Genomic DNA, 144,179 nt, shown 5'->3' with positions numbered 1-144,179 from the left:
TTATGGACGTGTAGTAGTGACGTGTAAACACCTTAATCACATCATGAACGTCGTGTGGGAGTTTTCACCGCATTTTGCGACAGGACACGATCACGCACGGCGGTTTTACGGCGAACAAGAGAGTTCGGCTGCGTCCCAAACCGCATGCTTTCCTACTATAGGCCTGTAGTGGGGAAAAATACATGCATCTCGGCTACTATATCGACGGTAACTATGCGATTTGGGACGCAGCCCACGGCTTCAAGCGGTCGTCTATTAGCACGTACAGCACGACAAATAATTAACTGCACTTAAAGCGTTCGTAAAAAAAGAAATAAAAACACCCAAAACTGTATACGGTCCCATAACGAAGACGAACTGTACGTCGATACGTGAAATTCTGGAGGGACGTCGGAGGGACGTCGGATGGCGTGGCACGGTGACGTAATGACGCGGGCTGTTAATCTAATTATGTTCTAGAACGTGTAAAACGGGAACATGACAGGAGTATTCTAAAAGCGACTCATGTAAACACCTTAATCACATTATTATCTTACTCAGAGTGAGGTCAATAATTAGATTACTGCTGTCCATGTAAATGTAATCATTGAGTGTTTGCATACACCATTGTTTGTGTGTGTGTGTGTGTGTGTGTGTGATATGGAAGTCATGTTTGGATGACGGCATCAAGATGTTCAAAAGTTTCATCAACATCTTTTTAATTGGGCAGAAGAGGTGTTAATATGTGTGTGTGTGTGTGTGTGTGTGTGTGTGTGTGTGTGTGTGTGTAGGACCTCATGCATTCTGACTTCTTTACCTTTTCCTTTCTCTTCATCTCTCTTTTACTCTCTCCCCATCTTGTTATCTCTTTCCATTTCTCTTTCTTCATCGTTCTCTCCGTGTTTCAGTTCAGCTCAGTGCTTTATTGATGCACGTGTTAGAACATTATTGCCAAAGTTAATATCGCAGGTAAATTACGAAGAGGAAATAGGAAAAGGTAACAAGGAATAACAGACGAAGAAAAGGGAAAATGCGTGATGCTACATATTTTCCGGTCGAACGCGTCTGTTTTGTCGGGAGTGACATATAACTCAAGCAGTTGTCAAGGAACCCGAATGTGTAGCACCCAATTCAACTCGAACTCCCGACTGTTCACACTCTAGCTGATCTGCGCTGGAAGAAGTGTCTAAGTGTGGTGCTATGAAGCCTCTCTACACGGCTCAGGTTTGTGAATCAGTGGCTATTACACGCTTTTGCTGCCGAAGCAGCCGAGAGTACTGAAGCGCGTCGTCCCGTGTAGTGGCGCTGTCCGTGGTCCTGAAAGGACAGTATGAAATAAAAGTCAGCATAGTGCTGAGAACAAAAACACTGGAATAGAAGTCAGAAAAGTGGCCAAATTAAATGAAGCGTGATATTAAAATAAAGGCTAGTACTGAAAAAATCAGTACCGTGAATCGGCTGGAACGGAAAGGCCATCCAGAGTTTACTTCCAGCCGCATGTTGTCGTAGTAGAAGCCGAAAACAGAAGCTTTTCTCAGGGACAGACTCGGGATCTGTTACCGAAGAGGAATGTATGAATTATTTCTCTCACTGTGATTACACAGGGCTACAGTGTTACCGTGTGGGGTCTACATACTCAAAGCTCTCGACCTTTGACCTCTGTGTGTTTGGTGGAATATAAGTGCGTGCGTGCGTATGTGTGTGTGTGTGTGTGTGTGTGTGTGTGTGAATATGCATACAGTATTGAGGTTGTTTCCTTCTCCATGTTGGAGGTGAATGAATGTATGTGTGTGCAAGTTTGTGTGTTCATCTCCTCTTTGACAGGCTCTTGATTAGCGGTGTGTCTCTTCCTCCACAGCACTGAAATAGCACCACCTCCTACCAACATCACACACACACACACACACACACACACACACACTCACATTTCTTTATGAGCCAAATATGCTTGCCAGGCTCACGTTGATATGGCAGCTCTGGTTTTGCTCCAAACAGTCAGAGGGGTCCGTTGGTGTACGTCACGTTCTTTCGTTTTTGGTTTCAAAATTGAAAATCAAAATACAAATAAAGACACGCTCCTTGATTTATTTATTTATTTTTTTTTTAAAAAAAATATTGACAATGAAATGACTAATTACTACATTTTGCTCAAAAATGCAAAATATTTCAGATATGCCTTATTTATAGTTTCCTGCTGTCTTATTGTTGGAGTTATTTCATTCCGTGGCATGCTTGTAGAATCTTCTGACTCTGTGTCTCAGCGCGAGTTGCCCAAGTCATTTAAAAACACACATTTTTACATTCTAAAGGCTGTAGCAGGCTCACAATGAGGTTCCTAGTGGCCAAACTGATGTACTACAGGTGAGATTTTGCTAATACTTCCCTTTGTACAAATGCATCTCATTGTGAGATGAGACAGATCTGGTTTGGATGATAATGATAATGATGTTTGCACATTTTTAAAGAGGATTTTCAAACTTCTGACAATATTTGTATCTCTTGTAAATTTGGCCCAGTTTTTTTTAGATGATGTAGACTTTGCTTTTATCTGTTTGTACAATCAGCAAACGTGGAACTATGTCGCTCCTGTTGGTGCTAAACTTGAGCAGGTCTCAAAGTCCACCCGCTTCACTTCTGACACTCAAACCTGTCACAGCCTGTGGAAGAAATCTTTAAGTCAGGTGATTGAATTTAAATATTTGAGGGGGGAAAGAGCTGGCCTACTTTTTAGTCCACTAGGGGGTGATATAGAGCAATAATAGTTGATGTGTTATTTATTTATTTTTTTTTTGTTTTCGTGGTCGTCATTCTAAAAGACAAATTTACCAGAGACGAGTGTGTTGGTGTGGGACTTCGTGGCGTTGCGATAAAGGCCTTACCTCTGAGGTTAGAAGTTGTCGGTTCGAATCCGGCTTGTCCTAACACAGGTTGTGGTGCGGTGCTGAGCTTGGCTGGTAGGGGTGTTGGAGAAGAGCAGTGTGGAGAAGGGATCAGTGTGGTGGAAGGGTTGATGAAGTAAATGGTGTGCTGCAAGCTAAAAAAAAAGTGTGGGTGATAGGTTATTTTGCTGAAAAATTCTATATATGCAAAAACTAAGTCGAACCTCTTTCTTTTTGGTGCATAACCCCCTTTCTTCATCTTCACACAACCTGGGGGGCCAGATGCCCGGATGTTCCCCCCGTTCACGCCCTTCGATACCTTCTGCCAGCCCGAACCTTCCACGCCACTGTTTGATGCCACCGTTTCCTGAACCTTCCACGCCACTTGTGGACACCACCATTTCCTGAACCTTCCACACTCATATCCTGGAGAACCTGGCTGGGGTTTGAACCAGCAACCTCTCCATCCAGAGGCGATGCTCTTCCAATTGAGCCACAGGATCTCGTACTAGCAATCTATTTTAAATAACCTTTATGTGTTCTCTTCACTATTCTTCCTCTCAAACAAACAAAAGCTAAAGCTGAGGTTGGGATTTGAAACAGGAATGTCGGCCACCAGAGACTGTGACACTAGCCGCTACACCACCACAGGACAACAGTTGACGTTTCTTATTGGGCTTATTGGTCTGTTGTCTTAATAAATGGGGTCAATAACAAATAAAAGGCTGAAGCAGGGATTTGAACCAAGCCGCCAAAGACCACAGACTGTGACACTAACCACTACACCACCACAGGACAGAAGTTGCCATTTCTTATTGGGTTTATTGAGCTCTTGTCTTAATAACTAGGGTAAATAACTAATAAAAAGGTGAAACAGGGACTTAAACAAGGATGTCAGAGACCGTGATACTAACCACTACAGTTTTTGTTGAAGTATTCCAAACACAAGAAGGAGGAGGTACATATCCATAGGTGTGTGGTTACTCAGCAGTATTTAAAGTGACAACACCTGGATTTGATCCAACCACCTCCATCACCACAACCCAGAAATCAAGTACTCTTACCACTACACCACCGAAGGACACTGGCGGAGGTGAAATAAAGAAAGACTAAGAATTGTTGCCTACAGTACAGCACGTCTTTGGACTGCAAGGAGGACTGTGGACTGTGAGGAGGACAACCTCAAAGGTGGGACACAAACTTGCTAACCACTAAACCACCGTGCCCTGAACATTGGCACTTCATATCCTCTTCAAACTCTGACTTTTATGTTACTTTTTTAACACAAGGGAATTTTAGTAGGTTGACCAAGTCGTAACTACATAACCATGTATGCGGAGGCTTCAGTTCTGAAGTATGCTTAACGAAACAGTGCTGAACTTTTAAAAAAGCTTTAATACTGCCGCTCTGCTACACTCCGTCTACTATAAATGACATCCTCACATCAAGGTACATTGTTCATTTGGCTAAATGTTTAGTTATACTTATGTCAAGTGACTAAAATTTTTTTATATTTCAACACGAAGAGCCGTGAAGGCTGTGTTGATGCAGTCATGTGCTAAAAATGCTGAAATAGATAAAGAAACCAACAAAAAGACTATTTTATACACTAAGATCTGGCGGTTTATTCCCCTTCTTCTTTTTCTTTTTCTTCTTTGCTTTCAAATCCAAGAGTCGTGTACGAGTTAGTCACAGTCTGATTTCGACGTTTCTCCGCAGACTCTCAGTGGAAACAGAATCAGCAGCTCGACTGATTTAAAAAAACAAAACAAACAAAAACAATCAGGAAAGTCTCACTCGAGTGATCTGATCTTCTGAAGTTTTGTACACGTGCTGTGGGTGTGTGGAGAAGTGGAGAGAGAAGAAGAAGAAAGCATATAGAATCTTTTGTGCTGTCTTTCAGAACAATGAAAATCTCTGGGCTTATTGTTCAGTTATTTATCTTATTCGGTAACCACAGCGAAGCTAATAAGAAAAGTATGTGATTAGGTGGGGGGGGGGGGGGGGGGGGGGGGTGGTGGTTAATTGTAACCCGTTTTTTTCATTCGTCAACCAGAGTTGTGTGAAGACCGAGTAGAGCTGTGTGATATGTCCTCATATCTGAAGGTTTTGATGATTTGTGACATTTCATACACTATATTCAATAAAATATGATAAAGTAAGTGGCGGTAGTTCAGCCACTCATGAAGATCATCAGTTTATTGGCGTTTATTCAGTCACGTGACACCATGGTTTGTTTGAATAGTTTATTGATGATTGGACAGTGAAACGTGTTTATCCCCTTCATCGATTTCCAAACAGATTTCTCCTCATCTCGTCGGAGTTCTAGCGACGAAAAGAATTCCAGGCGTTAGATCATCATTTAACACCGAGTCACATCATGGTAGTTGCTCATCTGGACCATTGTAAACAAGAACCTGGCAGTGAACACCCCTGTTTTATTTACACAACGCAACCAACCAGTACGAGAACTGCTTTAATACTCCAGTAAATAATGTGTCTAGTGCTCAGAGGAAGGAAACGCACTCCTTCAGCAGATAAGTGAAATAAAGCGTTCAGCACATTTGTTTGGTCGACGCCGCGTCGTTTCATGCGCAGCGTCTGCTGTTGCCGTTTGTTTTCTTGTTTGCGTTTGGGAACAGGTGGGAGGTTTGATTCCGTCAGGAATCTTTTCTCTAAACGTGCGATTAGGACGCTCCTTCTCGCTCCCCCTCACACCCGCGCTCTGAAAGTCTCGTCACGCTCGTCGTCGCTCCGCTTACGTCACGTGACCAGGGATTTCCCCGAGAACGCTGCTTCCTCTTCCTCTTCGTCTTCCTCTTCTCCATCCTCCACCTCGCTTCCACACACCTCCTCGGTCGTTTTGTCCGTTTGCCGTTGCAGTGTTCCACACCAGTGTATGCGTTTCACATGTTTAAGGGAGACACCTAGCTCAGGCTGGTTAAACGAATAAATGACAGTTTAAATGAAAAAAAAAAGAAAGAAAAAAAGAAAAAAGCACCTGTTATAATTTACCTGACCTTGATGAAATGGATAACCGGATAAAATACACTTAGTATTTATTTATTTATTTATTTATTTATTGGTGTAGTTTGGCATTATGGGAAGCACGAGACGAGCACCACGTGATGAATTACGAGACACGGGGAATGTTAGCTCAGTGTCGTGCACTGATCTGTACACGTGTGACCTTTGCAGATAAACCCAGTCACTTTCACCCTCGCATGCGAGATGAAGCTGGTATACAGGGCTGCCGTTTTCCATCCTGAACGCACCTCAGAGACCTGAAACTAGCTCAAAAACATTGGTGACGACGGTGGTGAGAACAGTGATGATGTACCGTAGGTTAGTTTTGTTCATTCGTAGGTCGGGGAAAAAAACAATTAAAAAAAAAAAAAAAACTCACTCACCTGTCTTATAAACGCATGAACATCCCTTATGTCCTTTTGATGACCTACCTTTCTTTAATAATAATAATAATAATAATAATAATAATAATAATAGAATTATGTACGGTCTTTGTTTCTCATTTTGAATAGAGATCTCGCCTCGATGGTACCATAGAGCTAGATTTCCTACACAGATAGCATTCCAACCTGAATCACTGTAATATGTGTATAGATCCCACTCCAACAGAAATGTTAAAATATATATATATATAAAAAATATAACATAATATAAGTCTGCAGTTACAGCTTCCCTTTGTACACCATTGCCTATGCTTATGATAATTGGCGTGATTTCATTCGGATTATTCACTACCTCTACAGTCATAGACTTTTTAGTTTTAAATGTATGGCTGCAAATGGAGAGAATAACTCAAATGAGATCAAACCAATTATCACTAATATCTGTAATGCCTGTATAGTTTCCACTAGAAATGTGTTTTATATAATAAGTCTGCAGTTACACTTTCCGTGTGTTCGCCTTAGCGTATGCTTGTGATAAATGATTCGATTTAATTTGAATTATTCGCTACCGTTGCAGTCATAGACTTTTTAGTTGTTGTTGTTGTTTTTTTTTAAGCGTATGGCTGCAAAGGGACCGAGTAACTCAAACGCCACCCACAAACGTGCTTTTTCCATCCACAGCCTCGTACCTAAACTAATCCAATTTGGTGTTTTAAAAAAAACTAACTGAAAAAGAAAAAAAAAAAAACACCACTGATTGGTTTGTGTGCTCCAGTTTTAGATTTCTGCTCAGTCGTCCGTCTACGTGTACAGTTACGGACCGTGCCGGATATATTCCTTACACGTGTAACGATATGGCGTATACCGTCGTTCCACTCGATACGAGGCTCTCACGGGCGTATCCAGCAACACATTGAACAGGCTGCATAATAAAGTAGGCATATATTCGTCATTTGACGGCAAACGTATCACGTGAGAGTTCAACTTAATCAAGCCCACAAACATAGCTTCCCGTTTCTCTCAAATCCGGCGAGGCGGCTGGGGTTTAAACGAAAGACACACTTCGTCTAAGAGGACGTGGAGAAACGTTGAAATTAAGGCCTTCGTTTGGCTGGATCGAGAAAAAAATAAAAAGTACCATATCAAGTCACCATCATATCATTTGAATTTTCGTGCATCATTACACCATCAAAGATCTAATACGTCACTCTTATACGTCCTCAACCGCAGATGAATCATGTCAGGTGAAGCGCTTTCTTTAAATTTGGCTGAAATGAAATGAGGCAAATTTGGACAGGCTTCGTCTCTGAAACACGGGGACGCTATTTCTAAACGTGAACTAGCTTCTGATTCGACGGATTCCACGGCAGTCCATTTTTGGATGTAGTATTTTTTATTATTATTTTTTTTTAAATCCAGTTTCATTCTAATCTACATAATTCTGTGGTGTTTATGCGACACACAGGACAATCCACACACTAACAGGCTTACTCGTACTCCGCACAAAATCTCTCCGTGTTTTTCTTTCTGCTTTCAGGTGCTTTTGATCTTTTTTTTGTTCAGGCCAGTTTGCATACACAAGCAGGACTTAAAATAGCTCCATTCCCCATCACGCACACACACAGTTAAGAGGGTGTACAGTAATGAGTTAGCAGAGTCGCACACCTAAAAGCCTTGTGAATAAGCTAGCATGCCTGCTGCGTGCTAGTGACCGGCTTAACCAACAGATTTGTCCCAACAAATGTAGCAGCTAAAGATTGCTATCAGTCTGGGCTTGATGGATACACCGAGAAACAGAGATGCGTGTGTTGTTTGTTTGTTTTTATAATAAACTTCATTAGATTTACAATAAACTTCTACAAATAGCAGCTTCGTGAACATTGTAAAATCGGAATATCGGTAAGTTTCCCTGTTCGATTTCTCCCATGACGTAAACGCGGCATAACGTCTAGAGGTGCGACTGGATGTTTTACTGAGGATCCATCTAGCTGATGGTTCTAGATAGTTCTGGTGTCGGTGTGGCTCAAAGACCTGATGCTTCCTTGATGAAAACACACATCACGGCTCTACCGAGGCTTCGTGCATCATTAACCTCACTAATGATGGTTACACAACACTGACGCACACCGAGCAGAGCGACTACCGCACTGCTTTTAATTGTTAAACAGTGGAGAAACAGGGTGTTGTGAAAGTGTGTGTGTGTGTGTGTGTGTGTGTATAAGAGACACATTTCAGATTCACGACAACACAAAACACATTTATTCCCCCAACAGATATCCCTGATTCACACTTTTTTTTTTTTAAATTTAAGATATCTTCAGCTTATATTTAATCTTAGCTTATTGAAATAATAGTATCTGTAAATGCAATGTGAATGTATACTTTTTTTTTTTTTTTTTTTTTCTGAATTGTATTTTTGCCGTAATACAAGATTTAAAAAAAAAAAAAAAAAAAAAAAAAAAAGGGACATTTTGATTGAAAGCTTCATTTCTTAGGTTTAATTGTTTCATATCTTTTATAAAGAAAAATCAAGTCTTATAAATCAAAATCCTCATTTCCACTGCATTCGTATGATTCCCGTATTCCGGGTGGATCAGAAGCACATTTATATACGTAAAGAATAAAACGATTGGCGTGCCGTTATAGAAAAATAATCAACCAGCAGGTGGTGTGATGCAAAGGACGGTTACTGTTAGCGACCTGAAGTGAATTCTTTTCCAAAAACAGCACGTCTTTAGTCTGTACCAATTATAGCCTCAGATTCCTGTCCTTGGATGACAGGAGTGGAACATGGTGGTGGTAGCATCAGTAGCTCATCATCAGATCTTCTCCCAGAACAATGTTATTGCGTGTGTGTGTGTGTGTGTGTGTTTATACGCGGATCCCTTGATGCTACTGAAAGCTTTCTTTTATCCTCTACTCGATTTAGTTTCCGGTCGTGTATAAGACGGGATTCCAGGAAAGCTGTGACCTCAATTAAGGAGAGCACTAGAACGAGTTATGTCTCGGTCCATTTTACGTCCAAGCTCCTGTCGTTTATTTACTCAGACCACCGTGACAAATGTGGAGAAATAGATTCATCAATTGTATAATCAATTAGCTAAATAAATAATGATCTCACTGGGTCAGGAAGGATTTCACGTCAGAATGAATCATTTTGCTGCTGGAACAGTCCTCCTTATTTATTTATTTATTTATTTATTTATTTATTTAAGCCGAATCGCAGGCGGAGAGGCCGGGGTTTGGGCGGGTTAAAGCCTTAGATAGAGCACATTACTGAAAGAACCACTCCAGCGGCTACACACGTCCTGACAAGAACTATACACTCCTGCGGCTTTTTAAAATCTATGCAGCAGGATCTTTGATATAATCATATAAACTCTGGCGTGGTAACATGCTGAACGTACGATGGACAAGTGCGCAGGGTGAGTTTATAAGTATGGCAGCTTATCACCTAGATGAGTCGTGTCGGTGTCGTCTCACGTTCGTATCCACGCAGAATAAACACACGGTCACGCTCCCTGCCTTCCCCAATGATGATGGATGTGGCAGCTAGGACCGGCGCCGAATTAATGCCCGCAGTTTAAGGAGTCAGCCGAGCAGGTAATTATGCACAAAAGGCCACTGTATGGGCCTCTGTCCAAGCTGGAGTAATTAAAAAAAGCATGGTTTTATAAAGTAGATTTTAGTGTTTTTTTTTTGTTTTTTTTTTACATAACATTCATACAAGATGAATTCGTAAAGCCAAGGTCAGTACGAGATAGAGAAGCAACCAAGAGGCCAAGGCTAAATTCAATGCTCAGATTGAGGTAGGTGTTCAGAGGATAACCGGAACCATAGCTGGGCTTTGTGGAAACATGCCAAGAAAGCCATTATTTGCAGGGAAGAAAAAAAAAAAAAAAGAAAGAAATCTCATGTTTGAGACTCAGCAAATGTAAAAATTATTATTTGACCAACAATGAAGCGTTCAGCCTTGCTACACAGTGTTGGAAATCCAACAGTTCTTGTATTCTCACTGGGAAGCACGGTGGTGGTGGTATCATGTCCGTGATGTCGTGTCCATACTTCTGCAACCAACAAATGCGACATTTTTTTGTTTGTTTGTTTAATTAACCCGTAACAAGAAAAACTAATTACTGTGGAACATTTTTTACATCGAACATTTTTGTACATCTAAAATTTGGCCAAACAAAGCGATTTGGGTTGTGTACGTGTGTGTGTGTGTGTGTGTGTGTGTGTGCGCGCACACCTTGATGTTGCCATCTCAATTACACACACGATTCACCTTTATTTTTGTATTGTTCTGTTTTTACCATCTGTCTTCACTTACTCATTCTTCTTGCAGTTCTTCTTCTCTTCTTCTTTATCTTCAGCCCTCCCCCCCCCCCCCCCCGCCCCAGGGGCAGAAGAGCAAGTGGATCTTCTCGTTCCTTTGACCTTTTCGAAAGCCTTCTTCCTTTGCTATGAAGTAGAGAACACACACATACTTTCATTTTCCCCACACATGCACATACAAGGACAACCACAGACACACACTGTTTGTTAACACCCCCCCCCTCCCCCCTATAAACCTGCTTCTACTGTTTGTTTTTTTTTTTTTTTTTAAACAGCTTGGGGTTTCATTTGTGTGGTGTCAAGGTCAAATGTGTGTGCTGTCGCTGCAGATATGTGCATGCACGTGCACACGCATATATATATATATATATATATATATATATATATATATATATATATATACACACACACACACACACACACCCGTTATGATGAAAGTATCAAGTGCAAAAAATAGAGTGCTTTGCTCGGGGAGGGTCTTAGGTCTCAGAAGAGGAGTGTGATTCATTCAGCTGCTTGCAGTTTCTTTCTCTCTCTCTTTCTCTCTCTCTCGCACACTCTCATACACACACACACACACACACACACACACACACACACACACACACACACACACACACACACCGTATTTGCTGATGGGATGCCATCTGCTCTGGATTCATAGGAGTGTGTGTCATTTTTCAAGCACCTGCCACACTCTTAATGACCAATCTGACACAAATGTGCACACACACACACACACACACACACACACACACACACACACACACACACACTTTATGAGCACTGAATCTGCCATCAAGCATTTTTAAGTATTCTCCTGCATTCATTTCGTATCACTTTGGGAAGAGTGCAGAATGCATCAGTAACAGCGAGTCATTTTTGTGTTTAATATCTTCACCGAGATTAAACACACTGAAGGCTTTAGATCAGTTTAAAATAACAGTTTGGGGAATAATTAAACATCCACAATTCTCCTCGGATTCCACGTTTAGTCCGTCGTCCGGGACGTTCGTCATCAAGCTTCGCTTCTTCAGTTTTGCTCTGGAGAATCTTTTAAGAGCAAGCTCTAATCCAGCGGTGTCCAATCTCATCCACAAAGGGCCGGTGTGTGTGTGCAGGTTTTCATTCTGAACAAGCAGGAGCCACATCTGATTCCACCTGTTTAATCAGGTGATCTCGGCTTTCAATAGACTCGGGTGTGGCTTCTGCTTGGCTGGAATGAAAACCCGTACCCACACCGGCCCTTTCCGGATAATATCGGACAACCCTGCTCTAATCACTGGCATCCTATTTTTAAAAAAAAAAAAAAAAAAAAAAAAAGGAAGTTATTAGAGAGTTTTGTTTCCTCAGTGTCATGCGCCATCTCCATTTCTGCTGAGATATTGACGATGATATTAACCGCATAAATATCCAAAAAGATCATATCACGAAACTTGAGGACATTTCTTCGATACACGATGTGTATCACGATATCTAATTTAGCTAACCACTACGTATCTATAAAACAGTAGTCAAATAAACAAAATTTAAAAAAAACATTAAACAGAGTTTAACAATACTTTTCTTTGATGCCTGCAAAGACAAAAAAAGATTAAGTCAATTTAATTACATCAAATAAACAGCATCCGTTAGTACTATTTACCTTGTAATAATTAAAAACGTAAAAAAAAAAAACATCACCATAGCAACAATATCACAATATCGATATTATACCGATATTATCGCCTAGCCGTACACTGACACGAGCTACCGTTTCAGCGTCACTGTTATACCGAGGATGAAGCACCACTCGCAATAATCTCGGCTCAGTGCTGGTCTCTTTCCATTGAAGGACGGGGGGCAAATACTTCGCACAAGGCAACAGTCAGTAGTCGTACAATTGACTTTGCGCTGTGTTTACCTGATAATATGGCGAATACCATACTGTAGGTGTGCCCGAGCATGTCTGAAACCACACTGTTCACTATGTTTTGCTTTAGGTGTTTATTTATTTATTTATTTATTTTAATGGATGGGTCTGAAGAAGAGCTGGTGGGACGCCCCTCGCTTTCTCCTCACTTTAAATGTCGCATTTCTGTGCTAGAAAACGTACAATAAGCATACACCCTAGGGAAAGTTTCCGAGCGTGCCGTGTGACACAGAGACGGGGTTTTTAAGTAGGTTACATGCGAACAAGTACACAAGTTAAAAGCCTCCGTCTCTCTCAAACCTCATTCATCCCCCTCACTTTATCTCTCTCGGTGTACCACAGCTGCGGCTCTAATAATTCAGTATTAAGTTCAAATGTCACGCTGCTTGTATTTGGCCTCATTTTTTATTTTTTTTATTATTATTTTTTTTTTAACATCAGCGCTAATCTCCAACAAAGCCACTGACGATGCCAAAAACGGTACGAGAAAATAAGTTTAAAAAAAAATAAATAAATAAAAACATATAGGGGACGCAGGAACGAAGCAGAGACGGACGAATACTTTTACATCACGCCGAGCTTAACGCACAAATACGATCACAAATAACGGCTTTAATCCAAATCTTATCGCATTCAGAGCACGTGGGAAAACTTATTCCAGACCGAAAGCGTCCAAGGCGTTGCCGTTTCTCTCGCCAGAACAAAACGGCGTTGACGTTAGTACAATTCGTACCAATTTTAGCCCGGGTATGTCATTTTAAACTGTAATACAAACTAAAAGTCCCATATTAAAACCCTTCGGACGCACGGAAAGTTTACGAAGTCAGTCCCGGGTCCGGTCTGAGAAATCGCAGCTGTTACAAAGCGCTCAAACTTCTCTGAAGGTGCGAATTCTGCCCACCCCCCAAATATGATGTGTAAAATTAGCTAAAATAAACGTTTACCTATAGAGCTAGGTGGCTCGATTAGCTCAACTATTTGCGTATTATGCTTCAACATGGCTAAAGATGTGGCGCTTCACAGAGAAGCATAAAGCTGGGAAGAGCGCACACACTGACAGATAAAACAGTCCATATGTATCAGCTAGATTAGCCACTTCTGTGAACTACTTTGAAATGTCAACACCCACGCCACATTAGGATGGATTCGCTCAAAAGCTAAGTGTCTATGGAAAAATGAACTCTACCATGATAAAAATCAGCTATGATCGCTATAGCTTATATATAAATATGCAGGTGTATATGTATAATATATGTGTGTGTGTGTGTCAGTAAGAAGGAACATTAGAATGAATCATAGCCTCTGCAGTGGAAATCAAGTTCGTTTTTTATTTAGACATCTCATCCATCATCGTGGGCAGAGAAGTAGCCAGCCAGCAATATTAATCTGCCGAAGAGACAGTCATGTCCCCAGAGCGTGTGTATGTGTGTGTGTGTGTGTGTGTGTGGGTGTTTTTTTTTGGGGGGCATGCGATTTAAACGCTCACATTTATCACGTGCACGTCAACAGCGCACAATGTAAATAAATTGGTTCATTAATACGTAATCGAATAAACGCAGCTATATTCTCAGAGAAACACATTCGTGACACAATCACCATCTGATAGCAAGACGTAGGCACAGGCATGTGTTGTCACGCGGTACAGTATCCCATCTTTAAAACTTATTTAAAAAGGTTTGTTTGAAGCAGTCAGCGGTGAGAAAACGACGTAATCTTATGTTTGACGAAGCACTTCTCAGCTAGATGAAATTACCAGAAATATACTTTTGTTATCTTGATCGGATGTTTTCACGCCTGGGCCAAAGACCGTCCAGTTCGGAGCTAGACTGGAACTGGCCACATGTTTGAGAAGGTCCACAACGGAACGACTTTTGTACCACCTAAATTGACCATGGAGGGATTACCATAACCTTACACTTCTACTGAATAAACCAATAATAGCTGACCCCTGACCCCGTCCAGCTAGGTTTGCTACACATGATGGAATTAAACATACAATCAAGTCAAACAGCAAATGAATATATATATATATATATATATATATATTTTTAAATATTAAGGGTTTTAATTTACATTTATTTTTGTACACATCGGTCCCGTATACACAAGACATCCATTACGGAGACGCAGCATTCATTTGTAATCGTAACGCACACACGTGCGCGCACCCGTCCGTAAACCGTTACCCGTTACAGCATCTGCTGCGAAGGAGACTGACGGAAGGTGTGACAAATAAATAGACGTGCATTTTCTTATTTTCTGCTGGCAGATATCGCTGGAGAATATACTATGTGATCGAGGCTCTGGCAAATGCATACACAAGCACACACACACACACACACACACACACAGAAAATGAGTGTGTCAATGCTGATAGATCGAGCCTCTCAGCAGTCCTAGCTAAGCAGGATTCTAAAGACAGCAGCGTGAAAGCTGTGAATAAGCATCAAGCTTTCGCTTACTCATGTTCTTTTTGTGATACTGTGCATGCACGCTTTTAATCATTACACACACACACACACACACACACACACACCACTCTTCAAACCCTCGAGCCAAAATGACCTATTGTACGATTTCACAATAAAAGAACGCAACCATTTTGGATCATTGATTGTTTTGTTTTTTTTAATGAATTGGGAAGGAAGGGGTTTTGACCTGGTTATGACAACGCCTGAAGATGTATTATGAGGAGTTATGATATTCTGACATCAGTAGGACAGTATATTGGGGAGTTTGGGGTTATGGCATATGGTTTGGTTACGATTTCGCGGACAGGATGTAGGAGGAATTGCAGTTATATATTAAGAAGTGTTTTCCACTGTGAAGAGGAAGTGTATTGGGAGGGATTGTGGTTATGACAGTGCATAAAGAAGGCCTGGACATCACATAACGTATTATGATGATGGCGTGACGCGTCACGATGAGTTTCGGTTGCGACGTGACGCATTAAGATGAGGTTCGGTCGCGGCGTGACGCATTAAGATGAGGTTCGGTCGCGGCGTGACGCATTAAGATGACGTTCGGTCATGACGTGACGCATTAAGATGAGGTTCGGTCGCGACGTGACGCATTACGATGACGTTCGGTCGCGGCGTGACGCATTAAGATGAGGTTCGGTCGCGACGTGACGCATTAAGATGACGTTCGGTCGCGGCGTGACGCATTAAGATGACGTTCGGTCTGACGTGACGCATTAAGATGAGGTTCGGTCGCGGCGTGACGCATTAAGATGAGGTTCGGTCGCGACGTGACGCATTAAGATGAGGTTCGGTCGCGACGTGACGCATTAAGATGAGGTTCGGTCGCGACGTGACGCATTACGATGAGGTTCGGTCATGACGTAATGTATACACACCTGTCATTTGTACGATAAATGAACATTGGACATGCCTTAGGGGCTTTATTTCAATTAGGATTGATTGATCTGAATGCCTTTCCATCCCACAGATCACCACTAGAGAACAACTGATATTTTTGCTTTTAGACTAAGAATAAAATGAATTGAAAACAACACATGGGTAAATGTAATTTTCTGGGGGATGTCATTATTTTTCTACTCATATTCATTGGACTGCAGCTTTGCGGTTTCGGTAAAACACGAAGAAAAAAAAAAAAAAAAAAAAAACACACGCAGCTCAGAGTGCACTTTGGACAACGTCCACTAGCCCTGCAGTGAGGCTTGCCATTTGAAATATTAATGGCCGCTGTTAAGGACATGGCTTGTGCTAGTGGTAGAGGGAACAAGCTAGAGTAAGAAGAAAGCATGTTAACAGCTAATGCTAGAGATGTGTTGGAAAGAGCACGCTGGTTTTGGGAACATTAGGAGGACTGTAGTAATAGAGGACCAGAATAAATGAAATTAAGCTGATGTACATTTTCAGTGTTAACATGAGACTCGATTAGCAGTTCCACTCTGAACGCAGTTCACTAAATCACAAATCTTTTTTCTAAAAAAAAACAAAAAAACAACACACACCGTGTTTGTGTGTGTGTATAAACGGGCCTCCTCTAATTATACTTGAGCCACAACACCCTTGACAACCTGAAAACGAGTCCATTCACAGCAGTGAATGCCGGTGTTTGATGGTGAATGCTGGTGTTTGATGGCGAATGCTGGTGTTTGATGGTGTTTGATGGTGAATGCTGGTGTTTGATGGTGAATGCTGGTGTTTGATGGCGAATGCTGGTGTTTGATGGTGTTTGATGGTGAATGCTGGTGTTTGATGGTGAATGCTGGTGTTTGATGGTGAATGCTGGTGTTTGATGGTGTTTGATGGTGAATGCTGGTGTTTGATGGTGAATGCTGGTGTTTGATGGTGAATGCTGGTGTTTGACGGTGTTTGATGGTGAGTGCCGGTGAATGCTGGTGTTTGATGGTGAATGCTGGTGTTTGATGGTGAGTGCCGGTGAATGCTGGTGTTTGATGGTGAATGCTGGTGTTTGATGGTGAATGCTGGTGTTTGATGGTGAATGTTGGTGTTTGATGGTGTTTCATGGCGAATGCTGGTGTTTCATGGCGAATGCTGGTGTTTGATCGTGTTTCATGGCGAATGCTGGTGTTTGATGGTGTTTGATGGTGAATGCTGGTGTTTGATGGTGAATGCTGGTGTTTGATGGTGTTTGATGGTGAATGCTGGTGTTTGATGGTGAATGCTGGTGAATACTGGTGTTTGATGGTGAATGCTGGTGTTTGATGGTGAGTGCCGGTGAATGCTGGTGTTTCATGGCGAATGCTGGTGTTTGATGGCGAATGCCGGTGTTTGATGGTGTTTGATGGTGAATGCTGGTGTTTGATGGTGAATGATGGTGTTTGATGGTGTTTGATGGTGAATGCTGGTGTTTGATGGCGAATGCTGGTGTTTGATGGCGAATGCTGGTGTTTGATGGTGTTTGATGGTGTTTGATGGTGAATGCTGGTGTTTCATGGCGAATGCTGGTGTTTGATGGCGAATGCTGGTGTTTGATGGCGAATGCTGGTGTTTGATGGCGAATGCTGGTGTTTGATGGCGAATGCTGGTGTTTGATGGTGAATGCTGGTGTTTGATGGTGTTTCATGGTGAATGCTGGTGTTTGATGGTGTTTGATGGTGAATGGTGGTGTTTGATGGTGTTTGATGGTGAATGCTGGTGTTTGATGGTGAATCCTACGTGAATCCTTTCCAATTTGATTGGTGATCTACTGTACGTTTTCGACATTTAAACGCCCACCAATTAAAGGAAAAACCAACCGAGTGTGTGAGTAAGGTGTTGGACATTTTTAATAACGAATTTTCGTGTTTAAAGGAGAATCTTGGTGTTTGTTGGCAAATGTTGATGCCTAAAGAGAAAGCTGGTGTGTAATGGAGGAGTGTTTGATGGTAAATGTGAGTGTCTGTTGGTGTCTGTTGGTGAGTACTGGTGTTTAAAGTAGAACGTTGGTGTTTTGATGATGGTTGCATCTAAAACATCACCCCAAAATCCGCCATAGGTGTTCGACTGGGTCGAGATGAGGTTTATCCGAAGGCCGTAGCATATGACTTACAGCATTTTCACCTGCATCGGACCATCCAGTGACCCTCTAAACAACAGACGACTGATGTGTCAACCAACATTCACTATTCATTAATATACCAACGTTCACCAACACACACCAACATTTACTCACACACATTAACATTAGTTCTGTTTCCCTCAGCGTGTTCGTTGCCGGTGGCTCACAGGGACTAAGTACATAATTGCATGTTTAAGCGTTTTTGCTTAATGGGCTCGTTTTCAGGTTGTCAAGGGTGTTGTGGCTCAAGTACCATTAGAGGAGGCCTTTTTGTCCACACACACACACACGGCAAGATTTAGCGAACTGCGTTCAGAGTGGAACTGCTAATCGAACCACAGGTTAACACTGAAAATGTACACATCAGCTCTAGCATATTAGCAAACCTTAAAATAAAAAGGGGATGAGTGTGCGTTACTGTTGACCGCTTTGAGAACTCCGTCATGTGCCATGATATCGAACTCCAAACTGAGACACCGACAATTTATCACATCCTTCCAACCTCAAGGATCCCAGTCTGCGCCGTTCGAGCCGAGGGAGCAGTTTAAGATTAGTGCCGGATTATTCCGATATTATTGTCCAAGGAGTTGGGATTATCCTAGCAATGCAGCTACAGACTTTTGACCACATAAAATGGAAAGAAAGAAAAAAGAAAAAACCCACTAAAACAAATCCGAGGATATGAAATGAAACAAACCCATTATTATAACACACTAATCAGCTTTTTAGTAACCTAATTAATTCTAATACGGATTAACATCAATTAAACAACGCGGGTATTTTAAGATTAAGAATTTTAATTTGATTTGTAAGAATCCTTGGAGTTATTGACGGTGTTAGAAAGTGTTTCATTTCACTGATGGTTATTATTTAAGTAATGTTAAAGTTGTTTTAACTCTTGAGAGTCCTTACGGACATTTTTGTCTTTTTCACTTTCTTTTTTTTAATCATTTTGTCTGTGTTAATGGAAACAGCATAGATTTTTGCAAAAGGTATGTATTTTTTATCGGAATTTGAATATTTCACCCTCACTCGCTTTCATAAATCTGTTTTAAATTCCCCCAATGAAACCCATTCAAACTGCGGTATCGAATCCCCGCGACTTTGATTTTAAGCGTAAAATCATGCATTAAATACGTTAAATACGCTTTTATTTTGTTGACAAGGTTTCAAAAGATTGAATATTTTTAGTTTATTTTCTGAAACGTGTAGTATTTTCTCAGGTTTAGCCTCGGGGGGAAAATCCATGCTTTTCCTTTTTTTTTTTTTTCTGATTCTGCCGTATTATAGAGCGCTGCAGACCAACGGAATAAATGATGCGGATATAATTGTGTGGGTGTGTGTATGGATATCAGAGTTGTGGTTTGTGTGTGTGTGTACTGGAAATTTGATGTGTGTGTGAACAGTTTGAAAGAAAGAAACGATATTGTACTGAACTCCCAAATCCCACCCCATGTATACGAGTCAATGAAGGCTACTGAGCTTTGAGGATTTTTGCATTATGTAAAGAAACCGGCATTTAAAGGGTTAAAATTCTGAAAATGAATGAATGTTTGGTAATTATGATCAGAACTGATCCTGGTTAAAAAAACAAAAAATTAAAAAAAAAAAAAAAAAAAAAAAACAACAACAACAAAAAAAAATCGACGTCAGTGAAAGTGGAAAATTTTTTCCATATATAATATTTTATGACTGTTTTTTTTTCCCCCGACGTGGACATTTTCGTCCTCTAAGGTCCTATGTGTAACTTCTTTTAACTGACGCACACAGGTTAGTGTGTCTTGCTTTTTTTTCTTTTTTTTTGGCGTAAATTGAGTGCGAAACGAAACGAGCAAGGAAAGGCATTCTTGTAACATATAAATATCATTTAGTGCAATTTAAACATTGGCTTATTTTTACCCAAGTACAGCATGAAGTGAGGGTCCCTCACCCTCCGACCTCGGGATTTCTCACAAATATAAAACATCTGCTCAACTAATTCAGTGTTATAAGATCATAGGATCATTATTTGACAAATTGTATACAATTAAATAGATAAAAGTCCCCCGGGAGCTGCTCCCCCCTCCCTCCCCCCCCCCCCACCTTGTACACGCCTCACTCACTCATAAAAACACATTTAAAAATTTTTTTTTTTTTTACTTACATTTGAAATCTTTCCTCTTTGAGATTTAATTAGCTGCTCCAGCAGGAGAAAATGCCTGGTTTGGGATCGAGTTCAGCGGTTCTGTGGCCGCTCTGACAAAATTAACTCAGACAAACGATAATTAATATTTTCACCCTGCAGCGGCAGAGGAGCGCTAACAAGCAATCACAGGATGAACTGCCGCTTGTTGTTGCTCCACTCAGCCAGATCAAATTATTTCCACAGTCGTTAACCCTTTAGCACCCTGTACCCGGCCCTCGCTAATGTGCCGCTTAAGTGGGTTGTGGGTAAATAAACCAGGGTGTATGCCTGCTCGCGTCTAGCCTGGTGAAATATTAAACCTTAGCGTAAGGCTAACGTTAGCAGAAGTTGGTAATATGGCTGCCGTATGGCGAGTCCATTAGAGGGGCACATCTTGTGCAGTTTCTCTAAAAACATTTTCCACTGAAGAGAATTTATAACATTTACACGTACAGTCATGCTCACAGATATTGGACTAGACTGAGAATTTCCATGCACACAATCCTAATCACTCTACATAGCACATATCAGCAGTTATTATTTACAAATATTTACAAAAGAACACGCTAATATGTACCATCAAGCCGATATAAGATCTTATACAATGATGTAGAATAAAAAAATAAATAAATAAATAAATTATAATGTCATTTCTGAGATAAAGTCGTACATAGATGAAGGGTGCTAATAATTCTGGACTATAGGTCTTGGTTTCTATTAATGCTGTTCTCTGTCATCCTAATCATTATCACACTATTTAGGTACCTTTTGTCCACAGAATATATTGTGGAGAGAGAATGAGAGTTGGGGTGGGGGTGGTGGATGAACGGGTTGCTATAGAAACCAGTCGGGGAGCACAATAACTTTACCTCCTCGTGTAAACGAGGGTTCTGAGGAGTCGGTGTTCTGTGATCTCAGATCTGTGCGTCGAGTTTCTGACTCTAGTGCTCACTGATGGACTCTTCCATCACAAAAGGGGCACGTGTTGCATTATGGGACGCGACTGCTTTTCCAGTGATGAGCCATTTTGCAGCCAGTGTACGGTGAGCGCGCAGTCACTGATACGGAAAGAGATGCAACGCGCTTTCAAGGTGAAGGATGAAATAAAAGGGACACAAAGCACTTTGGCAGGATGTGTTCAGAATCATAATGCTCTGTGGAAGTATCCTGAGCCAAGATGCGAATCCAGGTGCATTTGGAAAAGCAGTTCGTATGAGCACAGACATGTGGATTTATAAAGCTTTCCGTTCCTCGTCGTACCGTAATGGAATATCAAAGTAGTCAGAAGATGGATGGCAGGATGGTGGGAAAAAAACAAAAAAAAAAAACGGTTAAACTGACAGTTAAAAACTATGCTGTGATCTCTCAATCTGCAAACCGTCAAAAAACCATCAATCATTTCGGGTCTTATCTTGAACCACATACGTCTGTACGTCAGCAGCGGTGGTTTGATAGATCACATTATACGTCGGCATTTCATTATGGAACTGCATTAGATGTGCCGTTTTCTCCCTTCTTATTCTCTCCTTCCAGTGTCGGACGGTCAAAAACGTATCAGTTACTTACGGTACAATTACATAGGCGACATTCTAGTCCTGCAAAAAAAAAAAAAAAAAAAAAAAAAACCTCAATACTCTTGTTGATTTTGTATAGGTATGTTAGTTCACGCAGTTTTGTGCCGAAAAATCTCATGTATATAATTGCCGTGCTTGTAAATAAAAACACTATTATGGCGAACACAAATCCCAGCTACGTGGTAGCTACCCTATCGTAGCTAGTATTTATACGATCTATACGAGGAACGAATATCCGCGTGACATTTTCAACAGTCCCGAGCAACTCGATGACGAACAAAACAAGTAAAGCGGAAAAGAAAAGACAGAAGTCTACCTAAAAGTCGAAGATGGTAAAAACGTTACCTGGTCACCTGTTCTCGGCTGAGCGGAGTGGAACCCGAAGTGGTCTTCCGTTGTAGCTTACCCGCCTCAAGGTTCGACACGTCGTTCCCAGATGTCTTCCTGCTCGCCACAGATGGAAAGAGTAGTTATTTGAATTACCGCAGACTTCCCGTCAGCGTTCCGCCCGCAGAACTGCCGCTCACCGGACGGATGTTTGTTTCACACACCATAAACTCTCGAAACGGTTATGTGTGACAATCCCAGGAGATCAGCAGTTTCTGAAATAACCAGCCCTTCCGGCACCACACAATAACGCCACAAAGTCACAGATCACATTTCTCCCCATTCTCATGTTTGATGTGAAGCTCTTGGGCTGTACCTACATGATCTCGTGCATTGTGCTCCGGCCGCACGATTGGCCGATTGGATAACGGCATAAAAGAGCAGGGGTACAGTACAGGTGTTCCTATTAAAGTGGCCAGTGAGTGTATCTGTGCCGACTGTGTGTTTTAATTGATGTGTATTTACAAAGGTGTGTATTTACTATTTAGCGACTCCAGAGTGAAAATCTTTTTCGACCCAAATAATTAATCACGGTCCACGTAGCCAGGTGTTAGTCTTATTGATGAAATCAATTGAGCCTGGTGTGACAGACAAAGATGGAGAGTAGGGAAGGAGAAATTGAGAGATGAATCACACGGTGTTGAAGGACAGCAAACTGCAACAGCATGGCAGTGTTAACAGCAGAGTCATATTTATAGTCGTCCTTCAGACTTCACGCTCAAGGTCAGAATTAGTCATAGAGGAAAATGAAAAAACCTCGTGAGAAACAGAAACCGCCACGCTGATATCAGCACACAGACAGCCACCAAGATTGTACTACATACTTCACATTGTACTACGTTTGATACGATTCATATAATCATATTAATATATATTAGAAATGGATGGATGAGGAAAGTGGAGCAGTAAGAATCCATTGTTACGTCCAGGAATGTAAGAAAGCTCCAATCAAATCCGAAGCAAATGTAGTGAGACGGACGGACGGACGGATGATGAACATGGATCTACTTCTCAGTCAGATTACAAATCTGAGGCCAAAACTATATATAGTGATGACTTCAAGGATGGATGAATGGATTGAGAAACCAAATTATTGGTAATTATGGCACGTTTTATATAATATGTTCATCTTTAGTGGTGGATGGAGAAAGCACACTCGTAGTGGACCAAAATGATCATCTTTAGTCATGGATGTACGGCTGGATGATGGATGGAGAAAGCAAACTAACCATTTCAAAAGGCTATGCGATCATCTTTAGTGACGGATGATGGATGGATGCAAAGTAGGCCCACGAGAATCCTCGGGAATCGATATCTAAGGATGGATGGTGACAGTGGACCATCCCAAATCCTCTACAAGACTTGAACAGAATGCTGCAACCCAAATCAATACTATCTATTCACTGTTGATTTAAGGATGGGTTGATAGATGGATCAACCCATGTTTGGTGATGGATGGATGGATTGGCAAACTTCAACAAACAAACAAACAAACAAACAAACAAAAAGTGACTGGGTGCATTTTGAGAATGCTTAAGATGAACAGATGATGGATGGGTGATGAAAATGAACCAATAAGAAGCTTCTCAAGCACACAGTCAAATTAGGTTCGACTAATCGATCATTGCCTGTTTAATGAGGAACCGGTAGATGGATGGATGGATTGAAAACACAAACTAACTGTAACCAGCACAAGTATTCAATGCTAAACCACTGCTTATTTCATCTCGCGAGCCAGACTTGCACAAGGGAGTTTGGGTCCTTTCATCATTAAGCATCATTTCACCATTATGAGGAACTTCCTAGTTTCACAGGAAGCAGCTGTGTGCAACCAAGTTTACTCGCCACAGCCAGTTTCAAACAAACGGAGGCTAATGGTGGACAAGTACACCAGAAGAAGAAGACGAAGAAGAAGAAACACCGAAAAAAGGAATCAGCCTGCAACAATCCAAACCATTACAGAATAGCAATTAGTGTTTATTTGAGGAAGGGTGGAAGTGCTTGTCCTCTCAATCGGAATGAAAGGTCAGCTCCAAATCACTATCTGTGGATGGATGGATGGATGGATGGATGGATGAAAAAGGCTCTAACAATTCCATTCAGGCTGACGTCTGTCTGTAATGTTGGACAGATGGTTGCACGTCGCTTTGAAAACGGACCAATAAGAATAATCTCGATTACACAATCGATATGCTTAATTAGAAACAAACCCTTCCTGCAGTACCAGAGTTAGCTCCAACTCACAGATAACTGTCTATTTAGTGATGGATGGATGATGAAGTGGAAACAAGAATTTTCTTGTGTACTCAATAGAAATGTAAAAAAAAAAAAAGAAAGAAAAGATTTCAGCTCGAAGCTACTGCTGTTTAATGAGCTAGAAGAAAGACAAACAGTTTAATGAATGGTTGGATGGATGGATAGAGGAGCTATGGATGGTGTTGACCAGCTGGAGCAGAGCTTGGCTGGATGTTGGATGTGTTTGGAGAGGATGCAGATGGTCAATTATCATTGACAGATGGTCTTTTGTGTCGACGAGAGCGCTGTTGGAATCGATTTAACCTGGTATATACATCCCAGATAACATGGAAACTGTAGGAATTTGAATTTTTAACCATCAGGATGGTTTGATTCCCACCACCTCACTCATGATGAGGCACGGGCATGGTTTTGATTGTAGATGTCATTAGTTGGAATGATGCAATATCACTGAAATTGGGAAAAATGAAATTATTTCAAGGGTCAATACATATGGCACGGTGGTGAAAATTTTGACTTGAACTGTGCTTTTACAGCCATCTAGAATATATTTTGAATGACAGATGCCACAGAATTACACTTCAGATTTGAAGAAAATATATATATATATATATATATATATATATATATATATATATATATATATATATATATATATATATATATATTGTTAACTCACACGTACCACATCACTGTTGAATTCTCGATTCTGATTGGTTCATTTTCAAGAACAGCGGCTCAAACATTAGTGACATCACTGATCAGCTAGAACATTAAAAGCACCCAATACTGTGTCGGTCCCCATTGTGCCTACAAAACAGCTCTGACCCGTCGAGGCATGGACTTCACAAGATCCCTGCAGGTGTGCTGTCGTATCTGGCACCAAGACGTTAGCTTGTCCTGTAAGTTGCGAGGTGGGGCCTCCGTGGATCGGACTTGTTTGTCCAGAACATCCCACAGATGCTCGATCGGATTGAGATCTGGGGAATTTCAAGGCCAAGTCAACACCTTGAACTCTTTGTCATGTTCTTTAAACCGTTCCTGAACAATTTTTGCAGTGTGGCAGGGAGCATTATCCTGCTGAATGAGGCCACTGCCGTTAGGGAATACTGTTACCATGAAGGGGTGGGTGTACGTGGTCTACAACAATGTTTAGGTAGGTGGTACGTGTCAAAGTAACATCAACGTGAATGCCTGGACCCAAGATTTCCCAGCAGAATATTGCCCAGAGCAATACACTGCCTCTGCAGTCTTGCCTTCTTCCCATAGGGCATCCTGGTGCCATCACTTCTCCAGATAAGTGACGCGCACGTACGCAGCCATCCACAGACCAGGCCACCTTCTTCCATTGCTCCATGGTCCAGTTCTGATGCTCACGTGCCCGTTGTAGGTGCTTTCGGTGGTGGACAGGAGTCAGCATGGGCGCTCTGACTGCAAGCTGTGATGCACTGTGTGTTCTGACACCTTTCTATCAGAGCCAGTGTTGAGCTTTTTCAGCAATTTGTGCCACAGTAGAAATTTCAATGAGCCTTGGGCGCCCATGACCCTATCGCCGGTTCACTGGTCGTCCTTCCTTGGACCACTTTTGGTAGGTACTAACCACTGCCTAGCGGGAACACCCCACAAGACCTGCCATTTTGGAGATGTTCCGACCCGGTTACCCAACCATGACAGTTTGGCCCTCGTCACAGTCGCTCACACCTGTCCATTTTTCATGCTTCCAACACACCGACTTCGAGAACTGACCCCATGACAGGTCCCACCGTAACGAGACAATCAATGTTATTCGCATCACCTCTCGGTGGTTTTAATGTTACGGCTGATCAGTTCACACAGCCACAAACCGATTAAGTAGTGTGTGGAATCACTGATATAATGAGATTATAAACCCCCAAGTGGTTTATTCCTTACATATGAAGCATTTGGCTTACTAGAGGGAAAAATGCCTCACTGAAAATGTATTTTGCCTCTTTTGATTCAGTAACACAACAAATCCTTACCTGGGTTAATAATTCACACTCTCACTTAAACTCTTAAAAAGGGAAACCATTGATCTTTTTCACAGACGAATTTGGAGAGGGTGTGGAGATTAACATGGGTTAAGTGGTGAGCCACTCAACCAAACACACACACACACAGATTTGCACATGAAGCGAGCCAGAGGAGAGGAAGTTCTCCCTCAGTAGTGTGTGGGCGGGTTTGTGTTGACTGCAATTTGCTGAAAAGGGCCAGAAGCTGGACACACACACACACACACACACACACACACACACACACACACGCTCACTCTTAGTAGTGAATTCAGCACCGGTTATATACGGCTTTGTTCATTATATAAGGAATTACATGCAGTAACAGGAAAATAATAATAATAATAATAATAATAATAATAATAATGACGGTGTGGCCTGATGCAATGTGGAGTTACTCATCCCCTCGAAGTCGACCGTTTTTCAATAGCAGCATGTCCCAAAGTGTTTCATTTCTCTTATACCACAGCAGCAATTACAATTTATAATTTAGTAATGAAAGACGTATCATACTTTAAAAATAAATCCATTTATAGTTACTGTTAATGTTGTGGAGCGTCCACAAGGAAAAAAAAAAAAGTTGTTCAGTACAGCTACTGTATAAACAATCATTCTGTTGCCACGATTTTCGTTTTGTGTCGTGACTTAATACAGCAAAAAAAAACAAAAAAAACAAAAAAAAAACAACAAACAAACAAACGGAACGCTCAAACTCTGTGGAAAACTTACAGACTATTACGAAGCGCCGACACTGGAGACTCCTTCTCCAAACGTTAAACATCACCTTACAGAAACCTTCATGTGGAGCGTCTGCTAGAAACGATAACGCACCAGAACGATCACGTGAATATAAACCTAAACCACAACTACTGCTACTATACTATTCGTGTCTCCTTTTAGTCCACAGATCAAAAGGTCATCCGATGTGTATTATTTCCGACACGCACACACACCCTGAGAATTTCTCGGCACTTCCTGAAAGTACGAGTGAGCCACCAGGCTGGCCAGTTTAGCAGAGGAAAATAAAGTGGACAAACAGAGCTAAATGAAGAAGACATGGCGAGCGAGTGCAGATTTGATTTTTCTTCACAAAGCCTCCCAGCTGTTTTTGGCCATTACTGTGTGTGTATGTTTGTTCTGAAGTGTCTTGAATGCTGCCTGTTATCCAGTGACTCTCATTGGATAATGACTTGTCATTGCATCAGGTTCTCTCTCTCTCTCCCACACACACACACACACACACACACACACCAAAAACCATGTGTGTTTTTCCCCACTCTATGGCCAGAATCTCATTATCTCTCCTGCCGAGATGCTGAAGCACTCAACGAACACAGTTGGAGGGCTAAACAGTCTCTCACACACACACACACACACACACACACACACCACATGGTCATGATTCTAGATGCTATGGAGAGGCCAGCTGCACTGTGTATTTGCGCTACAAAAAAAACGTCTTCCCTGGCACAGAGTTTAAGGTTAGCATTAGACTTCAATAGTAATAGATTTCACCGGTGAGCCGTTAAATAAAGAACGAAGGGAAAAGTCCGACATCATCTTTACGTATGTAATACCGCCTTCAAGTACCTCGCTAAATTTAGCTATTTATGCGATCTTAATCCATTCCATAGATGTAGATGTTCCCTGAACATCGTACTTCCAACTTAAAGGGGCGTCGATGTGAAACTCATATTTATGATCATTCAGATTGCACATGAAGGCAGGATGACATCAGGTCCGAGTGATGCACATTTGTCCTCCCCGATCTTATACTTTTGTTAGTTGTCCATACACACACACACACAAAAACATGAAAATATATGAGTCGTGAAAAAATAAGTACACCCCATGGAAATTGTTGGCTTTTTTGACACATTTGGACGAGCAAACGTTTGATCGTCTTTGAAACGGTGCCTGTTAATAAAGCCGACGTACTTGAACCAAACCACAAAGAAAACGAGCTTTCTCAATCGTTTACTCGACAGAAAGATCAATAACGTGATATTCTTCTGTGGAAAAAGTAAGTACACCCTCGGCCTCAGGAGTTAGTATCGCCCACTTTAGCAGAAATACCTCCATGTAGGCGTCTCGCGTAATCGTCCACCTGTCTCCGACATCGGCTTGCTGGAATTTTTGACCGCTCTTCCACGCAATATTCTTTCAGTTGCAAGATGTTTTGAGGGTTTTCTTGAAATGTTCTGCCCGTTTCACATCCCCCCACAACATTTCAATGGGATTCAAATCCGGGCTTTGACTAGGCCGTTCCATAACCCTCCATCTCTTCTTTTTGGGCCGTTCCTTGGTGGATTTGCGAGTGTGCTTAGGATCATCGTCCCGTTCAAAGGTCCACTTTCGGTTCGACTTTCGGACACACGGCCTCATGTTATCTTGAAGCACTCTTTGATATGATGCAGAATTCATAGCTGAATCAATGAATGCAAGCTGTCCAGTCCCTGAGGCAGAGAAACAACCCCAAACCAAAACATTTCCACCACCGTGCTTCACAGTTGGTATGAGGTGCTTCCCTTGAAAAGCTGTCTTTGGTCTTCACCAAACATGTCTGCTGTTACTCTGGCCAAACGACTCTATCTTCGATTCGTCTGTCCGGAGCACGTTATTCCAAAAGGCCTGGTCTTTGCGTATATGCTCATCGGCAAACTGTAGTCCTGCAAAGGCTTTTTTCCGGCACGCCTCCCGGGCAGGTTAAATTTGTGCGAGCTCTTTCTGATTGTAGACGCATGCACTTCGACACCAACAGTTGCAAGACTAACTAGCACATCCTGTGTTGAAATTTTGGAATTCCTGGAGACTTCTTTTTGCATCAGCCGGTCTGCTGTTGGATTTAGTTTGCTTGGACGGCCAGTCCTGGACGTCTGAAATCCGCGCCATTTGTAGATTGTTTCCCTTACAGTGGAATTATGTATTTCAAATAACTTGGAGATGTTTTTAAAATCCCTCGCCAGACTCGTAGGCGTTCGCAACCGTATTTTTTTTTCCTGAAGGCCTTATAGAACTCTTTAGATCTTTGCATAATGACACCACACACCTCAATAACAAAGGGACACCTGATAAGAGACCGGTTCCACCTGCACTCCTTCAGCAGGTTCTAATCACCGGCACCTGATCTTTAACAGCTGATTCTAATTTTATGGATTTGAAGGTGTGATAAATGTAGGGGTGCTCGTTTACCTTCTGAAAATGACTACAAAATGTCCATTTTATGTGCCATTTGACAGTGTATTACCTTTTATTAATAGGCACTGTTTCAAAGAGGATCAAATGATTGCTTGTCCAAATTCCATGGGGTGTACTTATTTTTTCACAAGCGTATTTAACCCTTTCTAACCATGATGTACTTTGACCCCGTTCTTCCCCTCGTTAGTTTTACCACAACCTCAAATGTTCAACTTCAGCGCAACGTCTGGATCGCGCATCGTGCCGTAGCTAATCCCAACCGAGCCGATATTCAGCATCACCTGCACAGCTGTGAGTCTGAGATTGCTTTTATACAAGTTTTAAGAAATTAATATCAATTTTTTTCCACATATGGCTAAATATTTTGTTTATTTTTGAACGAGGCATTACAGGGCATTAAAGCCAAAAGGTCAATGGAGAAAGAGTAAAATGAAGGAGATGCTGGTCATTCACGTTGAGTTTTAGAATCCAGCCTCAGGGTTTTCAATACATTACGGCCTTTAATTCTGCACATCAGCTCGCCTGCAGCGTGAGGATACTGCTAGAATACTGTTCAAAGAGGATTTAACACGATTCAGCTGGCAAACAATTCAGTTTTTGTCCTTGAGTGTAAGCCTCGCCAGTGACGGGATTTTAAAATCTGCGCCTGTGTGTAAATACGGTCAATGCCAAACCGGAAACACACACAAAACCTATACGTTTTCCTTTGCTTGCTTTTTTTACCCAACATTAATAGCCTGAAGTAATCGTGAGTGTATGAGTATAAAATATCACTAGAATGAAAGAAAGTGCAATATGCAGTGTGTGTGTGTGTGTGTGTGTGTGGAGGGTGTTCATGAGGTTGCAATTACTAAAATAAGGAAGAGGTTATGGTTCCCGAGGTTGGGATTACCGCGGATAAGGTTCCCGAGGTTGGGATTACCGCGGATAAGGTTCCCGAGGTTGGGATTACCGCGGATAAGGTTCCCGAGGTTGGGATTACCGCGGTTACGGTTCCCGAGGTTGGGATTACCGCGGATAAGGTTCCCGAGGTTGGGATTACCGCGGTTACGGTTCCCGAGGTTGGGATTACCGCGGTTACGGTTCCCGAGGTTGGGATTACCGCGGATCAGGTTTCTGACATTAAGGTTACTGGAATATGGTTTAGCGATTAGTGGTTGCGTTCCTGGGATTACCGAGATAGCACTACAGAGGGTTACCAAGATTAGGCTCATTGAAAGTAGGCTCAGGGTTACCAAGCTTAAAGGCCAAGGTTATTGAGGTTGGGTTTTGGTGTAGGAAAAGCATTTTTATTTTTAATTCCTGTAATATACAAGTTAGTGGAAATACTCCTCAAAAACAGGAAACCTGTGCGTGTGTGAGAGAGAGAGAGAGATTCAGACCGGTCTACCCCCGAGGAGGAGGGGGCGGCTCCAGAAGAATGAGATTTAAGTAATAATTGGTTATCAACCTGATAACAGTGGTATCTTAATTTCACCCATCACCATACTCCGTTACATAATTATCAACAGAAACCCTGCTGCGCGCAAGAAGCCTGGTGTTACTCAGTCTCACCAAGTCAGGCGATAACGTCCAGCCACTCCTCATCACGGTGTAAACGCTGACAAGGCGACCGGGACCCAAACACAGAGCACACTTATTACACATCTACTCAGTGCAATCTCATTTCATGAAACCATTAACGTGACAGGATTTTGATTCGGAATGATATCATTCCTGGTTACAGTCAGAAACGACGGAGGAAGCGAGGAACCACCTAGAGGTTAAATAGAAACTGGAACTCTGTGGAGAAGAATTGTGGGTAATTTCCACTCTAGTAGATAATTAACATCATTAAAACCTGTAAGGTTGAGGAGAGTAAATTACAATGCGAAAGGACAAAACGAAATCACATTTGTTTACTCGTTAAGCTCAAAAAATAACAACAAATCGTGTAGTGGAGCTTGAAATTTGGGACATTAAAAAAAATAAATCCTTTTTTTTTTTTTTAGTTCCACTGCGTGTTGACGATTCTTCTGGACGGCTAATTTACGATTAAAAATGATTTTAAACGTTCCGTGGCTGAGGAAACGTATCCATCACACACGCACGCACTACAACGAACAAAAGGAAGCATCCGCAATCTAGACGCCTCCTTGTCCGTGACTCTCCTAGACGCAGTATAGCCGTGCTGTTAAAGAGGTCCGGATTGATTTCTGGGCCACGGATGGAAAGGCGTATGACCAAGCAGACAACGAGGCATCAACTGGTATTAGGATGCACCTCGACGCTTTTTTTTTTTTTTTTTTTTTTTTTTTTTTGAGTAGAACAATCAGAATGAATCCCAAAGATGAAGTATATAGTGACTTCTTCACTAAAATCATGAACCAAGAATATCCATTTCCTCCTTCTTTCATTTTGCACAAGTTTGGCTTTATTACAGAGCTTTATTTCTGAGACTTAACGCAGCAGCACTGTATAGTCTACCTGGGAAACAATTATTTTTTTTTTTAGAAAGGACAAGAACAATTATCATGTTTAGTAGATGCATAATTCCAGGTCAAGTCTGTAAACTGCATTCCTGCCCTTTTCCCCTCACTAATGCGGTCGTCGATATGCAAAATCAGCCCAAGCTCTTAATCAGCACCGGAGTCAAACCATTCCAAACCGAGCCATACTTGAGCCATTTGTGCTAATAAGGCAAAAATCACCACAAGTGTGGGCGACGTTCCTAATTAGGAGGTAAATGACACGGAAACCAGACCCTGCAGGTGAACAATCGAGCACTCGAGACCGCTAAAGACGCGTTTTGATTTTAGATGTCAATCGTGGATTTGGTTTTAACTGGTGTGTCTTGTATGAAAAAATTCATCTCACGTCAGCGTGGTGCGTCATTTCGGTCGACGCTCCAGAACTCGTGCTCACGACAACACGGGAGACATTTCAGCACGATGAAATAACCCTGCCTCGTTCTTTCAGGTCCGTCATACTCGATACTCAAGGTTCAGCTAGACGTTAAGCGTGTTAGTAAACCGGTATAAGGCAGCGCTGTCGAATTCTCGGATCCGATCGGTCAGAAGGCGTCGATTCATTTCCTGCAACAGCAGCTCTGACAGCTGTTCCAGCTGCAAGACAAATCGCAGGTTTATATTAATGTGCTTGATGCAACGCGTTATTTCTATAGTAACGGCTACGTGTGTAAGGGGATGTTGGGCGCTCCACATAACCTAAGAATAAGGAGTGTGTACAGGTTTTTGTGTGATTGTGGCGGCTAAAAACGCTCGATTTTGTTGCGCCTCTTTTCTTCAAAATTTGTGATGCAAGTTTGTTTTGTGCGTTTTTTTTTTTTTCGGTTTGTTTTTGGAGAAGACCACTTCAATTGGTCAGAATTTCAATTGCAGAATTGTCTTCCCCAGCCATGTTTGTTGGTAAAAAAGACGTTTTAGCTGTACTCGTGTTCAATGCACGTCAACTGAAGAGGGCTTTGGCCGAATACGCGTTCCGATGACGTCACGTGACGCGTCTTGCGCCCAAATCTGCAGTCAGTTTGAAGAACTGCAAGCTCCTACGAATATTGCGGAGTTGTCTCGATTTTGCGTTAATCTCTGCAACCGCATAATCCTGGAGGGACTGAATAGTAAACATGCTAGTTAATAAAGACACGTATAATTGATGATGAAGCTGCAAGGAGATGATTTTTTTTTTTTATCGTTCATGGAAGGAGTCTCCAGTGTCAGTCAGAGGTAAAGCTGTAACTAAGACTTCAAATTTGCTGTGTTTGTCTAACGAGAGAGAGAGTGAGCGAGAGAGAGTGAGAGAGAGCAAGAAGAGAGTGAGAAGAGAGTGAGAGAGCAAGAAGAGAGTGAGTGAGAAGAGAGTGAGAGAGCAAGAAGAGAGTGAGTGAGAAGAGAGTGAGTGAGTGAGAGAAAAGAGAGAGAGAAGAGAGTGAGAGAAGAGAGAGAGAGAGAGAAGAGAGTGAGTGAGAAGAGAGAGAGAAGAGAGTGAGAGAGAGAGAGAAGAGAGAGAGAGAGAGAAGAGAGAGAGAGAAGAGAGTGAGAGAGAGAGAGAAGAGAGTGAGAGAAGAGAGTGAGAGAGAGAGAGAAGAGAGTGAGAGAGAGAGAGAAGAGAGTGAGAGAGAGAGAGAAGAGAGTGAGTGAGAGAAGAGAGTGAGTGAGAGAGAGAGAGAAGAGAGTGAGAGAGAGAGAGAAGAGAGTGAGTGAGAGAAGAGAGTGAGTGAGAGAGAAGAGAGTGAGTGAGTAGAGAGTGAGTGAGTAGAGAGTGAGTGAGTAGAGAGTGAGTGAGTGAGAGAAGAGAGTGAGTGAGTGAGAGAAGAGAGTGAGAGAGTGAGAAGAGAGAGTGAGAAGAGAGAGTGAGAAGAGAGTGAGAGAGAAGAGAGTGAGAAGAGAGAAGAGAGTGAGTGAGTGAGAGAAGACAGAGTGAGAAGAGAGTGAGAGAAGAGAGTGAGAGAGAAGAGAGTGAGAGAGAAGAGAGTGAGAAGAGAGTGAGAGAGAGAGAAGAGAGAGAGAGAAGAGAGTGAGAGAGAGAGAGAAGAGAGTGAGAGAGAGAGAGAAGAGAGTGAGAGAGAGAGAGAAGAGAGTGAGAGAGAGAGAGAAGAGAGTGAGAGAGAGAGAAGAGAGTGAGAGAGAGAGAGAAGAGAGTGAGTGAGAGAAGAGAGTGAGTGAGAGAGAAGAGAGTGAGTGAGAGAGAAGAGAGTGAGTGAGAGAGAAGAGAGTGAGTGAGTAGAGAGTGAGTGAGTGAGAGAAGAGAGTGAGTGAGTGAGAGAAGAGAGTGAGAGAGTGAGAAGAGAGTGAGAGAGAGAAGAGAGAGAGAGAAGAGAGTGAGTGAGTGAGAGAAGACAGAGTGAGAAGAGAGTGAGAGAGAAGAGAGTGAGAGAGAAGAGAGTGAGAGAGAAGAGAGTGAGAGAAAAGAGAGAGAAGAGAGTGAGAGAGAAGAGAGTGAGAGAAAAGAGAGAGAAGAGAGTGAGAGAAGAGAGTGAGAGAAGAGAGTGAGAGAGAAGAGAGTGAGAGGAGAGAGTGAGAGAGAAGAGAGTGAGTGAGTGAGAGAAGAGAGTGAGAAGAGAGTGAGTGAGTGAGAGAAGAGAGTGAGAGAAGAGAGTGAGTGAGTGAGAGAAGAGAGTGAGAGAGAAGAGAGTGAGTGAGTGAGAGAAGAGAGTGAGAGAGAAGAGAGTGAGTGAGAGAGAAGAGAGTGAGTGAGTGAGAAGAGAGTGAGAGAGAGAGAGAAGAGAGTGAGAGAGAGAGAGAAGAGAGTGAGAGAGAGAGAGAAGAGAGTGAGAGAGAGAGAGAAGAGAGTGAGTGAGAGAGAAGAGAGTGAGTGAGAGAGAAGAGAGTGAGTGAGTGAGAAGAGAGTGAGTGAGTAGAGAGTGAGTGAGTAGAGAGTGAGTGAGTGAGAGAAGAGAGTGAGTGAGTGAGAGAAGAGAGTGAGAGAGTGAGAAGAGAGAGTGAGAAGAGAGTGAGAGAGAAGAGAGTGAGAGAGAGAAGAGAGTGAGAAGAGAGAAGAGAGTGAGTGAGTGAGAGAAGACAGAGTGAGAAGAGAGTGAGAGAAGAGAGTGAGAGAGAAGAGAGTGAGAGAGAAGAGAGTGAGAGAAAAGAGAGTGAGAGAAAAGAGAGAGAAGAGAGTGAGAGAAGAGAGTGAGAGAGAAGAGAGTGAGAGGAGAGAGTGAGAGAGAAGAGAGTGAGTGAGTGAGAGAAGAGAGTGAGAAGAGAGTGAGTGAGTGAGAGAAGAGAGTGAGAGAGAAGAGAGTGAGTGAGTGAGAGAAGAGAGTGAGAGAGAAGAGAGTGAGTGAGTGAGAGAAGAGAGTGAGAGAGAAGAGAGTGAGTGAGTGAGAGAGAAGAGAGTGAGTGAGTGAGAGAGAAGAGTGAGAGAAGAGAGTGAGAGAAGAGTGAGTGAGTGAGTGAGAGAGAGAGAAGAGTGAGAGAAGAGAGAGAGAGAGAAGAGTGAGTGAGTGAGTGAGTGAGAGAGAGAGAAGAGAGTGAGAGTGAGAAGAGAGTGAGTGAGTGTGAGAGAGAGAAGAGAGATTGAAAGAGATTGAAAGTGAGAGTGCATGCGAGAGGCTGGAGAGGTGATGACTGTTTATAGCTACTATAATGTAAATGATAACAGGGACCAACTTGTTTCACGGAGAAATTCCGCAACATTAAACGGATAAAAGCTGAGAACGATCTGTAGTAAATAAGTAACCGTAAACCCGCTGTATAAAGAACACTTGGGGCCGCACTGTTACAGGAAAATCATCAACTTCTAGGTGCGAACAGCAACTCCGCTTACCTCCGTGCCGCATCCCACCACACCGCTGTCCATTTTCCCAGAACACCACACGCACCAGCATTTAATCCCTTACATAACGTAACGTAGGACATGGAGTGCGATGCTACCACATTATCGCTTTCGCACCCCATCTGTACGCGAGTAAATGCTGTATGTGGATGAGGAGCAGGTGCTATTGACGTACACCGCTGTAAACATCTGTCAGGGGAAATTCAGAGCACGATGAGTCACTCGGCGTGCAACAGCTCGACGCGCACGTCTCATCAGGTGGCTTTCAGTGACGATGGTGCGCGAGTGGGGGGGGGGGGGGGGGCGCACTAGTGTGGGTTGTGGCTGGGAATGGGGTTTACTGAAATGTACACATTTATACTTCAGTTCATTTTTAGGTAAACTGGGGGCGAAATAATGCAGTCCAGGATGCTGTATTTATTTTTTTTTCCATTTCATGCACCAGTTGTTTGCAGGCCATCTATAATGAGTCTTAAATTTCTTTCGCAAAACAGCTGGTCACCGTTACAGAAATCCCCACATCTGGTACAGATTCGGAGAAAAAAGTGCCGTAACTTATTTTGCATGGGCGTTCCACAACCTTAAATATAATACAATGATAAATCAGGTCAAAATTATGAATTGTTTTTAATAAACATACGGGGGGGGGAATAGTTAGAAATAGCTGTGGTGTGAGAGGAATAAAACACCTGAGGGACTTGCTGGTAGAGCTGGTATATAGACACTGGCATAGACACTGGCTGAGAAACGCGTTCTCCTTATTGCCACGAGACTGCGAGCTTGAATCCCGTGCCTGAGAGTCAAGAGAACCAAACGGGCCTTGCTCTTTGGGTGGGAGGGGTGTAGTCACGTTAGCTAGTGGGTGGGGATCGACCAGACCAAAGTGGGGGTGAGGGGGGGGGGGCGACTCAGAAAACTTATCAGATATCAGACTTGGAAAATAAATTTATTTCTGAAACTGGAAATACTGACGTACAAAGAAACGACTGTATCTTTAATTAGGATTATTTTTATACTTGATATTTTATAATATTTAAAAAAAAAAAAAAAAAAAAAGTGTATTTTGTACGGAAGTGTCAGTGAAATGCTTCAGTTTAAATACAGGAAAGTTTAATAGCTTTTATATTTATAATAAAAAAAAAAAAATTTAAAAAAGGGACCGGTATCGGTATCGGCTAACACTCACGGTTTCAGTACGGGTATCGTGCAATCTCTAAACTCACCTACACGGGTTCTTTTTCTCTCAGGACACGGGCCTGCTCCACTGACTAGCTCAACAGATACCCAAAGGTCTCTTCTGGAAAACATTCGCCTCTCATCTCTCCATTACCTTTTAGTATAAAACCATAATTATGTACAGTTAGTATCCGATACTCGGCAAAGCGACTTATAGAAATAAGTCTTATTCGAATCAACAGGGCTGTAGCGATACCACACTTCCACCGATCAGAGCGGTGTAGTGTCCGGTAATCGATAACAGTCGATATTAACAGAAGTCTCGACGGCACTAAGATGGTTAAACGGTAGAGAGATCACCACGATAAACTCTCGCTGCGTGTCCTCCACTCGATAACGCTTTTGAGATATTTTTAGTAAGCCGACTCACACCAGAGGCACGACGCCGACGGACTCGAAAGCCACTCGGGGAAGCAGTTCAAGATCTGCGTCGTGTCAATCGACAAAGCAAGCATTTAGGGAATAAAACGCTTTAAATTTATTAACCACCAATCAGACGCAGACACTCTGTAAGTTCAACTCAGAGGAGAGAGAACAGCAAAGCCATGAAGTCTCGGCTTCGTGTGCCGTGCGTTTTATTGCGAGACCATGAGTGATCTTGCTTGCAGTTTTTATGAAATTGGCTATAAAAGCAGAGCGGAAAGAAGAGAAACGTCTCCCCGCTGCAGCGTCACTTTATGACCCGCTGCTGTACAACAAATAGATATAAACAGCGAGAGAGAAATCGGCCACGGAGGCGGTTTAAATACCCAACACACAGCGTCTTATTTATAGCGCTAAGAATAAACTCATTTCTGAGTAAATTCATCCACCGTCTTATCTTCATCCTCCACTTTCTCTTGTAGTTAATCACAAAAAAAAAAAATGCAGCCGGTTAACCATAAATATACACATTTTGAAAACCCATCCCAGTACTGAACCTAAAATAAATAAATAGCACGTTTTTACATAGTCACGGAAACTTAAAAAAAGGCAACTCATTAGCACGATAGCAGGAAATGTGCGCTCGGGAGATAAGCACGCACTCGGCTCACTTAAAGCCAGCACTCTCTAAATACGTTAAGAACACCACGACTGTTCATTTGTTCACCGTCAGAGCGCGAGAAGCTTCTTTTTCCTTCCCCATCACATACGCAGTGACGTGCGCTCATATCAGCTGACTAACGCGCTTTCCCGAACACACTCGAAAGCACGGATGCTAGCTTCAAGTGGAGCACGATGAGGAAAATCAATACACCATTACCGCTCCTTTCTCCTTCACACAGCAGGAGCTACAGGCGCCACCTCGTCACACCGCAATTAACAACCGAAACTGGGACACAAGCAAGAGGGGGGAACAAAAAAAAAAACACTTTAAAGATTAATAGATTGCTACATTTCACATGTTTGTTCTAGACAATCTGTTCAGCAGTTTTAATGGAGTAATTCGTTTAGAACGGCAAACTAAACAAGGAACGGGCTTCCAGATGCACACGTCGACACGCTCCCGTCAGGAACGCTTCGAGGGTTTCTGTTTAAAAAGCAGGCTGTGGTAAAGCAAAGTATAACCACAGAAATTCCTCAGTGTCTGGATTTAAAAACAACCAGAGCAAAAGCTTACTTCATATGATCGTTTCAAAACTAAAATAAGTGCATGTCAGATGCTGCACATAACATTAATCGACATGAAAGGAAATTAAAATGTCTCCCCAATTAGGAACACAAAATAGCTTGCTATTTTGGAGAGAGAGAGAGCTAAAGAAAAAAAATATATAGCTGCAAGCAGCAATACCAGGGTCAAGCCAATTATCGGCACCACGAGCAGCAAAAGAAGCTTTGAGACATGTTTTTGGTCAGAATCCGATGAAGCGTATGACGAGTTAGAAAAAGTATATTTAAAAAGAACAAAATAGCTACTTAGAATTTTTGTCCAGTATGTGGCGCTGTTCTGTGGAAAGCATTCAAGAGTTATAAGCCAAAATAGCCGATTTAGCCTTCTCCTGACCTGTAGGGGGCAGCATGCCAATACTCTGTAGGCAACCTCAGGGCCGGATGACGACGCCTGCCAAGTTCCGTCACAATCCCTCAAAGCCTCGCAGAGACACGGCCGCAAGTTCTATTTTGAGCGTTCTGCATTGAATTCGTCAAAGCGCCAGTCGGAAATGGTTCGGTTCATCAGAATCCCGTGAATAAATTTTTGACGGGAGTGCCTCTAGATGACGCAGGTCAATTTTCATCCAAATCGGACAAACTGTCTAGGAGGAATTCGGAAAAAGTAGGCTCTCAAAACATTTAAAAATGGCGGACAGGAAGTTTACTTTATCATTACATAATTGGTATCGTTGTTCTTGAAGTGAACGACGGAATCGAAGAAGACTAGTCTCATGACAGTAGGCAAAATGAGTCAATAGCTATTAGCATTTTTAGAAATCGCAATCATTTTTGACCACGAGGTGGCACTGTCCTGCAACTGAGTCTCTTCAGATCACGGTGCCAGACACAGACCGAGTTTCCCAACAATACACCTAGTCGTTGGTCAAATACAGCGGCCATTTTGTGATTAAACTCAAAATGGCCAACATCAGAATTTTTCCCAACGTTGGACTCTGAAGAACCCGCCGAATCCAGCGAGACCGATTTGAAACCGTTCAGTACTTGAGCAAAAATGTGCTTGTAGGTTTTTCAGAAAATTCTAAATGGTGGGAAATGATGTCAGAGTGTAATCCAATCGTCTTGAGCCAAGGAATCAGAGGGAAAATTTTATTTCTAGCCCTTACGGTTCAAAAAAAAGTTATTAGCATGAACATAGAGCGGTTCAGTTAGAGACTGCAAATTTAATGATCATTGGGCCGTATACATCACAGTGAAATTATTTTCTTTGCATACCCCAGCATGCCAGTAAGTTGGGGTCAGGGCACAGAGTCAGCCATGATACAACATCCCTGGAGAAGAGGGTTAAGGATCTTGCTCAAGGGCCCCAACAGTTCCAGGGCTCAGTGGCAGCACCAGGGCTTGAAGCCCCAACCTTCTGATCAGTAACCCAGAGCCTTAAACGCTAAGCCACCACTGCCCAATCAAAAAAATCAATTCACTCTTAACAGAGCAGGGTGTCCTGCATCTTTGTGCCAAATTTCTTAACGTTCCCACAAGAAGCTCCATGGGGAAGAAGAAAAAGAAAGAAGGGTGCACGGTGGAATTAGTGGTTAGCACATTCGCCTCACACCTCCAGGGTCGGGGGTTCGTTTCCCACCGTGGCCCATGCATGTTCTCCCCGTGCTGAGGGGGTCTCCGGGTACTCCGGTTTCCTCCCCCAAAGACGTGCATGGTAGGCTGATTGGCGTGTCTAAAGTGTCCGTAGTGTATGAAAGTGTACACTAAGTGTATGTTAGTGTGTATGTGATTGTGCCCTGCGATGGACTGGTATCCTGTCCAGGGTGTACCCCGCCTTGTGCCTGATGCTTCCAGGGATAGACTCCAGGTTCCCCGTGACCCTGAAAAGGATAAGCGGTATAGAAGATGGATGGAAAAAGAAAGAAGACTAACAAAAGACAATAGGATGACATGATTGGAATTGCAGGTCAGTGCTGAGATTGAAAATAACTTTTTTAAACAAGACTGTATCAGACCCATCAACTTCTGCATTTTAGAGGACAGGACAGGAAGGGAAGACGACAGGAAAGGAATGGGGGACCATAAGGAAAGGACAGACAGGAAAGGGTACCATAAGGAAAGGAAAGGGACCGAAAGGAAAGGAAGACGGGAAAGGAAAGGGACGAGACAGGAAAGGGACGGGACTGAAAAGGCAATCAGATGAATAGGACTGAAAGGGAAGCAAAGAAAGGAAACGAAGTAAGCCAAAAAGAACAGCGTTGGGGGGGGGGCAAAGAAAGGCAGACAGTAAAGAAGAAAGGAAAATAAACTAAGGGAAAGGAAGTGCAATAAAACACAGTGAAGAGCAATTCTATCACAGCTCCCTTCAATTTATTTATTGATGTACCGAACATGAAAAAATACAAAGTATTCCAAACACAAGAGGAAAAAAAAAAAAGAAAAAAAAAAAAGAAGGCAAAAGAACATGTACATCTAGTAATACCATTTCTTTTAAATACTGAACAAAAAGATTATATACCCCAAAATTCAAAACTCAGCTGTGAATAAGGTTATACTGTACAACTTGAAATAAATAATGCACACTACAGAACTGAGACTACAGACAGGACACGGAGGCTTTTCACGCCACAGACGGATCCGAGCTCAAATTTAGCCGTGTTTAAAACACTAGCAGCTGAAGAGTCTCTGCCTTGCAGTGGTTTATGGGAAGAAAAAAAAAAAAACAAAAAAAAGTTAAACAGAAAACTAAACCCTACATGACATGAAAAGCTCTCCCTGTCCCCAAGCAGCACAAAGCCACAGTTCATCAATGAAAATATAACCAAACAAAAAAACAAAAACAATAATAATAATAAACAGCCAAAAAGAGAAAGAAGGAAAATAAATGTAATGCATAGCACACTGCCACACATCCGGGGAGCCTGAACTGCACTGATAAAGGCTCTTTCCTTCAGTAAGTGGAGAATAAAACACGCCATTGTGTTGCTACGGTCATGGAAAAGCCTAGTCAGGCTCCCCTCATGAAGATTAAGCAATATACACTTTTTATTTTATTTTTTTTTTATTTTAAAATGGGTTATATTATGTATCGAGTGTAACATGAATACAAAAACTAAATCAAATAAGTATTTGTTCAAAACTGTGGCTCTTCAATTTTTAACCACAAATATATTTAATACTTATAATATATAGATTAAAGAAAGAAAAGAAAAACCTGAAGGAAGGAAGAAAAAAAAAAACAAGTAAACAAAAACAACAACAAAAAAAAAAAAACTCAAATGCCTAGCATTTCGCAGAAGCAAGACTATCTACGGACAAAACCACCAACAAATCTGATACAGTAATAATGCATCAAACAAAGTCTCTCAACTAAACAACTCTCAGAGGCAAACCAAATTATTAGCTAACAAAAATTACCCTACGTACTTTAACAAAAAAAAAAACAAAACAAAAAAACACTTGCTTGGGGAAAAAAATAAACGATACACATTACTCAACGTAAAGTACTTATTTACAGTAAGGTATTAACTCAGGAGCTCTTCTCCCTTCAAACACTTCATTCTCAGTCGATTTTGTTCTGTTCGCGGGCGTCGTCGGCCCGCTCTCCTTCGTTCAGAGCAGCTAAAACCTCTGTCTGCGTTTAGAAAGACAAAAGTGTTTAACAAGATACTAAATACAGCACTGAGACCCCTCCCACCCTTTTTAAGAAGGAAACTGTTAAGGAAGAACCGATTCACCCAAAATCGCTCACAACCTACAGATTCCCTCCATCATCCTGCATGCACACGTGTGTGTGTGTGTGTGTGTGTGTGTGTGTCTGCGTGTAATAAAACCTTCATGTTTTGGCGACCTGCGTCTCAAAAATATCGAATCCAAACGCAAGCTGTGGAACACAAAGACCTCAAAAGACGATCTTTGTCTTCAATAAATCGTTCCAGAAATTTCTAACTCTGCAAACTGGTAAAGTCTGGTAAAGTGTGAAAATCTCACAGGGTGTCGTATGAAGATAGTTTTTCTCAAAGTCAAAATATTTTGCTCCATGTCCAGTAAAAAGTTTCTCCAAATTTTCTCTTTTTATAAAAATAGACACTTTTTTTTTTTAAACCCACATCAAAGAGGTTTGTAGCTCTTTGGCAAGGTACCGCTTTAAGAATTTTTTTTGTCTTTGTGGTTTTTTTTTTTTTTTTTGTTTGCTCGTTTCCTCAATTTAACAGTAACATTTATGCAGCCAATGAACTCAGTATGAGAAACTAAACATGGAAAGGTTACCAAAGCTTTTTTTTTTTCTCTCTCTCCAATATTAAACATTGAAAATGGCTCAAAATAAGAAAACTAAAGAGAGGAAATATGTAAATAAAAAGAAGATGGGCACAGTCACCACCCAACGCATGCTATTAATCACTTTTTTTTTTTTTAAAGACCAGCAGAGAATTGTACGAAAAGAAAAGGGAAAAAAAAAGAGAAGGAAAAAAAAACAAAAACACAGTTTTCCTTTATAACACTGATTTGCAAACGTGTCTGAGAAAGTTTAAACAGGTCTCACACCCCGCTCCCAAACTCATTGTAGAATCAGTGAGAAACGCTGGCCATTAAGCCTTGTGCGTTTTGTTAGTTTTGAACGAGACCTGCAGCACGCGGTCTCCAAGGCGATAGCCGTTCAGGCTGGCGATGGCCATGGCCGCCTCGTCGTAGTTGGTCATGGTGACGAAGCCGAAGCCTTTGCACTTGTTCGTGTTGAAGTCGCGGATCACCTTGACGTTCGTCACGGCGCCGAACGGCCCGAACATCTGCCAGAGGATGCTCTCGTCTGCGTCGGGAGCCAGATTGTAGACGAAGATGCACCAGCCCGTACCGGCGTGACCGGGGATGTTAATGCCCAGACTGGTGACACCGTCGATGGCCATGGGAGAAAACCTACTGCGGAAGAAATTACAGCGTGACTATGTACACACGCGGTCACAACAAACAGCTGATAAACAAAAGATTCACATCTTCGTTTCTTCTGACTGCCGAAGCCACGGTCTACAAAGAGCTTACAAAGCATGCATAGTATCTCAGTCAAAAGAAAATCAATCAATCAGCAGAGGGGTCTCAAAGAATTCTCAACATTGCATGCACCATGGAACACCATCACACGTCAAGAAGTGGAGAAAATGGAGCACCAGAGTCATCTCCTAGAGCAAGATGTCCCTCCAAAATTTTACAAAAACTTACCAGGGAGGCTTCCAAGAGACCTACAGCATCATTAAAGGAGCTGCAGGAATACCTGACAGGCACTTATTACTCTCTGCCTGCGACAGTCTCTCATTCTTCACATGGGCTATGGGGTAGGGTGGCTAGACTCGAGCACTTTTTCACCAATAAATAAATAAATAAATAAATAAAATAATCTCACCTAACTCATCCCAAATGGCAAAATGTGTTCTAGTCTGAAGAAACTCACTCCAAAATGTATAAGGTAACTAAAAAGTTAAGCATTATTAAGCATGGTACTGGCAGCATCATGCTTCAGGGCTGATTTTCTTCAGCCACAACTCGAGCTTTTATCAAGGTGGAGAGAATCATGAATAGCTACATGTCAATTTTACTCCAAAACCTTCAGGCGTCTGCTAGAAAGCTGAAGATGAAAAGGAATTTCCCTTTTCAGCATGACAATGATCCAAAAACATGCATCCAAATCAAAAGAATGGCTTAACCAAAAGCAGACCCATGCTTTTAAAAAGTCCAGCCAGATCCCAGACCTGAATCCAACTACAAATCTGTGGGGTGACCCGTGCACAGGAACTGCCTGCACAATCCGATGAGTCCGGAATGTTTCGGGAAGAAAAACTGGGAAAATATCGCCAAGTCACTACAGGACACACTGATTGACTCGACCAAAAAGACTGAGTGGTGCAACAAACAAAAAGGTGCTTCAACAAAGTATCAGCTGAGGGGTGTGCACACTTCTACAACCAGGTTATTCCAAGTGCTTTATCCCTCGCCCCGCCAAAAAAAACCCTTCACAAACCTGCCATTTTAACAGGGGTGTGTAGACTTTATTTCCATTGTACCCACAAATAATTACACATGTAAGATCGTTACCATGTACGCATGTATATACCCAAGAACATTATTAAATATGCACACTAACAAGCATACATACAAGTGTACACATGTTGCCCAGTATGCAAACAAGTGCAAATAATCATGCAAGTATTTACCCCCCAAAAAAAACGCAACGAGTGGCTGGGGACACATGGGGGTTGTGCTTGGTTCTCGCATCTCAAAGCACATACCATAAGACAGCACTGTTATTGTGACGCTCTACTTGGTACTCGTTACCCAGTGTGTGCGCAGGTTAGGGGAGGAGCCTGTCTAACTTCATTATGAAAACGACACATTCCGAGTGTACCGAGTGAGGTTGCTGACGTACATCGTGACTTCCAGCTCGATTCATGCCATGAAGCTGCTTCTACAGCTTTTTAGCCGGGAGTGTATCTAAGAGAAGAGCGACGCCAGGAATTTTTTTTTATGAATAGCAAAGAAATGAAAAATTGAGGATTTGGTGAGGAGAAAGGAAAGTGAGGAGAATATACTTATATTTAGTCTGACAGAAATCTACAAAAATGCTTTTTTTTTTCCCTCCCATTTGCTCTGTGGAGTTTTTGCCAAAGGGGAGGGGAAAAAAAAAAAAAGTCTATAAATAACTAGCGAAGGAGTGTGTAGCACTGTGCGTGTGTGTAGTTGCAGTCTAGAACAGCAGGGCATGAATTATTTCAGCAGGTTTCAGATTAGATCACACACTCGGCTGAGCTTCTTTCAGCAGCCACATCCTGACAGGTGTGTCCCTAACACACCACACACTCACTCATTTTAGGAACAGTATGAGCTACATTTTGCTCCAGTAAAACCGCACCGTGAATTCTGACGCCGGCCGTCTTTTAAAGGAACGAGACGCTTCTGTATTTCATTTAAATTCACGGTGCAGAAATGTAATTTTTTTTTTCCCCTTCATCTTTTTCACCCAAATATCAAAATGCAAGTCACTACAGAACCCATTTCACAGAACACCCTTTCCACTGGACAGTGAGGTACAGTAACACACCCACACTTATGCATTTCCATTGCCAAGTGCCCAGTACTGTAACCAATAACCCTTGTACCCAGAGAATGCCAAACAAACATATGGGTAGAGCTGAAAATAGTGCCGACCAGGGAAAGGTTCAAACAAACAAAAACAAATAACTAAATAAAATGAAGGGCTTTCCTAGTGTACAGTAGAACACACCTTCAGTAGTGCAACATTCTGCCGAATAAGGAGCCCCCCCCCATCTCTCTGTAAGCTTTATGGGGCATCACAAATTCATCATAAAACGTTATTTATTTGCCCACAGTAATGTTTTCGTATCGCTGATATTTTTACATTTCTAACCCGTGACCCAAATTAAATCTTCGTTAGCCTGCATCCCAAAATGGCTTCCTGTTTGGTCACTACAGCAGACACGGTACACTACAGAGCCAACCGTATGGCATCTGTGATTCAGCCACGGAAGAGACCCAAGTTCATTCATTCACTCGGCTCCAGGAAGCGAGTCATCCCAGTCAGGGTGTCTGGATCTGGAGCCTATACTGGGAACACTGGGCACACGTCGGGAGAACTCGCACCAGATGGGACGGGGCACCATTCAGACACGCTCACCCACCCGGCAGATTATTTTTTTTTATCCACAATAATTGAATAAAATCTCACTTCCACTGTACATTGCGGTTTGTTAATCTCTGCCTTTAGACATATTTTACTCGTTTACTTTGATCGCATTGTTTTTATTTAACATTACAGATCTTACTCGCGCTACGCTGTTCACCTCATCTACACCGCGAGTGAGGAGCAACGCGGCCTCGTTACCAACAGACCCTTCCTGTTATGATAGACGACGGAAGTTACACCGCACGGTGAAGAAACGGCATATGATCACAAACCTGATTTAAACTGAACCTCTTGAGCAACTCGCACCAGTTTCCCCGACCCCTTGCACAGTTGAGCATTTGGGATACGAGTTTGTGCTCGTGTATTACTTTCGTGCTTCCACGCCACACCAGCTCTGCTTCGTAAAGTTTGAAGTACCGGCAACGCTGCCTTCCTTTACGTGGATTCAATGCTAAAGCAGGTCAACTTGACGCATCTTGTGGGAGACACTTGGCAGCACACGGATTAATATTTATGTAAGGGGGCAGGGGGCAAACCCATATTGCTTTTTGCTCGGAATAGAACCTGACAAGCTGTCCATGTTAACGGATTTAGATTTGTTACCGTACTGTACCATCCGATGAAACAATATTAATAACTGTAGTCTTTGTGGCAACCCTTATATCCCAGTGGGGGATTCAATTACTGTCTTTGAGCAAGGAACTCTCCACACACACACACACACACACACACAGAGCTCATGTGCACATTTACCTCTTCACTCCGTAAGCCATGTTCAGCAGGTTGTCCAGCCTGAAAAGAAACAAAGACCATTAGCACAGAATACTTTTGTTAGTAACAAACACTCACCACAATACCAATATACATAAAGTATTTAGACATCTCTGAACGTTTTCAACAATACCAGCATTTAATTCATTCTAGGTCTAAAAAGTCAAGCCTTTGCATGTGCACTTCACATGTTCGATCGTCCCATCAGCCAATCAAAGAACCAGCAAAGCATCCAATTAAACCAGAAGCATCTGCTCTAGCGCCGACCCCAGACATGTACTGAAACTCTCCGACGCGCTCAAAACTAAAACGTGCACCGTTTCAAATCGAAGAGCGACACATCCCGTGTTACCCGCGTGCATCGTGACTTAATAATTAAACGTAATTATATGCGGCGACGTGCAGTCTGGCACATTATTATACGCGGTACATTAATTATACGTGACCTGCTCCATCGTTCTGATTGGCACTTTAAAAGTAATGAGAGAACGAAGGGGAAAAGGAGCTCGACACGGCTTCCGCTCTAAAGCGGGGAGAACGTTTGTATCCTCTTCATAATTATATCAGAATCGTAAGCAAAGCCGAGACTAGCCGAATCGAACAGCCCGCCCCCTCCCCCAAAGGATTGTTTCTGGCATGTTACCGGAATCTCTGAGCCTGCTGGGCGAGCGGTCCTGGGTATCTCCTGTTCGGAGACTGGTAGAGCTGAGAGAGCAGAGCCTGGCTGGTTTTCTGACTCGGGTTGTTGGCGAACTTCACAGTAATGGGCTCGGTGGCTCCGGGAGGCTTCTGCCCGTTCAGCCCCTTGATGGCCTCCTCGGCCTCGACGCGTCGATCGAAGCGGATAAAACCCACACCTCGAGACACGCCTGCGCACAGGAGAAAACGCATCACAGGTTCGGGATCAGGAAGAAAGATCACTGACGTACATCACGGCCTTGTAGGTTCGTTAAGAAACCGGATGCTCTAGCCAAGCTCTGCTTCCGATTGGTTGACGGATGGTTATGTTAGCATATCCTCAATATATTGTAGATTTTTTATTACATTTTTCCTTCTAGTCCTTCTCTCATCCATGTTTTTTTTTTTGTTGTTGTTAGTTCTGCTCAGCTGCCAATACTACAACACAGTAATCAGAAGCTCAGTCTCGTCATAATTTTCTTTTATTCGCCTTTTATTTCTTTTCCTCTCAAAAGTTGTTGAAATGGACCGAGGTCAATCTTTACATAGCAACAAAAGTGAAGACAAAAAACACACTCCATCTCACACATAGGAAGTGTGAGAAAGCAAGACAAAAGAGCCTGCATATGACAGAGCGACTTGGCATTTTGGAAATGGAGATCAGTCTGACTAAATTCATTTTAAAGCTCTGCATTAAAGCAGCACCTCAGGGAAGAGGATGGAGAGGGAGAGAAAGAGAGACTGACTCATTACACACAGCCATTCTCTGCTCCAAAATCCATTTCATCTGTCCATGACGGAGGGAACTGGGGTGGGGTGAGGGGGGGAGGGGGGGTTGGGGGTGACAGACATTTCTAGGGACCAAGAAGCAACACCTGTAACATCCAGCAGTTACTCGAGTGTGGAGACACATTAACAAAAGACACAAATAAAACAGATCAGGACTTCCATACTGGGTATTTCTTGCAGCTCCAAGTCCTGTGGAACGATGTAACTCGCTCACCTGTAACCTGGTCGACGAGGATCCGGGAGGTGATGATGCGTCCGTACTGAGAGAAAAGCTGCTCCAGCTCCTTCTGCGGCATGGTCTTGGGCAAACCGCTCACGTACAGATTAGCGTCTCTGATGGAGGCCGAACTCGGACGGGCGTAGGACACCTGACGGCACAACACGCGCGTTACACACGGCTCAACAACAAAACAGCCATTCGAGCGTCATTTCTCGATGGTGCGATGCAACGTGACGCAAATCACTGTTTGAAAAGCCCAAGTCACTCTCTGGTGGGTGTGTCTCAATCCACACAGCCCATTCACTACACAACCACCTCCCTCACCATCAGCTGTTCACCGCGGATGTATCCTAAACCACACTCCCTATTCACTACATAAGGCACTAGTTTTCCCCCAAATAAAGTTTTACAGCAGCCGCAGAGAAGTTACACACCCCCTTAGACAACGCGGAAATTAAAATCTCCGTTTCGTTAAAACGTGTACGATAACCACGAGCTCCAGAACACCGGTCTCGAGCTAGTTCACTCGCTTCAGGTTCCTTTGCGTTAATGCTAGCGAACAAGCTAGTCCAGTTAGTAGTCCAGGTTTGTGCGCGTTTCAGGAAATATTAACCAGCTACAACACGACAACGCTTATTAGCTTATTCGATAACACCTGGGCAAGCACGCGATGATCCACAAACTTTTGCCAACACCGTGTAGATCGAACGTACAGTTCGGGTCGGTACCGCCACAGACCGATTCTGACCCCACGTTAGTACAAACGCAAACACTTTGTGCTTCCACTCGACTTGCGATTGGATGGTTTTTCGTGAACACCGTACTGCCGCTGCTGGGTGCAAAGACCGCACGGCCGAAAGCAACACGGCCGAGCTGATCATTTCAAGGTGACTCCAAGATCTGACTTTTTTACTCAAACTGTTTAAATGAAGCGAGAAAGACTTCACCGCATGAATGCCTTCACACGTTATCCAAGCCACTATTAAAAAGACAATCACCCCTCCCATCGCTGGAAAACCCAGATTTCATCACAAATTCCTCACTATACAGCACAGAAAGGAGGACGGCTGAAACGACTGCGGCGTTTATCTCCGAGAGCGGACACAATTTAGTCCCCAAATTCCATTCATTGTAACTCCTCAATAGCAGCCATTCAGCTATAACCACGACGCAGAGGTTTCTAGAGTGACGTGAAGTAAAACACACACCTTGGAGGTTAACTAATCGCTGTAAGCGTATTAAAACATGCGGATGGCACTTTACTGTCGTCTATTTCCAGCCTCGGTCCCCCTCCCCCACTCCCAAATAGGAAAAAGTCGTCAGCCTTTGAAGCGCTGGCGCTGTGAAACGGATTTTATTCTTCATAATAAACGTTAAATTCACGCGCACAAAAGCTTTGACAGGGCCACAATAGCGCATTCTCACTCGAGCCTCTAAGCTAAGGACGCAATCACGCCCAACCGCTGTCTATAGAGCGAGAAAGCTTTGGAACAGATGGAGATATTTATAACGCAGGAGACTGCAACACCTCTCCAAACTGTGAGCTGTTACTGCTCAAAACGCCGACCAGATCGCTCGGCTCACGCGCAGCCCCGGCGACGAGCATATGCTAAGAAGCTTTTGGCAAAACGCGAAACGATGACTGCACGGTGCGGTGCGTATCTTCTCCTTAAACCACGATGAAACGAGGACTTGAAGTAACGCCTGACGGCTCGCTCTGTCGAGTAAAGCACTTTTTAAAACATCATTCCAGACGACCCCAAACTTCTCATCACCATGATACTAAACAATCGCCAAGAACAAACCATACTTGTCAGTATATTCTTTAATAAAGTGATCATCTTTATTAATAGCTAATAAAAGTTCCTTTAGGTTCCACTCATCATAAGCGGACTTTTTTCCCCTCGCAAGCAATAAGGACTAAATCCTAAACGGAGGATCATACACACACACACTTTCCTCACGCGTTACATTTGAAACGTTATCTAGACAGCTAGATAGTGCTAACGCAAGACGACCGATTCTTGTCGAGCTTTATAGATTCATGATGTGACCGTTTTCTTTGTTATCTTACTGATCCATCAACAATCTCACACCGTGTAGCAGCCACAGGAACGCCGAGACAGGGGTGCATCGTCTCTCTACCGTACTGGACGTCACACAAGTCCGGCATCACAGCGTTAATGTACATTTACGTATTTGTACTTTAAGGAATCGTTAGCATTTGTTCCAAAAATAAAAACCGGTCACTGTACAGCGTTAACGTGTCCAAGGCAGTCACAATTCATCAAACCACTTGAATAAGAAAAAAGTAATCCTCGAATAAAATTTAATGCCAATTTCGGGACCTTTTTTTTTTTTTTAAATAAATAAAAAATAATAATTTTGAAACGTTTCAGTGAATTGTGATCGAGTGACGAGGCACTGATCCTAAAATGTTTTCCCGGCAAATTTGATCTTATTTTATATAGTGTATGGCACGGGGGGGAAAAAAGAGGAATTTTTTAATTTATTTATTTATTTAATTTTTAAGTTTTGTTTAAAATACTCTGAGAATCAAGCCAGTACGGTGAACCGGATGGTGACCGGAGTGTATCGTTACACCTCTACTGTGTGTATAATAAGCTGAAGCAAAGGTTACAGCCAACAAGATTATATTTTTTGTGCACCGTGTGCATTTTTTTTTTCTCTCTGATGAATTGTTTTTCAGAATAATCTAATTAATCTTCGCGCCCGCCCTAAACGCGTCGCACCGCGTAACCTTCTCGCTATATAGGCCACGTAACCCCAATCACGAGCTCACTCTGGATACATCCTAATCCTCACTATTCCCTATTTATATGTAGGGTGCAAACTCCACTGTCCCAATTTAACATGGGCCCCACACACACTTCCTCAAATACAGTGCAGCATGGGAATTCTGCATTGCAGTGCATTGTGGGAGTTACTGTACTTTCAAATCTCAGCTGAAACTTCTCTTCAAAACTTTTTATTTTTACTCGGATGAGGTCAATGTTTCTGGCATCTTTCAACCGTTTGTTAGAAGGATGGGAGAGCAGCGTCAATGACACTGAGGTGCTTAATGATAATAATAATCACAATCATGGAAAAGAGGTACCTCTCGATGCATTGTGGGTTTTATTTTGGTTCATCAATACACAGCTATGCGATTTGGTTCCTCACCGATAATAAAGAGCGAGACATGGACGTGAAGCATCATCCTACTCATTTAATCCACAAGCAGGAACACAAACCTTCATGCGTCAGGAAGCTTGGCAGATCAGTTTCGAAGGACGTACTGTATATAGAAATGTAAAACGGCACCGGTTCCTGCTTCTCTCTCCCCCTGCATGACACGGTGCACAGCGCTTATCTGCCTAAATTTAATTAGAACGCTGGCAGACGCGAGACGCTGGCTCGGCGCCGCAATCTCAGCCACGTCGATAAAAACTGTCCGCTTTTAATTAAAGCTCTGAACGGAGCTCGTGCGCACAGGAGCTCCGATCGATAAACGCCACCAAACTCGCCCTTGTTTTTCTCTACTTTATGTTTGAGAGCAGAAGGAAGGAACGCGCCGCCATAACTCCACGTTCAACATTCGCTCATCCGTCCCTCCTCCTCCTCACGACCTCGAACCACGTTTGTTCCAACTCATCTTTACGACTTTTTCTCGGCTAACGCTCGCAGACTGTAATCGCACGGAGGGCATCAGCATTTCTAAAAGAACAGCGGGAGATGTTTCTCTCTCTCTCGCACTCTCTGGAGTGCTGGAGCACGATAAGAAAACTGGAAACGGGAACACGCTGCTGCTAATGCACTTCATTTTATCCTCATTGAAGATCTAGAAAGTTGAGCTTTGTAAGAAAATTGTCGTTTTGCAGACCTGCCAACCCAGATTAGGGAAAAAGAAAAAAAAAAGAAAAAATGGAGGAGTGAGGGGTAAAAACACAGGACATTTACAGTACAGTCCTTTTACACGTCACTTATCTAAGTGCCGAGAATGCAGTGTGTCCCCTCGTCTGTTTTAGTTCATGTTTACATGCAGGCTTTCTTCCAATTCCAGGGAAAATGTTACCTAAAGCACTTAGTATCCATCTCTCTCTCTATCTAGCAACTGTCAATCATTCCAGATTCACGTCAATTAGCTCATCTCGTGTTTTTATTGGAAGCAGAGTGGGGGGAGAGAGAGAAAAAAAAAAGGAGAAACCCCCCCCACCACACACACACACACACTGTACTCCAGTGTTAAAACGCGGAGCGCCTACGGAACAGGTGTGTACGTTGGCAGGTCCGATTTAGCATAGTACGCGTTTCTGTATTCTCCAATCCCACAGTCACACGCAGAATCTCTTCCCAAGTCCTCTTACCTTGATGGTTTTGGTTTGCAGTCGCAGGCCGTTCAGAGTGTTGATGGCTTTTTCGGCGTCTTTAGGATCCACATAGTTCACGAATCCGTAACCCAGACTCTGACCTGGAATAAAAACACAAGTAGGTTCCGAGATCGCATTTTTATACGTCACATCAAACAGCATTCATAAATCGATCAATCACCGCACTTAATTCATTCACGAGCTCTGGCGAGTCAGGTGCACGTCACAGGTCATGCGTGAAATTCAGCTTGCGTATCAAATTATCGCCTCACGTTCCTTTTGGGAATGCCGTGCCTCGGTATTTTAGGTAATCGGGCAGGTTAGAGAGCTGCAGTATCCGTCTAAAGCCTGCTTTAAGATGTGTGGAATAAAACACTTGGGTATGTGCTGGTACAGGAAAACAGGTTAGAGACGTCGGTTAAAGAACAAATTACGGCACCTCCTGTATCGAACAAAAGGTGAACCGCCATCCGAGATGGAGAGCGACCCAACCATGGATGAAAAATAAAATGTGTAAAGCAGCCTTTATGCTCAAATTTGACCGCATTTTGACAATCACGATGGACTGAAACGTCCTCAACGCGGTTAAAGATAATACTGTAAAACACGATAAAAGGCCAGCAGGTTATTAGAATTTCTCTCATAGAAGCATTCCCTCCGTTCACCCTCCTCACTGGATTGAAGCAACTCTGCAAAATGGGAAAGTTTCTACTCTGGCCTGATATGATGGACGTTTTTATTTTAATAGACACTGGAGGGGAAATAAATAAATAAATAAATAAATAAATAAATAAATAAATAAAAATCAGACTGCTGCTATGACTCATCAGGCTGAGCAATGAAGATCTCTGTTCTCTTGAATAATTTCAATCTCAAATCTGCCTGAGAAATAATAAATAAATAAAAACAAAAATAAAGCTCGACACCCACTCCCTTCTACCACATGGTAGCGATGCAATTTCCACAGCCAAGATGTAGCTGCTGGTCAGGTTCAGCTCAGCCTCCTCCGCTAAAGTGAAACCTTCTAATGATCAGCACAGACGGTGAGATTGCAGAGAGGATGCTGTGCCAAATCGCACCGTCGGATCCAAAAAAAAAAATTACAGCAAAAAGAGCAACACAGGAAATCCTACTCTGGGTAGAGAGTGTTTAGTTTTTGTTTTTTTTTGGGATCCCCAAAGCTCAACCATCCCAAACATGCATCATCGCAAGACAACTGCTTCACACTGCACAGGGAAAAGAAAAGAAAGAAGAAGAAGAAGAAAAAAAAAAAGGTTAGATTGGAAGAAATCTTTTGGCGCTTCTCAAATCATCAAAAACGCCCAACAACCTGATTATACACAAGCAGCTTCCTCTGGACCAGTTATGTCAGTATTCCTATACTAGCATACCAAACTGGGTATTCGACTACCCATGCATATCTCTACTACATCACTGCTTCCGGCTACAGAAATGCGTACAGATTGCGCCAACATGCCATGCAATGTTTGACTCTATAGGGCCAAAAGTTTGTCATCACCACACCCATGTGCCTTGTGAACATCCCATTCCAGATGGAGGAGTCCCCCTCTGCTGTTATAACCTCCGCTCTTCGTTCAGTGTCCATTTGTGCTCATTCAGCATTAGTGATGTCGGGCGAGGGTGTCTGGGGTGCAGTCGGCGTTCCAGTTCATCCCAAAAAGTGCTCGGTGGGGTTGAGGTCAGGGCTCTGTGCAGGACACGAGTTCTTCCACTGCAACCTTAACTGCAACCATGTCTTCCCGGAGCTCGCTTTGCGGACAGGGCCGTCGTCATGCTGGAACAAGGTCTGGTCCTCCAAGTTCCAGTGAAGGGAAATGCCTCCAACTTTGCAGCAACAGTTTAGAGAAGGCTCACGTATGGGTGTGATGGTCAGGTGACCACAAACTTTTGGCCATATAGTGTATAAAAGTGAAGTGTGGTGGAAACGTTCATTTCCACCTGCTTTTCTGGCACAAACACCAGATTAGTTACATTAACAGGAAGACATCAATGCCCGTCATTATACTTTTACCACCATGTTTTGCCGCACCGTTTACTTCTAATTAAATTGCACATATAGGAGATCTACAAATAGTTCGTAGTCGATGCCAATTAAGTGACAAATCCTTTCAAATGGCAATCGAATGTCATATTTAACACGTGACTTGGTGAATTGGTTACCATATCATAACTAGCATCTTTCCAATGCAAAGAAAAAGTCATGAACATGATGAGAGTCATGATGCCCCCCCAAAAAAAAAAATTATTAAAAGAAAACTTTAAAAATAAAAAAAGCAGCCACACATGCCATCTTTCACTCACTAGAACCAACCAGCAAAGTGCCAATTAGACTGGTGGAATATGCATTCGTCCCCAAGAGAGTGGCTCTAAGCATCTGCTTTCACTATAATTGGCTCCCTGTTTAGTGTGCTACCGTGGGAGATCTAACGGCGGTGTGCTGTAACGAGGAACCTGAAAAGCTGAGCTAGGAGGAAAGGAGAGAACAAGAGAAACAAAAAAGATTCAGTCTCTGCAGTGACAGAGGTCAGGACTAAATAAAGGTACACGAGTAGATCTTTGTCATTCTAGCCAGAAAGACGCCTGCAGTGGAAGGAGAGAAGGGGGGAAAAAAACAAAACAAAAAAAAAAAACAACGATTCTCCAGGACAATGGTGTAATACAACACAGGAGCAAGGCACAAAGGACCGCAAAGTCCAAAAGTGCAACTGTAACTGTGCTCCAAAACTGTAGAGTCATAAATCACGACAAAGCAGCGTGCAGGACCGGAACCGCACTAAAGGGATCTAGAAATTCAACTGTAACACTTACAAGAGTGGAGTCCAAAAGGTAACCGTGTGTTCTAAAGTATAGATAGTGAGGAGATTGGGCTTTTATGTACGAGCTGCTCAGGAAGCAGAAGAGAAGAAACATTCATGAAGTCTGCTGATGGTTCCCCAGATGAAGAGTCCATGACCAAGAGTCCAGGAGATGGGGTCATCTACCACAGTGGTTTCGACCCAGATGTAATGCAAGTTTTCCTCATCAGCTGGTTTCACCAATTGCTGTACGATCTTGCGTTTCAAAAAATACAAAATCTGCACTTCCCAAGACAGAGATCAGATGATCATTTAGAACGTAGAGAGGATGGTAGAAAGGCAGGCTCCACTCCTCAGAAACACATGCACCGCTGGGCTTTTGGTCTACGGAGAGTGGCGTGATGGACACGAGAAACCTTTTGATCGTTTTCACAGTAGCATCACCCATGTGCAGTAGAGAAGGATAACGACGGTAGTTTTTCACTCTACTCCTCCTACTCATCATCCATCACCATGGTGTCATCAGCTAACTAGATGTAGTTGGAGGAAACGAAACGTTAAGACACTTTACTGCTTAAAAACAAGCGTGTGATCTCCCCTGTTGCTTGATATTCTGGATGGATATATACGACCAAGGTTTTGCCCATTCGCATACATGAACGTAAACCACTATGAAAACAAAAATAGAGCAAAAGAGCAGCAATTACGTAAGCGCTGAAGATCAACGGGCCACCTCGTGCACCGAGAGCCTCGGCTTACACAACGTACATCACTGAAAGCAACACACTCCAGTTTAGCACGACAGAATTCGGTTTCTCTTCATTAACCCGTTCTTTATTTTCTGATAATCATCTCACTCGACGTAAAACGTTCCGACATTTCCTTCATTTATTTGTTTTTACTTTGTTCATAGGTCTTGCATCAGCTTTAATAAGTTTGAAGCCTATTCGATGTTTAATAGCTAAATACATTACAGATCCACAGATTATCTAAAAATGCACTTTCTGCGTGTAAACATTGAACAGTGAGATTTGATTCAACATCCCTAAGCCACGACGATGCATGATCTCGCTCACAGACGAACCTGCTTTACTGGAGGAGCCACCGATCTGGAAACAGTTGTGTGGATGAAATCAAACGGTCCATTATCAAAATGTCTAACCTTATTTTCAGGTAATATGAGCAACTATTAACATAACGGCTATAGACCGCGACCTATACACTAACAGTATGAGGTTGATGACCGATACATGGTGGACTGTGGATCGGATATCGGAGGACAAACCGTCAGATATCGGGTCCTGGAACAGGATTTGGAAGTGAAGTCTATAGCCAGCGCTCTAAGTGTCGATACGTCATCATGTTTATCATGATCAGTCATTTAGCACCGACTATCGGCTAATACAGAGTCCTGATCCGATTTCTCCAGTGTCAGATACACGCTTCAAATACATTATAGATATAAACTCAGTCCAATGCGTACGCTCGACAACCGAATGGCTCTGCAATGCAATAAGAAGGCGGGGGTGTGTGTGTGTGTGTGTGTTTAAATAACTCTCTTAATTCCAGAAAAAGCATCATCGCACCATCTAGAGCAGCAGCAGCAGGAACTCAAAACCCAGGAGAACACCATCATTTAACGTACAGGATAAAAATCTTTTGGACTGAGGAGATTCAAATAAATTATATATGAATACGGTTTAGGCAAAAAACAAAACAAATTAATTCATTACTAAATGTACACAAACATTAAACCACAATAATCTACTTGTGCGTGAAGGTTTGGGCAGGAAGAACATTACAGCATTAACTATAATTAGGAGGTTTAGAGAGAGCCTGGGGAGAAAAAAAAAAAGAAAAAAAAAAAAAGCTATGTTGCTTTCTTGAATGTGCCATGTCTATCATTTTTGCAAGCCTGGTTTCAACATGGCCATTCGTTACAGTCTTGAACTGAAGCCGTACGTCGAAGCATGTAGTGCATCAATTCTTCATAACGGAAATCAGACGAACGTGCGAGATCTAAGATCGTAGAGAAAGCTACGCTCGACGTATTCACCGTTGCGGGAGACTGCAGAATCCGACCGAGCTTATTTTAACGCATCTTACTGAGCCGAGGAGCCGCAGAGCCAGCGGCGTGCCGAGTAGACGCGTGCGTGTGGGGGTAGGACTCGAAACAAGTGCCTAGAATAAAACCAGAAACGTTTAACAATTAAATGGCTCTTTAAAGCGAGTGAGCCAATCTGCTTGGCTAGCGGGGAAGTTTCATAACTGCGCTCGCTTAGGAAAAAAAACGTATAATGAGAACATATTGCTCGGTTAAGGCGGCCAATCTAGACTTGCCGATGTGGTGTTTTTTTTTTATTTTATAATTTTTTTTTTTAAAAAGGGGGAACAAAAAACCCCGCCATTTCATAAACGTAGGACGCGGAGAATATAAAGCGAGGCAACGAGGAGAGAACTCGTGCTGAGAGCTTTGACTTGAGATGAAATGCTTAGTCTGCTATTGACTTTTCGGTCAACAGAATCGGCAACCTCAAATCTTGCGTGTTTTAAAAAAAAAAAAAAGAAAAGATCAGCCCTCGATAATAATACATTTGATAATAATAAAAATATTTCATTATAAATTAATATTTTTTATTAATAAATACATTTAAAAATCGTTAAGGATATTAATAAACTAATGATCTAAAGAGGAAAGTATTTCTGTATTTGTTTTGTGATGAACTACTGAAGGCAGAGAGAAACCCTTCTTAGATCTAGTTTCTAAATGCAGTAGCAACTATATAATGATATCTGGAATTTAATATAAAAATTGATTAAGCAGTTTTTCTGAAGTCACGAAAACAAGTTTGGGGCTTCATTTATAAAACATTCGAACATGAATTCGATATTAAAAATACTCATACATGAAGTCAATTATCTTTATTAATATTCTATGCGTGCGTGTGCGTGTCATTTTTCTAACCTCAAACTAATTGTAGATCACAGGCTACATTTCATCTATACTAAAACACTAGTGATTTATTTATTTAAATAATAATAATAATAATTTAAAAAACGGCCACGCATTAGTACAGTGAAAACAGCTACATATTTACACACGGTTAACATGTGCGTGTGTGAATATGGCCAGGGTGTGGTGTAGATTGTAAAGCTGCAGTAGTCAGTGGTTACCGAGGTGAGGCTTCAGTGATGACAGCTTTCATGTAGGATGTCCATTTCATAACAGTCGCATCAGAAAGAAAGCGCGGCTGCATGCCCACGTCCACAACGCCCAACAATAACCAGCAGTCCGGATGAGCAACGGCCCGGATTTTAGCAATGACTTCATCCCCTTACGCGTGTCCGTGACCGAGACTAACTGATCGGAAAACAGACCCCCAGAGACCGACTTACTCAAAAAATATATTTTTTTTTTAAAAATCATGAACCAAGTAGAAAACGAGTACTTTATAATCCAGTAAATTAGTAAAAAGTCATGGAAAACTGTTCAGAAAAGACCGGCTAATTCAGTACACAAAACACACCAAAAGGTCTCCTGCAAGCTTTCTGAAAATCGATTTTCAGATGCTGTTAAATATATGTCACAAAAAAAAAAAAAAAAAAAGGCACTAAAAACATCTAGAAAATATACTGCGACTATTTTTGCTTTTCGCCCCCCCCTCTACAGATGTTCCACTCATAACATACCAGATCATGCAATGTGCGTTTTGTATACTTTTCTGGCCACAAGCTTCAGAATCGTCCATGCTGTAATTAGATTGGCTCGTCACACCTCACAGTGCGCTGTCTTCCAGCAGAAAAAGACTCCTAAACCAACAGTGTGAGCTCTAGAGCATGGAAAGCTAAATAAACAAACAAACCAACAAACAAACAAAAACAAACAAACCGTGGTCAAACCTCACCTGTGATTTTGTCTCGTACTAGCTTGCACGACTCGATCTCCCCGATGCTTCCAAAGAGGCTCTTGAGCTCCTCCTGGGTCATGTTCTGAGGCAGGTAGTTCACGATCAGGTTCGTCTTGCTGTCCTCCATGCCGCTTGACTCCACTGGTGAGGAGCAGCTATTCATCTGGTTCGGACCGTTGCTCGTGTTACACGACGGTCCGTTCGAGAGCTGTGTTTCCATGGCAGCAATTACCTGCTAAAGAGCCCAAAAAAAAGAAAAAAAAAGAAGAAACAAAAACAAAAACAAAGGGGGGTGGGGGGACCTCGAGTCAGAAAACACATTTTTACCTTCTATCTTGCCAACATGCCATCATGAGCCATTTTGCCTGTAGGTGCTGCCTGTGTGCGAGCTGAGATTTTAAATGACACCGATTCAATTCACAAAAACTAAAAAAAGGTGTTTAAAGAAAAAAAAATCATCCATTTAAAAAGCTGAGTTCACACACGCAATTTGAGCCAATAATGTAGATATATTTTTTAAAAATAAATAAATAAATAAAAAGGGGAAGGAAAAAAAATTGCTTAAACCCTTTTTTTGTTAAAGTAGTTTTTAAACTGGTATAAAAGGAAAGAAAAACATCATGGACTGCCTACTCTGAAACTGGGAAAAAACAACCACATTTTTTTGTTGTTGTTCAGAGCTCTTACAAAAAGACACCAGGAATGTTTGTCTAGTAGGGATGTCACAATAGCAAAAATCTAGTAGTCGGTACTGATACCACCAAAAGTACACGATACTCGATACAACGGTGTGGTATAAAAATAATTTTTTATTAAAACCTCTCCTGGAGGATATCCTCCTCTGGCTGATACTGGCAAAGAGTGAGAGAGAGCGCGGGGGGGGGGGGGGGGGGGGGGGGGGGGGGGGTTATTTATCAAACACTGTCTGACAATGAGTGGAGGTGCACTCCTAAACGTGCACACACACACCTTATACTCTGAATGCAAGCATTAGTTTAAATTCTCTGATATGGTGGCAGAACAGAAAGATTTATTAAAAGCGTGAACATGTGAATAATAATTAGTGACATTAGGCTACATTTAGCTGACAGGACACGGGCTGAATGGCGATGCACGGTGGCCCATTAGGAGGTAGTTTATAACACTGCAATGCGCTAGCGTCGTTAACAAATAACAGGCTATCGCTAACATTACGTGGAGCATAACATTAGCTGGTTTCACAGCCAGCTGCCTCAGACATACTATAGGACCATCTTTCAGGTGCATCACCAAATTCCAGGCGTTTCCTCGCTTGGGTTGAAATGAACGATAGCATCGGTTGCACACCGGAAACCGATGCTTGCTTTCCTCTCTTTTCCTCTCAACGAGCCAGGGCGGAGATAAACTTGTTAAGCTAAGCTAATCTTCTGTAGTTTTTCCTGTGCACTTGTAGGTCTTCTTCACCACTTGTGGACTGACAAACACTTGCATGTATTTGCTGCCCCAACCAGGTCCGGAAGAATTGCAACCTCGAGACCTCCATTAGAAACGGTTCCAACGCTAGTGCAGAAAAACAAGTACGTCACGTTTTAAGAATGTCTGTACCGACTCGGTACCGAAGTATCGGTTCTCAGGACATCCCTAATGGCTAATCATATACGTTTCTTATTTTATATATATATATATATATATATATACACACACACACACACACACACACACACACACACACACAATAATCCGTAGAGAAAATGCATTTCTTCTGCTCAGTCTCCCACACAAATCTAATTTCTTCCTGCCATAACAAGCCTAAACTATGTGGACATAGCATCAGTGATGCTAATTAGCTACAAACACAGACGAGGTCGTGTTAAGGATGCGAAAGTGTTCAGTTCCTCCGCAGAGTTGTAGCACTAAAAATAACAGCAAACCTTATTAAATCTTATTTTTCAGTATAATAGAAGCCAGAACTGCTCATCAGGAGAATTAACACCATAATAAATGCCGCTCCAGCACAAGGCACCTGATCAGCAGTAACGCATTTCCTAATCACATTAGCATTAGCACCAAGTAACAGCTAATTATACCAGGCTGAAAAACAAGTAAATACAATTAAAGCTTCTTTATCTTACCAGCGCACCAACATGCTAAAATCAGCAACACGCATATGGTACATTAGCAACACATCCTCACATGCTCAACAAAATGCTCTTCAAATATCTCCAACAGGTACGCTTCAACACAAATCTTCAGCAAAACACTCTTATTCAAATCAAGACCAATCTTCCAACACCCTTCTAGTTTTCTACAACCTAGAATCAACATTGCAACCGATACCACTTTTCAAAATACCCTACAAACAACCATTAACCAACCCTCCTCCTCCTTCAGCAAACCAACCATCCCCCTCCTACAAACCAACCAACCTCCTCTTTCTTCTTTAGACAACCAACCTCCTTCAGCAACCAACCAGACTCCTTCCTCAACCAGAGCCATATCTCCCTGTACTTCTCACGTGGTGCGCCCAAAGAAGCTAAGCAGGGTTGAGCCTGGCCAGTACCGGGATTGGAGACCTTTTGGGGAAAACTAAGGTTGCTGCTCTAAGTGGTATTAGTTAGGCAAGCAGGGGGCACTCATTCTGTGGTCTGTGTGGGGCCTAATGCCCCAGTATAGTGACTGACACTATACTGTAAACACAGCAACGTCTTTCAGCGGAGATGTTAAACCGAGGTCCTGACACTGAGGTCATTAAAAATCCAAAAGACACTTAATGTTTTAATAATAAATAAATATTTTTAAAGTAGCGGTATAACCCGGGTGTCCTGGTGAACCCCCCCCAGCCCTTCTCATGGCCCCCTAATAAATCCCCATCTCTGAAATGGCTACATCATTCTTCTCTCCACTAATAGCTGGTTTGTGGTGGACGTTCTGATGCATTCTAAGATGCTACACACTAGTGGTGATTGAGGAGATTCCCACCCCACACTAGGTAAAGTGCACCCACCAACCCTCCTTCCTTCCTTCCACCTACCCACCCACCAACCCTCCTTCCACCTACCCACCCACCAACCCTCCTTCCTTCCAACCACCAACCCACCCACCTTCCTTCCAACCACCAACCCACCCACCTTCCTTCCAACCACCCACCCACCTTCCAACCACCCACCCACCTTCCTTCCTTCCACCCACCTTCCTTCCCACCCTCCTTCCTTCCTACCCACCCTCCCTCCTTCCACCAACCCACCCTCCTTCTACCTACCCACCTTCCTTCCAACCCACCCTCCTTCCTTCCTTCCTTCCTTCAACCTACCCACCCACCAACCCACCCTCCTTCCTTCCAACCAACCCACCCTCCTTCCTTCCAACCAACCCACCCTCCTTCCTTCAACCTACCAACCCACCAACCTTCCTTCAACCTACCAACCCACCAACCTTCCTTCAACCTACCAACCCACCAACCTTCCTTCAACCTACCCACCCACCAACCCTCCTTCATTCAACCTACCAACCCACCTTCCTTCCTTCAACCTACCCACCCACCAACCCTCCTTCCTTCAACCTACCAATCCACCCACCAACCCTCCTTCCTTCAACCTACCAATCCACCCACCAACCCTCCTTCCTTCAACCTACCAACCCACCTTCCTTCCTTCAACCTACCCACCCACCAACCCTCCTTCCTTCAACCTACCCACCTACCAACCCTCCTTCCTTCAACCTACCAACCCACCCACCAACCCTCCTTCCTTCAACCTATCAACCCACCTTCCTTCCTTCAACCCACCCACCAACCCTCCTTCCTTCTACCTACCAACCCACCTTCCTTCCTTCAACCTACCCACCCACCAACCCTCCTTCCTTCAACCTACCCACCTACCAACCCTCCTTCCTTGAACCTACCAACCCACCCACCCTCCTTCCTTCAACCTATCAACCCACCTTCCTTCCTTCAACCTACCCACCAACCCTCCTTCCTTCCACCTACCCACCTACCAACCCTCCTTCCTTCCACCTACCAACCTTCCTTCAACCCACCCACCAACCCTCCTTCCTTCAACCTACCAACCCACCCTCCTTCCTTCAACCTACCCACCAACCCTCCTTCCTTCAACCTACCAACCCACCCTCCTTCCTTCCTTCAACCTACCCACCTACCAACCCTCCTTCCTTCCACCTACCCACCAACCCTCCTTCCTTCAACCCACCCACCAACCCTCCTTCCTTCAACCTACCCACCAACCCTCCTTCCTTCAACCTACCAACCCACCCTCCTTCCTTCCTTCAACCTACCCACCTACCAACCCTCCTTCCTTCCACCTACCAACCTTCCTTCAACCCACCCACCAACCCTCCTTCCTTCAACCTACCCACCAACCCTCCTTCCTTCAACCTACCAACCCACCCACCCTCCTTCCTTCAACCTACCCACCTACCAACCCTCCTTCCTTCCACCTACCAACCTTCCTTCAACCCACCAACCCTCCTTCCTTCAACCTACCCACCTACCAACCCTCCTTCCTTCAACCTACCAATCCACCTTCCTTCCTTCAACCTACCCACCCACCAACCCTCCTTCCTTCAACCTACCCACCTACCAACCCTCCTTCCTTCAACCTACCAACCCACCCACCAACCCTCCTTCCTTCAACCTATCAACCCACCTTCCTTCCTTCAACCTACCCACCAACCCTCCTTCCTTCAACCTATCAACCCACCTTCCTTCCTTCAACCTACCCACCAACCCTCCTTCCTTCCACCTACCCACCTACCAACCCTCCTTCCTTCCACCTACCAACCTTCCTTCAACCCACCCACCAACCCTCCTTCCTTCAACCTACCAACCCACCCACCAACTCTCCTTCCTTCAACCTACCAACCCACCCTCCTTCCTTCCTTCAACCTACCCACCTACCAACCCTCCTTCCTTCCACCTACCAACCTTCCTTCAACCTACCAACCCACCCTCCTTCCTTCCAACAACCTACCCACCCACCAACTCTCCTTCCTTCCACCAACCTACCAACCTTCCTTCAACCCTCCTTCCTTCCACCTACCAACCTACCATCCTTCCTTCAACCCACCCACCAACACTCCTTCCTTCCACCAACCTACCATCCTTCCTTCAACCAACCCACCAAACCTCCTTCCTTCCACCAACCTACCATCCTTCCTTCAACCCACCCACCAACACTCCTTCCTTCCACCAACCTACCATCCTTCCTTCAATCAACCCACCAAACCTCCTTCCTTCCACCCACCAACCTACCCTCCTTCCTTCAACCCACCCACCAACCCTCCTTCCTTACACCAACCTACCATCCTTCCTTCCACCAACCTACCCTCCTTCCTTCAACCCACCCACCAACCCTCCTTCCTTCCACCTACCAACCTACCCTCCTTCCTTCCACCTACCAACCTTCCTTCAACCCAGCCACCAACCCTCCTTCCTTCCACCTACCAACCTTCCTTCAACCCAGCCACCAACCCTCCTTCCTTCCAACAACCTACCATCATTCCTTCAACCCACCCACCAACCCTCCTTCCTTCCTTCAACCCACCAAACCTCCTTCCTTCCACCTACCAACCAACCTATCCTCCTTCCTTCCTTCAACCTTCCCTCCTGCCTTCCACCAACCTACCCTCCTTCCTTCCACCCACCCACCAACCTACCCTCCTTCCTTCCACCCACCCACCAACCTACCCTCCTTCCTTCCACCCACCCACCAACCTACCCTCCTTCCTTCCACCCACCCACCAACCCTCCTTCCTTCAACCCACCAAACCTCCTTCCTTCAACCCACCAAACCTCCTTCCTTCTTTCCTTCAACCTACCAACCTTCCTTCAACCTTCCCTCCTGCCTTCCTTCAACCTACCAACCAACCTACCCTCCTTCCTTCAACCTACCCTCCTGCCTTCCTTCAACCTACCCACCCTCCTTCCTTCCACCCACCCACCAACCTACCCTCCTTCCTTCAACCCACCCACCAACCTACCCTCCTGCCTTCCTTCAACCTACCAACCAACCTACCCTCCTTCCTTCAACCTACCTTCCTGCCTTCCTTCAACCTACCCACCCTCCTACCCTCCTTCCTTCCACCCACCAAACCTCCTTCCTTCTTTCCTTCAACCTACCAACCTTCCTTCAACCTTCCCTCCTGCCTTCCTTCAACCTACCAACCAACCTACCCTCCTGCCTTCCTTCAACCTACCCACCCTCCTACCCTCCTTCCTTCCACCCACCCACCCACCAACCTACCCTCCTTCCTTCAACCCACCCACCAACCTACCCTCCTGCCTTCCTTCAACCTACCAACCAACCTACCCTCCTTCCTTCAACCTACCCTCCTGCCTTCCTTCAACCTACCCACCCTCCTTCCTTCCACCCACCCACCCACCCTCCTTCCTTCAACCCACCCACCAACCTACCCTCCTTCCTTCAACCCACCCACCAACCTACCCTCCTTCCTTCAACCCACCAAACCTCCTTCCTTCTTTCAACCCACCAAACCTCCTTCCTTCTTTCCTTCAACCTACCAACCATCCTTCAACCTTCCCTCCTGCCTTCCTTCAACCTACCAACCAACCTACCCTCCTTCCTTCAACCTACCCACCCTCCAACCTACCCTCCTTCAACCCACCCACCAACCTACCCTCCTGCCTTCCTTCAACCTACCAACCAACCTACCCTCCTTCCTTCAACCTACCCTCCTGCCTTCCTTCAACCTACCCACCCTCCTTCCTTCCACCCACCCACCTACCCTCCTTCCTTCAACCCACCCACCAACCTACCCTCCTTCCTTCAACCCACCCACCAACCTACCCTCCTTCCTTCAACCCACCAAACCTCCTTCCTTCTTTCCTTCAACCTACCAACCATCCTTCAACCTTCCCTCCTGCCTTCCTTCAACCTACCAACCAACCTACCCTCCTTCCTTCAACCTACCCACCCTCCTTTCAAACAACAAAACACCCTTCAACAAATACTCCACTTCAACATGTACACTGTCAAACATGTGCCTTCAAATTCACACCAAACATCCTTCTTCAAATACTTTGATTTCTTTTGGGGGTTTCAAAGTTTTCAGGATAGAGATTTTGTCTGGGGTTAGAGAATACACCTGAATTCTGTACAGTACCAGCTCAAAGTGTGCACTTCTTTAACCATTCCATATTTTATACAGTAAGAGTGAGAAACGGAGCTCTTTCCTAGCACTTACTGACAACTTGATTACATTTTGTAATTACTTCTTGTCTTCCTGAACTTTATTTTTGCATTATAGTTTAGGCATATAGGCCTAAATATTGTATTTAATCAGTCAAGTCCACATTTTTGACAGGTATGGTTTACATCACTTCAGGTATTTATATTTTTCCCCCCATTTGTGTATGGGGTCTGAAAAGGCACAAGGTTTAAACCACTGAAAAGGCACAAAGTTTAAACCACAGTTTAGCGTTTGGCCCGTTGTTGCTACTGTAGCTCAGTGCCATTTTTTGTTATAAGCAGGGTTTTTGTTTGATCATTGCCTTTACAACACTATTTTCCGTTATGTAACTGCTGGAGTAGCACAACTAACCAAACCACTAACAAAAATGATAGTATTACTCGATAACACTGATTAAAAATGAAGCAGAAAAGGGACAGATTGGAAAGATGTGATGGCAAACAGCTCAAGCCGCTTTAAAACTTTCCTAAGAGTTTGAATTTAGCTACTGACACACTGACCCAAACCTGTTTACTCTCCATTCCATGATTCATAACTACTCGAATTGTAATGCGGAGCAGCACAGGAAATTGGCCATGACTGGAATGACATGCGTGGAAATGAAGATAAATAAAATCAGTAAATAAGAAGAAGAAGTCCCACAGACCCCGGTCCAAGGCTCAGCCGCCCACGAGCCACTTCTAAGCAGAGAAGCCACATCACACAGCCTGACTGCCATGTTAGTTCGGAGATGCCGTCTGCAAAAATGTGGACACAGAGCACACCGTGTTAGAAGCACACTACGGTCAGAACAGATCACATCAGTACAAAAAGAGGGGGAGGGATTCAGTTTTTTGGGAAGTGTGTGGGGGGGGGGGGGGGGGGGGGAGCCATGCAAACATTTTCAAGTCGTTTACAACCTATCACTCCATACATCAGACAGAACAGATACACAACATTTGCAAATTCATGTGTAGAAAAATGAAAAATCATCCACTCGCAGTTCATGCTCAAGAATTCTTTACAATCCAATGTCTCAATTTACACACAAATGATACTTTCATTTCCAAAATACACACTATACGCCCCCCCCCAAAAAAAAAAAAAACCTGCAGAATGCAAGCCAGACTCATCGTTTCTTTCATTCTTAATCCACAGCTCAAAAGTGCCGCAGTTCCATATATATGAAGCTGTACAAGTGTGTGTGTATAAAAGTGAATAGAGTACACTAATGCTCATTTTAGGACAGGGGACAAATTCTTTTCTAAAGTAAACATCACTCATCTGCAATTCACTCAAGTAGAAAAGCTACTTTTTTTTTTTTTTTAAACCAATTGCAGTTACTTGTACTTCCACTAAGGAACATGGAAAACATATTAGCTAAAGGTTTTATTAGCTTTATTCCTAATCTCACTTGGTTAGCGTTAGAACCGGACAAATACGACGACAGAATATGGGAGATCATGATAAATTACTTCAGCATACGAATGTCAAGGATTTTTTTTTTTTTTTATTATTTTAAAAAAGGTTTTCTTAACAACGCATCATCGAGGGCTACATTAATAGCAGGAGCAAGGTTATAAATAAATTAAATTAAAGGAGGAAGAAAAAGAAAAAAAAAAACCCACACAAGAGACTAAAGTGGAATACAAATAAAATCAACATTTATACACTTAAATCGAGAAAATTGTAAAAAATTATTTCCCCCATACTGAACAAGTTAGAAATCTTTGATGTTTCTAATTAATTTGGGATAAAAATGGTCAAGTTCATTGATCTTTTCACAACAAAAAAATACCTATTAGAGACTTTGTACTGAAGCATTACATTTATAAAACCGATTTACTTTTATTCATTAGAAATGTAAAAAATTTGAATTTTTTCCTTTTTTTTTGGTTTAGTCATTTACTTTTGTAGCCATTGCAGGCCATGGTGTTTTTGTACGTCCACACTGTCCGGTGCTAAAAATCGTAATCGTCATAAACGCAGATGTAACGAGCAACAAATCTAAAGCCTTAGCTTTTTGCATAATCATTTGATTAAGTGTACATTATTTCTCTTCCCTGTGCACCTGCAAGCTTTCTCTGCCTCGTTCAGTCGTTTGTAATTTAGTACCGTGGTGAAAGTCTAAGAGAGGAACGTCAAGATGCACTCAAGTTTATTTGAAGCCTTTAAATCAGCGCCACGTCTCGGTTTATACTCCACCGCCGTATAGAACAACTGAACAAAAAACAAACAAAAAAAAAAAATCCATCATCTATGAGACAATACACTAAAGCCACGAGACGATACGCATCCCGAAACCATAACGACAAATAAAATTACTTTAATCCATTCATCTTGTAATAATTACAAAGCAAACCATTGTGATATCAGTACATTGCAGTGGGAGAAAAGTAGATCAGGACCAACGTAAAGTGTCATTTTCAAATGTATTTATTTTTTTTAAAGTTAATCTTTCATCATCAGACGTATTTGTATTCATGTCATCAGATTACCGCTCCTCCTCCTCCTCCTGTACTGAGGTCCAATTTTACACACGAACCGGAGACCCTCGTGTTCACCATCACTTCTGATCAGATTAACTTTTTTCAATTAAAAAAAGCATGATTTGAAGCATCTCAGTTCCGATTCGCAAACAAGAGGTAGGACACGAATAATAAACAGGAATTTCGCCACGCTTCAGAAAGGCTACGGTAACCTCGGCAGTGTTTTTATTTCGTTATATAATCGAGACGACGAAATTGCGTCTTAGGCCTGTTCACTCTCAGCGGGTCCAACGTGCTCACCCAGGCCTGTGCTTTGGTTGCCTGGAAACCTAATCATCTAGAGCATGACCAGTTAACACGCTAATTAATACAAACGAGGAACGTGCATGGAGCTGCATTCGGACAGAGATAATGAACGAGCACTTGAATACCCGGAAAGAGGCGACTATGTAAGCTCAGTCCTTGGCCTCTCTCTGTGATGTAGCGTGGTGCGTTTGCGCTCTTGACAAAACAGCAGTAGGTCTTTGACTAGCATCTCCACCCATCTGGCCACGTTTCCATCCTCGCTCACTGACTGCACACACTGCCCACGACCAGTTTTTATTTTTTTATATACATAAAATCTCACACACCTGAAACGTATCCAACGCTGCCATCTTGTAGCAACCAAGCTGATTACCTCGGAGTTTTCCCCCCCACTAATTTATACAAAACATCAGAGGTGCATTGCTGATGTAAATATCTGTAAGGCGACCTGTGTCCTACAGTCAGTGCGAGATCCTCATCGTGTCCTCCATCACTACAAACTTGTTGGGAGTAGAATAAACACATCGACTCGGAACGGAATAAGAAAACCCCAAATCCAGCATTTCAAACCAACAGCCAGCATCACGTCGAAGAACAAGCCTCAGAACCACCGACCTGGTAATCCAACACTAATAAAAATAAATAAATAAATAAAAAAAACCACCGACTTAAATAATCCTGAATAAAACATTTTAATCCAGTAACCCGAGAGGAACAGTTCTGCGGAAACCATCATCTCAAGCGATTAAAAAGAAATGTTTAAGACGTTAAGAATAACTCCAGTCGGACTGCGGTGCCACTGGGGCAGTATCCAAACTATGGAGTGAAATTCGTGCCAAAAAGTATTAAACAATTAAGAAACGAACGGAAATATGGAACGAGAAAGAAGAAAAAACAAACAGTGAACAAGTTTACAGTCACCATTCCCTTGAGGGTGGGGCTTGACAGCAATTTACTCTTATTGGCTATCGAGATTTGGATCGACAGGTCTTTGACCAGGAAGTAGAGATTCCTGTGGAGTGAGTTTTGCAGTTCTCAGTATCGTTAGTGTTTGTACTCTGTAGTGGAAACTAGTTTATGATTAATGTTTGAGGTGTGTGTGTAGTCTCATACGACTAATTTCTGATGAGCTCTCAGGAACGACACGGAGCGTCATCCTCCACAGCTGGACACTCGAGCTGCCCATTCAAATCTCACTAGCCAATGAGAGTAAATCGCTCTCAAGCCCCGCCCACACGCCAGAGCGGCCATCGTGGAGCGCAAACGAGAACTCCGGCAGCGCATTCATAAACCATGATTACAGAAAGCCAAGCTTAGAAAATTGTGACCAGAGAACGGCGTTTATCTGAGGAGTTCGCCTTTTCCAGTTTCAGTGTGCTCTTTCTTGTCTCGTCGTACATCTATGCTCGTTTCTTGAATACTTTTGGCGCACATCTCATTCCATACCAAACCATATTCCCAAAACAGAATGATAAACGAGTTCTCGCCTGATTAGAGACCCACACTGAGGCGAACGACGAGAAGTACGGTCCCATGCAAAAAGGACTCGACAAATCAACAACATTCTTTAAAATAAATAAACTTAAAAATAAATACATGAAGACAAAGCAGACACGAGATGATCAAACACTTGGAAATCATCCTCAGCTCCTCTGACAGGACTTGTGCTTGTTATCATAACAAGGACACTTTGCAAATAACGTGAATATAAAATGGAGTTGTTGGGGGGGGGGGGGGGGGGCAATAAATTAATACGAGTTCAGAGGGAAGACAGAAAGGATTCAGTTTTAATAATGAAACCCTCGGCAAACAAACCAACCACAGATTCAACAGGAAGTCGACTCTAAATCTTAACCGAGTCAAACAGATTGATTGGCATTGCTGCAGATTTGTATAATAAAAAAGTTTGATTTTTTTTTTTTTAAAACCCCCCCCACACCAGCTTTTCTAATTTAACCACGTCCGACAGATACAAAAGGGCGAATCGATCCAATCCGGCAGCATCTGAATTCGCTCTACAGAGACCGCATCTTTAGCCTGTGAAAAGCTCAATACAGCCTGAGGAAAAGAAAGGCTGACTGCGAGCCAGACAAAAACGCTGCGCGCGGCAAAAAAAAAAAAGCAAAGGGGAGAAAAAAAAAAAAAAAGACGAGGAAGACGGCCGTGCTATTTATCTAGCTTCTACACTCTTCTCTCCCTCTGTAATTTCACCTTTTAATTCAACAGGGACTAAAACATTGGCCCACTTCCTGGCTTCACAAAGCAGCCCAATAAAAGAGGAGAGAAGTGGATTTCAGGACGGACGCGCGTCCGCTGTTCGGGAGATTCCACTTCTATATTCCGACAGCTCTACGACGTTTCTTCCATTCTAACGGTAGCATTTTAATTCATACACGGACCACGTTTTATCTGGTGAACACAATTCGAATAGTGACGTTTCAACACTTAATAGATTCACGATTACTGCAGCAATTCATTTTCCATCTCTGCTTACTGCTCACGCCGTACGTCAGATCAGAAGGTCGGCTCGGTAAAGCGCGGAGGGCGTTCCCGACACGCCTCGTCCGAACGCAGGAACGCCCACAAAACGCCATAAAAGGGCAAACGCACAGACTACTGGGAGCACAAAATGAACAATCAGGGTAAAGTTTGAAGTGGAAGGTATTTTAACTCTATTATCTGCCAATAAAAACATTTCAGAATATGTAATAAGTGAGCACAAAAGCTGAGACATGTCTACAGCTTACAGCTACAGTTTAGTCTTCGTTTACAGGTTTGTGTTGGTTTGATTTATTTCTTCCTTTCTTTTTATATACCTTAATTAATGCCAATATCTGTCAAAAAAAAAATGACTGGTTTTCAAACAACAACAACAACAAAAAAAAAACGCTTGTTCCCAGGCAGCCAGATTGTAGCGTTTAGTCACCCGGTGAGCAGCTGATAAATTTACTACATCTGCAAACTTAAAACCTCCCAACGTATCCGATAACACCTTGTACGGCGTCCAAATCTTTCACCGTCATTTCTCAGAGGCACCAACAAGAGTTAAAAACCATGGGGGAAAATAAAATCACTAAATAAAACCCCAGCAGGACCTTAACAACTAGAACAAAAAGCAGCTTCACTATTTATCTCGGATCTGGGTCTGTGAACACGGTGTACCTTTAAATCCGATTTAAAAAGTTCAGAATTGGACCTCTGAGGCTTAACTCGTGTTCATGCGGTGCATTTCAGCAGGGTGTAAAAACTGCCCCTGGGTCAGAGTAACTTAACATGATGGAGCAGGTCAGAATAAATAATTCTTTAAAAGCAATACTCTGAAATGTTCTGCCCTACTTGGGAGAGGCTTTATTTGTAAGGAGGAATGCCGAACTGTTGGATAACGCTCCGTCTCGGCCTCAGGGGAAGGACGCGAGTACGGTTAGTTTCCCCTCAACCCTGAAAAGGAGCTTGAGTACAGCTCCGTGTGCAACAATCCCTCTCTGCTCGAGAGCTGATCGTCGCACCATCGTGACACGCCGCTCGGCAATAACGAGGTCACTTATAAAACAGCAAGTGTTTATTAAAGGGGGGGGGGGGGGGGTGTAAATCACAAGGAGACATCACGATAAACTACACAATTTACCAGTGGATACGTTCTCGGTCAACAGGAGCAAAATAAAACATTAATGTTTTTTACTAGATTAAAGACTAGAAAGTGGATTGTACTGCACTTTTTTTTTTTGGACAGTACCTGCAGGATTTGGCGATCACGGGAACACAATCAAGTCAACGCCACAATATTCAGATTAGCTTGCGATCTTCCCCCCAAAAAAAAAAAAAAAAAAAAAAAAAAAAAAGTTACCAACGATTTTCTGCAGACTCCGGGCAAGACATATCATGCGACATCGCCACAAGCCCCCTTCTATTCACGTGCATCGAACACAAGTACAGCTAAAAAGATTTAATTTACCAATAAACATCGCCGACAGTCCGTGCCAAGAAATTCCTCGCCACTGCGATTTCGCCGATTTAAGTCGTTTTCCGCAGAGAAGCACAGACCCGCAGCAAAATCAAGCATTTTGGCCGCGACGATCACGGAACACTCTCCGGAGTCGTGTACGGACTGATCAGGAATCAGCAACACGCAAGAACATAGAAACGGGGGGGGGGGGGGGGGGGGGGGGGCTTAATGCAGTTCACAGCTGGAACGAAGGCTGAAGGCGGCCATTTTGTCAAAGATGCGTTAAAGCATTTTAAAAAAAGTAAACAAATAAAATTGTATAAATATTGTATATACTGTATGTCTGCAGCAGCTTTGGAAGAGAATCTGCCAATATATATAATAAATAAATCAAATTGCTTTACAATCATTTACAATGATTTATTTGGGGTTTTATGATTAAAAGCAAAAAAAAAAGAAAGGAAAAAAGACGACAAAAAAGTAAAACCATTATGCTCTATAGGTAATAATTTAATTTGGGATGTTATCATTGGCACAAAACAGGAAAAGGGGCCAAAAAAAAAAAAAAAAAAAAAAAAAAACCACACATGGCTGTACCCCACCCCCATGATTGTCCTTCAAGTGGTTCAGTCTGTGGTGGTTTTACTTCACCATATAAATAAATAAATAGATAAATAGATAAATAGATAGATAGATAGATAGATAGATTTCAGATGAACTGCACACTGAATGACCCGACTGTTTCTATTCATGCGCCTTTCAATTTATTCATGACGCAACAAGCCTTTATTCAGTCCCGTAACAAATGGTGCAGCAGTTGGTGTGCACGCGTGTGTGTGTTTTAGAGCAGAACGTGGTAGGTGCTCAGACCACAGCTATCAAAACAGAGGTATAAACAGCAGTAGGGCTGAGTGACGAGATGCTGAGGTTCGAGTGTAGGAGATTACAGGAGGAGAGAGAGAGGGTCAGAGTCACCTCACTGTTTTAGAACAGTCTGTGAAATCACCGTCACTCGGCGTGCACGGAGTCCACAGACGTAACGGTACGGGCATTTGATGTTTTAGAAATCGGGTTAAACCGTACACTGTTTCATAATGATTTAGACGTGACACGGTAATACTAACGGTCTGGGAATTGTATCGTGCAACCCGTAACCGTTTCATCCCTAACGGAGTCGCAGAGGATTACAGTCACGGGCCGATGCTCACTTCTCATATCGCGGTACGCTTGGGCGAGATCCATTTCTCCCACGATAAACGGTTTCATCATCCAGAACTAAGAAAGAAAGAAATACAGGAAGACGAGCGTTTCCACCATCTCAGGTTTAAGGAAGGTGTAATAACGTTATGAGCCATGCAGTGAGGAAGTGCTGCTGCTGCCGGCCTGGATGATGGATTTATGGGCGATTTCACAGTGAACACTTCAAGATGGCCGACGTTTCCCCGGCTCATCTTCCTCTGCTTGACACGTCCGAGTGCTGACCCACGGCACAGAACAAGCTATACAGCACATTTCAGCACTTTCTAATCATTATGACCAACATTACGGAGTAAAATCGTACATTTGACACTTTGATGCCAGACTTGCAGCGCTTTCTCTGACCAATTTCAGATTTGAGCGGCGTCACGAATTAACATGATGATGCGTAACGTTACACGACTATATAACGAAGCCGAACACGCATCGAGAGATTTTTCCGGGAACGTTTTACGAGCTAAAAAAACCTTCTCTAGTCACGTTTATAAAAAGCTAGGCCGCAGTGGAAACCGAACGCTTTAGCGTTTGGATGCACTTCCTGTCCATCATTTCAGAGACACTACACCACAGGCCACCTGAGATCGTGGGGGCGGAGCTTCATGGACCCACCTAACTGTTACAAATAAATAAAGCAACCTATGGATCAACGAGACGATTCTGAATCGGAAAGTGTGGGCGGTACGCCGCTTCAGGTGCGATTCGCCTGATAAGACGGGACGTGCAGCCTAGCTGACGTACGAGACGACGAGCTGCTCCGGTCACACCAAGGAAGCGAGCGCAAGTTAGCAAAGATGGCGGAGGCTAGCATTAGTGAGCCCGGACCAACGGGCGAGGCCGACCTTACAGACAAACGAGATCTCACGTCGAACGTCTGAAAATCATTTTGATTTCAGCTGCGACGCTCGTTCGGAAGCGTCGAAAGGACCGTCGAGAAACCACGTAGAACAAGCGCGACAGTCCGAGTGATTAAACCGCCCCGACAGACCACAGTCCCGCGTTCTCGTTTTCTCTCGCATGACAAAGTTCATCCGGGCAAAGTCGTCGCGAAGCAAAACTAAACACGTCTTCGTCACTGCCCCTTCTGTGAAGGTTTTCCTGCTAAAAGAACTCTCTCTTCACGTCTGATCCGAGTGCTACTTCTGCTTGGAATTTCAAACCTCCTATTAGGAGAAAACGAGCCTCGGGATCGCTACGTAGCGACTCCAACTACGAGTTCGACATGTGACGTCAAATCAGCATGGACTGCTCAGAAAGACAGTAAACGTTAGAGCGTATCGAGTTTAAAGGAGTCCTACATGTACGTAGATGTATGTATTTGTGTTGGATCCATCGCCATAGAGACGTAGCGTATTCGCTTATTAAACGCGGAACCTTTTCTGCAACATTTCTCCCCACACCAGGAGTCCGAGTCTACGACGTCCCACGTCGGAGGAGAGTCGAATTAACCATTTATCTTAAAAAAATAAATAAATAAATAAATAAATAAAAATCGCTGTAGTAGGGGGCCAGAAACAAAATGCTCTCACCTCCATACGAACCCAAACTCAACTGTGCTACAGTACTAACTGTTATTTCAGACCGTCTCAGGTTTGCTTTAAAATCGTCCCAAAATACAACAGCGACACTTGAACAGCGCTGCCTGAGAACACACGGCTACCGAGAGCAAGTTCATCCAGAATCCAATTCCGATTTTTGGCATGATCTCAGAAGCATGAAAGGGCAGAAGTGTTTATACCCTCTATCCGATACTCCAGTACCCCGATACTCCAACCACAACCAGTGCATTTACCCAATCTGCTGCTTGAGCTTCTACATGAAGACGCCGATTTGGTGAATTCAGGGTTAAAACCCGCACGGTCCAAACCAAAAGCTTGAAAACGGTCACACTTCTTGCCATCGCTGCGGGTGTTATAGCAAGCTGCGAGGCAAAAATAATCCAGAAAGGAGCGCCAAATGATCTCGCGCCCACGTACGCAACACGCGGGTTAACGGCTTCTCGACGCTGCCGTTCTGCACACGGCTCCGGCTGTCAGGACGCAGCTACGTACAGAGAGCTGCTTTAACGCCATCATATTCAAGACGCAGGCCTACATGATGAGGGAAGAGCTCAGTCACTCTGAGAACAGAAACTATTTAGGATATATCGTTTTTTTTTTTTTAATTTAAAAAAAAAAAACACGCGTGCCAAGATGACTTTTGGAACAATTAAGGATATTTATCCATGAGGCTAAATATTTAGCCACGAACCAAAATACACTGCCGAGCTAGCCTGTGCATCTTCTTACATCGTTAAGCCTCCGTGGTTTCGGCGGTTTGAATAAGAATTTTACTAAAACTCAATTTAAAAAAAAAAAAAAAAAAAAAAAAAAGAGAATGAACACAATTATACGCTGAATGACAATGACTGAAGACCAAGGAGGAGGAAGGAAGACCAAGGAAGGGGGAAAAAGGAAAAATGAAGACGAGAAAGGAGTAAGAATGAAGGAGAAAAGGAAGAGGAACGACGAGGAGGAAGCCGAGGAAGGGGAAAATGGAAGAATGAAGACGAGAAAGGAGGAAGAATGAAGGAGAAAAGGAAGAGGAACAAGGAAGAGGAACGAAGAGGAGGAAGCCGAGGAAGGGGAAAATGGAAGAATGAAGACGAGAAAGGAGGAAGAATGAAGGAGAAAAGGAAGAGGAACAAGGAAGAGGAACGAAGAGGAGGAAGCCGAGGAAGGGGAAAATGGAAGAATGAAGACGAGAAAGGAGGAAGAATGAAGGAGAAAAGGAAGAGGAACAAGGAAGAGGAACGAAGAGGAGGAAGCCGAGGAAGGGGAAAATGGAAGAATGAAGACGAGAAAGGAGGAAGAATGAAGGAGAAAAGGAAGAGGAACAAGGAAGAGGAACGAAGAGGAGGAAGCCGAGGAAGGGGAAAATGGAAGAATGAAGACGAGAAAGGAGGAAGAATGAAGGAGAAAAGGAAGAGGAACAAGGAAGAGGAACGAAGAGGAGGAAGCTGAGGAAGGGGAAAATGGAAGAATGAAGACGAGAAAGGAGGAAGAATGAAGGAGAAAAGGAAGAGGAACAAGGAAGAGGAACGAAGAGGAGGAAGCCGAGGAAGGGGAAAATGGAAGAATGAAGACGAGAAAGGAGGAAGAATGAAGGAGAAAAGGAAGAGGAACAAGGAAGAGGAACGAAGAGGAGGAAGCCGAGGAAGGGGAAAATGGAAGAATGAAGAGTAGGAAGGAGGAAGAACGAAAAGGAGAAAAAGGAAGAACATGGAGGAATGAGGAGGAAGAAGGGAAAAAAATAAGGAAGGAAAAATGTTTAGTAAGAGCTGGTTAAACATCCTTGGATGACGGGACACGTGAAAAGCTTATGTTTCCTTGCTTGTTGTGAACACGAACGTGACCTCCGTTTGGTTCAGCACTTACCGTGGTATAATTCTACGGCGCGGCGTTCGTCAGGGCGACTTCGCTGTACAGTGACGCGAGCATCTCCACTGCTGCTCAAAACCGAGCACGAGATCCGTTCAGTTTCAGCTAATAACTAGTTACACTTATTTACCGTCCTAACTTTTCACTGGGTAACAGATGAATTAAAAACACCACTGAATAAAACCTAAAGCTGGAGATGGCAGCCACAACTGAATTTTTATTTATTTATTTATTTTTAAACTCGCGTCCCACCACACCCCCTCCGTCACTCGGCTCTTGCATTACCATGGCGACAAGCTTTTATCGTCCTTGAAGTGTTAAAACAGGTTTCTTTCACCTTTACGGGATACAAGCTGGACACGTCTTCACGGTATATCGAGACGAGTCTCCACGAAGTCCTCGTGCAGAAACCGTGACGGTTTTTGCGAAACTCTCGTTTACGTCTCAGATTCTTACACGCGTCCGTCACGCGGCACGAACCGAGCCCGCAGCCCGGGAGCATCCGTTCTCCTGGTCCGAACGGAACAAGCGCGCAGCGCCGACACGTTAAATACAATATTCTTCCATCCCAGCGTGATCTCACACTTTTACGACCGCGATATATTTATCATGGGCGCAGGACTCCATCACGGACACGCGCGTCACCGTAGCTTTCGATCGGGCGGCTCACGGCATGAGAAATAAAACCGTAACCACGTGGCAGATGCACCCGTTCAGTAGGATAGAGGCTGCGAAGAGTCCACGGGTTCGGGGAAATAAACTCGACTGAACACGTTAGCCAAGCGAGCAGACATCATAATTCTCTCTTATTAGTGTTAACTACAAAGAAATATTTTTAAAAAAAAGTATATATATATATATATATATATATATATATATATATATATATACATATATACACACATATATATATACACACACACGCGCATATATATTCCCGTAGAGGACGTATTAAACAGCGCCCCCCACGATGGTGAAAGAACCACAGGCTCACATTCTCTATTGCTCAAAATGTGCATGCTCTCACACACACCAGAGGGGAGAAAAAGAAAAAATATATATATATATTTCAAGGCCTCGAACAGTAAGTTAACCTAGTTCCATGACAGCTCTGTTCAACTGCAACACCGAGACAAAGGACAGCTCCTCTGTGTTCGTCTCTCGCTCTTTCTCTCCGTTTCCGCTGCTTGAGAGGTTTGAAGCTCTTAAAACACTCGGCCTCAATAATGCATCACGACAAGCTCGTACGCCTCCTTTTCGCCGTCAGTCCTGAACACCATGCAAATCTGGTTCTAATCTTGTAAACTAAACACACACGTAACCGGTTATACGATACACCGTGATATGAAGCGTGGAAATCCTCACGGACGCCGGTGTGAACAGCGCTCTGACAGCGATGACGAGGATCTCGCGTCTACAGGTCAGTTAGGGAAGTAGTGACGAGGAGATGAGTGACCGTGTTTAAGATTAACCGTCCATCGCGACTGATGAGTAAAACCTCACCGCAACTTCCAGCCCTGACACACAGAGCAGCTCAACAAGGAGAAGGAAAAACGGGGAGGCAGAAGGAAGAGGGGGATGTAGGAGAGGAAGAACACATGAAGGAAGGAAGGACAAGGAGGAAGAATAAGAAAGACAGGGAAAGGAAGATGAAGGAAGAGAAAAAGGAGTAAGACTGGAGAGAGAAAAAAAAAGGATATTTAAAGAAAAAGGAGGAGAGAACATATGAAAGGAGAAAGCTGCAGGAGAAAAAGCAAAATGGAGGAGGAAAAAAAGATGGAGGAAGGACGAGAAAGGAGGAATAAGAAAGATGGAGGAAGGACGAGAAAGGAGGAATAAGAAAGATGGAGGAAGGAATAAGAAGGGAGGAATAAAAGATGGAGGAAAGAAGAGAAAGGAGGAAGGAATAAGAAGGGAGGAATAAAAGAGAGGAAGGAATAAGAAAGATGGAGGAAGGAATAAGAAAGGAGGAATAAGAAAGACGGAGGAAGGAATAAGGAAGGAGGAATAAGAAAGATGGAGGGAGGAATAAAAGATGGAGGGAGGAAGAGAAAGGAGGAATAAGAAAGATGGAGGAAAGAAGAGAAAGGAATAAGAAAGGAGGAATAAAAGAAAGGAATAAGAAAGATGGAGGAAGGAATAAGAAAGGAGGAATAAGAAAGATGGAGGAAGGAAGAGAAAGGAGGAATAAGAAAGATGGAGGAAGGAAGAGAAAGGAGGAATAAGAAAGATGGAGGAAGGAATAAGGAAGGAGGAATAAGAAAGATGGAGGGAGGAATAAAAGATGGAGGGAGGAAGAGAAAGGAGGAATAAGAAAGATGGAGGAAAGAAGAGAAAGGAGGAAGGAATAAGAAGGGAGGAATAAAAGAAAGGAATAAGAAAGATGGAGGAAGGAATAAGAAGGGAGGAATAAAAGATGGAGGAAAGAAGAGAAAGGAGGAAGGAATAAGAAGGGAGGAATAAGAAGGCAGGAAGGAATAAGAACAGAGGAATAAGAAAGATGGAGGAAGGAATAAGAAGAGAGGAATAAGAAAGATGGAGGAAAGAAGAGAAAGGAGGAATAAGAAAGATGGAGGAAGGAATAAGAAGAGAGGAATAAGAAAGATGGAGGAAAGAAGAGAAAGGAGGAATAAGAAAGATGGAGGAAGGAATAAGAAGAGAGGAATAAGAAAGATGGAGGAAAGAAGAGAAAGGAGGAATAAGAAAGATGGAGGAAGGAATAAGAAGAGAGGAATAAGAAAGATGGAGGAAAGAAGAGAAAGGAGGAATAAGAAAGATGGAGGAAAAAGGTGAGGAGGAGAAAGGAGGCCAGAGGAGAAAAAGAAGAAACATTAAGAAGGAAGGAAGGAAGGAGGAAAAAAGAAGGGAGAAATAAAAGAAAGGAGAAGAATGAACAAAGAATGAGACAGAAGGGGTAGCCGAATGAAGAAAAAGGGAAGAAAGTGAGGCAGAAGGGGAAAAGGAGAAGAAAGATGAAAGATGAAAATGAAAGAATAAGAAAAAGGAGGTGGAGGAGGAGGGAGACAGCACATTCAGAGAATTCTCAACGGAGGAAAAATCTGAGCTTTTTAAAACACATGAAATGTTCTCCATGAAATGACAGCACCTTGAGCACAGATACACGACTGAACACTCGCACTAACGCGAGATAAACACCGACTACAAACGAAGACCCTTCAGAAACACTGATGAGAAACAGAACACAAACGACCCTGAGCACAGAGACCATCTCTCCTGGACGTACGACAAATCTCAACCGTGGGTTTAAACAGGAACTGAGATTACTTTACACTACGTCCTATTTTCTTAAAAACATCACGTGTAGAATTCATCACGGTATCGACACATCGTCTCTGCGTCATCGTCTGATCCTGTCAGCGGTCAACGTCTCCCCTCGGGAACCTAACCGCTGAACCCGGCGACTGCGGCGTGAAGAACACACCCTGTGAAACACTACGTGCTGTGCTTTAAATGAGGAGTGAGGAAGGCTTTCAGACACAGACTTCTCACCTTAGTACCAGCAAAGTTTAACATTTGAGATGTTAATGTGGCTCAAGGGAGAACGTACACGCCATTTACTAAAAGGTCAGGGGCCTAAATGCCATGAAGGTACAACGAAACAGACACGGCTTTCGCAAATCCAAATTACAGCCCATCGGCAACAAAACACCGGAGTGACGCATCTTAAGCAAATAAAACACACACACAGCCCGAAGCCATTAACTCCTACACTACGCCATGAGAGTCTAGAGAGTACAACTATAGAGCTGCACAGAGAGTACAACTACAGAGCTGTACAGAGAGTACAACTACAGAGCTGTACAGCGAGTACAACTATAGAGCTGTACAGCGAGTACAACTATAGAGCTGCACAGAGAGTATAACTATAGAGCTGCACAGAGAGTACAACTACAGAGCTGCACAGAGAGTACAACTATAGAGCTGTACAGAGAGTACAACTACAGAGCTGTACAGAGAGTACAACTACAGAGCTGTACAGAGAGTACAACTATAGAGCTGTACAGAGAGTACAACTATAGAGCTGCACAGAGAGTACAACTATAGAGCTGCACAGAGAGTACAACTATAGAGCTGTACAGAGAGTACAACTACAGAGCTGTACAGAGAGTACAACTACAGAGCTGTACAGAGAGTCTAGAAATGTAGAGTTTATAGAGTATGACTACAGAGACGTAGAGAGTACGACTATAGAGACAGAGTATAGAGATGTAGAGAGTACGACTATAGAGACAGAGTATAGAGATGTAGAGAGTACGATTATAGGACAGAGAGTACGATTATAGGACAGAGTACGATTATAGGACAGAGAGTACGATTATAGGACAGAGAGTACGATTATAGGACAGAGAGTACGATTATAGGACAGAGAGTACAGAGACGTAGAGAGTACAGAGACGTAGAGAGTACAGAGACGTAGAGAGTACAGAGACGTAGAGAGTACAGAGACGTAGAGAGTACAGAGACGTAGAGAGTACAGAGACGTAGAGAGTACGACTATAGAGACAGAGTATGGAGACGTATAGAGTAGAGAGATGTAGAGAGTACGACTACAGAGACGTAGAGAGTATAGAGATGTAGAGAGTATGACTAGAGACAGAGTATAGAGACGTAGAGAGTACGACTATAGAGAGAGTAGAGAGATGTAGAGAGTATAGAGAGTACGACTATAGAGAGAGTAGAGAGATGTAGAGAGTATAGAGAGTACGACTATAGAGAGAGTATGGAGACGTATAGAGTAGAGAGATGTAGAGAGTACGACTACAGAGACGTAGAGAGTATAGAGACGTAGAGAGTACGACTATAGAGACAGAGTAGAGAGATGTAGAGAGTATAGAGAGTACGACTATAGAGACGTAGAGAGTATAGAGTACGACTATAGACATCCCTAGTATAGAGTCGAGCTGGTACCAGCAAAACTTTGGATGGGGCTAACTGTTGATCAGATACCAGAGGGGGAAAAAAAAAAATTGACCCAATTGTTCAAAAGTGTCGCCTGAAATATCAGAACTGCTTATAGCGCAATATAGAGTCAGTCGAGTGATGACCGAAGCCACGCGGCCTCACGTCAACAAGCAGCTCAACAGGAGCTAGTGTGTGGAAATACTTTTCCTTTGTCTATATATTAAGAGATTGTATTTAAAGCGTTATTCACATGGGTTTAAATTCACACGGCACAATTTCCTGCTTTACAGTCGCTCCTCTGAGAGTTTTAGCTCCACCCAGATCGGCCAGGTCTGCCTTTTACCTCCTCTGAGGAAGTTACCGGTTTACCGTGCTGCACCAAACTCGACGCTCCGCTGATCATTCGAGTCTCGCCGTCCGTGACTTTCTCTGAAAACAGACGTTTGACAACTGCTACAGGCGCACGGATCAGTGAGGAAGGAAGAGGGACGGGACTCGTGTTTCCATACACCGCTAATAAGGCTACTTCTCCTAAACGCGGAACGGTGGATGCTGTGGACGTTCCAGACATTTCAATAAGGAGAAAGAAAAAGTTGGGGTCATAAGGAAGATGTCGGCGCTGACGGAGTGAAACTCTTCTGTGAAGAAGGGCTTAACAAGGGGAAATAACAGTCGTATGTATTTTAGGCTTCAGAGACGTTTTACCACAGCGTCACGAAGATATTTAATAAAAGACACATGAAGACATCGAGTGCAGGGATATCGAGAGGGTGTGGCCAGAAACCTGCGAAAACACGGCTGTAGGAGCTCGTCGCAAGCGTTAACATGAATATTAAGTTTGGAAATTCAAAAACTTAAAAATAATAATAATAATAATAATAATAATAATAATAATAATAATAATCTGAAACATACTGTTTAAGCCTTTGTTGAGCTTATGGACAATCCATTTACATTAATATGATATTTAAGAAACTTGATCGATAACTTGTGCATGAAAGAGTTACTGTAACAAGTCAGGAAATTTAAGTCGGGACCACACTACCGTCTCGAGCTTACCCTGATGGCTGTTTCAAAAAAAAAAAAAAACGGCTACGTCACAAGCGATAACTGGCGTGTGTTGTGAAGTAAAGCACTTCTATGATGTCGGAACGCCAAGACCATTACTGTAAATTAACCACCGATACCTTGTACAGGTTTACAATACGAGGTTCTTACAAGAGCATACACTTTGACCTAACAGGATATCGGACAACGAACACACACACCATTGGAATCACAAGCGCACACACACACGGTCATTTGCGGTCTCTTGCAACTCGGACTTCAAACCCACAGTAAAGGATTCAACTCCCGTGTTGCACACATTATCGGCTGATCAATACGTTTAAGTATTACGACCTGGGGGATAAAGGAGAGGCAAGTCTACGATGCACAAAATTTTATTGTCTTATTTGTATAGCGCTTTTAACAACGAAACGTTAAAATCCACATGCTCGACAGATTTATATTACGCAAAACGGCGGATATGAATTTGAAAAGCATCGATTTTCCCCTAACGAGCAAGTCAGGTGACGGTGGCGAGGGAAAACTCCCCGAGATGATACGAGCAAGAAACTTTAAGAGGAACTAGACTCGAAAGGGATCCGACCCGAAAACGCGTCACGATAAAGGAACAGGTTTGGGATTTCCTCAAACTGAAGCGACGCGCAGACAGACGATGTAATTCATACAAATGGACCGATACTTAATAGGAGCATGAGAAATAGAATTTATCAACAATTAAGTACGAAAAATCAGCTGATTCAAGTAAACTAGTCTTTTTTTTTTTTTTTAAATGTATTTATTTAAAAAACACTAAAAAGAAATGATACCCATGATGCATCAGAAAGGCGCATCATGACGTAATTAAAACGAGATCATATCGTCCAGTTCTACAACACCACGACCTGAACCGACAACATCCGTGTCGGTTCTTCAATCGGGACAATCTTGGGGATTTAAGTTTGCACATGAACTCATTGGTGTGAAACCGCCACGTTAGGACTCCGTACGTGAACCCCTCGGTTTAAGGAAAACTTTTAGCTAGCATTTAAACAAAATCACAGCAGCGCTCAAAACAGAAAATTGGACCATCTACAGCCATCTGGGCGGAGAAACTGCAAACAGATCCCGTTCTCAGGATCGAACACTGCTCACGTTCCTATAGACGCGCATGACCGCTTTCGTATCCGTTTTAAAGAGGACGTGACGAAGGTCGCGCGACCGTGTGCATTTCTGCGTCTAGTTTCATTCAAGAATCGCCATCATGTACGTTGCTTCAGTGGGGAATAAAAGACACGATAATCGGGACACTTTCCTGAAACAAACCTGGGAAAGAGCAGGAAAATCCTCAAACTGTGCTGGAGAACGCCGCACAATAAACGTGCAGCATTTCGTTTTTAAAATAAACATTTCCCCAAAAATAAGACTAGCAGGCAGTACACACTCACAATGACGAGCACGGTGAAATAACAAGCACACACTGATTACAGCGGCAGTTTAATCAACTCTCAGCTCTAAAAACCTGATGAGAAACTCAAAGTAATGAAGCGCTCGAGTCTGCGGCGCCGGTAAGAGCTTTCTCATCAAGTTACACTACTACTACATTCTCAGGTGCTGCAACATTAATCTCACCGACGGCTGCACGAACGCCATTAAAATATTATTCTGAGCGCGTACAACTCTGAACAGATCACAGACCTTCGCTTCCGAAGAGCAAAACATGAATTTTAATCAATTAAATCCACTTCCTGTTGGATTCTCTGATCTGATTGGTCAGGTGCTGTCGATTAATTCTCTATAACGCTAAGATCTGATTGTAGTCCTGGCTTTAATTCAGTCATGTGGTTATGTTCACAGGGACTCGTACAGCAGACAGGCCATTCTGTCTTTTTTTTACGTTATTTAATTTCTTGAGACTGCTGAAGAAAAACGTTTATAGCTGCCAGAAAGCGAATTAATGTGTATATATATTGGCAAATTGTTGCAGTAGAAGAGGAAGAAAATTAGCACTTTTAAGGAATAACTCGCTCCAGACCAAAAATAACGCACGCCGGGGTGGAGCGATGTGGCACAACGCCAAGCAGAGAGCCACTGCAGACGTTCTTGAGGTGGGAAAATCCGTTAAGGTACGTCCACACGTACAGCGACCGGAAACTATTCCTTTTCAGTGAGTGCTGGCGACTTCTGGCGATATGAGCGACAGCGACCGTTGGAGACTAGACGTGGGCGTGTCCAGTGACGGGACAAAGTTGAGAAAAGTTTAACTTTACACAATTTTGTGCGGCGACTACCAAAGACGGACGACGCACCTTCACTCTTCCATTGCAGTGAAGCCACCAACGTCCCGATACGGCACTGACATTTTAGAGTAGTAAGCATGAAGCGGAGCGTGGTACCGAATCAAATCACAAACACACACCCCTGATCTTTTTCCACTCATAATCAGGGTCAAATAAACAGTTATAGAAATTAAAGTAAAAACACTCCAATCTCCTCCCCAAGATCCTGAAAATAGTCCATTGGTGCCCCAGTGACTACTTCGCTCAGAGAAGCTGTCAATCATGGACCTCACACCCCCATTTTTATAGCGTCAAATTAAACATTTTTAAAAAAAACAAACGCTTGAACTTACATCAGCATAATAAAAACTAACTATAATAATAAAAACTAACAAAAATTCTATTTGAAGTGCGATTTGACTTTATTTGGTCTCATCCCATTAGACTACGTGAAGAGGGTGGGTATATGACCTATACTTCATCCAGCCACCTGGGGGCGATCAAAACTGTTTGGCTTCACTTTTCAGGACTCGTCGGCACACTCGCAGGAAACATAGCAAGCACATCAGGCGCGCGCACACACTCTTGCCAACGTTGTTAACCAATCCGAACAGACGTGCTGCGGACCAACCGAGACGTGAACGTCCACAAGTCTCCACTGACCAAGGCGCAACCGACGTTGCTGGAAGACATGTACGAGACTTCTAGGACGCCCGTACAAACCCATCCTTCATATTACAGCAAGAACTACAGTCCGAGCCATGCCTCTACACTAATCCTAACAGGAACCGACTTGTTTCTCCGACATTCCACAACATTAAACGTGTACACAAATGATTAAAAAGCATGATATAGCTCATTAATAAATGAAAAATTGCACATGGTAGAAGAGGGACAAAACTTTAGGATGTGCTGTTCTAGGAAAAGTGATCCAGTTCAAGCATTACGCCATGACAGCAAGTCCTGGAGATCCACCACTTTGGAGATGAGAGGATGACCATTGAGAAGCAAACCCCGTGCGCTAAGCTAGCTAACCAACCAGTTACTTAACATTAAGCGCTCAACAGCTACGCAACAGGTGTGTCTACAGTTAAAGCACCAAGAACGAAAACTTATTCACGACATGCCTGGAAAAGCACAGCATTATCCCATGTGTCGACGTAATTTCCACTGAAACAGGAAGTCAGGGCAGGATATAAAGTGACTCCTCCCCCTTTCTAAATAGCCAATAACGTTTAGCTTACCTCAAAGCCTCGTGGTTTTGCCATACTTGACAAAGAACATTGTAATTGAAAAAAAACTGACAGATGAATTCACACCACTTCCTTCATAACAAACCAACCGCTAGAAAACAAACTGCACGTGTTTAAACAGCCAAAAACACATTTCTCCCACTCAACAATGACTACATTTACATGGATAGCAGTAATCTAATTATTGACCTTATTCTGAATAAGACAATATTGAGATTAAGGTGTTTACGAGTCACTTTCAGAACACTCCTTTCATGTTCCCATTTTGCATGTTGTAACAGCAGAAGTCACGACCTTCCCTCCAGAAATTCACAACATGCAGTTCTTTATGGAACCGTATACAGTTTTGGCGGTTCCATTTTTAGTTTTATGAAAGTTTCAAGTGCAGTTAATACGTCATGCTATACATGCGAATACACGACTGCTTGAAGCCGTGGGCTGCGTCCGAACCCACGTACTTACCTACGATATAGTAGCCAAAATGTTTTTCCTACTCTATAGCCCGTTAGTACACGGTTTCAGACCATCCTATACGCGCATCCTGCGGCAACATGCGGTGAAAACTCCCACACGACCTTAATAGTGTGATTAAGGTGTGCAATGTACTTCGATAAACAGGAAGACAAAAACAGGAATACTCCATATGTCAAAAATCAATGTCTTTACATCGAGTACGAGTTTAGTCAGATTAAGATCAGAAATCACTGTTTACATGCAAGTTTCTTAATCCGAGTATTGTCTGAATATCGCTGTACATGTAAACATACTGTATGGCGAGGTGGATTTGAGGAACCTTGGGGGCCGGACACCTCAGACTCTAGAGAGTTTGATTGGAAAGAAAATCTGACCAGAACCTGAAGTGCAGAATGATACCAACAAAACTGTTGATCCCTATTGGTGATGGAAAGAATGCACATTTTGAACACATCTACATGCAAGCTTATAGATAACCTTAAGGCCAATATATTCATACTAAAAACCACAATTTCCATTTTGATTCCATGGGAACTTAAACCGAGACTATTAGAGAAAACCCACTCATGCCCACATGTGGTGAAACGATGAGCTGGATAACTAGCCGCTTACCAAGTTAGCCATCTTTAATGATCTATTTAAAGATGAAACAATAATGTGGTATTCATAGATGTGTATAAAAGTAATGTTAGCATGTATATCTGCTACAGTCACAGCGAATTAGCCGTTACTATAGCAACAATATCAGTCAGCTCAGCGAATTAATACAACCCTGTCCGAGCGGCTCTTAAAAAGCTAACCAACATCTGACCAATCAGAGTCAAGAATCGCACAGCACTGATGAATAAACATTTTTATTGAGGCTGAACGTGTAAACAGGTTCGATAACGTTTTGTACACAAGCAATTTCCTCCATATGAACTCAAATGAATGACGTGACGTCACGCAACAAGCTTGGCACAAACGAAAAATAAAAATACTCCAAATAAGCAATATTCCCTAAACAAACGCACGATATAGAACAAGTATACGCGTATACATATTTCTTTAGATTAAAAAAAAAAATTAACGTAAAAAAACAAAACTGTCACTTACTAAAATGGCGAACGCCATTACCGAGCAAATAAAAAAAAGCGTTAGGTCGAATCCTAAATTACAGCGTATCACATATGTAGTGCACTACGCCACGTGCGGAACGCACTACGTCATCGATTGCGTAAAACACTCGTTTAAAGACACGGGAGGCGTTTGGAACACAGCCCACCACTGCACAGCTAGTTAAGATAGCTATTCAATACTACAAGCGCGCGATGATTATTTTTTCCCAATTTTCGAGTTTTTCCCCCCACTTGAAAGTGTTAGAAATAAATAAGCTAAGCTAACAACAACAACGTTCAAACAGACATTTTTTTTTAAAAAAAAGCGTTAAACCTTTTAACATTAGCTTTATTAGTATCACATAAGCGAAAACAACAAGCTTCAAAGAGCACAGACGCCATTTTACACACCACCGTTTCACTCATAGAGGTCCTCTAACAATAAAGCAACTTTTTTTCGACTTTTCTTACCTTTTTACTTATTAAAGCGCAGCGTTGTTCCTTTAGCTTAAATGCAGATCCAAACCAGCCCAAAGCACTGCTCAAAGTAAACGCAGTGGCGCGAAAAAAAATCGACGCGCCTAAATAAACTGGCATGTCAATTAGCCAATCAGGAGACAAACTACCGCGCCAATTCGTCAATCAGAGTACAGCATATTGGTTCTTCTTTGTCGTGATTGGACACAGTGAATGAAAAGTGGGCGGGATGAATAGTTACTGCGTTAATTATCCTGCCACAGGTGATGGGAATCAAATACTAACGTGGTGCTGGATTAGCAATTAAACATCTCTGATTCTTTTGTTCCTGAAGTCCAATGTGTTCAAATATTACAACAATAGTTAAATAATGTGTTAAAATAGTGTAATAAAATCATGTATTTGTTAAAAAAGTGGCTAATCTTGAGGTCACCTGACCCAAAATGGCACCTTATCAATGATATTATTATATATGCTGTGAAGTAAAAAAAAATTCTGTAATCACAAACACATCATATAAACTAGTCTAGTGACCACAAACATCATACTAGTGTCACATATTTTCTTTTATCCTCCCTCTGATTGGCTGAAATGTAATGTGCCTTAATCATACATATAAATAAATAAATGAATGAATAAGCATATTGCTATTTAAACCTGGCTATTGAACTAACTTTATGTTTAATACAGCAGCTTATATATTCAACTTCTAGGCAATATGAAGCATTAAGGATGGATGCAGCTTTAACACCAAGACAAAGAATTCAAACATCATTGGATTAAAACGCAAAAAAAAGATGATCAATGACTGAAAGACTGGTGGTTAGAAGTATAGATATAAATAGATAAATGTTACAGATGTCACCCTTTCTAAGGAAATAGACTCCTTTAGCTTTATTGCAATGAGATGGAGGTGACCTCTGGGTTGAGCCTCCTCTTAAAAGTCCAAGAATGATAATAGTAACATTATTATTATTATTATTATTATTATTATTATTATTATTATTATTATTATTATTATTGTTATAGTTAAGGGGATCATCTTATCTGATCTCATCTCTATACCGTGATGATGTCTTCATTTTAATGCCAAAATAGTGTTAATAATATGAATTAGAAAGTAGTAGTATAGGGTGCATGTTACAGTATATTAGGTATGGATAATGCATACTGCATGCACGCTTTTCACACGACGCACGCGCCGCTCAGCATGCAAAATCAGCGCAGCAAAACCACACACACACACACACACACAGAGTTATTCCAGGTCCCGAGCTGTCATATTTCAACGTAAAGCCTCACTCACGCGCGCACGCACGCGCACACACACATACACACCTTCTCTATCATCTCAGGTCATAATTAAATAAATGCATTTTTTAAAAATTGCAAAAATGAATAATCAGAGCTTACCGTGTGTATAAAGGCAAAGTTAGGCGACGTCCAGAGCGAAATGTTAAAGCCAGTAATAATAATAAAGCCACAAGAGCTCGCGCTACACTGACCACAACCACGAATCCGCTTTCTCTTTATCTGCAACTCGGCAGCATGAAATAAGTAAATAATAATAATAATAATAATAATAATAATAATAACAATAATAATAATAATAACAATAAGGAGAACAATAAGAAACAATAACCAAGGCTCAAAATGATTCAAATGAAGTGTTTATTGAACACAAAAAAGGGACAGCGCGAGCAGGGGAGGGGGAGAAAGAGAAAAAGGAAAAGAAAGAAAGAAAGAAAAAAGAAGAAGAAGAAGAAGAAGGGTGGAGAGATGGATGGATGGATGAAAATTAAAAAAAGCAAGCTGCGTGCTGCTGCTCTGCACCGAAGCGCCACATCGCTGGAGAAAGTCAAACATGCGGAGGAGAGAGAGACCTGCGCGGCCATTTATACACGCGCACGCGCGCGCACACACACACACACACACACACACATACACACACACACACATACACACACACGCGCACACACACATACACACACACACACACATACATACACACGCTAGTACACTCCTCCATCGTGATGTTTTCATAGAGCGCTATCCGATTGGCTGTCGCGCGCCGTAAGTCCACCCGTTCTGCAAACCTATTGGCTCCGGTATTTGTCAATCATCGCACTGGCGCTGGAGCCACCCTGCGGATCTGAAATAATGAATGAGACAAAAATCACAAGGACGCACCAAGGCGAGGTGTGTAGAAGAAAATGGATCACTTTTTTTTTTTCCCTTTCTTTCTTTCTACCTACACATATCATATATTGCACATACTCATTTTAATCTGTACATTTGCTGCCGAACATGACAGTGCATTATGGGTAATCTATACCTGCTAAAGTCTGAAGTACATCATTTGCAATTTACAAGTTTACAAAGTGGAGAGGGGCTGGTGAGATTCAGACTGACTTTACACCGACTTTACGATTTTCGCCCCGATTTTACTATCGCCGACCGTAAAACAATTCTTTGGTCGTGAGTTGAAATCTGCGAACACATCACGTAACGAGCTCGAAGGCGGTGAATGTAGTCGGCCTGCAAAGACGGCGACAGGCTACAAAACAAAACAACAACAAAAAAACAACATTTTTTAAATTAATATCTGCGTGTGTAAGCAGTGCTACGACACTCATCTAAAAGCCACCAATAGGAGAATGGTGTAGGATTATGCGAAACTCACACAACGGCTACAAAGGCAGAAGCATGCTAATGGACAGAACAAAATTACTGCAAGACTGTGTGGACACGGTGGCTTAGTGGTTAGCACACTTGCTTCACAACTCCAGGGTTGGAGGTTCAAATCCTGTCTCCGCCCTGCGTGCAACAAGCTTGCACGTTCTCCCCATGTTTCGTGGGACTACTTTGGGTACTCCTGTTTCCTCACCCACTCCAAAGACTCCATTTCCAAATTGCCCACAGTACGTGAGCGATTGTCACCTGTCCTCCGCCCTGTGCCCCAACCTCCCTCGGAGAGGATCCAGACTCCTGTGACTAAATGGCTGGTTAACATCAAGAATGTTCCTTATCATGCGACCCTGGATGATTAATGAGGTGGATGATGATGATGACGCTCCGTGCCGCTCCTCAGAGCTCATCTCGAAAAAATAGTCATATGAGACGACCCAAACCTCAAGTATTAATTATAAACTGATATAAGTAAGTAAGTAATTTCCACTACAAAAGTACACACACTATAACTATACTGAAAACCGCATCCAGAACGATCTCCAAAATTCGCGCCACCGAATGAGTTACTCTTCGACCTCCTGTTTTGTAGCTATCCAATTTGGGAGAAAATGGAGTAAAATTTCCAACAAACCCCGCCCCTCACAAAACGCCTTCTGCGGCCCAAAATCGACAGACCGTATTAAACAATCAAAATAAACACGTTTACGTTTCAAAATGATATGCTACGTCGTTTTGATCAATTTCATCATCATTCCTTTCTCTGTACGTCCCAGTCTGGTACTTTGCTACGGTATGTTGCTAGCTAGTTAGCATGTAAGATAGTTAGCAAGCCAGTATGGCTCTGTATAGAGTTTAAAAGAAACTATGGAGTGTAAATCTTCAAAAGAGTCACCGTCGTCACTGATGAGATTGAGTGTTGTCCTTTAATACCGCTAGGGTGATGAAGACGATGAACACTTCTGACTCATAAATGAAGGAAGTCAGCAATTGTGTGTTAAAAACAGTGATGGAAGAGACCAAACCTCCCCGGTCGTTTATGAGTTTATCATTACAGTCGGCAGGAATGAATACTTCGCCGTGACTACAGTGGACACTTTTGCCCCCCGAAGCTAATGGAAATTTTAATGTAGCCGCAGACACTTATTTCATAGCGTATATTTTGTACTGACATTTACTGTCGATATAGTCAAGCATAAGTGGACTAGTGAATATGAAAATGTGCTTTTGTATAAGATTCAGTGTGTACTTACTAGCGGATATCCATATATGTTATTATACTATTTCTAGCTTTTGTTTAATTGTGAATTTTTTATTGTAAATATCATTCAATCTAAAAAAAAATATATACCATGAACCAATAATAGGATTCACTGGTGCAATAGTCTTTAACTGATAGAAATAAAAGTATAAACGTTAAACGTTTAAGCCATGGCTTCAGCACAAGCGTATGAAGTGGCTGAGAAAATTTGTTTGGAAAACTGACTTCCGGTCTGGAATACTCGCTTGTGTTTGGCTACGCGTCCTGTCACTTACAGCCCCGATTCCAAAAAAGGTGGGACGCTGTGTAAAATGTCAATACAAACTGAATGCAATGATTTGCAAATCTCATAAACCCATACGTTATTCACAATGGAACATGGGGAACATATCAAACGTTTAAACTGAGGAAATGTCAGATTTTAATGGGTAAATACGGTAATTTTGAATTCGATGGCCGCAACACGGCTCAAAAAAGTTGGGCAACGAAAGGCTGGGAAAGTAAGTGTTACTAAAAACAAACAGCCGGAGGTTAATTGGTAACAGGTCAGTAACATGACTGGCTGTAAAATTCTGACCAATCAGACGCCGTGATAGGATACAAGCAATCCTAAAATCTGAGTAGAAAATTCAGCTATTTAAAAAAATATATCATATATATTTTTTATACGAATGATATATTTCCTATTTTTGTTATTCAGATTTGGCTGGATGTTTCATATAACTCTAATCGGAATCAGAACCACCTTTACTGCCAAGTACCATGGGTTTACATGTGCAAGGAATTTGTCTCGGTGTACGATACACTGCATTTTTTCCGCCCGTGAGACTAAACCGGATTTGTATGTTTCATGGTGAATCATTACCAGGAATCAGTGATATGGCTTTCAAGGGACTTGTTACTGTAAAGGCAATATAATGTAAGCTGTAACAGATAGAGTTTCAGAGGACATGTTACAGAGGACACCACACACACACACACACACACACACACACACACACATATGTACAGAGTAGATTTCTATTATAATCCAGTAAACAGCCCATTTTTTCACATAACACATAATAGAGAAACATCCAATCAGCAGGTAACATTAGACACAATGTGTTTATTAGATTTTCTTTAGGTCAATACATGAGTCAATGCACAAACGTTTACAAAGTGTACAATTATCTTATATTCCAGTTCACAGCGTTGCTCTGCCCTCAGGGGTCGAAGGTCAACTCTCCTTGACCCGTCCGTCTTTGAAAGCACGATCTGTAATCGTCGCTTTCGCCACTCCACCGAGGGAGGTGAAATGTCAATAGTGGTTGCACTAATGCGCTATCATGCTCTGCATCCAGAGAAGAGCAGCACTAGCATGCACTGAATGCCTGACAGGTGATTAGAGGAAGCGCACGCTCAAGGGAGGAACGAGTGTCAACAATCAGCCTTTGACACCGCAAGACGAGATAATGGGCATAATTGCAGTAAAACACGGCTATTCCGGCACCGTTACCTGGCTACACGGTGACATCTCAGACAGCAAGATGAGAAACGATGCTCAGACAAAGATATTTTCATAAACCGAGCCGTTTCTACGACATCGCTTGATAAGAGAAGTCTTGATTCGGGCTTGCCGGGAAACGGAAATGTTCCCACTGCGTCTTTACAACAACCGAACGCGTTTCTACACTCATCCCAGGTTCTTCATCAGATCTACTGAGCAGTGGCGAGTCAGTATCGTAACATGAATCCAGAAGATTTGACTCAGCCCTGCTAGACTTTTCAACATTGAGAAATGACATCGCGCTTTATTGACCGTTTGGCAGGAACTTCACGTTCCAGGAACTGGGATTAAAATGTGGAGAGGATAATACAGAGCTATACAATCATCAGTAGAAAATCCACATAGACACTTACGCGTATACATTTCTGTAGAGTACGACATGTATACCAATTCTCAATTCTGATTGGTCTGAAGGTGTTGATTCACTTTCTATAACAGCAGTCCTTCATTCCAACAGCAGTCAGACTCTTTAATGCAAAAACGACATGATGTAATATATAATCATAATATTCTACGCTATGTATATTTATTTACTTAATAATACATTACATTACAGCATTTAGCAGACACCCTTGTCCAGAGTGACTTACAATTATCTCATTTATATAGCTGAGCAGTTGAGGGTTAAGGGCCTTGCTCAAGGGCCCAACAGTGGCTGGGATTTGAACTCACAACCTTCCGATTAGAAGTCCAACTCCTTTACCGCTGAACTACCACTTCCCTAGTTATTTATTTATTTATTTATTAATCTTTGTCGCTTAACCTCTGCTGTGACCTTTGCAATATTTCCATTTGTAAATAATACTTATTCATCTGTATATAAAATGAGGTGTTCATAGTGTACATATTACTCTCATTTTTCTCTTCCTATTTATATTTTTTAGACATTTTTTCTATTCAATTTCTATTTAATGCGTATTTTTATTTGTTGCGTGCAACTGAGCTGCTGTAACGAGGGAATTTCAACAGTGTGGGATCAATAAAGTTGATCTTATCTTATCTTGTCTTATCTTATCTTATCTTATCTGACAGCTGTAATTCAAAGCGCAGGTTTATATTAATACACGGGTTCTAAAACGGTGCCCTCCACTAATATTGGCACCCTCGGTAAATATGAGCAAAGAAGGCTGTGACAAATTGTATTTACTGTTTAAACTTTGAATCTTTTGTTCAAAAAAAAAAAAATCACAAAAATACTCTACTGTCATGGATATTAAACAATTGCGAACACAACACGGGTTTATCACAATATATATATATATATATATATATATATATATATATATATATATATATATATATATATAGAGTATGTGATTAAAAGCTTAAACAATAAAGACAAATTTTCACAGCCTTGTTTGCTCATATTTTTCCAAAGGTGCCAATATTAGTGGAGGGCACTGACGTGGTGGGCGTTCTACTTATTTGTCGATTATAGAAGGAGTGTCCAGTGTCTCTGTTTAAGATGTAATGCAGTAGAATGAGTTCTAACCTAATCCTGACGTTGGACAATGTATGGGAATAAGTCCATGGAAGTTCGGTCGATGCTAGCGGACTCTGTGTACTAAGTGTAATTTTAAGCGTAAATCACCATTTTCTTAGTAATTTATCTACACGTTTGAGAGAAATGTCCACATTCCTAACACTTTCGACTCATTTCTAGTGTTGCTCTGCTTTTGCGTTGTCTGTATAAAAGATTCTACAGCTCCACATGCTATCTAAATCACTAGCCTTAGTTATTAGCTAGCGTATCCTTGGCATCCATATTATCCCTAACTAGAGGGTCCTTACAACTTTATAGCCAGATGAAAAGTCTATGAATCCATGCTAACAACTCAACAAGAGTGAGTCTTTAAATCTCTATCCTATTTAGCTTTTTGTTCGATGTTTTCTGGGTAATCGAACTGAATGATCTCATCCATTGTGCATATATGACTCATTGAGAGGGGGAGGTGGAAATACCCCAGTACCCATAATGCATAGCTAATGGGGTTTCTGGATGATGTCATAGACACATGAGGCCAGAATAAAACATGTAATGCACTCCCCGCAGAACCCGCCCCTCCCCGATATATCCTTGATGTAACTATAAAATATAAATTATACATAAAAATGAATACACGTCATGTGAATGTTGAAAACACCCACACGCTCGTTCGAACCATTTAGGCCCTTTCGCTGTGTGTATGATATGGCTGTTAACTGAATTAAACCCGTGTTTCAGAAAATATCAAATGCAACAAAGCACAATTTGTTGTCCTCAGGATGTGTTACCTGTGAAATGCTGTGTTTGAGTATCATCTGCTGTGAAGCCCACTTCATTCGAAAGCACTTCAGCTCTCTCTCACACCGACTGAGACGGGAAATGTATTAGCCATGACTGCACTGTTTTCCTGGAGAGCTGCCGGTCTGGAATATACATTTCAGAGAGAGAAAGAAAGAACGAGAAATCGGTATAGAAGGAACAGAGATCAATATAGATATCCGCGAAGGAGATCTATAACATGCTTTACGCATTAATGCACATGATTTGTAAATGTAATAAAACACAAAACGTTACCGTATTTTTTAAAATTTTTGGATAAGCTCTGGAGTATAAGACACACCTGCTACAGTCTGTCTGATTAGAAAACATGGGCCGTGCTTAAGCCCAAAAGTTACGTTAATGTTTATGTAAGGAAAGTTATACATATTCAGAGTTGGGTCATGTAGCTGCTTCAGGGTGCGTCATTCAGTCCATTCATTTTATGTACCTCTTATACTACACAGGGTCGTGTGGGAGCCTGGAGCCTTTCCCATGGCCTCGGTGCACAAGGCGGGGGACACCCTGAATGGGGAGCCAACCTGTCACAGGACACAATCGCACACACATTCACACACCATGGACAATTTGGAAATGCCAATCAGCTTACAACGCATGTCTTTGGACAGGAGGAGGAAACCAGAGTACCCCTGAAGCACGGGGGGGACATTCAAACTCTACGCACACAAGGTGGAGGTGGGATTCGAACCCCTAACCCCGGAGGTGCGAGGCAAACAGGCTTACCACTAAGTCACCATGTCTGGGTGCATAATTCTGATTATGCAAATGACCTGTGTGTGGTTCATTCCTAAGTGGTTGCTAGTTTTCTCTTCACTTGAAACGTCATAGATGGTGCTTTTCAATAGCGTATAGACCACTCACTTTAAAGCCCAGGAAGGAAAAAAAATAAAATAAATAAAAATAAATAAATAAATACATATATATATAGGGATAGAAAATGCGGACTGAAAAACGAAATCGAAAGCGTTTTCTTCCTTCTTTCGTTTGCTCTCTCAAATGCAATATGATATAATCAATAAATGTGAGAGAAAGCTAAAAAATGAAAAATTTTAAAAGGCTACACATCTCTGTTTTTTTCATCAAACTCCTTTCACCGAGTGTGTAACTCAAGCCAGGGGCATATTTAGTAACTTGGGGGCCCTAGGCAAAATATAGGAATGGGGCCCTGTTCAATTGCATACAAGGTGCATGCAAGGTGGGTTCCTTGTGCCCATGATTTTCGCATAACTTTTGCAGAGTGCTTGAGTCTGTAGTGATGTCTGATATCTGAATGCAGATGTGCACAGTTTTGGTATTAAATCCCAAATCCCACGATGTGCTTAACTCAATTCTGAATATAGCCTCACGTTAATACCGGGTCTAAAACCGTACATAAGCGCCCCCTACTGGTGCAGTCTAGTTTAATTTTTGTCCTGCTATTAATGGCATTTTTCAGCGCTGTATTATTTCCTTAGAGTTTATTGGCAGTCTTTGGCATGAATAGTGACGTACAGGGTGCAACAGTATTATGGAGGCTATAACACACATATTCCTTAACATGCAACACGCATAAGTATATGTTCAAACCAGCCATGCTATCAGCTGATTAGCTTCAACATCTGTCACTCAGCAACGCACACCGTTCTACACGCATATACTCGTTTCTGTCCACACGCCATTAATATACACTGAGTAGATATAAGACATGTTTGGAGTCCTATTATAACAGTTTATTTCTCTCGTTAGTTTGCCAGTGTCTTTGAGGAGAATTAGAGATTAATGAGCGTTTTCCCTCCAGTCCGTCGTATCGATCGATTCCACCGAGTCAAGCAGACAGATCCACAAGATTAATGCTGCCCGATTCACCCGGCTAGATTAGCATTGATTTCCATTCCACCGGGGAAAAACGAAGAGGAAACAGTCTTCCATATTTATAATGCAAAAAAACAGGAGTGTTTGAGAAGGACATGCTTGAAGGAAGGAAACCTATCTGCGAATCAGATTCAATACTGAGCACAAAGTGGTCTAGAAATAAAGGACAACAGTATCTCATGCAAGTGATCTTTAGTAATTACAGGGAAAGCTGATGATTATGGTGCAGAGAGAGAAAGAAAATCTAGTATTCGGTCTTCCTTAGATCGTTCAATAGCTACATCTTTCCTGTAATACTAAATAAGTATTAGCATGTTTACATACAATTGTCCGCATCAATCGGATGTAAAATCAGCCCCATCTTATTATGAAGAAGAATCGGCTAGTTCCGCACGGTCGCATTTTCTCTTTTCCTATTTTTGGAAACACCCATGCTCTGATTTAATTTAAGATCTGTTTTTTTTTTTCTTTTTTTATTTATAATAATGTCTTTAAAAAAAAAACAACTTTTACAGTTTAACAAGTAGACAGTGGTGTATAGTAACTCAGAGGATTTTTTTTTTTTTTCTTACTGTACTTAAGCACTTTTGGGGTATATTTTTTATTTTCTTTGATTTCTTATTTTCTGTCAACTTTAACGGTAATTCAGTACAATTTAAAGCAAATGGCTACTTTTACTACAGTAAATATACCCATTCCAATGGGCTTTTTTCCCCTCAGCTGTGCAATCAGCAAACCTCTGCAAATCTGCAAGTACTTTAAAATCAAAGAGTCAGCTCAAAGGTCTTACAATGAATTTTTACCTCACCAGGGAAAACTTCAAGTGGATGAATGCAAGTAATAAAGTTGCTAAATTGGCAGTTATTAACAATTAATTATTATTATTATTAATTGGCTATTATGTACTCTGTCCAATATAGTTTTTCAACAACATATTTATCCTGTTAAATTGTGTCAGCTAATGATTAGTGTCAGGACTACTAAGTTTAGCTTAGTAGGTTAGTACTTAGCTACGTAGCTTAGGTTAGTTACTACTAGGTTAGCTAATGTTATGGTTATGGCCAGATAACATTGGGTTAATGTTGGCAAAGGAGCACTTTTCATAACAATCTAGCCAACATTGTCCAATGGAATAACAACAACAACATTGACCCAATTTAATGGCTGGCATTGTCCCAACAACCCTGCCAAGGTTTACCCATTGCTGACCTATTATTGGCAAAAGAGCACTTTCATAACAACCTTGCCAAAGTTGACCCACTGGAGCACTTTTCATGACGATCCTGCAACCATTGGCGCAACATTAATAAGGTGGCTTTGAAGGTAGGTGAAAATCTGTCATTCCTGCAGTCCCAATGGACAAAATTATCCTGGACAAAATGTTATCTCAACAACCCTGCCAACACTGACCCAGTGCTTGCCAAAAGTTGCCAAAGTTGACCCAATGCTGGCTCACCACTCTCAAAGGAACACTTTTCATGACGATTCTGCCAACACTGGTCCAACATTGGTTGGTTCAAAGGTAGCTAAAAATCTGTTGTTCCTGGATGCCCAGTGGACACGTTTATATGTTGGACCGATGCTGTCCCAACAACCCTGACGATGATGACCCATAGTAATCCTGCTAACGTTGTCTCAACGTTTGCAAGGACGAGTAAAAGATAGCTGAAAATCTGTCAGTCCTGGTGGCCCAGTGTTGGCCCAACAGAAATAATTATGTTCACCTGCTGTTATTTCGCAAGCTAGGGTGCTTGTCTCTTATCTATTCAGGAAAAAAAAAGCTCTAACTCCTAGTTAAAGTAAACTTCTGATTTTCTATTGGTTTTACATCATAGAGAAGTCAAATCAAGAGAATTTGAACTGCTTGTCTGAGCACTTGACTGTATACAGTTAAACCGGGACATCAAATACCAGTGAATGTCCCCAAAATAGCCACATTGTTATTTTTAGCTACAGTGAAACGATGGAGAATTGGCAATGCGATATTTTCAATTCATCATGCTGTAAATCTCCTTATATTCACTCACAAACAGGACTAGTTGCTTTGTTTTCAACAGAACTTCACAGCAGTCCTTCATATTTGTTTGTCTCTGTTGCCACCCGACTTTTGACTGGATTGGTTGGGGAGGAAAAAGTGCTTGACTTCACTCTTTCGCTGTTACCAAGAAAATTATTGTCGCCAGTGCATTTAATGTGTGGCCACTTCCTGCAAGACTTACATGGAAAATGTGTGTTGGTGGTTGACAGAATAATGCGTAATGTACAAAAAGATCCCCAAGCTGATTTGGATTCAACCAAATGTAGGCCAGATGAACCGGTGTAAATGAATGGTCTTAACACAGACCACTAAACACACATATGCCATTTCTCGTGACCATTACACCAACTCTCAAAAACAAACTCGTCCCTACCCAGAATGCTCCTCCATACAGGAATATGAAACTTTCCAAACAGTTCCCTGCTTTAGAATTGGTGTATGAAACGTGTCAAACACTCTTAATATGGCATACGTGTCGAACCTTTGAAGTGTTCCGCTCTCAGCGTGCGCTCTTATGTCACATCAAAAGGTTAGAGTGTCTCTGAATCTGCAGAAGTGGGAGAGTGAGGATGCCGCCGCCGTATCGCAGTCGATATGAATTCCATTAGAACGCTGTTGTGATCTTTAATGGCAACACTTCCGCGACAAAATTGACTCTGAGATGTCGCTGCGGCATTCAGCCATATGTCATGCTCTCCAATTCAGTCATGGAGCTTTTTTTTTTTTTTTTTTTTTTTTTTTTTTTTTTAAATTAGCTCTCATCTTAGGAAAAAAGGGTGGGGGGGTGGGGGGGGTGGGGGTGGGGGCGGGAAACGAGGCCATGGTGCTTTGAAGTGGAAAAACGGCTGTTCTTGGTTAAAGCTGTTGCTGAGAGTGTGTTCAGAGATGAAATGAACACGCTGCTACTTTTATCCAAAGCGACTTACAAGCGAGGCAGAATACAATCCAAGCGGAGAGATGAGCAGTTGAAAGTTACGAAAAGTGATGGGATTTGGACTCTTAACCTTCCAGTCACAAGCGCAAGACATTAACCACTGAGATAAACCTTCCAGTGGCTTTTTGTTCTTGAGAAATGGCTGCTGAAAATCATGTACTACATGTGTTTAATATTCCAGTGTTACGACATTTCGGTTCTCTAGTTAGCTTGTAGCGAACAATTAAAGTCAATCTATATATGGATAAACCTGTATTTTATTTGAACTTGTTTGATACACAGAAAAGCATCATTTTGTATAGATATATATATATATATTTATATGCAAAATGAGAAGTTTCCAGAACTTTTTTCAGCTGAACACTTTGACCCAAGTTCGGATGCTGACCGAGTTCAAAGTACAAATTCATTATAATTCATCTAAAAGCCTCACAGTTAATATGTTTGCGCTAGTAAGGAGAGATTTGTTTAATTTCGCACAGATTCCGAAAAAATTTCTGAGCTTGTTTCTCTGAGCAAACACCCACGACTCAATAATTAAACATTCAATTACTCAACTGTTTAACTGACACATAAAATATTTATTCGTCTAAATTGCCTGTTGATGAAATAACAGAGAGCTTTAAGAAGGTCAAAAAGTGAACGACACGCCAAAGAGACGGCAACTTTCGAAAGCGTCAGTGAGATTGGAGAGAAAATAAGAGACGGATGACAAATTGTCATATCAAAAGCACAGACGTTAAACTACGTTATACTTAGCAGACTGAGTCCAATTATAGAGCTGTTCAAACAGAAAAGAGTTGAAGCATAGAGTGAAGTTGGCTTTTGGCAGTCCTGGGATTTGAACTCACGACCTGATCATTAACTGGTCATTCTGGTCATTAACATAGGCAGTGCTAACACTTCCATCCATGTGTCAGACAAATAGATTTTCCTTAAGCTCCTTTGGACATTTTTCCACTCCATGTTTAAAACAAGAACTGCCCAAACTGGACATCTGGCACCAGTTCGGCTGGAGAGACTACTGTAAGGACGTGACGTGTGACGACTGTGTAAAAAAAAAAGAAAAAAAGAAGGGCTGCATCATTATTTCGAAGCACACGAAGTCTGTCCACTCAGTCGCGAAAAACGTCCAGGGCACTGGGACGTTCGCTAGCTAAAAATTCCCACGGTGCACTGCAATAACCAGGGAGCATCGAAGCTCAATACGTTCCCTTAGTGGAAATGACGTCTCTCAGCTCGAAAAAAAATAAAAAAATAAAATGGTGGACGGACTCTGAGCCGGTTCGTCTACAAATGTAAGTAGCCTGTTATCGTCGTGGTAACTCTCACATGATTTTGAACTTTATCTGATGTTTGTTTGAGTCTAAGGGCATAATATTTATTTACACCGTAACAGAAAGCATGTGTTTAAGCTAACAAATGTATATGACGACAACTTGTGTACACCGCACACTGATTCACGACCTCGGGAGCTGGGAAGCTGATCGAGACGCACCTCGAGTCGTTACAGAGTAAAGCCTGTCCACTCAGCGGCCATCTTGGATCTGACGATGCAAGTCATGTGACACGCTGTACAGGATAATAATGAATGATGCGGTAATGTGATGTGGCCCCAAAGTTGATTATTTTTCCTCTAACTTTATTTCTCTGTGACCACAACAATTTGCTAGTGCTAATAATGTCATACCTTTTATCCATTTTCGGTTACTTTTAACGCTATGGAACGTCTGTGAAACACGTTAGCTCCTGTTGTTGTTTACATTTTAACAGCTCTGAACAGTCATTCCCTTTATCATAATCATCACCATCATTACTATTATTATTTATTTTTAAAAAACAGTGCTTCGTCCTGAATATTTTCCCTCGTCTGAAAACATAAAGTTATAGCTTTACCTCTGAGTGTTACAAAACACCGAAACTGGAGACTCCTTCCGTAAATGTCAAAGAAACAATCCAAAATTTCCTCATATGAACAATTAGGCACATTTTAAAAAATGTTTATGTGGAGCGCTGTCATACAAGTCCCCGTGCATGTTGTTACTATAGAAACGATAACGTATTAGCAGCGCACTGTGTATATATATATACGTAGACACTTTTCAACCGATCAGACTGGATCAGACTGGATCGGACTGGTGTTTAGAAGTACCTGTTGTACTGGGGCAGCCTTCTTAGCTAATCAGAATCACTGTTTTGTTTTTATCATCCAGTTTGAAGACGGAGCTGCGATGCAACGCAGGAACGTCTCCCTGCTATTTCACGAAAGCATTTATTTGCGAATTCAATTTTGCAGCTTAACAATATCATTCGACGCGAGCCAATGAAGAATTTCAAAAGACTGTAGACGAGATTACTTCAATTTCCCATTACTGGTTAGCTGTCAGGCAGTCGTTTTTGCTTCTCTTTTTTTTTTTTCTCCATGAGAGACTACTGTACAGATCTCCCATGGATCTGTTTGCTCTCTGTGTTTTAATACGCACGTTACTAGACTCCGGTACGATGAGAGTAAATATAGATTTTCTAGACAGATGGATAAATCTTCGGAAGCAGGTAAAAAGCAGGTGTAGTATTTGGTTAGTTCTGCAGCGGTAATGCGTGGGCACGACTTACTACTGCGCTAAACTCAGTACTCTGTACCACTGTACAGTCCTGTATATGTGTAGGTTATTGTATATATGTTAATTCACACAGTTCTGTGTGTCCCACCCACGTCATATATCTACAGCGCTATTTTTTCCTCATCCCTATTTTAATCCCAGCTGCTGGAACATATTCCTGTCAAAGATCAGCAAAGTGTTATGTCATATCTCTGTATGCTGAAACGTCTAGCAGTGAGAGAGAGTCGAAAGTACTGGACTCGTTTTTGCACTCCCGCAACTTCACATGAAGAACTTCGGGCCTCGTTTATATCATTTCCGTACAGTTCTGATGATGTCATGGGAAACGCGAAGTACAAATCGTGATTCCGAAAACGTGAAAGTGCAAAAATTGACGTGTGTGTACTGTATATGAATGTTCGCGCGCACTTTTTCCTTAATGCGGGAATTTTAATTAGCACCAGTATGAAACGTGAACGTATGGTTTAATTACCCTGCTGGAAACAACAAGAGAAACCAGAACAGACATTCTAATGGTTTCCACTACAAATACCATTACGAACCATCAGCTAACCATTAAAACCATTACTGTTACTAGTCCTTAATGGTGTCCACTAGACATAACATGCCACCAATAGGAGGCAACAAATTACCTGTAGAGACCCACAGGGGCCATTAAAACCAATACAATTCCCATTATAACCATTAAAACCATTTCAGATTCTATGAGAAGTTGTATTGGGTTTTTAAACTTTTTTTAATTTATTCAGCAGGGTAATAACACCTCGACTGTTAAACTATGAAGGGAAGAAATGGAAATGCACAGCCCACATTAAAACGAAACTTTTCTGACAGAAGTTGTCATCACTTTCGTTTAAAATGTATTTCAGTTGGATTGCCAAGCTTTGCATAGGCTAGCAAAGCTAGCTAACACTACTAACTCCATATACTCACCAGATGCACTAACAATCTCTGCTACTTTCTTCCATGCTTTATTTTTTCTTCATTATATCTCTGTACACATTTTTATACATGACAGGATACAACAAATCCACAACTATAAGTTCCTAAGTGTCAAACTAGGACCTAATTGCAGGTAAGAACTAAAGTCCGAAAGTAAGGGCAGAACTGAAGATCACTGAGGAATCATTTGAGCCAAAGTTGTTTTTATCCTAATTTATTTTTTTTTGACGAGGAAAAAAAAAAAACCTCAGGATTTATGGGTCAATATTTTCCAATGCTCTTACATTAAAGCTAGTCGTGAATGTTTGGCGCTCATTTCTTTACAAACATAAACACCGGCCAGACGTTCTGGCCGTTGTTGTGTCTAGTTTCTCTCTATTTATGCTACTTGCATATTAGTAGCTCATGGAAGCACAGAATTAATTACACTGTTGCAAATTCACTCAAAAGTGCTTAAATGTTTGAATAGAAATGCAGGCAGGCGGGCAAGCACGCACAGACACAGACACAGACACACAAAGAAATAAAAGAGTTTCAGAGAGAAAGAGAGAGAGAGAGAGAGAGAATAAAAGAAAAAGAGATACAGAGGGAGAGAAAATAAAAGAGTGTGTGTGAGCGATAGAAAGAGAGACAGAGACAGAGAATAAGACAAAGAGACAGAGAGAGACTGAGAATAAAAAAGAGAGTGTCTGTGTGTGTGTGTGTGTGTGAGAGAGAGAGAGAGAGAGAGAGAGAGAGAGAATAAAAGAAAAAGAGATACAGAGGGAGAGAAAATAAAAGAGTGTGTGTGAGCGTTAGAAAGAGAGACAGAGACAGAGAATAAGACAAAGAGACAGAGAGAGACTGAGAATAAAAAAGAGAGTGTCTGTGTGTGTGTGTGTGTGTGTGTGTGTGTGAGAGAGAGAGAGAGAGAGAGAGAGAGAGAGAGAGAGAGAGAGAGAGAATGAATGAATAAGAGACAGGGAGAGACAGAAAATAAAAATGAGAAAATAAAAATGTGTGTGTGTCTGAGAGAGAGAGAGAAAGAGAGACAGGGAGAAAGACAGAGAATAAGAGGAATAAAGAGAATAAAAGAGATTGTATATGTGTGAGAGAGAAAGAGCGACACAAAGACAGAGACAGAATAAAAGAGTGTGTGTGTGAGAGAGAGAGAAAGAGAGAGAAAAAGAAAGAGAGACACAGAGAAAGAAATAGAGAGAGAGACAATGAATGGACATGACTGTCAGACTTCATGCCTTATGTTTAAAGCATTCATCATAGGAAGTGAAGGTCAGTAATTCTGTGTGTGTGTGTGTGTGTGTGTGTGTGTGTGTGTGTGTGTGTGTGTGTTCCTCTCTCCTGCTGACTAGTTGATTGCAGCAGAGTTTTGTTTTGTTTTTTTTCCCCTGTGGAGCAACAAATCTAACCAAAAGCAAACAGGGAAAACAGGTAGGTCTGTCTGTCTGTCTGTCTGTCTGTCTGTCTGTCTGTCTGTCTCCCTCTCTTTCTCTCTATCTCACAGGTGTAGCAATAAGTTACACCAGCTTTGCGCTCCGAGTGGAAACACATCACTTTTTTGAAGAAGAAATAGTTTGAGTCACCAGAACACACTGTGACATCAGCTGGCTTAGATCCAGACAAACCCATAATCCATTTCTGTCCTTCCTGTTCTCTCTCTCCCCCCCCCGCTTCTTTCCATATGCAGTACATTCCCCATATAAACTGCAGTCAGTCAGTGAGTGAGTGAGTGAGGGAGGGAGTGAGTGAGTGAGGGAGGGAGGGAGGGAGGGAGGGAGTGGACAAACAATAACCTTCCCACTAAAGTTGAATGGGAGAAGAATGTATATACATACTGTACATCTCAGTTCAAATGTCATGCTGTTGCTTACTGCAGTCGCAGAAATTACAGCTCTGTGTCTCTGGGCACAGAAAATAAATGACGGCCTGTCACTCTGTCACTCGCTAGTGTGAAGATGAGTGGACATCTTCTTCTTCTAAACCCAACAAGTCTGTAAATCACATCATATCGGATATTGTTGGCTGCTTTAAAAGGAGTCTTATTACCTCAGATTGTTGATAACGCCTTGAGAGGCCTGTTATATTATCTCAGAAGCACACACACACACACACAGAGAGAGAGAGAGAGAGAGAGAGAGAGAGAGAGAGAGAGAGATACACCCCCATCTAGTATTAATATTTTGGGCAATCACATGGGGCAGTTATTTCAGGCAGGCGAGCTATAGAGATCTGATCCTCTGTGTAACAGAAGGTTGATCTGGGATCTGGGGAATTTCAGCATTTCCACGAGCTGGGATGTTGAGATCCTGTTTTAATGGGCTTCAAGGGCTGAAAGGAGTGTTGACGAGCAGAGGGAGCAAGAAAGTTAACTGCCGAGTACTTGTGCTGGGACATTAAATGGCTATTTAAAGAAATTAAAGAAATATTAAGAATATTAGAGTGCTGTGTGTGTGTTTATTATTACATCTCCTTCAGGAATTGTGCATCAAGTTAATGCTGTTTCATCATTTCTTCTTCTTCTTTTTTTTTTTTTTTAACAGACCTGTGCGTTCCCTTTCTTCTTTTATTATTCGTACATGTATCGTCTCCCGAGCTCTGGCCAAAAAACAAAACAAAACAAAAAAACAACAAAAGAAAAGAAAAGAAAACAAATGTCACTTTATTTGTCACAGCAATAAAGCACCATGAACAACCGAACTGCGTCGTATCGTGAGAGAAGCACTGGAGTTGTACCAGTGTCCTTGCCATGTGTGTGTATAAGTGTGTCTGTGTGTGCGTGTGAGTGTGAGCAGGCGAAAGCTTGGACATTTTCAGGAAGGACCTCAGTCGCCGTAATAACATTTAAATGTCAGAAAAAAAAAAAAAAAAAAATCGCACAGTAATATGTTCTAATATTAGATTGTGCTGAGCAGCAAAAGGCCACGGATGCCCAGCAGCGCTGAGAAATCATTTCACACCCACTCAGGCTTCCTGCTGCTCCCTCTGCAATATAAACCCCTGAAAAACTTTCAGCTCTCTTCTGTGGCCACTTGAGCCACAGCTAATAACATAGCGAGGGCATGCGAGGGTGTGGAACCGCTCTTAATCTCCGTGTGTGTTTTCCTGCACCAACACATAGTCATAGGCATAAAATCTCAGTTTGGCACCCACGTGATGACATTTTCTTCATCTACTCCAGTAAGCGCCAGGGTCAGGGTCGCACGAGGAGCTTGTCCCGGGAACACTGGGCATGAGGCGGGAATACACCCTGGATGGGATAGCAGTTAATCGCAGAGCATCTTCATACAATACACCGTCACACAGTCATTCGCAACAAGGGGACGTTTACAGTCGAGTCGTCGATTCAAGATGTTTTCGGGAGATGCAGGGAACTCGAAGAACCCGGAGGAACCCCATACGGACACAGGGTGAACATGTAAGACTCCTTACAGAGAGTCATTCTGGAACTCTGGAGCTGCCGCTGTTGATTAAGGTGTTGTTTTGAATAAAATAAAATAAAATAATAACGCGTATGTAATAATCAGCAGTTAGAATCAGGGTGTATTTGACTCTTTAACAGAAAAAAAAGTGAATAGTCGACATTGTGACATGGTTTCCCTCCTTCACGTCTCAGTTCCCAGGGTGACAAATGACGTGCGTTCATTTTGGTTTCTGTTCCAATCCTGTCTCCGTCCCTGCCCTGTCATTCCTTTGTTGCCTGGCTGTGTTCGCCTGTTCTATGTTTGGTCCTCGACACGTTCGTCTATTTAAACCCTGTTGTATCAAGGTATCATCGAACGACGTCTTTCCGACTTTTGTTTAAAATGTTCATGTTTTTAAATATTCTTTAGTGACCTTTTCCTGGTTCAGACCCTCATCTCTGGTTACGGATCATCCGTATTTAAATTTGTTTTGAAAGTTTTTAACTCCGTCTTTTGACGTCTTTCAAAGTTCATTATCTGTAACGCCACGAAGAGTGAACATGGGATATATATGTAGCTAACCTCACGATGAGCGCTTATACTTATTAATAGGTAACCAAAGGAAAAAGTAAGAAATTAAACAAAACCATACACACAGAGTAAATCGACATTAGCGGTGAACGGTCTGCACTTATATAGTGCTTTTTTAACCTTAGCGGTTCCACGGTTTACACTGTGTCTCATTCAACCATTCGCACAACCACACACCAAGGGTAGCAGAGCTTCCATGAAAGGCGCTAACTTGCCATCGGGAGCAACTCGGGGTTCAGTGTCTCGCCCAAGGACACTTCGGCATGAGGAGTCACGTGGGCCTGGAATCAATCCGCCAACCCTACGATTAGTGGACAACCCGCTCTACCACCTGAGCCACAGTCGCCCATTATACATTAGAGTATGTTTGCCCTACGGTCAGAAAATTGTGTATTAGATACAACTTGTGAGAAAATGATCCAATAATTGAACCGCTCTGAGTTCAAAGCAACATTAAGAAACGGATTAAAAAAGAAAAAGGAAAAAGGGGGGGTTGGGGATGCTGCTCCATCCATTTACATTCGCTTTCCCACATACTCACCACACAAGTAATATTGCCCCAGCCTTATGAATTATTCACACCCTGCTCGCATGTTCTCAGCTATATGTCATGACCCTGTTCAGCCTCCTCCCTGTACCCTTGAACACACTCTGACCTCTAACCTTTAGGGTCAGGGTTATGAAAGCGCTTACACAGTTCATCATCAGTGAAGGTCACATCATGTCCCTGTGTGTGCACGTGTCTGTGTTGAGCTTTTATATTTACATATATATTCATTTGGCACACTTTTGTCCAAAGCAATTTATATTTGAGCTCAAGGGCCCATCAGTGTTAGCTCAACAGCACTTGGATTTGAACTCACAACCTTCAGATCCATAGCCCAGAGCCTGCTGAACCACCACGGATAGTTGGTAAAGCATATTTGCTTTATTTGATATTACACATTCTGGGAGAATATTATTTTGAACGCATTTCACTAGGGGTGCATTTTGCTTACAACAAGAAGACCAAACTGAGTGTAAGGGGCTCTGATGAGAAAAGCATTTGCGAGTGTTCGTGAGATTGCATACTGACAATATAGCAACCATCCATGGCTAGGATAAAACTGTCCATGTTCGTTGAAACTGAATGGAAACTTTGGCATACTCTCTCCCATGTCAATCACAGTGACACTGACCAATCTCGGGCGTCTGTGAGGTCATGTATGCGGAAGACGGTAGGTAGCGCTTTCCTCCGAGGGTTCGGCTGCAGTGACGTAGCATGAGCAGCAGTTCGAAGAGATGCTTGCTTTCTCCGTGCTTGCTATCCGTTGTGTGATAGAGCATAAAAAATAACAAAATTGGAGAAAGAAATAGTGGTGTTGTGTGGGGTTATTTTCCAGCAAAAGGTCGATGGTGAGACCGAGAAGAATAATATTAAAATTGGAGGGACGGGATGAGCCATGTGTTCAAAAAGTTCAAGTTAAAGTAAAAACTATACTCCAAGGGGCCCATACAAGAACTTTGTGTCGTATGGACTGCTTTTATAGTAGAGCAGCGTAAACATCCTTCAATTCAATTCAATTTTATTTGTATAGCGCTTTTTACAATAGACATTGTCTCAAAGCAGCTTTACAGAAATATCAACACGGTGTACAGATATTAAAGGTGTGAATTTATCCCAACTGAGCGAGCCACTGAGTGGCGACGCTGGCGAGGAAAAACTCCCTAAGATGTTTTAAGAGGAAGAAACCTTGAGAGGAACCCGATTCAGAAGGGAACCCGTCCTCATCTGGGTAACAACAGATAGTGTGAAAAAGTTCATTATGGATTTATATGAAGTCTGTATGGCGTTAGGAGCAGCCGTAGTCCCAGCAGTCTGGAATTAGAGAAGATTTGAGCTCCATCCAGAGGCAGAAATGATCTGGATCTCTAGTATCTCCATAAATTCGTGTGGGGCTCGGCGAAAGGAGAGAGGGAGAAAAAGGATAATTATGACTGCGAAGTAGTAGAACAGAATCTAGTCAGGGTAGGCTTGAGTAAACGAACACTAATAGGAAGACTGTTCCATAACTGTGGGGCTCTATAAGAGAAAGCTCTTCCCCCTGCTGTAGCCTTCACTATTCGAGGTACCGTCAAAGTATTTTCAGAACTCTCTGGTTTTGTTTCACTGAAAACATAACAGCATACAGGTGTGGAACAATATGAGGGTGAGTAAATCTGAAATATAATAAACCATCTAATCTAACTTGTATTTCTACTGTAATACACTGACCTTTTTAGATCACATATGTAAAGGTCTTGCGTTGTATATACACAACGCGACATCCATCCATCCATCCATCCATCCATCTTCTATACCGCTTTATCCTTTTCAGGGTCCCCCAACCCCAACCAACACCCCCTCTCCCTCCAGTACTTCAAGACGTGGTTACGGCCTTGCGACAGGATATATTCCAATGACCAAAACACAACATTCACAGACAGTGAAACACTCTGTTTTTAAGGAATGGCTGGGTTAAACTGTATGATTTAGTTTCATTTATTGTGGAAAGATTTGATCTGGGAGGCTAGCAGCTTGGAATAGTCATTCTCCGAAGACGAAATGTCCAAACATTCTGCTATCTTTCCAGTTACCGGTATGACATACGAGCTGAGCTCGTTGAGCTATTAATATATCCAGAAGCACTACTATAATTAAGGAACTGACTACTCATAGCCCCTAGGTGAGGAGCCCTCAAGGGGCCTGGATTACAAAAATGCAATTTTCAAGTTATGAGAAGGAGGCCCCAGTACACATACAGCTCTGTACGTTCCAGCCTTTCAGATGCTAATTCACAGAAGCATCAGAACCTAGCCTTTTAGTTTGATGTTTCGTGGGGTTTGATGTGGTTTTTTGACTGCTTTCTGTTCTGATTGTTTTGGGATTTGCTGGGATGATTTGGCTCTCCCATTGAGAGTTCTTTCCAAAACTGTGGATGGACTGTAAAGCGCGCACAGCCCAGATGCGGTTGTTATGGGAAGCAACTTGGAAGTGGTTGCCGTAGAGATCAGAGACGAGTGTATCGCCCACGCGCTCTCTCGGCACTGCTGGAGTCGATTACGGCACATCGCCGGGCTAACGCACGGCGTAAATCTTCAGACGTAAGAAGGTGAGAGGGCAAAGTTCAGAGGACAGGAGACAAGAGGAGCTCTCCTTCAAAATTTATCCCTTGGCTGTCTATAAAAAAAAAATGAGTGGGTAGCATGGAGACTGAGAGAAAATCAGAAAGAGGAAAAAGAGAGAGAGAGAGTATGAGGGAACGTGGAGCTCAAAAAGAGAATGACAGAATTAGATATATCAGACACAGGAAGTGCTCTTCACATTCAAAAGTGCCAAAGGTGGACAGAAAGAGAGCGTTTGCTAAGTAGCGAACACTACAGTAGGGTTAAGAGCGACAGTGTTTGTGTGAGCTCAACCACAGTGCAGTAGGCACAGCTAGGTGAGCTCTGTGTGGGATGTTGGGATACGACCGCTCTTGAAACTGAAACCGTAAAACGCCTTTTGGCTCTCTGCGGCGTACATCCACATATTAAAGGCTCTGAGATTCAAGTCTCTCCGTGTTCCTTAGGGAGGGTCGGCTGTGAAAAGCACTTCCTAAAGGATTAATGACTTTTAACGTAGCGGTTAATACAGAGAAAGCGCTCCATCCATCATGGCTGCCATGCTAATGGCTTGCTCCTGAAAGTCTGGTTCGAATCTCTGGCCTTTTTGCCTCTGATTGCTTTGAACAAGGTAAATAAACCGTGACTATTGAATGGTATTGAACACATATTATCCATGGGAAAATGTCACTTCTTGTTTATGTTGTAGCAAATAAGGAAGTGAGCATGTAGGCTGATTGTAATCCCCTGAAATGCAACAGAGCAGACTCGCGGCACTGTATTGACTTAGCAGGCTAGTTCAAATATACCATTACAAGGCTCCATATGAAGAGATTTCCCTCTGCGCCTTTCTGTCTCGCTCTTCCCCCTCGCTCTCGTGTTGCAGTACGTTGGAAAGTCAAACATGATGGATCATATGACATGCACGAGCCTGGGGAAGAGAGAGGATGTAGGTTAATATTCCTGGTGTAGCATCAAACGGCATCAAACTGAATACATCACCCAAGAATGAATACAGTTCATTAAGCTGTATTACTCTCTGTCTCTCTCTACCTCTTTTCTTTTTCTCACTGTAGTGAAATAGAGAGGCTCAGTGCAGATACTCTTTGATGACTTCTGACATGCAGCAAAGTGACAAGCTGTAGTGTGAGTGCCTACAGCTCTTACTGCACACTGGCAAACAGCGAGCGAGAGAGAAACAGAATAAAAAGGAAAGTGAGAGAGGAAACCTCCTCTAACCCTCCTCTAACCTCCTCTAACCTCTTAAAGCTCCACCAACCCCAGACTTTTCACTTTACTTTCTTGCCCAGGCAGCACTAACTGGACGCCGTCCAAAGCTATAGTTTCCAAAGCTATACCTCATGCCAAGCAAGCAAGGATGTAAAGCAACAATACTTTTTACCCTTCTCTCATCATTCTAACCTCCTTCTCATTAATCTAATATAAACAACCTTTTACTCAATTAACCCTCCTGAATTTTACCCCTCTTTAACCCTTACGTCCCCCTTTTTGCCACTAACCAACCCCCCCCCCCCACTATTCACCCGTCTCCCCACCTTGCAATCCCAGACTTTCACTCTCTCTAACCTCCACTAATCCTTCCTTAATTTTTCATCCTGTCTTACCACCTCTAACCGATCTCTACCCCTCTTTTGCCCTTCTAACCCCCCCTCTCATCCCACGAGCCCCATAGATTCCCCATCTACTGTCTGTTTTCTAAAACTAACCCTCAATCAAACATCCTGGCTTCCATCCCATCCAACCTCCTATAATCTCAATTCCCCTAATGCCTTACGTTTTCTTTCTCTACTAACCCCTCCTTCTCCTTGTATCATCTCCAATATACCCTTACCCAACTAACCCATCATCCTAACTCTTCTTCTAATCTCCCTTTTACCCATCTAAACCCCTTCTCACCTGTCTAACCTCCAACCTCTGCTTAACCTGCTAACCCAAACTTTCCACCGCTTTAGTCCCCTTATAACCCTCGACCACTCTTTACCCATTTCTAACCCCTCACTCTATCTAACTGCCTACAGCCCACCCCCTTTACCCACCTCTTACTTCTCTACCCTTTTTCATACCACTCACCCTCATTCCTACCTCCTATAAACCCCGCCCAATCCAGTCTTACACACTCTAGCAAGCATAAACTCCGTTCCATATACCCCCTTATCTCCGTAACCCCTGTTCTCATTTCTGAATCCCCCGCCACCACTTGATCCCTCTCATACCCTACTAATCTCTTCTTACCTTTCTTCTTCCTACCTTCAAACCTCTCCACTGTCTCTAGCCAGATTACCCCCTCTTTCTCTAGCTCCCCTTTACCTCCAACAAACTTCTCTCTTATTCCCAACTTTCTTTCCCTTTCTTCCCCCTTCTAAGGCCCTACTCCCAACCCGCTCTATCCTCTGTACTCCCACAACCTTGCTATTCTACTCTCAGTCCTCTCTGTCCATGTAAACCCCTCCTATAAGTTCCACCTACCCACGTAACCCCTTGAATCCCAAACTTCACCCACCTTCTTACTTGTGTTACTCCTCCAATCCCATCAAGCCCCCTGTAACCACTGTTCAACCTTTTGTACCCCTCCTGACCACCTCTCAACCCATATACCCTTTGTACTCCCCTCACCTGTACCACCTCGTTACTCTACTCTCACTCCTCTAAGCCCATGTAAACCTCTCCAACTTCCACGTACACTCTTTTACCTTTTCTACCTCATCCTTAACACCCGGTCCTACTCATGTTATGCCTCTAAACACCTCTAAGCATCTATATTCTCTTTTAAACCTTTCTCACTCTAAGACCTTTAAGACCGCAGTAATCCCATCATCCCACTTTTCCTCACCGATCCCCTGATACCCACAACCCGCTCTCAGTTCCCGATCACTCCCCCCCACCCCTTTTCAGATTACATTACTTACATCTGAAAATATACATGATAGATTTGCATGTACTTGTTTGTACATACGAGTCTTAGAGGCTATGAGAGAAAGAGACGAACAGAGGTCATTGTGGTTATCTTATCATGATCTTCGCTCTCCCCATCTTTTCTATATTTCTCTCACATGCTCCCATCCTGGTGATCACTCATCTGTGATTAGAGTCACTTCTATTTCAGCGCAGTTAAAAGTCATTAGTGGAACAAATGAGCGTGTCAGCATAATCTGCACCTGAGCAAGGCGGCAGGTCTGTCAAGCGCTGCCTGCTCCGAATGAGAGAAAATGGCAGAAGAGAGGAATAAAGAAAAGGGTTCTTTCTTTGAAGCATTCAAGGACACTCGGTGTGGCGCAACGTGCAAAAATCTAATTTGGAAAGTGTGAAATCCTGATAGCTTCATTTACAAAATGGAAGCTAATTATGAGCAGCTTCGTTCTGTTCCTCCTGTCATATCATTATGGTGTCAAGCCAAAGAGAGATGGAAAAATAAAAGAGACGATTGTGAAAGTAAAATGTGGAACAGTGCTATGTCAATACCATCCCGCGAAAGCTGATTAGCCACTCGCCCACAGAGCGCATGTGTGCCTTTTTAGCCATTTGCTAATCGCTTGCTCACCAACCATATATCTTTAATGAACCGAATCTCAGCTCCTGTTGAGAAAAGAGCTTTAAATTCCCCTAGTCTTTGAAGGAGTGTTATCCGTTCTGTCATTCCAGCATCATGTGCTTTTTGGGAAGAAATACGTAGTGGAAAAAGAGGGGGATGGTGGCGAGGATGATGCAATTTCCAAGCATGACAGCTTTTCTTTTTTCACGCATGAGACACATGCTGTCTCAAAGGCCCTGACTGCATCTTCCATCTTCTCCAGACAGCAGCATACATCCATCAATTTTTCATAGAATACACACACACACACACACACACATATCAAATCATACCTGTGATGGTCTACTAGTGCTTAGAAGCACTGTTACAAGGGACACACCCGTCTAATTTTTTCTTTGTTTGATACACTGCTCTGCATTTTGGCTTCGGGTCTTGAGATTTGGGCTTCACGTCTCTACTTTCGCTTCTCGACCATTTGTCTTCACATCTCTGCTTTTACTTTTTCTTCTTGGCCACTTGTCTTAATATTTCTGTGTTTAATTTCCCTTATGGGCCATTTGGCGTCACAATTTCGCCTGTAATTTCACTTCTTGACTATTTGACCTCACATCTCTGCCTCTACTTTTACTTATTGGTCATTTTGCAGCACGTCACTTTCTTTATCTTCACTTCTTGGTCATTTGGCTTCACATTTTTTGCCCATTTGGGATCACGTCTTAGCCTTTAGGCTTCCTATCTCTGTCTTTTGGGCTCACGGCTCAACATTTTGTCTTAGTATCTTGACCTATCAAGTGTTCTATCTGTTCTTATCTTTCTTCTTGTCCGATGTGGTACAATCTATCTATGAGGACTACAAATGAACATTTTTAGAGCAGGGAGACGGACGTTATGGTTATCGTTTCTTCATTTAATATCCTGAGGCCCACTTATTTAAATTTTCCACTAAAACAATTTTTAGAAAATGTTCTGAAATGAAGAAGGCTGTCTATATGCGACGCAAGACTACGTACTGTAGAGGTCTACACCTCAGTGTTCTACATGCATCACGTTATGATGTGAATTTGATTTATAAGGCGATTATGCAATATTTGACGATAGTACTGAATCTGCTCCAATACAATACCATTCCATATAGTAGCCTCTGATTGATTTGTGACCAACTTTGCTTAGTATCTGGGGTGGGCCTACGGTTAATTAGCAAACGATGACTATGTCATGTGCTAATTAACAGTAGTTCCACTATAGCAAATGAGAAGGACTATTTTAAGTTTCAGTGTACCGGGCGAATCGCCTCGCTGTCCTGTTTACACATCAGTTTGATTTATAATCAATTATAATCTATAATCATCAATTTATGATTGGTGACACTTTCAAAGTGAATAGAATATAAAGGAACATGAAATGTTTAGAAAGGAAGAGTGGACCCTCTGGATCCTTCTATATGTGTCTCCAACCTCATTATACAACACAGGTGGAGGGGTGCCAATACTTTTTAAGCCACTAGGTTTAATTTATTTATTCAGTAAATTATTATTTGATGCATTTTTTAAATATATATATATATATATATATATATATATATATATATATATATATATATATATATATATATATATATATATATACACACACAGTGTTAAAAGAGAGCTATACTTCACCCTCATCCATAAAGGGTGCCAATAATTCTGAAATTAACTGTTTATATAGGGGTGAGGATTTCTGTCTCCATGATATCATTGGGCACCATGATGTTGGTGTGTGAACAGGATGCTGTCTTCATGATGAGATAAACACGCACACACGCACGCACGCACGCACACACACACACACACACACACACACACACACACACACACACACACACACACGGGACTGAGGTTCATGCAAAATTGATTAGTGGTTTTAAAAACCTCTTAGTGAGTCAGACAGCAGACAGACGAGTGCAGTGATTCTAGTATGAAGTTTCACAATGGAAATGTTATGTCTCTCTCTCTCTCTCTCTCTCTCTCTCTCTCTCTCTCTCATGCTACCCCTCTATCCACTTCAATTTTATACCTCTATCTCTATCTCTATGCTCTTCTCTCTCTCACCTTTATTCACTTAAATACAGCATATTCTGAGAACTGGTCACTAAAAACAGATTAGTGGATGAAAGACACAGATATGTGTACCATAATACACACACACACACACACACACACACACACACACACACACACACACACACACACACACTGTCCTTTGTCTGGGCGTTGCAGGGAAGGCTCAACATTTTCCTCTGTCTTGACATGCATCATGAGGACATCAGAGGGATTATTGTGTGGACACTGCAAAGGATTCTGGGCTTCGAGAGGCTTTAGGCTTCCTCTTCTCTTCGAGAGGCTTTCTCTTTCTTGTTGCCTTCTGTTTCATTCTCATTACAATTCCTTGCCTCTTTCTATCTCTAGTACTTTTTCCTCCATGTTGTTCTGTTTGCCTTTCTTTCTCTCTGTTTCACTCTCCATCTCTCTCTGCATCAGTCTTTGTCTTCCTGTGTCTGTGTACAAAAACTGATCTCTCTCTTTTTCTCCCAGAGTCTGTCTCACTCTCCTTTTTGTGTCTGTCTTTCTTTCGCTCTTTCTCTCACTTCATCTTCCTCCCTTTTTAACTCATTCTCACCTCCATTCCCTGACAAACCCGTTTCTATTTTTGACATACTCGTTAATGTATTTTGTTTTTGACAACCCAAAACAACTCTCCACACCAGTAGGGGGCAGTATTCTGTATTCTTATTCCAATTCCCAAATCATATACTAATGTCAGTCATGGAAAATTTGTAAACGTATTAACAAGCCCAGTAGACAAAAGAACACTCCAATGTGCTGCCCAGGCCCATGATTAGGTACTCTGAAAACATAAATAACTTGACTAAAGAGGGGTTGTGTTATTTATGGAAGCCACTTTACATCTTTATTTCCCACATTTATGAGTTCAAATCGCAACATTTTTACTTTATTTCTCATAATTCCGAGTTTAATTTTCGCAATTCTGACTTTTCTTCTTGCAATTTAGAAATCCACTTGACGCAGTACCTGAAATGTGACTAACTTCAGGTAAGGAGTGTGCGTTAGCTTCTGGTCTTCCTTTTCTTGACCTGCTTTCAGTGTTGTTCTTACTGTATATAGCTTATTTTAGAGAATGAGTGATATTTGTTGGTGCATTCTGGTTGGCACATGTCTAAATTGCGAGAAAAAGGTCAGAATTGCGAGATATAATGACGCAATTGTGAGAAATAACGTTCTGATATATAAAATTCGCAATTACCAAAAAAAAAAGTTTTCTCTATGGCAGAAACGGGCCTCCATAGTTATTTAACTCAAAGGAAGGACAAGCTAGTTAAGTGCATTTATACATACTTAGGACAGTTTTGGACAATTCTGTGTAGTGTCTGATATAGAGTATGATGATTACAGCCTCGACAAAATTGCACAACATTATCCTCATTTTAGCTTGAAGTGGGTTTAACTGCAAGGTGACACCATGAAAAAAAGTGATAATATAAAGATAGAGAGGGAAAAAAGAAAGAGAGGCATGGAGAAAGAGCACAAATTAGACAGGGTAAGATGAGAGAGCACTCAATTATAAAAGCAGTTTTTACACTATGGTCTAACAATTTGGCGAGCCAGCCAGGAGAGCCAGCCAAACTTTGCTGAAGAGTTTTTTTTTAATCCAGTCATGCTAAGCCGAGTTTGCTTATGCCAGCAAAAGAGATATTTTATAAATGAATACAACACCAGTTATATTCACTCTGATGATTTACAGTATATTATTAATTTATTTTGCTTTTTTTTTTCTTTTCACTTCAGTGTCAAATCTGCTCCACTCTTGTGTCTGGGGTTGATGAGGAGTTTTAGCACTTTCTGAAGTCCAGATGAGACCCAAACACTCGCAGCTGGAGACCATCGCCTTCACCCCATCACACACACACACACACACACACACACACACACACACACACACACACACACACACACACACACACACACACACACACACACACACACACACACAGAGTCAGTTATCAAGACTCAGTCTGGGGCTAAACAAAAACATTAGAACAGTGTTATAAGGGGAAATTTCAATTTGACATTTAACACCATAGATAGTAGACTGTTATTTTTTTTATATTTCTTTTTATTTAAATTTTACTTTACATTCTTTTTTTTTCCTTTAATGTTTTCCCCCTTTATCACTTAACCTCGTTTTAATGTTAAATATTACATTTTAATTTAACATTTGTAATTTCATCCTTGATCTTCATGTGAATCTTCTATAATCCTTTTCATTTTGCGACGTGAATTGTACTTGACTTGACAGCTTTTATTGATTCATATTTTGCCTTTCAGCACTCTTACTGACATATTTGTACTTTAAACCTCATGCATCTTGGAGTTTACAAATTTTTAAACAATAACAATAAATAAATTAACAACACATTTACTTGACATTTACTTTTTATTCACTCTCTTTTAATCATTTGCAGCTTTTCCATATTAATGCCTTAATATATTTTTTTAGCATTTTCACCTTTGTAATCACTTTTTTTTTTCTGTTTTATTATTGATCGTCAGTAACATCAGCAACCAAATAATAAATAACAGAGTGCATTGAACACAATGATAAAACATTGGGTCTTAATGTGCTGCTACGCTTTAATACTCCAGCAAGTATTCTTTCTGTAACACACCTGAAAATACACTGGAAGATTTAAGACCTAAAACTATTTCTGATAAAAAAAAAAAAAAAGCAAAAACAAAAGAAAACTTCCTTTGTTCATTTAGATCCTCACTACCAAAACGACTCTCAAAGCCTAAGCTGAGGTGTATATCTATCTAGCGTACAATCCTCAGGAGTGAGATGGTTGTAAAAAACTCAGGCAGCCTTCAGACGACCAGCACAACGAGCCCTCAATCGATCTCTACCTAGTCGGAGGAAACCGGCTCATGCTGCTGTCACCCTGCGCCACACGGAGACAAATCGTCACGGTCAAACCGAGATAATGACTCCACCTTACTCAATAAGCTGATATTAATTACCGTGGCGAGCGATTACGGAAAGGACTTCTCCGACATGCCGAGGATGGATGGCTTTCTGCTGTAGCGTAGACCTTTTAAGAGTGCCCACAAAAGCTCGTGAAAATGCGCGCGCTTATTTTGCTCCTGTGATTAACTTCTTGTTTTGTTCTTTCATGCATGAATATTTAATCCTAGATTCGAGGGGAAATGTCAATGATATCATGAGCGTTCTCCATGAAGAAGCAGCCGAGTTGCCCAAAGACAAAGACTAATGCTGTGGTATTTCTCAGGAGTAGCTTTATTTGTATGATAATGCTTCTACCATTTGTTGGTTGTTGCTTGAAAATGTACACTTGAACAACATCGCCAGACCAGGAAATAGATGGCAAAAACTAATACCGAGTCACTGTTCACTTGCTTACAGTACAACCTGTAGATGTGGCACGTGATGCAATGACACTCTCTGGATCTGTATTCGTTTAATGCTCCGAACATCCATATATGTATTCCTATTTAAAACTGAAGTGGGCGTGTTCTAAATTGGACAGGTTTTTAAGTACTTTTTTCATATTAAATATGAACGATACCAATTGAAGAGTCCTAGAACCCAGAAATGAGTTAGCATTTTAGCACTTCCGGTTCCATCGTCCCAAATACCCCACTCTTTGGACAACTGCCGGGTGCTGGGACTACGGTTGCTGCGATGGCCTTAGGACCGCAATTACCCAGTGCATCAATTTTTGCTCTCAAGTCTCCTTTAGTAAACAGTGGAACAAAACAGACTCCATATAAAAACTATACTGAACTTTTCTTTACTCTCACACTATCCGGTGTTACCCAGATGAGGACGGGTTCCCTTCAGAGTCGGGTTCCTCTCAAGGTTTCTTCCTCGTATCATCTTAGGGAGTTTTTCCTCGCCACCGTCGCCACCGGCTCGCTCAGTAGGGAGAAATTCGCACACGTAAAATCTGTCTCCTGTGTTTATATGTTTCTGTAAAGCTGCTTTTCAGCCAAAGTCCATCGTTAAAAGTGCTATACAAATAAAATCGAATTGTGAGTTTAAAAAAAATCTTGAAAAAGGCGGTCGCTACCAAGTAGCTAAGCGTAGTGTTGGTGACGTTGAAGTTATGCGACCGTTTTTATAGTCCAACTTTAGCTTTTACTTCTGATGATTGTATTTACGCTTCGAAATTCACCAACGTTGTGTTCATCTGTGAAGATTATATCTTCATGAACAAAACATTTAAGAATCATAAACTTTTGTCTGGTCACAGAGCTTATTTTCTGCGATAATCCAAAAGCCAATGGAAAAATCCGACTGGCTTTTTGTCGAGGGAACCAGGGTGATGCTAATTTCCGGGTTGGCCTACAAAAATACGCCGTTTTTGCTGCACTCTCTACACCACCAGAAACACTGGAACGCTTGAAACATCAGCACTGCTAGAATAGTCTGTAAATTCTGCCCCCAACAGTTCGTCGTTTGTTCGCATACGTTTGTGACATTTTATACTAATTTTACTTGGTTATATTTCCCGAGAATAGTATCCTAATTTAAACCACTGTGAAAGTTACTACCATGGATGCTGTAAATGCATCACCAGTCTTTCTTTGTCCTACAAGCTTCATATCTAACCGCTCGCTCATGCCTGCATGATAGTAAAAAAGATTTCACTCAAGATTGAACTCTTCTGGCGAGCTTTATAAAAACCTAACGCAACAAAACAAAACCAAAAAATAGTGCTCCTCTTGTTTATTTGCATATATCTTGTTCATTTACAACACATTAGTTGTTCATTCGCTCATATTCAATCACATTCCTACTGTAGATGTTGTACCTGTCCGTGTGAGGTTTGGCAGGTCAGGAATGAAAAACAAAAAACCAAAAAACGGAACAAAACAAAATCACATTAGCAGCACGTCGTCGTAATCAAAGTGATATTTGGTGCACAGTCGGCGTAACGTTCGTTAGCAATTTGAAGCACTGGTCTGGTTAATGGAAGTAACTGATTGGAGCTGAAAGGAGTTAAGGGTGTGTAATTTCTCCTTTGGCTGCCAATAATGAGCTCTGGAAATGAAACTCTCTGAAATTTGGATGCTAATTTTCTACCATGCGAGGACAACTGATGGAGATTTGAAAGTGTGGGTAGATAATGTAGCGTTTTCAACGAGATCTCAAAGGACAAGCCTCAAGTTAAACTTTTTAAAGTAGCAAAGATTCTGAAACAAAGTTACGTGAACAAATGAACGAAACGGAGAGGTGGTTGAATGTTATGATTAAAAAACAGTGCACCAGAAAGTTAAGCAATAGACTGTCTTGATGTTTAGTGTTTGTAATGTGTGTGGTGGTTTGGGAAAAACCCATCAGATGTCGCTATGGATGAATTCTGACAGACAAACAGAATATATATATATATATATATATCAACATGTTTTTTATGGTTTTGTCAACCTACAACATATGGAATTAACTTTGTGCCAAAAGTATCGAATGTAACTTTGCAAGAAACGAACAAAAATATCCAATGAGAAAGAAGAAAAACACTCTGAAACTGATAACAGTGAACTCAGTGGTAGAAATGGAACATGGTCTTCAGATAAACAGCGTTCTTTGTTATCAGTTTGCTAAGCTTCCTTTTCTCTAATCGTGGGTTATGAATGCTCTGCCAGAGTTTTCGTTCACGCTCTGCAAGTTTACGTTCGCCATCCCGGCACAAACCTGTCATGTGGGCGGGGCTGAACAGCGCTTTAATCTCATTGGCTAATGAGATTCGGATTGACAGCTCCCTGAACCAGGAAGTAGAGACTTCAGTGGTATGACTTTTAGAGAGCGTTCTGGATGCGGTTCTCGATATAGTTATAGTGTGTGTACTTTGTACTGGAAATGATTTACTTACTCAGTATATTAGTTCATAATTAATATTTGAGGTTTGAGTCGATCGAGATGAGCTCTGAGTCGGTGTCCGACATAGCGAGATGGGCATTGATCAATTCGGTTTGTAGTCAGATATTGGCCGTCAAAATGTCTGTGATGTTCCTGCGAAACAGTCAGAAGGAAATCTTTAACTGAGATTTCCTCGTTCTTTTCACTTTTGCAGGTCATCAGATTTTAAAACTTTACTTGTGGTTGACGCATGCAAAACAGAAGCATATTTCGGTTAAGGAAAATCGCTAGTTTTCGCTTATATACTTAGCAGAATATGCCACACAATTTTCAGTACGTAGCCAGCTAACTAACATAAGAATTCTCTGGGCTAGCTACTTCATTTTATGCTAGCACACGACTAGCATGACTCATGATGCTAAATTGCTAGCTTTCTGTAAGTTTCAACATTAAGATGAACATTGTTTCTTGACTTGAAGAACAATTCTAAGCTTTTATAGCGAAAACACACTGTATAATCAATCACTTGACATCATAGATCATGTATTGCTTCATGTTTCTGTAGCATTACTATAGCTACAACTTTATTTCATTTGTACTCAGACCTAACCAATTGTAATCTTTCTGCATTGAGAAATGGGAATATGGGAGTCCGAGGTCATGGCACAGTTTTGACGTCTAACATTAGCGAAAGTCATCAACAGAAGGTTAACATTTGTTTAGTATTCCAGACACTATATTATTTCCAAAGAGCAGTGGCATGGCCGAGACCTCAAACTGAACACACTGTGATCTCCTGGACCTTTAATCCCTCAGCTTCCCAGCATCAATACGGAGGAGATTAATTTGCCTCCCAGGTTGGGTAAATTCATTAGCAAAGAAGCTCCCAACTCAGTTTAGTTTTCGAATTGCAATCAATTACGATTCAGAGTTTGGTTCGACAGTGTTGAAGGTGCTGGTTCTGAAAATATCCAACAGGCACATGGCTGGTGGGTTAAAGGTGCCAGATTAACTTTCAGGCATGGGATTTACTTATTTTGAACACCACGCCACACCATAAAGTGGAAGGATCTGATATTCCCTGTGGAAGTCCCATTTTGAACAACCTTTCATTGATGTGACTGCTCCATCCGTCCGTCCGTCCGTCCGTCCGTCCATCCTATAGATTTCCTCTTTGTATTTGGGCAGAAAAGTTAATTCATTGGTGTACTGTTTTCTGTTCATGTTAGTAGTAGGTGTAACGCCTATTTTTTGGTCAAAGCCTGTGAAACAATCAGTTAATCAACAGTAAACCTTATTCACTACAGTTGTAGACAGTTTATTATCAACAACATGTGACCTAAACTGGACTGCACACACAACATGTACTTGTGCTCGTTTTAAATAAACAGTTCCTAAAGTTCATTTATACACTTACTGGTATATTAGGCAGGTGGATTTAATGTTACGGCTGATTGGTGTGTAGGTACACTTTATTTTACCAGGTTTTATCTGAAGCAGAATTAAATCCAAGCATGTAGGGTCACGATCAAAGGCTCTTCTATCTTCTGACTCTGAGACAAGTACCGACTCCAGAGACATGAGCAATAACGGCCGGTTCAGCGTTACATTTTAGAATAAAGTCCAGTATACGGGCTTTCACTGTAGTTATGCTTCCACAAGGAGCTGCTCTCGTGTCATTCAGGCTCTAACTAAAGCTATATTTGGTTGCACGCTCGTTATGATGATGAACGATCCAGCAGCAAAGATCATTTAAAAAAATAAATAAATAAACATTCAGGTACCTTGTGTGGGTGGGATGAATCAGATCATTCTTGTACATCTAAAAACCAGCTTTTAAGAGCCGTTGTCTCATTCAAGCCAGCTTCCGTTGGAGCATTAAAGCTCTTGAAATGAAGCTGGATCAAAAGACACAAAAAAGACAAGAGCCGGGCTTTCTGCTCCGCGGTGTAATATCAGCAAGTGTTTCAGGTCGTGATGGAAATGGGGGTATTAAGATCATCGTACAGAAAATGACTCATCTGCGTAAATGCTGGAGCTGGACAAAGATCACAAATACATCAGAATATATAGATAATTATCCCACAATGTGATGCAATAAATATGGGGGTCAAAGATGTATATCGATGCATTAATACACAGAAAACAGAAGACAGCATGTTTTAAAATGTGATCCCATTCACCAAGTGTTTTAATGGAAAACCTTTTTAAAACAACAACAAAAGATATTGGATAGGGGATCGATCCACCACTGGACATAACTGCTGGCTCGGCAGTTTAAAAAATTGTTTTCAAATCCATTAGGGCGCTTACCTCTCAAATATTTGACATAAGTGTAAGACAATTTGGATAAAAGCTGTCTACTAACCTATGCACTGAACTAAACGTAAATATAAATGTTACAGTACTTGCACATTAAAAGGACAAGCAGCCACGGCTAAAATGTAGCGAACATAGCTGAAATGAAGGTACTTGCAAAAGAATGAATTGCAACTGAGAAGAAGTTAAAAATACTAAAATGTAAATCGCAGGAGGCTGTTAAATTTCTAGGTTACACAGCGCAGACAATTTGCGTTGAACAACGCCCACAAAAAGGCAAACACAGCAGCAAAAAAAAAAGAAGAAGTATTTCTCCAAGTTGAAGTGAAAGTTATTTTGGCTCACGTCAATGGCAATAATATATTTATATTAAAAAAAAAAATATATATATATATATATATATATACTGTGCAGTAGTTTTAGGAACCCTATTTGTTTTAGTTTTACAAACTTTGTACTTTTTTAAAATTTTTTTTATAGATTTTTTTATGACTTCTACATTTTAGATTCCCAAACATTAGTTTTCTAGCAGAAAATGAAATGGTACAGAAAAATTTTGTACGTCATTAAAGAAAGCAGCATATGAAGCATATAAGTAAGACACCAATTTTCAGACAAAAAAACAAACAAACAAACCACAATTAAGGCTTGTGGGTTTCGCTGCAAAAATAAGAAGCGAGTGCACCGGTCAAAGTCTCCAGAAGAACTGTGGGAAGTCCTGCAAGATGCTCAATAAAAATGACCCGCTAACCATTACGTAGTCATTCAAATGTGTAAATGATGGCAGAAGGTAAATTCGTGGCATCTAATGTTCTATTTTACTCCATGGAATGTTCATAGTGTTCGAACGCTATTAAGACCAATCCACCCCCCATCCCCCCAGGCTTTGAAGCGGAGATGCCTGAGGATCGGAGACCAGAACAAATGAAGCCAACTTTTGTGATATAATGTCACCCGGATCAGGGACAGTGATCGTTCTTTTATATATTTCATCACAACAAATCCAAACCTTCAACAGGTTTTTAAGCTCTTAAATAAAAGCATTCGAGCTTGCTTTTCTCTTGACTTTATTCACATATGTGACCTTGAAGTAATCCGAAAACAATCGGATTACATCACTTTCATATTGTGATACTTGGATTACGTTACCGATGACATGTTTTATGAAGTAATTTGTAACTGTAACCGAGACATTTTAAAAGTAACCCTCCCGACCCTTATAGTAGGTCATAGCATGGCTTAATCTTTCAAGACATGTGTAAGTGGAGAAAAATGATCGACATGACAAACTCCCCATGTAAAACTACTTAAATATGCCTGAAATCCAGTTTAAACATTTGTGCCGTCTCGTCGTCGTCTCCTCTTAGTCATGGGGGGAAGAAAAATGGTCGTCAGTCAACGTTTTTCATCATAGTTTCAGTTAACGGAATTAACACTAAGACAGATAATGTCGCTAAATGCAGTTAAATTGCATTCAAATACAGCTAATAGAGACAACTATACATACAGCTGAGGCTAAAATGGAGCCTCGGATTCGATCATAACTACTCGGATCCATGCCCTACTTCTTCAGACACCTCGATGACCCAATCTGATCTAATAAGTATTTGAGATTCGTATTATGTAAAGAAAATCACATTCTAAAAAAAAATTACATTCGGGAACTAGATTTTTCTTGGTTGTCAATACTGCATGTGTTTGTCTTTTGCTGAAAAGGAATGTGTCATGATGTCATATTGGGCGAAAAAAAAAAAAAAAAAAAACGCATCCAAGGTCTCAAATGTGTGTCTAAGCACTTTCTATCATCGTGTTACAAATACGCCTACTGGTGCTGGGTAATGACAGCACGCACTGGCTATATAATCCAAACAGATTAAAATGAGAAATCCGTGACAACCTACAGAGAGAGAGAGAGAGAGAGAGAGATGAATTTGCCATCAATGTTCCTTTTAGCTCTGCTTTATACGAAATGATCAAATGTCACAGAATGTCAGGACTGGAAATGTCAGAGAGAGAGAAAGAGGGAGAGAGGGAAAGAGGGAAAGATGGAGGACTGCAGCCTCAGTAGTGTTATCTCTCCTCTTCCCAATAATCTCATTTGCATGGACAACAAGACACACTTTTTAAGGCCGTCACGTTATCCGGAGGAACGCTCCTTTCCCTATAATATCATTTATACCGCCGTGCTGTTGAATATTTTTATTCTGATCGCTCAGAAGGTGTTCATTCATTTTCTATATTTTCTAGAACAGCGGCTCCGACACGAGCTGTATTTACATCTACGGATTTTCATGCGTATTTAGAGGTACCGCATAAAACAACGCTGGATGGACCATTATTTCTTACACGTTGTGCATAATATTAATAAACTAATCTGGATCAAATCCTGCGTAAACAGGAATGTCCTAGGAAGAGACAGCTTCATGTGTGTTTGTCTAGATCTATTAAACACCTGCCATCTGTTGGACGTGATGTGTGAATAGACACACGGGACGCCATCTGAAACGACTCGGCTCATTTATCAAACTTCTCCACTCGAACGACCGTGAAGGGGCAACGAGGCAAATTTATTCACATTTCAATTAATGCTAACTCACCTGTTTACATGAGAAGTTCTTGTCACTGCGTGTTAAATGCTTGAAAGTGCTTCTTCATTTAAAAAAAAAAAAAGAAAAGAAAAGAAAAAAGTCTAATAAAAGCATAACGATGTGCCATTATAAGTAACAAAATTGGAGTCCTGCTGTATTACTGTGATGTGATATTCTCAGATAGCTAATGTAGAATACTCTTTTTAACGCTAAAATTTTGTAACTGATCTTGATGTAATTATAATCATTTCCTCGGGGTGAAATCGGGATTAATACCCGGTGTATGCTGATGCTAGTTGAGAAATGGAAGTAAAAAAATGAATTGAAAATTTATATAGTTTAATAATGTTTTCATGTTTAAGCAATTTCCATCCATCCATCCATTTTCTATACCGCTTATCCTTCAGAGACATGGGGAAGCTGGAGCGTATCCCAGGGAGCATCGGGCACAGGTTGGGGTGCCAATCCATCACAGGGCACAATCACATACACACTCACACACCCATTCATACACTACGGACACTTTAGACACGCCAGTCAGCCTACCGTGCACGTCTTTGGACTGAGGGAGGAAACCGGAGTACCCGGAGGAAACCCCCGCAGCACGGGGAGAACATGCCAACTCCGCACACACAGAGCCATGGAGAGAATCGAACCCCCGACCCTGGCAATGTGAGAAAAAAGAGCTAACCGCTAAGCCACCGTGCGCCCTGTTCAAGCAATATTTCAAATGAAAATTTGTACTTAAATATGTAATAAAAAACGGAATTAAAAATCTGTTATATTGGCCAAACACCCTCTGAGGATATACAGTAGGTAATTAAGATTGTTCATGCACTGAGCTGTGTAAGTGCCTGATAAGCACTGATCCATGAACAGTGACTAATGTTCCACTGCATCGTTTTGGCCTGTGATCAGATTTTAAGAACGACTTTACTCCTGCTGGTACTGAGTTCGGAAAGACACTTGCTTTTTTTTTTTTTTTTTTTTAACAGGACATCAGATGAGAGAGAGAGAGAAAGAGAGGGAGAGAGCGTGAGAAAGCGAGAGAGAGAGAGAGAGAGAGCGAGAGAGAGAGAGAGTACAAGGCTATCTCCTTTTCAATGTAAAGTGCTTTTAACATTAAGAGAATCGATACTAACAAGATGGGCAACATTCACTGCTGCCTATTACAGTTTCCATTAATGTATCATTGGCTAAGCAATCAGATTAGGATCTTACCCAAACACCAGGCAGGCCTGAGACGAACCATATATATATATATATATATATATATATATATATATATATATATATATATATATATATATATATATATATATAAATATATATATAATTTGGACAGACATCCACAGGGAATGAGACAGAGTTGGCATATTTCCAGACTCATTACCAAAACAAGCAACAATGCAGCAGCCACATCATTTCGTTTTTTTTTTAAGGTCTGGACTAAGACAAAAAAAAAAAAAAAGAAAGAAGCATGGACCAAAACTTTTAGCTCTAAGCTGAAAGATATGTACAGAAATCGATATTGAGGGTGGAAATGGTAATACTGACTCATCAAAGCCAAGTTTCGAAACTATATCCTGCCAGGAACTTAACTACATTTTTAAATGAACCTGAACTTCTAACTATCTATCTATATATATATATATATATATATATATATATATATATATATATATATATATATATATAGATAGATAGATAGATAGATAGATAGATAGATAGATGGACAGATACATATATAGATAGATAGATAGATAGATAGATAGATAAATAGATAGATAGATAGACAGATACATATATAGATAGATAGATAGATAGATAAATAGATAGATAGATAGACAGATACATATATAGATAGATAGATAGATAGATAGATAGATAGATAGTTAGATGAAATTCATTGGACTGAAAGGTGAGAATCGTGATCTTTTAAGGATACAATGACTCCATCTTCAGCCATAAGAACAAATATAATTCTGCCATTGAAAGACAGAAATTTCCATTAAAAGCACCTCTTTTCTCTCCCAAAGATAATACACAAATTTTACCGGTTCAAAAGGTCCCAGAAGGCATCATAAATTCAAGCTTGGTGAAATTCATGTGTGAATGTATGTGCTACGATGGGGTCACTGAGGCGATCTGCAGTCTTCTTTTCACTGCCAGGTAATTAAGTTCAACCTGCCCTATTCCAAGGTCTTCAATGCGATAGAGAACAATCTGCTGTCTGTGCACTAGTCTCCTGTCCTGCCGAGGTCACTCTGTATCCATTCTCTTGGAGCTCTGCCCTACCACTCGCTACATTTTCATCAAGTGCACTTCAGCCAGCCCGGTACGCAGCCCTCGTTCAGAACGACTCTCTTCGGAAGCCGTCGCGGGCGTTGTAACTTTCAGGATGTGTTTTCCAGTTACAAAAGTCTTGTCGTCTACGCTTCAAAGATATTCCGGATGTCCTAACCTCTTCAAAACGAGAAGCATGTTTAAAGTGCTTTTACATAGGTATGCCAAGGGATTAATACGACGGAGGAAAAAGAGTAGATCGTCCAGATTACGAAACCTTCCTACCATGTGTAAAATGTATCTAAAATGACAAACGTTTACAAAATAAAACTCCCTTCAGACGAACTTTATCGACACGAGCCGCAACGATTAGCCAGCGTATGATCGCACTGTGAGCTAGCTTGCTAGCTAGCCTAGCAGGTTGGTGACCGCGGACTTTTTTTTTTTTTTTTTTTCTCTTGAGATACTCTTTTTATGTTCATAACAATGTCCTTACCAATAGTTAACGGATTTACAGATTTCATTAGTAGAATGAATGAACATTTGAGCATTAATGAACAATAGCTTTCCCCACCACAATATAATAACCTGTCCACTTCAATCTAAAAGTGCCGTCTAAGCCCCTGTGAAGAGAAGCTCTTTGCTGGTCCCGGCACTCATTTACCCTTTAACGAGAGCTTTTTACCCTCTTACCTTCAAGCACATTAACTTTTATGGGCTCTAATGACATAGCAGCAAAGGCTCTTGGATTAGTGCTCATCCATAAACCGCGACTACGACCATACATCTAATGGCACTGTTACGAGAACAATGGAGGAATTTCCTTCGTGTGTTTGGGATATTAGACCCTCGTTACCGGCCGTTACGGTGCTCTTACCCGAACAAATGCCTGGTGAGTACTAACCTATAAATATAATAATCGAAGCACTTCCGTCGTGCCTGATAAATCGCGCCGCTGTCTTTATGCGATTGTGTATTTCAGTAAAAAATTTACGATAATTTGACACACCTGACTCCTTCTACTACATTTGGTCCAGAATTACTGTACATCCAAGCACATCTGTAAAATGTCCCATCAACCTCCTGTCTTCCAAAACTGTCCTTGTAATGCAGATGAACCAATTTGTACCCACTCCACTTTCACTAACGAGCTCCGGTTTTTTTTTTCTTCCTCAAGCTCTCTCAGCCATACTGAAGAAATATAGGCTTGTGACTGTGACTTTAAAAGCGGAATAAAACATCAAACCCCTGCTGCATTTCTCTTTTCAACAGCACCGTGTTAGCGGAGTGGATTCCTTGGCCGGTGTAGGCGTCGTTCCAATAGTTTTTTCACTCGCGTGAAGTTTGTTAGACGGTCCATCAGGGGACAAGGGACAGGAAAGTACCGCCCCAAAATACAGAGACAGGGGAGTAGGAAAGCAACAACTAAACATTATACAAGCATCACACACCGTATACTGTACATACAGACTGTTTAAGACACTCTTTCATTCCTTCTTTCCATCCATCACTTCTTCCTTTCCTCATTTCCATACATTCTTCCGTCTCTCCTTCTTTCTTTCTTTCTTGCCATCACTCTTTCTTTTTCTTTCTTTCCTTCGCTCTTTCTTTCTTTCTTTCTTGCCATCACTTTCTTTTTCTTTCTTTCCTTCGCTCTTTCTTTCTTTCTTTCTTGCTACCACTCTTTCTTTTTCTTTCTCTCTTACTCTCTTTCTTTCTTGCCATCACTCTCTTTTTCTTTCTTTCTCTCTTTCTTTCTTGCCATTAGTCTTTCTTTCTCTCTTTCTTTCTCTCTTTTTTGCCATCACTCTTTCTTTCTTTATTTCTTACTCTCTTTCTTTCTCTCTTTCTTTCTTTCTTTCTCTCTTTCTTGCCATCACTCTCTTTCTTTCTTTCGTTCTTTCTTTCTTTCTTTCTTTCTTTCTTTCTTTCTTTCTTGCCATCACTCTCTTTTTCTTTCTTTCGTTCTTTCTTTCTTTCTTTCTTTCTTTCTTTCTTTCTTTCTTTCTCTCTTTCTTGCCATCACTCTCTTTTTCTTTCTTTCGTTCTTTCTTTCTTTCTTTCTTTCTTTCTTTCTCTCTTTCTTTCTTTCTTTCTCTCTTTCTTGCCATCACTCTTTCTTTCTTTCTTTCTTTCTCTCTTTCTTGCCATCACTCTCTTTTTCTTTCTTTCTTTCTTTCTTTCTTTCTTTCTTTCTTTCTTTCTTTCTTGCCATCACTCTTTCTTTCTTTATTTCTTACTCTCTTTCTTTCTCTCTTTCTTTCTTTCTCTCTTTCTTGCAATCACTCTCTTTTTCTTTCTTTCTTACTTTCTTTCTTTCTTTCTCTCTTTCTTGCCATCACTCTTTCTTTCTTTATTTCGCTCTTTCTTTCATCACTCTTTCTTTCTTTCTGTCTGTCTTGCCATCCCTCTTTCTTTCTTTCTTTGTTTCTTTCTTGCCATCACTCTTTCTTTCCTTCTTTCTTTCCTTCTTGCTGTCACTCTTTCTTTCCTTCTTTCTTTCCTTCTTACCATCACTCTCTTTCTTTCTTTCTTTCTTTCTTTCTTGCCATCACTCTTTCTTTCTTTATTTCTTACTATCTTTCTTTCTCTCTTTCTTTCTTTCTCTCTTTCTTGCCATCACTCTCTTTTTCTTTCTTTCTTTCTTTCTTTCTTTCTTTCTTTCTTTCTTTCTTTCTTTCTTGCCATCACTCTTTCTATTGCTCTTTCTCTCTTCCTTTCTTTCTTGCCATCACGCTTCCTTTCTCTTTTCAACAGCACCGTGTTAGCGGAGTGAATTCATCGGGGTACGTGTCGTTCCAGTGTTTCATTCACTCGAGTGAAGTTTGTTAGACGGCCCGTTGGGGTTCCAAGGGACAGAAGGAACTTCCGTGTCAGACTTCAGGAACATAACCCATCCTGAAAGCATTGCAAGCTAATGCTAGCTAGCTATCGTTTGCAAAGATCAAAATATAGTGGGGAAATGTATAAGAGGTGGTAAAAAAAATAAAAATAAAAAAAAATTCTGTACTCAAGTAAAAGGGAAATTGCTCATCTAAGTACGTCTTCATACATATTCATTTTTTATTATTTTTTTTCATGCTGCAAGTTATCACTTATGCAACGTAGGTGCTGCGCAATTTTGACTCCTGAGGGGAAAATCGGCGAACGTGTGCGTGAACACTGCCGAAACGTCGGCCAGGAGAAAACATCTGCTTTCATAATCAGTTGTATGTTAATTTATGTTAATTTGAATCTCCAGGAAGTAGCTGTCATATTAGTGTGTGGTGCATGTGCTGGAACGGATTTGATATTTTCCAAAAACATCTGCATGTCTCCTAATTACCATGTTTTTCACAGTTGTCGAATCAGTCGTGATTCGCTGCCATGGTACTAACACCCCCCACCCCCCCACCCCCACCCCCGCACGCCCCCACCATCCAAAACAAAAAAAGACAAACTTAATCAAGAACAGCAAGTGAAAACAGGCTACGATTTCCCCTCACCCTCCCACACACACACACACACACACACACACACACACACACACACACACACACACACACACAACCTGAGGAATTCAGAACTTTCTGGATGTCAGTTTTCAACATAGAAGCATGTTTGGGGCAAATACATTCGTATTTGAAATCATCACGACTCGTGTCTTCTAACACACACACACACACACACACACACACACACACACACACACACACACACACACACACATGTCTATGTGTCAGAATTTTGAGTAATTCAAATTCACATTGATGGAAAAGTTTGGAAAGGTGTCAGTCTCTCTCTCTCTGTGTGTGTGTGTGTTTGTGTGTGTGTGTGCGTGTTTGTGTGTGTGTGTGTGTGTGTGTGTGTGTGTGTGAAGCTACATTGACATTTTATTACTGCAAGTCGCCATCGCTGAACTATGAAGTCACGAGACCCGTGTTCAGCCTGCTCAGATGGTCGTTCCGTGTTGAAAACATGGTAGAGCGTCTGGGTTCCTGCAGCCTTTACTGTTAGACTTGATTGTTTTGTTTTTAAAAATCTTTATTTCATCACTTATATACAGACTCTATTTTCTTTTTTATGAGGACCAGGAAACACCACAACAAGGGAATAAAGACAGGAAGCACAACACAACGCTGACTGGAGGGAAGAAGGGAACGAAGTACCAGGAAAGTACCGCCGCAAAATAGAGGAACCGAGAAGTCATTAACTAATTAACAACTAATGATGAACTTTATACAAGCATCACGTACTGTATACTGGACATGTAGACTATATAGACACTCTTTCTTTCCTTCTTTCTTTCCTTCTTATTTCCATACATTCTTCCGTCCTTCTTTCCTTCTTGCCATCACTCTTTCTTTCCTTCTTTCTTTCCTTCCTGCCATCACTCTCTTTCCTTCTTTCTTTCCTTCTTTCCATCACTCTTTCTTTCCTTCTTTCTTTCCTTCTTTCCTTCCTTCCTGCCATCACTCTCTTTCCTTCTTTCCATCACTCTTTCTTTCCTTCTTTCTTTCCTTCTTTCTTTCCTTCTTTCCATCACTCTTTCTTTCCTTCTTTCTTTCCTTCTTTCTTTCCTTCTTTCTTTCCTTCTTTCCTTCCTTCCTGCCATCACTCTCTTTCCTTCTTTCCATCACTCTTTCTTTCCTTCTTTCTTTCCTTCTTTCTTTCCTTCTTTCCATCACTCTTTCTTTCCTTCTTTCTTTCCTTCTTTCTTTCCTTCTTGCCATCACTCTTTCTTTCCTTCTTTCTTTCCTTCTTTCTTTCCTTCTTTCTTTCCTTCATTCCATCACTCTTTCTTTCCTTCTTTCTTTCCTTCTTTCTTTCCTTCTTTCTTTCCTTCTTTCCATCACTCTTTCTTTCCTTCTTTCTTTCCTTTTTTCTTTCCTTCTTGCCATCACTCTTTCTTTCCTTCTTTCCATCACTCTTTCTTTCCTTCTTTCTTTCCTTCTTTCTTTCCTTCTTGCCATCACTCTCTTTCCTTCTTTCTTTCCTTCTTGCCATCACGCTCTCTTTCCTTCTTTCTTTCCTTCTTTCTTTCCATCACTCTCTTTCCTTCTTGCCATCACTCTTTCTTTCCTTCTTTCTTTCCTTCTTGCCATCACTCTTTCTTTCCTTCTTTCCATCACTCTTTCTTTCCTTCTTTCTTTCCTTCTTTCTTTCCTTCTTGCCATCACTCTTTCTTTCCTTCCTGCCATCACTCTCTTTCCTTCTTTCTTTCCTTCTTGCCATCACTCTTTCTTTCCTTCTTTCCATCACTGTTTCTTTCCTTCCTTCCTTTCTTTTTCTTATTTCCATACATTCTTCCGTCCTTCCTTCTTTTTTGCCTTCACTCTTTCTTTCCTTCTTGCCATCACTCTTTCTTTCCTTCCTTCCTTCCTTCCTTCTTTCAGAACAGCACCATTTTATCCACTGATAAATTAAAGGAGTCCTCCCGCCAGTTTCAAGCCCTCTGCCTGGAAATATTTTTGGAAAATATAGCAAAATTAAAACCACAATCATGGATTTGATGGATCCATCCATCCATTTTCTGCACCGCTTATCCTACACAGGGTCATGGGGGAGCCTGGAGCCTAACCCATGGAACTCGGGGGGGGGGGGGGGGGGCACAATCACAATCACACACTATGAATAATTTGGAAATGCCAATCACGGACAGCGCATGTCTTTGGCCTGGGGGAAGAAACCGGAGCACCAGGAGGAAACTCCTGAAGCACGGGGAGAACATGCAATACTCCGCGCACACAAAGCAGAGGCGGCATTCGAACCCCCGACCCTGGAGGTGTGAGGCTAACGTGCTAACCAGCAAGCCACCGTGGACCCGGGAGTAGAATTGTTATTAATCATTTCTTTGAATCCAACTCTTCCAATGTGTTACTGAAAAAAATTTAAAAGAGAAGGTGAAGTTCAGTCTCTCTCTCGCTCTTTCTGAGTGTGTGTGTGTGTGTGTGCGTGTGTGTGTTTCTTCTTATAAAACCATTTATTCCGACTCACTGCCATTATTTGTCTTCCTTGTCGAAGGACACCACGCAGGATTGGCATGAGTGTGTATTATAATCTAACAAATCACACCCCGTAGATGAAGCTGAACCCGCTGAACCTGGTTTACATAGGCCTACTTAATGCACTTGTGGAGATAAAACAGTTCTGCACACACACACACACACACACACACACACACACACACACACACACACACACACACACACAGCATAAATACAAACCATGTGCAATGTTGTGTATATGTGTATGATATAAATAACGTACATTTTAATCCGTTCTTCCTGGAGCGTTGGACTCTTGTTCTCTCCCTCCTTTCCCTCATCCCTCCATCCTTCCTCTGCAGATATGGGTGTGTCCACTTTGCTACCGAGGCTAACGCTAACGCAGAGAGGGGGAGAGACCTCTGCAGGAACCTTTACTGCCCTCTGCAGACACACATATATACACACAAGTACACACACACATTTGAGTATACATGCATGCAAAATCACACACACACACACACACACACACACACACACATTTTCCAAAAGCATATATGTACACACATACTATATGCTCTCATTCTGGCTCCTTGGCCGGATCTGTGTGTGTGTGTGTGTGTGTGTTGTCCTTGAGCAGTCGGCCCTTTGGCACCTTCAGTTAATCGAGTCCCATAGAACGCATCTAAAAGCGCAATAAATCAGGATGTGGTGTGGCCACACACACACACACACACACACACACACACACACACGCACACTCACACTCTAAATCATCCCACCCATCCACTAGGGCAACCATATGACACATCTGCTGCATTAGCTTAATTAGACTTCCTTCAGCACTCATGAAGAACACTACAGAGCGAGCGAGCGAGAGAGAGAGAGAGGGAGAGAGAGAGAGAGAGAGAGAGAGAACCAAGACTCCATCATTCTTCACTATTATCACACCACAACAATGTGTTCTTATTGACTGAAGGTAGTAGAGATGACATCACGCACCACAGAGGAGTGTATTAATCAGTGGTGTAGTGGTTATGTTACCATCCTGAAGTTGATTAGTTTCCTATAACACCGTGCCTCAAAGTGTTTCATTCCTCTTAGACCACAGCAATTTGTCAACGTTTATAGTTTTATTATTTATTAACCACCACGTCATACGTATAATCCGTGTAGTGTTACGTTTAATGCTGCGGAACGTCCGCAAAACAAGTTCCTGTTAAACCACGGTGCTGCTGAATACTCGATTCTGATTGGCTGACTGATTATTTCTCGGTAAACGCACAGATAAAGTACTTCCGGTCAGGTCTTGACCGTATTCCAGTTCCATATCACTTCGCCGAGTTAACTGAACTGACGGGAAAGTTATATAAATAAATTAGTTCCACAGACAAGACCGTTTTAAGGACAAAAACCTGACAGAAGTCTTGAAATAAAACATCCGAACAATGTCTTGAGATATGATGACTGTGGTTTGAGTGGAATAACTGCCTCCGCTTGGCATCGTGGCGTCATTACCTCGGGATGTGCATTCTTTTCGAATAATTCAACGGCGCGGAGTCAATGATTCCTTACTTATCACTTACGTTATAGCAGCTGTAAACAGTCATTCCCTCGCTCTCTTTAAGTTAAAAGGACACACACACACACAAACAACCACCACGCAGCCTGTCAAGTCCTAAAGACTTGCCAGGGTCGGAAGACTTAGTGGCAGCTTTACCTCTGGCTGTTACAAAGCGCTGAAACTGGAGACTCCTTCCGAACATCTCCTTACAGAAAACACTTCCATATGTAAACAACTTCAAAGTGATGAGAGTAACTGGGCTTAGCAGTGCTCCACATCTCACCAGCCTGTCGTTTAAGGTTTCCCCTATAACAGCGATGCACTGAAGACCACTGGGATGGCTCAGCTGATGGGGTTCTACGTGTAGAGTAAAGTGAGACAGGTTGCTTTAAAATACCACGTTTCCGTTAGCGCTCTCACACAAATCACCTGCAGACACAAATGAGCTCAATTCTCCTCAGCACAAAGCAAATACATCAACGTTCTCTTATTCTCACAGCGTGAAATCAATTTGCGTCCCTTCAAGCATCACTCTCTCTCATGCTATGTTTCCCTTGCTCGATTGTTCTCATTTCTCTCTCTCTTTCTCTCTCCGAGTTGTGGAAAAAACAAATGATTGTTTTCTGACATTAAATGGCTAAACATTGCCGAGAAAGAAACGAGAGAAAATCGCACACGCAGCAAGATGACTTTCTCGCCATTGCTCCCACTTTCTTTCTTTCCATCCACTCGTTCTTTCTTTATTTCTGTAGATCCTTCCTTCCTTCCTCTTTCACTCTCGTTCCCGTCCTCTTCCAAACTACATCCAGAAAGTTCACCTTTTCCGTCCTTCCTTCCTTCCTTCCATCCGTCCACTCTCATTCTCTTTCACATCCTCTTCCAAACTACATCCAGAAAGTTCACCTCTTTCTTTCCTTCCTTCCTTCCATCCATCCATCCAACCTTCCTCTCTCACTCTCTTTCCCATAATCTTCCAAACTACTTCCTGAAAGTTCACCTTTTCCGTCCTTCCTTCCTTCCATCCATCCATCCACTCTCATTCTCTTTCACATCCTCTTCCAAACCACATCCAGAAAGTTCACCTCTTTCTTTCCTTCCATCCATCTGCTCTCACTCTCTTTCCCATAATCTTCCAAACTACATCCTGAAAGTTCACCTTTTCCGTCCTTCCTTCCTTCCATCCATCCATCCACTCTCATTCTCCTTCACATCCTCTTCCAAACCACATCCAGAAAGTTCACCTCTTTCTTTCCTTCCATCCATCTGCTCTCACTCTCTTTCCCATAATCTTCCAAACTACATCCTGAAAGTTCACCTTTTCCGTCCTTCCTTCCTTCCATACATCCATCCACTCTCATTCTCCTTCACATCCTCTTCCAAACCACATCCAGAAAGGCCACCTCTTTCTTTCCTTCCTTCCTTCCTCAATCTGCTCTCACTCTCTTTCACATACTCTTCCAATCTACATCCTGAAACTTCACCTCTTTCTCTCCCTCCTTCTTCCTTTAAATGGACAGGTCAGCAAAACATTGGATTTCGAGTGTAAACTGTTGTCTCCTTTAAGCCAAGTGTAGTCGAACATGTATTGTGTGTGTGTGTGTGTGTGACATTTTTCCTCTTTAACTTTGTGCTGAAGCTATGATGATAATGTAGCTAACAAGTACTTGCTTTAAATAAGCAAATTTATAAGTAAATTATAAAACTCTACAATCCTATTTGTGTTCATGTTTATAGATGATAGCAGTCCCACTGTGTCCTAAACCACATCAGTGAGTCTGTGTGAACAAAAATAATAAACTTTTATTACTTCATTACTGGCTCCCTAAGCTTCAGAACTTCAATGCAACATTAAAGTGCAACAAACGACGTCTGGGTTAGCGGAAACTCTTTAACGGAGATTACCGAGTCCTTGTTCTCACTCTCACGCTCTTTCCCATCCTCTTCCAAACGACCTCCTGAAAGTTCACCTTCTCTCACAGTTTAACACGATCCATCCAAACCAAGTATCTTCCGAGCTTTATGGCTTCGCACTGGTGTAGGTGTTCCCACCATTATCTTTCTTCCTGTTTTTCTGTAAGCACTCAAGAAAAACGAGGAACGAGGGAGGGGAAGAATCAATATCACTGGGACGAATAGATCGCATTTCCTCTGGTCATCAAAAGGTTATTTTATTCCTGATCACTGCTATCGATCGGTGCTCGTTCCCCCGCTCTGCTGTGAATCTATACGCCGGCTGTGTGTGTGTGTGTGTGTTTTTTCCTCTTTACGTTCAGATTACACTGCAGAGATCGGAGGATCGATCAGGTTTTAATGTGCTTTCACAGAGCCTGAGAAAATGGGAACAAGATTGCCTGCATTTTTCACACAAATGTTAAGGTTCATACCAGGCAGAAGCTAATAATCGGTTGCATAATATGCCACGATATTCAGTCTTTCCAACTTATAGTCATGAGATGTAGCAGCTTGTTTTGTGTGAGTGGTGTAGGAAGGCATGCACTGTTGCATTTGTCTTTAATGTAAACCTCCCCCCTCCCCCCACACACACTCCCAACCCCCTCCTCCACTCCTCTACTCAGTTTCAGTTAGCAGTCAGTGCTAATTGTATTTATAGTGTAATTTTAGCTGTTTGGTGTCTTTTCTTAAAAATCTACCAACACGTCTGAGGTAAAAGTTGATATTCCTGATTGTTTTGTGTTGTTTTTCCTGCCGCTGCGCCTGTACGTTGTCTATTATACGGAAGTCGTTAACTAGCTTAATTATTTGACGGCATCCATATTTCCTAGTTGTCTAACAACAGTGTGATCAAGACTCGAAGGATGAGTGCATCGTTTGTTCACATTCCCGAACTCAAAGCACAAATTCACTAATCCCATACAGTATATACAGTAAGCCTTATATGAATCCTATATATATATATTTTTTTAAATCTTCTAAATCACCCATCATCCTTCCTTGAGCCTTAAACTCCAGTCTCCTGCATTTAAGATATCTTCGATTTTCTCCATAGTGCCATGGTCGGCACATGAATAATTCAAATAAATAGGCAATAAAACCAGTGCAGCTTCATCAGTGCTGCAGAGATAAATGTGATACTAGTCATGTCTCCAACTGTTCAGGTTACATGAGGAAAAACAAGCCCAAATGGGACGCAGCCACAGTCGAGACGATTCAGTTTCATACTAGTCGTAGGAAACACACATTTCAACAGAGTTCAAAAAACACCAACTGGCACAGACGGTCTCTTTAAATTTTTACAGCAATACGATTATAACAGTTATTTATAAAATCCCCGATCTATGTATCTTCTCTTAATGTTAGTTATGAGCAGTGTGAACAATTGTTATATAGGGCTACAATTGTAAAATTTAAAAAATGGTTGTAGGTTACTCAGTGATGACTTAAATGACAGAATTCATACTCACAGTACACATAACATCTTGCATATGTTTACTACATTTCAAGTGCAAGTTTACCCAGCGAGTAGATTTTTAGGTGTCCTGATGTTTGTACAGGCAAAGGGGCACAATTGTATTATTAACCTCATTAATCTCCAGGAATGCTGTAAACTTACATGGACAGTACTGGGCAAAATTCTTAGCCACCCTATTATTATTATTATTATTATTATAATTATTATTATTATTATTATTATTATTATTTATTTAGAAAAAACTTTGTTACATTTTTATTTTATGACTTCTACATTATAAAGTCAGTACAAAACCATTGTAGATTTCCAAACATTAATTTCCAGGACAAAATGAAATGTTACAGAAAAGCGTTTGTAAAGAAAGCAGCATATAAAGTAAGAGATCACTTTTCAGACAAAAAAAACAAACAAAAAACAAAAACATACAATGAAGGCTGCTGGGTTTTGCGGCAAAAATAAGAAGCAAGTGCAACAGTCAAGGTCTCCTGATGATACTCAGTAAAACTTACCAGCTCATTTCCTTAAAAACTGCACTACTGAGATTGCTATATATATATATATATATATATATATATATATATATATATATATATATATATATATATATATATATATACAGTATCTCACAAAAGTGAGTACACCCCTGACATTTTTGTAAATATTTGGTTATACCTTTTCATGTGACAACACTGAAGAAATGACACTTTGCTACAGTGTAAAGTAGTGAGTGTACAGCTTGTGTAACAGTGTAAATTTGCTGTCCCCTCAAAATAACTCAACACACAGCCATTAATGTCTAAACCGCTGGCAACAAAAGTGAGTACACCCCTAAGTGAAAATGTCCAAATTGGGCTCAATTAGCCATTTTCCCTCCCCGGTGTCATGTGACTTGTTAGTGTTACAAGGTGTCAGGTGTGAATGGGGAGCAGGTGTGTTACATTTGGTGTCATGGCTCTCACACTCCCTCATACTGGTCACTGGAAGTTCAACATGGCACCTCATGGCAAATAACTCTCTGAGGATCTGAAAAAAGGACAAATCCTGCTGTTTTTTCTTTCTTTTAAAAAAAAATAAAAATAAAATGG

General features: G+C 41.9%; 1 protein-coding gene across 6 annotated transcripts; it reads right to left on the bottom strand.

Annotated features, from left to right (window-relative positions):
- Nucleotides 1-41,103: 41,103 nt before the first annotated feature.
- On the bottom strand, nt 41,104-90,234 carry elavl2 (ELAV like neuron-specific RNA binding protein 2). Of its 6 annotated transcripts, none has more exons than XM_017460801.3 (9): nt 90,132-90,222; nt 67,847-67,937; nt 59,995-60,232; nt 53,271-53,374; nt 48,898-49,051; nt 47,860-48,085; nt 47,199-47,237; nt 43,381-43,672; nt 41,104-42,389 (listed from the first exon to the last, which is right to left on the bottom strand). In XM_017460801.3, exons 2-9 carry the CDS (start codon nt 67,916-67,918, stop codon nt 42,318-42,320), a joined length of 1,197 nt encoding a protein of 398 aa, XP_017316290.1. In that variant the 5' UTR covers nt 67,919-67,937; nt 90,132-90,222; the 3' UTR covers nt 41,104-42,317. The 6 variants fall into 6 exon arrangements, with proteins under 6 accessions (XP_017316290.1, XP_017316291.1, XP_017316288.2 ...); XM_017460802.3 differs by having other exon boundaries at nt 59,995-60,229; XM_017460799.3 differs by lacking the exon at nt 67,847-67,937 and having other exon boundaries at nt 90,132-90,234.
- Between the last annotated feature and the right edge of the window lie 53,945 nt (nt 90,235-144,179).

Source organism: Ictalurus punctatus, chromosome 29 (assembly GCF_001660625.3).
Source record: "Ictalurus punctatus breed USDA103 chromosome 29, Coco_2.0, whole genome shotgun sequence".
Taxonomy (NCBI): domain Eukaryota; kingdom Metazoa; phylum Chordata; class Actinopteri; order Siluriformes; family Ictaluridae; genus Ictalurus; species Ictalurus punctatus.
Note: the sequence above shows the minus strand (reverse complement) of the source record. Positions and strands in the feature narration are given on the sequence as shown.

Coding starts and splice junctions, on each gene's coding strand:
- elavl2 (XM_017460801.3), bottom strand. CDS start 67,918: ATGGCAGTCAGGCTGTGTGATGTGGCTTCTCTGCTTAGAAGTGGCTCG. Junction 43,673..47,198: donor ATGGCTTACGGAGTGAAGAG/GTAAATGTGCAC, acceptor TTTCTTCCGCAG/TAGGTTTTCTCCCATGGCCA. Junction 42,390..43,380: donor TTGGAGACCGCGTGCTGCAG/GTCTCGTTCAAA, acceptor TTCTAAACGCAG/ACAGAGGTTTTAGCTGCTCT.